The 144,179-nt window shown below is 38.2% G+C and overlaps 5 protein-coding genes across 7 annotated transcripts in view; 4 read left to right on the top strand and 1 right to left on the bottom strand.

Moving 5' to 3' along the window:
* Positions 1-3,233: 3,233 nt before the first annotated feature.
* Positions 3,234-13,086, top strand: LOC129443291 (uncharacterized). Of its 2 annotated transcripts, none has more exons than XM_055203791.2 (6): positions 3,234-3,336; positions 5,828-5,877; positions 5,982-8,022; positions 8,607-8,693; positions 12,114-12,155; positions 12,678-13,086. In XM_055203791.2, the coding sequence occupies exons 2-6, from the start codon at positions 5,860-5,862 to the stop codon at positions 12,941-12,943; spliced, it is 2,454 nt and encodes an 817-aa protein (XP_055059766.2). In that variant the 5' UTR covers positions 3,234-3,336; positions 5,828-5,859; the 3' UTR covers positions 12,944-13,086. The 2 variants fall into 2 exon arrangements, with proteins under 2 accessions (XP_055059766.2, XP_055059767.2); XM_055203792.2 differs by having other exon boundaries at positions 3,237-3,336; positions 5,985-8,022.
* Positions 13,087-40,124: 27,038 nt separating this feature from the next.
* Positions 40,125-95,022, top strand: lingo3b (leucine rich repeat and Ig domain containing 3b). The gene is made up of 3 exons (XM_055203790.2): positions 40,125-40,410; positions 92,816-93,314; positions 93,491-95,022. The coding sequence occupies exons 2-3, from the start codon at positions 92,844-92,846 to the stop codon at positions 94,832-94,834; spliced, it is 1,815 nt and encodes a 604-aa protein (XP_055059765.2). The 5' UTR covers positions 40,125-40,410; positions 92,816-92,843; the 3' UTR covers positions 94,835-95,022.
* Positions 95,023-103,783: 8,761 nt separating this feature from the next.
* Positions 103,784-121,440, bottom strand: onecut3b (one cut homeobox 3b). 2 transcript variants are annotated; one of them, XM_073857946.1, is made up of 3 exons: positions 119,800-121,440; positions 119,068-119,078; positions 103,784-105,225 (listed from the first exon to the last, which is right to left on the bottom strand). In XM_073857946.1, the coding sequence occupies exons 1-3, from the start codon at positions 120,831-120,833 to the stop codon at positions 104,933-104,935; spliced, it is 1,338 nt and encodes a 445-aa protein (XP_073714047.1). In that variant the 5' UTR covers positions 120,834-121,440; the 3' UTR covers positions 103,784-104,932. The 2 variants fall into 2 exon arrangements, 1 of the variants encoding a protein (XP_073714047.1); XR_012359510.1 differs by lacking the exons at positions 119,068-119,078; positions 119,800-121,440 and adding an exon at positions 109,853-110,200 and having other exon boundaries at positions 105,088-105,225.
* A 10,506-nt stretch (positions 121,441-131,946) lies between these two features.
* Positions 131,947-138,141, top strand: LOC129431885 (uncharacterized). Its single transcript, XM_073858452.1, has 4 exons — positions 131,947-132,033; positions 132,610-132,798; positions 134,279-134,395; positions 135,749-138,141. The coding sequence occupies exons 1-4, from the start codon at positions 131,947-131,949 to the stop codon at positions 137,687-137,689; spliced, it is 2,334 nt and encodes a 777-aa protein (XP_073714553.1). The 3' UTR covers positions 137,690-138,141.
* Positions 138,142-142,548: 4,407 nt separating this feature from the next.
* pias4b (protein inhibitor of activated STAT, 4b) overlaps positions 142,549-144,179 on the top strand; it is a 7,355-nt gene continuing 5,724 nt past the window's right edge. The window contains exons 1-2 of the mRNA XM_055203786.2: positions 142,549-142,733; positions 143,254-143,614. Coding sequence (XP_055059761.2) covers positions 142,707-142,733; positions 143,254-143,614 — 388 coding nt within the window. The 5' untranslated portion in view covers positions 142,549-142,706. The remainder of the gene's footprint in view (positions 142,734-143,253; positions 143,615-144,179) is intronic.

Below are 144,179 nucleotides of genomic sequence, written 5' to 3'. Positions count from 1 at the left end.
CTATTTATTGTATATGCAAAACAAAGTACTTCATATGAAAACTGTTTTTTACTCCTCTGACTTGAACGGTACTTCTCGCTCCCTCTTCAACATAAACAATGTTTTTTTCTGGCGCTTACCACCACCTACTGTTAACAACCAGAACTGTCTCCAGTCTGATAGACCACAAAAAGCTTGAGAAATCCACTGTCAAAGACAGGGTTTAGAACACAGCACAAAAAAGGACAATTTGGCGTTTCATCATATGAACAACATAAATAATATTATTTGTCACAAACAGATTAAATACAAAGAGGGTATTATTCCTCCCTTCAGTTGGAGTAAAATAACTTTTGCAGGCATCCGTATAGAGACAAATTTCCCTTTTCCTCTAAAAGCTCACATTTGCTGGAATCAAACAAAATGGTCTGCAGGTTGCTGGAGCACCCAGGGCCAGATTTATAGACTTTCAAATAAATAAAATAATAATAATCAAAAAGCGCCTTTTTTGTGTTTATTAGAGGACTGACAACACATACAACCATGTTTAGCACATTTAACAGTGTTTTATGTCATTTCAAAGGGTTTCCTGTGAAATGATACCAAATTTGTGTATGCATAACTCTGCATGCCAGTATGGGAAGCTTTTGAAAATAGTCTCAGTGCTTAACTGGTTAGCAGACACTTTTATCCAAAGCAACTTACAAGTGAGGAAAACAAAGGACGCAATCACATGAAGAAAAGGGCAGCAGTGCATAACTACTCTGAATCTTGTCTCGGTTAACCTAACACAGTACATGAAGCAGGAGTATATTGAAGAGTTGTTGTTTTTTAAAGGAAAGAGTAAAGAATAGACTAGGAGAAAAGGTGCTAGCAGGGTCAGACGTGTTTTATTCAGTGGGTTTTTGAAGGTTGCTAACAACTCTGCTGCTCTGGGGATCATTGCACCACTGGGAACGCTCCAGGACAACGTGCCATTTGATAGTTGTTTAAAAAAAATGCAACATAGAGGCCTTGAACCAAAACAATTTGCTATGACACAGCATTATAAAGCAACAAAGGTAATACTGCAAGAATGTGTATTATTTGTGACAATCTGATGATTTAGATGACATATTAAACCCAATTCTCTCAAGATCCCATAACCTTAATGTATCTGGATCTCTTACTGAAATCTTTACTTTTCTGGGATATCTAGTTATTTTAGTTAAAAAAAAGTTTAAAAAAAAACAATAATAAAAAACAATAATAACTTTTTATTAAAAACAATAATTTAAATGTGCCCGATAAATAACAGTAGGGCAGTAATTACTACATATCATACTGAGAATTATCACTTTATTTTTGCACAACTGTTATAAGAATTTGTAAGGAAATTGAAAAAATATTATTTGCATTACAGTCTGTAAATGGTGTCAGAATGAAGGAAACATGATGTCTTACTTGTTGAGGTGTTAAATACATGACTGTGATGTGTTCTTGATGGGTCATTAGATAGTCTGTAGTGTCAGTTTTTAGCCCAACTCTTCCACTTTTCTTTTGGGCTCTTTGATGTCCTCAGGCTCTGTAATCAATAGCTCATTTTCACAAAACAAAGTCTGTCTCCCAGTATTAATAAACTCACAGATTGAATCCTTCTCCTCCAGCTGTCAGTCAAATAGACCCTAACTCTCTCTCTCTCTCTCTCTCTCTCTCTCTCTCTCTCTCTCTCTCTCTCTCTCTCTCTCTCTCTCTCTCTCTCTCTCCATATATCTGTTTGTGTGTGTCTCTGTGTGTACCTGGTAATCCCTTTAGTGGGGGACCACATTAATATCAGTTATTTCTTTGACCCTGTGGGGACAAGTCTATAAATCATACAGAACAGAATAATGGGACCCAACGCATGTTTGTCCTCTGTTTCAGACCTTTCCACATTTTATGGCAACAGGGCAAGTAATACTTTTTATGGCAGATTTTATGTTTTCTTGATAATCATCAATTGTTTTTTTTTTCAACATGAGAGTGTAGATTTAAAATTTAGCAGTATTACAATAAAATGTACAATAATTCTGACCCATTCAAAACACAACTTTTATTTGATGTCCTTTGTAGATGACAGCAGGACTTTGCTCTTTTGTTCGTTTCATTTTCTATGAAAGATGCTGAGCAGTTTTTGAATAAAAGAATTTGTAACAGTTTACAATAAAGTTGCATTTGTTAACATTACTGAATGCATTAACAATTAGCAATATAGTTTATTAGCCTACCATTTATTAATCTATGTTAATACAATTGTTCATTTTATGAATTGTGCATTAACTAATGTTAACAAATACAACCTTGTTGTAAAGTGTTACCAAAATAATTAAAAGAAAGCCACACCCAGATGAAAGAATTAGGAAATATGGTTTAATCCATTTGCATCAAATGCTGAACATACAAAGCAGGAGATTTGTGATTAATGTTCCTGTGTGTCTCCAAGAAGTCTAATAGTTTCATCAAATATCATCTCGAATCAAATTTGATTTATATAGTGCTTTTTAACAATTCTGTCTTTGTTTCAGATCAGCTTTAAATGTAAGGTAACCACATAAAATTGAATAATTATTAGTATATATAGTATACAACACATGGTATTGCAAATTTTATTTTCCTCATGGTTTAATAATTGATTAAAACAGCATGTACTTTAATTTCACTAAAATACGTTTAGTCAATTATACGACGAATTACGGGTGCCATATTAAACTAGACATGCCTTTCCATCTTACAATGAAATAGAAGAAATAATGAAATAATAGCAGGAGTTTTACAACATCAACATTTTGCAGCAATGCGGCTCTCCTGATTTTGCGGTTGGTGTCATCACACTCTAAATGTCCTTTTTTGTATTGATGTTGAATTATTTGTACTGTGAGCTGTTTCTATTTCACACAACAAAAATAATTACATTTAGATTTCATCCCTACATTTAATAAATGCCCTTTTCCAGTAATGAACAGTTCATATTTGTGGATTCTGCCTATAAACATTTTCATGTAAATGCGTTTATTGGTATTTCAGTTGCATCTATTTCATTTGCGATAAAAATACATCAACGCGACCTCTGCGGTGTCCGACTTCAAAGCTCCTCGATCCTCCCTCACTCACTGCATTCAATTTCAGGCGAGGCGAGCTGAGCTGCATCTCAAACAAACAAGCGGAACTCCAGCAGCACACACAAACCCTGCAGTCACGCAATGTGCTCGATTCATTGGTTGAACCCTAATCCTTGCTCAGCGATTGGCTACTTTTGATGTCAGTCATCGGCTGCCCTCTGACGTAACAGACACAAGCTGAGCTTCAGTCAGTGCAGCTCGTAAACTGTGCGTGTTTAAGGTAAGTTTAATTTATCATTTCGGTGCTTAGTTTTTAAATGAGTCGAACGGTTCTTTCCGCTAGGCAACATTAAGATTTCATGTGCATGACGACGAGTAAAGATGAGTCCGCGTGTTCAATTCATTCACATCAATTTTCCGCCGCCTTTTCGAGTTTTTGTTGTTTGGTAACGTTACAAACTAGGGTTGTTGCATTCCACGATTATCCAGTTATCGCTACTAATTAAGATTCCGATTCTGCGTTATAACATGGCTATAACCTTATATGTCGGCGTGGTGCGAGTGTGTAAGTTAAGTCGTTTGGCCTTTGTTTTTAATTTCCCTCACGAAAATTAACCATGGCTTTACTACAGTATAAAACGCGGTTAATGAAGTAAAATCATGGTAACCACAAAATAATAATGGTTTTCTAAGACAGTAGTATGATTTTGCTAATAGTAATCAATTCACAAAAAACATGGTTCCTACACTTCTACCACAATAAAAACATGGTTAATTTTCATAAGGGTTGTGTTCATGTCGGTATATGTGCACAAATCTCGTTTTTTGATTGTGCGTTCCAATTAATAATCAAACTGCATTTGGTTTGTTTTGATTTAGGCCTTCATAATAAAAAAATGCAGCTAAGTATCACAATAAAAAACAATTAAAAATGATAACATAATAATATACATCACAAATTTTGACAATTTTTTTGTCATCTCGTTTTAGAACCAAAGTCTTCATTTGCTCAACAACAGCATAAACTTACATCCTGTGTCCTCAAAAACTCAAAAGTAAAAGAATGGTGTTTACTAATCCAAAATGTAAAAGTGAGAGTGAAGTTTTAGGGGTGGGGATAGAAGAAATAATTAGCATAGCGTAAAAAAACAACATCTCAGGAAAGTCCCACATGTTGTGTTTTCATGTTTTATGATAACATCCCATAGACGTAATGACTTTAATACTGTACAAACTGTATCCCCTAACCCAACTCTAAGCCTAACCCTCACAGAAAAGTTTATGTGACTGTATATGGGATTGTGTATGGGACTAATGGGACCATTCTTCAGAATCATGACCGTCTTTAAAAACTAAAAGACCATGATTAACATTTTTCCAAAATCGTGCAGCTCTAGTCCAGGGAACTACACTAACCTTTTCCACTGGTGGCACTTGCGCTACCAACTTTTTCAGTTACTGGCGCAAAATATGATTTGGTCGCACATATTTTTTTCAAGTTATATTAAAGGAATAGTCTACTCATCTTCAACACTAAAATATGTTATTACCCCAACCAAGAACCGTTGATGCATCCCTCTGTCATCTGTGTGTGTGCGCGTAAGCGCTGGAGCGCGCTGCGACACTTCGATGGCGTTTGGCTTGGCCCCATTCACTCAATGGCACCATCCAGAGACAAAGCCAGAAGCGACCAAACACATCAACGTTTCTCCCATCCAAGACGAGCAGCCACACGAGCAAGTTTGGTGGTACCAAACAAAACGTAGCGCTTTTCTAAGCGGATTCAAAAGAGGAACTATATTTTATGGCACTTTTGGGAGTACTTGGACTCGGCGCAGTAACACCCTCCCTCTCCCATTATGAGAGTGAGAAGGGGAGCGGACTTTTCAGGCGAGTTCAAGTACTCCCAAAAGTGCTATTACGCCATAACGCTAACCCTGTTGAATATGTAGGGGGGGAAATCGGTGCTTAACACTCTCCGCACTAGGGCTGTAACGAACAAGGCCGAGAGCGATATTGCTTTTATACAACAGTTCGACGGCACACGTTTGAAAAACGAAAACTAGAAAACAACAACGGAGTTATTTTAAAAGCCTCTTTGTTTGAGAACTACTTCTTCCGCCACGGATTTGAGGGCGGCCAGAATGACAGGTAAAACTTTCGGCTGCTTTGAATCTCATAACAACTCAATGGACGGATAGGCGTTTCTTTATATTAACATTTCTTGGTCACAAAGTGTAGTTTTAAGATTCGTTCAGTAGAGAATATATATTTATTATATTTAAATCTACAGTCGATTAGTAAAGATAGCGTCTGTTTGAACGTTTGCTTAGTGAGATTCGGTACGAATGAGAACCAAAGCATGAGCGGATGTCAGTGTTCACTCGCCCCGCTGACCACCGCCCTCTCTGGGCTACACCTCTGACAGGGATTTATTGCTCTGATATTCGCCTTGTTTGTTTTTGATGGTCAAACTGAGATCAAATCAGCAGTATTTGGTGTCATGATCAAACTATTACTTGTGTTCTTATTCATATTTAGTGTCTTTTGTGTTGTTATTGTTTTGGCGCGAGGTAAAAGTTAATAAAACTATACTTATATAATGTTACTATTGGTTTCCCGCGATACGAGCACTCGATTATTATTAAATTGGGGGAAGCAGTCATAGCAGTGTTTTATCATGAATAAAGCACACCTATTGACCAATCAGAATCAAGGATTGAAACTAACCATTTTATAATGCTCAATATTTATTTTTATTTTGTTTTCAGCATGTCCAAGATCTTGGCACAACAGCTGCTTCATGAATAATATGAGAATGGTACGTTCATCTTGTTTGCTGTTTTAACGTTTGCAGCATATCAAATCTGTGCTAGAGGGTTTTTGCTATAATATTGAGAAATTGGTTGTCATTTTTGTTTTTAGCAGGATATTGAAGACGCTAGCTTTGATGAGGAAGACTATGGACTTTACTCTAATGAAAGCTCTGAAGAATTCACCGATGACTTTATCTTAGGCTATGAACCAACAAATGATGATCGTGTTTCCATTGACACCCAACATCCACGGGATTGTAAGATCACGCCAGCTGTTTCAGAGTCTTCTATGAGGCCTGTGTCAAAGCCTACATACTGTTCAACCATTGACAAATCCAGATCCGCTCAAGACCTCAAACGTGACAATGTACCTATAACTGATGATGATGATAGCTTAGACAATACTGAGATGCTTCACAGTCTAAAAAAAACACGCGCAGAGTCTTCGGACATTGACATTGTACCAAACCCCAAAGACACTTTCTCCACCAAAAAAAATTACTGTTATGTGTGCAAGAAACCTCAGTCTAAAATTGCCCGTCACCTTAAAAAGCATCAAAGCAGCGAGCCAGAAATTGCTGCCGCATATCTGCTTCCCAAACACTCCAAAGACAGAAAGCGTTTACTCGAGAAGCTCAGAAACAAAGGCAACTATGAACATAATCAAAAGGTTATGGCGAATAAGAGCGGACCGCTGAAGGTTAGGAGAAGACCAGTAAGATCAGAGATAAAGCTGAGCGCCAAGACATACGTGCATTGTATATACTGTAAAGGCCTGTTTGTTCGCAAAGATCTGTGGCGTCACACGAGGAGATGCCCTTCAAAATCCTCCTCCGAGTCGAAAGCGACCGGTAGGGCCAAAGTCTTAGTTTTGGCCGATATCACAGAGTCGACGTTCTCTCAAGCGATTTCTCCTGAGGTGTGGAAGATCTTGGCCAAAATGAAGAACGATGACGTTTCATCTGTAGTCCGAAATGATTTCCTCATACTGCAATTGAGTCAGTGTCTTTACAACAAACACAGAAGCGATCCAGCAAAATCTGAATGCATCGGACAGCAGGCTCGAGAAATGGGTAGACTTTTGTTAAACATGAGAAGAAAATTCTCCATATTTAATTTTGAAGAAGCTGTGAGACCAAGCAATTTTTTGAAAGTCATCGAGGCCATAAAGGAGGTTGCCGGTGGCTACTATGAAGACAGCCACTCGGGTAAGACCTCACGTCTCGCAACGAAGCTAGGACATTCGCTTATCAATATCGCCGACATTATTCTATGCCGGGCCATCGCGACAGAGGACGACGCTTTGAGAAAAGCGGCCGAGCGGTTCAAAAGACTTTGCTCGAATGAATGGGAACAACATATCTGCCGTGCTCCTCATGCTGTTTCGAGCAAGTCAAAGTTCAACAAACCATCTACAACATCATTCATACGTGATGTACAGCTTCTCCACCAGTACCTAGAGAGGAGATCAGCCGATGCTTTCGAAAACCTGAAAAACCTCCAGTCCTCGCAGACGTATGCAGAACTCGCCAAAGTGACGCTTGCTCGAGTCGTAATCTTTAACAGTGATCGAGCGGGAGATGTCTCCAAAATGACACTTGAGTGTTTCAAAAAAAGACTTCATGAGGACATCGCTCTCTCAGGTCTCTCGACCTTTGAGCAAAAAATGTCCAAGCGTTTCAGCCGAGTGGAAATAACGGGCAAGAAAGGAAGAAAAGTTTCCGCTTTATTAAACCCTGAACTCGTCAATGCAATCGAGCTTATCGTGGATAAGAGACATGCATGTGAAGTGGACGAGGACAATCCCTTTGTGTTTGGAAGACCGATATCCTCGTCCTTCAGTGTCTTCAAGGGACAGGACTGCCTTGGGATTTTTGCAAGTCAGTGTGGTGCACAGAACCCTAAATATTTGGGGTCTCCGCAGCTCCGTAAGCAGGTGGCAACGATCTCAGTGATTCTTAATCTTAGGGATAATGAGCTGTATCAACTCGCCAATATTTTGGGCCTTGACATTCAGGTCCATAGAGAGTTTTTTTGGTTGCCAGATGCAACTGTTGAACTTGCAAAACTCTCAAAGCTGCTTCTAGCAATGAAGGAAGGAACGTTTGCAACTTTCCAAGGGAAATCTCTTGAAGAAATTCAAATTGAAGGCATGTACATCATTTTTATTAATATTGAAGTTACAATAACACTTCTTTTAAAATATTGGTAATACAAATATTGAAGCAAAAAAAAATCTGCATCAATACAACTTTCATGAAGTAAAGTCACTAAAAGTCTTTCTTCCGCTGGATAAAAAGTCCCTGATCGACTGTGAACGGTAACTGAATCTTTGACATGTGTTTACATCGCTGTGTGCAGTAATACACAGAATCACTGAGTACAGCAGCGGTCATAGATGTGTTAGATTATAAATAAACCACAACTTTTGACTTAATGCAGTTTACAGTTTTTATAAAATCTTGTAAAGAACAGATAGCCAATGAATAGATTCTTCTTTCATGAGGATGTGGTCCTGATGAAACTCACAGCAGACCTGTCATAGGTAGTACTAGAGAAACCATTGAAGAAAGCTTTTAAAATATCACTCGTAGAAAAGAATTTTCTTTTCTACGAGTGATATTTTAAAAGTTATCTTCAACCTCACCTAACCTGTCTTTACATAAAGCTACTACAAGAACTTTATGTATATGCTGACTTTGTGCATGTGTGTGTCAAATATGTTTTTCTACAGCTGAAATTGATGTGGAATTAGGTGAGGAAGAGACAAGTGATGATGATGATGATGAAGAAGAGTCAGAACCTGTCATTGGATTAAGGGGTATGTACATTATGTGTTTAATTCAACTTTCTGCAGTAGACTTAAAGATGCTTTTTTGACTGTCAGTGTAATTTTTATAACTGTGATTTGTTCAGTCACAATGTTTTGATGCTGTTCTGCTTCGTGTAAAGACAGATATAGATATAATTAGGGCTGCAGCTATCGATTCTTTTTGTAATCGATTAATCTAGCACTGAATCGATCGATTAATCGAGTAATCGGATAAAAACGTTGTGTGTGTTTTTAAACAACCAAAACAAATAGTGCATAACGAAAATGACGTGGCTGTAAAATGTTCAAGCATTTGGCTTTTATTTCTAAAAAAAAAAAAACAGAGGTATTTGGCCCCAAAAAATAAGCCTATTTATTTCAAATTTTACCCATTTAGTGTTTTTAAGTGCCAGTGCCAACAATTAAGCACTTTAATTTATTAATATGCACAACAGGTTTCATGCTGTAATCTAGCCCTGACATCAAAGTAAATATCTGGTTTATGTACATTTCTACACCTGCAGCATTTACCATTAGGCTGCTAACATATAATATATAATTTCTGGGGTGAGCATATTTGCTATGGTAACAACCTGTGTGTATGCGCGCACGTGCACTTGTGTTTGTGCGTGTGCACGCGTTCTGTGCGTGAGGAAGAGTGACACCCCACTCAGACGTTCAGTTGCTTCATTGCATTTTGGTACTGCAGAAATACATACATTCATTTTCAATAGAACGCTGCATTTGGTTTGCATCACTTGCATTGCGGTGCATTTTAGGTTAAGAATCCGTTCGAAAAATCACAACATCATGTCCCGCTGTATACAGTGAATGCATGCAGCTGAAATTATTGTTGCGTGGCTACATAAAAGTTTAAGCATATTTGATGCATCGCGCGATCGGTCTCTCGCGTGAGAGAGAATAATTTCCTTATGCTAAACTCCAATAAGACAGAGATTATTATTATTGAACAAAATATGTCAGATTACAAGTTGCCCATATATGATTGCACTGTGGTGCCGTTTTTTGGTACACACACCTGTAAAGTGCACGCGTGTGTGTGTGAAGGGGTTCTTTTTTAATCTGTCCTGCAATTCTGAACGTGAATACGTTTACTACTTAAAAACATCAAAGCTAAACATCATATCTAGTCAAACCGCATAACGACATCGCTACAAATACAGTATGGGATTAAAATCAGCGGAAGCTATGTTACCTTGTTTCATCGACGCTTGTTCAGATGCTGAATGTAATGATCCCAAACTTTAGACATTCTCTCTCTGCCGTTTATGGACATATTCGCTCCCCCATCGCGCCAACTAAATTCAAAATGTACCACACGCTATGATGTGCTTCCTGAACATTGAACAACGGTCCGTGTGAATCAGATCTCGGCACGTGTAGTGGGCGTCATAGGAATTTAACGAGGCTTCGAGGCAGAATTTTTGCCTCAAGGAATTTTTTGAATCGATGAATCGTTTCACCCCCAAAATATAATATACAATTATAGATATAAAAAGCCCATGACACACAGATTATTAAAATTTGTAAGATATTCAAAATAGTAAATATATCTAAAGATAGTAAAATATCCCAAAACCACTAATCCAGTGTTATATGTTTTGTCCAGCTCATTACTAATAATATCTCTAATGTTTTCCACTACTTGTAAATTATGAGAAAAACAGTGACACGGGGCAGTGCAGTCACCTGTCAATGACATTGATATACATGTTATCCTTTGTTACCGCCTTTATTAACGTAGAAACCACATAACAACAGTGTCGTGGACAAATTCGGAAGTAATAGCGTCTGTTGGGTCACTCGCTTGGGTTATTTTACACGTAAGACTCTAATATATCACATAATGTAGGAGCCTATTTTGCTTTAGATTCAGCCTTTTAATATTTTTGTTAGGTCACGTTCTTCCTGATCCTATTTTTTAAACCCTAGTTAGTGTGTACTATAATAGCATAAATAATACCTGTAATTGTAAAATGATAAAGCTAAAGGTTCAGTGCTAGGCCATATATTTTCTTTAACAGAATTCTCCTTTCAAAGCCTACAGCGAATGGTCGGTTTGGACTACAGTCCTCTACTTCTTGCTTTAATGAAGTCAATAGAACAGGTTTTTGACTAAACTCCGCCAACAGGAATACGTCTGTCACCAGCTAAGCTACTATTGAATTACAACAAACTACACAATCTGAACTCGATACGTATTTCTTAACGAGGGACTTCATATAAAAAGGAAGAAATCAGCCGTTTTTAGGGCAGTGAAAACAGCGCTATACAGATAAGTACATTGTGTTAAAAATACAGCGTTTTTTACATGTGAAACATGAACACATATTGCAGACAGTAAACACAATCAAAGCTTCAAAAACACAGAAAGAATGGGAGCTTTAACATGTAAACTTAATTTATGTATATCATTTAGAACATTTAGACAAATATTCTGTATGTTTACATTGAAAATATATAATGCGTTAAAATTGTGTACTGTCTCTTTAAGGGCGGTTTCACATTTGGTGCTATTGCCTGGTCCGAACCCGAGTTCGATTGCTCCCCCATGGACTGTGTTCACACATAATTTTTGCATATGAACCGCGGTACACTTGCATCATCAAACTGCAGCCGGCGCGTACTCATGTTGCTTGGCAACCGCAGTAAACGAGAAGACGACAAGCGTGATTGACGAACTGCAAGCAGGGAGATGATTTCTGAATGCCTCCGGGACAGCCCGTTGTCGTCAAAATGACTTTAGTATGTTTGCGGCAGACAGACGCAAGTGCGTTTCTCTGTTATTTCTTTGAAAACAAAACCAAAGGTTTAAAAAAATAAGAACAAAAGTCAAGCAAGCATTCTATGGATTTTGTTGTCTAGGTAAGTGCACACACGCACGCACACACACACACACACACACACACACACACAGCTGTTATCAGTGAGGACATTCCACATGATGCGTAATTAACAGCGGTTCACTTCCGCGATTTGGTACAATTGCGCTCACATCAGCAGCGAACCGTTCTGGAGTTCACATGAAACGGACCCCAGACCACCCTTTTTAAGCGGACTCGAGTTCGTTTTGCGGGTGCGCACCCGAGTTCGGAAGACAGCGTTCACATCATACAAATGTACCAAACTCTGACGCCAATCGAACCCGGGTGCGCACCAAAAGTGCTAATGTGAAAACGTTCTAAGAATTTGGAGACTGTAAAGATGGCGGCGGGTAGTGCCCTCTTTGGAATACAGCTGAGTCGCACAGTTCTATTTACCGCTTTCGTTATATTTAAGATCATATATTGTTTGTATATTTTTTGTTATATTAAAGGATATTTAATCAGAAAGTTGTGTTCGTCCACACATTCGTCAGAATGTTGGCAGAGAAGGTGGAGTAGATTTAATTTGATTTTTGTTTTATAGGGAAAAGAAAAATGCCCCCGGATGAGGCTGAAAGCTCCACAGGTTTGTGTTTTTTTACTGTATGTATGTGTGGAAATGTGAACCTCTTCATGCTGATCAGCACACAGAAGCAAACTCGTCTCTGGTGCCCTAACCTGTTGAGATTTCAGATGGTCAGATTGGTTGTGTTTTTTCTCTCAGAATAATAAAGAGAAATGAGAGGAAGTCCGTGTATAAAGACCTTTCTTTGGAGCTGTAAGCACAGAGAGTGTTGGAGTTTTGTTTTTAGGTTTTTTGTTTTCTGAAGAGCTGAGCTGTTTGTAAAAACCATTTAGTTTACTGATAAATGAATGATAATCTTATCCATGTTTTTGCAATAATCTTATGCAGTGATTTTTCTAAAAGAAAGACATTGTGGCAGCATTTAGTTAATATGACAGTGTAAAAAGTGTGACTTAGTTTTTTCAGCTTTCAAATGCATTTGCTGCTAGCCGACAAGAAGTTGAGGCATTTTCATCAGGAAACTCTAATGGTTATTGCGAGAAAATGTTTATAAAGTAAATTTGATCTTTTTTTTATTTATAGAGGCTAAATCAAGGAGAATCGTAAAAAGGCCATGGAGCGCAAATGAAGTGAATGCTGTCATGAAGCATTTTCATAGCCACATTTCCAAGGGAGCCCTCGCAACAAAGGCCGAGTGCGAACATTGTAAGCGTGCGGAGGACCCTTTTCTAAGAGAACGAACGGTACAAAACATAAGAGATTTTGTACGGAACCGAGGATTAATGTTGAAAAAGCAAAGTTCATGGCAAGATCAGTGTCTTCTTCCATTTGATCTGGGCCAAATTTGAGTTTTTGTTGTTGTTGTTGCCCCAGTGAATCCGCAAGCTGGTTAAGGAATGTTTTTTTTTCTTCATTATGCTTTCAATGACTTTGTTAAAGCATTGCTTTTATACCAATTTACAAAATACATTTTTTTTAACACATTTCAGAAGTTTGGTGTTATTTCCACTGTTACTGTGATGGGAAAAAATAAAATTTTTCAGTCAAAATCACATACCCTATAAACCAGGGGTGGGCATATCACGTCTGGGAGGGCCACTGTCATACAAAGTTAAGCTTTAACCCTAATCAAAGACAGCTGATCAAAGATAAACCAGTTCGGGAGATCCCAACCTTGGGTGATCTACCATTGTAAAAAACGTAACACCAACTGAGACCACGAGCGACCCCTCGGCCAATCAATAATTATCAGTGACATCAGTGGCGGGCGTTCAGAGTATTACATTAGTCTGTTACTGTTTACATTTTCATTTCAACACTTTAAAACAATACATAAAGAGTCAATAAATATGTCTGTGTGCAACACTATTGAAGTATAATGGAAAGGCACAGTTTATCGATAAATGAGTCAAGGATGTTTAAAGATTGAACAAATACACGACTGTTGGAACAAAAGTGGCTTTTCTCTTTTGTATTCTGCACATTGGGCAATGAAGACGTCGTCTTGAGGGGAGTCACGCAAAAACTGTTTATTATTTTACAATTTTTTGCCACCATTTAACATGACTCTTTAATCTGTTCATAAATCTGGAAGCTATAGAGAGAACCCATCTCTATGAAGTGATATGAAATCATTATCAACAGTTACCCTGAATCATATAACCGGTCATGAGTAGCACAGGTATATTTCTATCAATAGCCAACATTTCATTGTATGGGTCAAAATTCTAAATATTTTTGATGAAAAAAACTTCCTGTAAATATACCGAAATATCATTAGTTATGTCTTGCTAACTTTAAAGGCGATATTCTCAATATTTGGATTCCAGATTTTCCAAAAATAGTTGCATCTTGGTCAAATATTGCCCTATCCTAACCAGTCCTATCCAATACATCAATGGAAAGATGATTTATTCAGCTGATGTATAAATCTACATTTCAAAAATGTTCCCTTATGTATCAGGGTCTCATATGACTATCATATTCATTAAAATTCAAGTCCTTTTTCAATTGGAGAAACCCTAAAGCCAGTGAAAAAATAAAGTAATATAGACGGTAAATGCAGTCGTGACATTCCTTACGCTGCCTTCTCCTATGAATCTCATTTTAATCACAGTAAAATCTAAATACAGTTTCCAACAAAAGTATTGTTTAGTGTAAAATGTGGAAGATTAACATTGATTCATGAAGTAATGCGGCATTTCCTCACAAAAGTGTTTTTTCAAGCTTACTGAAGCCTCTCCTCTATTGACTTTCATTCAAAGAAAGCTTCTGGTCTGTTTCAGCAGTAACAACATAAACACGCTGCTTTTGTGGTCATTATCTGAATTGCTATTGAGTTCTTTTTAAAAGTTAAAGCTACAAACCGTTTGCCTTTCCACCTCTGTTTGAAAATTCCCAAGTTATTTGCGCTCGACCTGGTTTTGCCACGTAGGAGATGTACTAAAGACAACATTATTGTAAAAAAAAAAAAACGTAATGTCCGTGTTTTGCAGCAATGACAGCAGCACATCTCTCTGCCATAGTGTTAATATATTTCCTCAGATCATCATCAGTAATGATATTTGTCATTTATTAGTTGGTTTGGGTTGAAGTCTGGACTTTAAGGGGGCCAGTAAGGAAAATGACCTGAATTAAATGTAAATGCTATATGCAGAGTACAGCAGGGGTGTCCAAACCTAGTCCTGCAGAGTTTAGCAGAAACGTCCCTCAACACACCTGCCTGGAAGTTTTAAGTCTGCCTAGGAGGACCTTGATGGTCTGGATGAGATGTGTTTGATTAGGGTTGGGGCAAAACTCTGCAGAGAAACCCCAATCCCCAATCAGAAGTTATTATTCCGTCAAAGATCATCACTCTTGGATGTTACGTTAAAGATAATGGGATTAATGTCTTGTCACATCGTGTGGACGATAAACACTTGGAAAGAGGAATATAAACACTCGTTTTTTTCAGGACCTATTATCTCTTATCAGAACGCGAAAACACCGTGGAACTGCAGGTAAGCACCGCAGCTTTTAAATGTGGACATTGATCATTTATTTTATCTAGACATGACTATTAAAACATGTTATGAGATATCGCCACTGATATATTTATAAGCAGCATGCAAAAACATCTCTCTGACACTTATAAAAAACAGTTTTATATAGTACTGACAAGAACAAAGTCTAATAATAATAATCGAGTGCTCGTATCGTGTTAAGAGTAAATGGGAAACCAATAGTAACATTATATAAGTATAGTTTTATTAACTTTTACCTCGCGTCAAAACAATAACAACCCAAAAGACCCTAAATATGAATAAAAAAACAAGTAATAGTTTTATCATGACACCAAATACTGCTGATTTGATCTCATTTTGACCATCAAAAACAAACAAGGCGAATATCAGAGCCAGGGAATCCCTGTCAGAAATGTAGCCCAGAGAGGGCGGTGGTCAGCGGGGCGAGTGAACACTGATGTCCGCTCATGCTTTGGTTCTCATTCGTACCGAATCTCACTAAGCAAACGTTCAAACAGGCGCTATCTTTACTAATCGACTGCAGATTTAAATATAATCTTAAAACTACACTTTGTGACCAAGAAACGTTAATATAAAGAAACGCCTATCCGTCCATTGAGTTATAAGATTCAAAGCAGCCGAAAGTGTTTCCTGTCATTCTGGCCGCCCTCAAATCCGTGGCAGAAGTAGTAGTTCTCAAACAAAGAGGCTTTTAAAATAACTCCGTTGTTGTTTTCTAGTTTTCGTTTTTTAAACGTGTGCTTTCGAACTGTTGTATAAAAGCAATATTGCTCGAGTAGGAGTGTGATATAGCTCTATATCATCACGGCTGTGATTGCCTCCTACGGCCTCGTGCCTCTGGCCTAATCACAGCCGTGATGATATAGAGCTATATCACACTCCTACTCGAGCAATATTGCTTAAATATGATCTCACGATGACCACGGCTCAAATGAAACCCTTCAGATCAGTTATTCAAACATTTAAAGGCGGAGTCCACGATGTTTGAAAGCCAATGTTGATATTTGAAATCACCTAAACAAACACGCCCCTACCCCAATAGAATCTGGACCTTCTGTTGATAGACCCGCCCCTATACGCAACCCGGCAAGGATGTCGGTTAGTAGACACGCTCCTTACTGCTGATTGGCTATAAGTGTGTTAGTAGTCGGCCCGTCTCCTTTTGCAAAGCGTTTTTCAAATATCGTGGACTCCGCCTTTAATCATTTCTATTCAATACACAGAGATGTTGCCATCCCAGTTTGTGTGTTTTCAGGTTTACTGACTGTTGTAGCACACTTGATCATTACAAAATTATTTGGAAATCAATGTTGTTTACTCTCGCCATAAACGCATAGCCACAGAAGCTGACATGGCATTTAAAAGAAAAGTGTCCTCATATGCACATTTGGAATGGACGCTTTAAATATAAAGAATCACAATATTATAATGTGTCATGAAATGATATTTCTAGATTATAGTATGCATGATGGCACGAGGCAGTGTGAGGACGAATGCACGCTCTGATTAATGTACTGTATACCCTGTTAAGGACAGAATTATTGGCATCTGTGATTTCTGCTCTGTCTGGAGTCCTCACGCTTCAGTACGTTGGTTCGTATGAGCCATCTGCTCTCTTATAGACTTCTGCGGCTCCGAGTCTTTGAAAAAGCAACCGCATTTTCAGAACGCTGACCCAACAACGCAGCTGTTGTTTAACACTAACAAATGCAACGGCCTCATTCAGCGCTCACATGAAATTACAGCTTGTGTTCTGCAGACGACGAAGTGCTCGTGAATATAAAGGCCAGCTATCAACACAACTCTTACATGACAGGACACACAAACGCTTCTCTTCAATGTGAAAAACTGCTTTAAATGGCTATAATTATCTGCTATGAACAGACAGCCAGCAGCACATCTGAAGAAACGAGAGAGAGCTAAAGCACTGATGTTTAGGATGTATTTCATGTATGTGTTCTGTAATAAGAAACATTTCATTATGATACTTTGACCGCACGCTTATATCTGATAATAACATCTGTCTCGGGTGATCGGATCACAAACTTTGGGCGTTAAGGCTTTATTTTTAAAATGACCATCAGGAGCTTCATCAGAACTGATCGTGTGGATGAGAAAGAGATCTTTATATTTGTGTCTGTAATGGTTCATAAGCATCACTGCGTCAGTCTGAAGTGTTTGTTTGTCAGTGTACAGACTGAAGTGTGTTTGTGTCACAGACTGCAGATGAAAGGAAATGAGCTCCAACACACAAACACTCATCAGATCTTTTGAGTTTGACCTTGAGTTTTTTGGATGATAAATTCTCCATCTGCCATTTCATTATGAGAGCTGTTTGCTGAGAGACTCATCATTATATCTTCCTGTACCCCGACTACGACTTTCGTGTTTCACAAAAGATTCGAACCAAACAATCATCATTATTAGCTCCTCTTACACTGTTAACTATAATACTTTAATATGGTACTCAAATTATTGTACTATGATACTTTTTTTCTCTCTCTTTCTCTCTCTTTCTCTCTCTCTCTCTCTCTCTCTGTCTTAGTATTTTCTTTATCTCTCCATATGTTATGTTTTAGTGAAGACTTCACCAGCTCAGATTCTGTCACCTGTCCTGATTAAAAACTCATCATAAACCACACACATATAGTTTGACAAACAGCCATTGACACACACTGCTTTATCTCTCTCTCACAGGTACAGCGAGCAAAAGAGAGGGAGGATTTTTTTTTACTTAAGTCACCTTTTAATCTACCTTACCAGGTAGATTAAATCCAAACCAAACATAACCAATTCAAAATCAACTCTCCAGAGTCATCTACAACCAATACTTCTTTAACACCCCATCTTCAATTAAAGAAGAACAAATTATCAATATGCTTATAATATGTAAATTCAATAGCAATTTGTGATTCCAATAAAAAAGCCTAAATAAGGAAACTACACGGATATCTTTCCCTGCATTCTTATTTGTTTTCAGAATTGCTAATTTATCTTGACCAACTACGAAATTAGCAAGAACACATTTCTCTTGTTTAGAGTGTAAATAAGCTCTTGAAATAAAAAATTATGTTTCTCCTATGTTCAAGCGGCAAACTAGACGTGGTAGACGCGTATTTGCCGCCTCTTCTGCGGCTGGTGTGAACGCACAGTAATACTACAAAAATGGGTACCAGTCTGAAGCAGTCACAAAACATTTGAAAAACTGTATCTAAAGCATTGCAAAATGGACAATTGGGTGTAATATTCACATTCACCTTTGCAACAAACATATTTGAAGCAATAATGCAGTGAATTAACATCCACTGAAGATCTCCACATCTCTTAGAGATAGGAGGTTTATACAAAAGTCTCCAAGACAGGTAAATTTCTACAGATAGTTAAAGGAACAGTATGTTGGATTGTGGCTAAAACTGGTACTGCAATCACACAACTGGTGGCCAATACACAACATGACAACATAAACATCAGTTAAGGGCTGCAACTCCACTTTTTAAATGACAATATCCTGGCCAGACTACTGTTGTCATTGATATAAATATTTGAAATGAAAATGATTTCTTAATGTCTAGTGACATATCAGAGCCATTTTATGATTAATTGATATACATTTCTTACAAACTGTTCCTTTAGAAGTGAGATTTCCATTTGGTATAAATTTTTCCTATCAGTTGATTTAAGAAAAGTGTCTTAACGCTAAGGCTGTGACGGATCACAAAACTCACGGTTCATAATCACATTATGGTTTTTAGTCACGGATCTGATTATTTTTAGGATCAGCAAAAAAAGGGTAGGAAAATTTAATAACAAATAAAGAAATTACAAACATTTATAAAAAAAGAACAAAGTTGCACATTAAGTAAGGTCTGAAATAAGTATTAGTTACAGAAATCAAATCAACTGACTAATAACATCTTCATTGTATAAATGAAATATAATTATTATTTTTTCGAGCTACAGAAGTGATTTTCTCTGTGTCTTTCGTTGTTTGATTAACATTAATGACACAGACTTAAAGGTGACCAAGAATGGATTGAAACAATACGTTACATTGTTCTTTGATATCTAAATATAAGCTATGTGGCTTTTTTAAGTGTAAAAATGATCCAGAGACAGTTTTACATTTCCATTTACAACCCTGGGATTTGCCCTCAGAATAAAATGGTATATATATATATATTAGGGCTGTCAATAGATTAAAAAAATTAATCTAGATTAATCGCATGATTTCATGAGTTAACTGCGATTAATCGCAAATTAATCGCACATTTTTATCCATTCTAAATTTACCCTAATTTAACACTTTTCAGGTTTTTAATATTCTAATCATATATACATATATAGATGCTTTATGCAAATGTATGTTAACAACAGCCTGTTTACATTTTAACAGAATCACCAGCCATTGTTTTGTATATGAATTTTCCTTTCAGAAGATTTTTCTTTCTCCATTTTTGTTTGCTGCTGCATCATTTGTGACCTGTGCTGGCAAGTTGAGTCGGAATTAGCAAATTTTTTAAAAATAGTTGGTCATATTTTGACATTCTCTATTAAAACATAGAACAATGCATGATTTGTTGAAATATAACAAAATATGACAGAACTACACGGGTTTGAAGTTGAAAGAGTCAAATTACCACAAACATTTCCACATCCATACATTATATTACCACATCAATACCTTAAAATCACTGGTAAAACTAATAGATTTAGCACACACAAAGCAAAAACATCATCAATGTATGTTCAACTTTTTTTCCTTTTGTTTGATTGACATTGAGACAGACTGCTTAAAATCTAAGTGATCTAATATAATGTTACACATCAGATATTTTTAACCAACAGTTAACCAAACATTTACTTAAGACATAACAGATTATAGAGCCTACCTGCGTGAATTCTTATCAAAACAGATATTTGTAAAACTGTAATTTTGTGTAGATGTCTATATATATATATATATTTAAGCAATATCGCTCGAGTAGGAGTGTGATATAGGTCTATATCATCACGGCTGTGATTAGGCCAGAGGCACGAGCCCATAGAAGGCAATCACAGCCGTGATGATATACAGCTATAGCACACTCCTCCTCGAGAGAAAGAGCTATTATACAACATATCTACTGCACACGTTTCAAAAACGAAAACTAGAAAACAACAACGGAGTAATAATAAAATCCTCTTTGTTTGAGAACTACTTCTTCCGCCATTGATTTGAGGGCGGGCAGAATGACAGGTAAAACTTTCGGCTGCTTTGAAGCTCATAACAACTCAATGGACGGAAAATCCGTTACTTTATATTACCGTTTCTTGGTCACAAAGTGTAGTTTTAAGATTAGTTCAGTCGAGAATGTATATGTATTATATTTAAATCTACAGTCGATTAGTAAAGATAGCGCCTGTTTGAACGTTTGCTTAGTGAGATTCGGTACGAATGAGAACCAAAGCATGAGCGGACATCAGTGTTCACTCGCCCCGCTGACCACCGCCCTCTCTGGGCTACATCTCTGAAAGGGATTCCCTGGCTCTCATGTTGGCCTTGTTTGTTTATGATCGTCAAAATTAGATCAAATCAGCAGTATTTGGTGTCATGATCAAACTAGTACTTGTTTTTTAATTCATATTTAGTTATATATTATATATATATATATATATATATATATATATATATATATATATATATATATATATATATATATATATATATATTATATATTTAGTTATAGTTATATATTTACTTGTATAACGTTACTATTGCTTTCTCATTTTTTCTTAACGTGATACGAGCACTCGATTATTATTATTAAACTTTGTTCTTGTCAGTACTATATAAAAAACGGTTTTTTATAAGTGTCAGAGATATGTTTTTGCATGCTGCTTATAAATATATCAGTGGCGATATCTCATAACATGTTTAAATAGTCACGTCACGATAAAGTAAATGATCAATGTCCACATTTAAAAGCTGCGGGGCTTACCTGCAGTTCCACGGTGTTTTCGCGTTCTGATAAGAAATATAGCTCCAGAAAAAAACGAGTGTTTATATTCCTCTTTCCAAGTGTTAATCGTCCACACGATGTGACAAGACATTTCTCCCATTAACTGTAACGTAACATCCAAGAGCGCTGATCTTTGACGGAATAATAACTTCCGATTGGGGATTCACAGACTGATTTATGAGCTAGTGAACTAATGAGACGCACGGAGAGTGATTCAAACAGCGCGTCTGTGTTTTTCCATTCCGAGATGAGCCTGTTTAGGACCTCCATTCACTAGGTGGCGGAATGATACGAAAGGTGAAGCGGTTACAGTGCCGATATCAGCACAATATCACATAGCTCTTAGCCAATCAGATTCGAGAACCAGAAAGAACTGTTGTATATATATATATATATATATATATATATATATATATATATATATATATATATATATATATATATATATATATATATATATATATATATAAAGGTCATGAATAATTATAATGAGCTGCGCTCTGATTGGCACTCTTGTTTCCCAACAAGGGTCACGTCACCAGCTCAGGACTTGACTGGAGCTTCTTTACCTCTGTTTACATGCAGTTTTTATTTAAATGTTAAATGATAAACCAGTTCTTATGGATGTATTTAATTATGATGAAGACAGAAACATTATGACAGTGCCTGTAAGGATTTGATTATTGTTTGTTATTTCAGAGGTTTCTGGATGAAGGCAAACCACTGTCAGCGAGTCGTGTTGCTCAGGGAAAACTTCCTAATGTCAAGATTAAAATGAGTAAACAAACAAACGCGTGCTTCAGTTAGTATATAGTATTATATGAAAACACAGGCAGGAATGAATATAAACATCCGCGTAAATAGGTCGTCATAGAATCTATGCCATATGCTCATTCTACCAGAGTTGGTTACTGACTCTTGATGTAAACAGTATGTCAACACCAGCACTTAAATTTGTTCCATGACTAAAACTAGTATTGCTAATTTGTAAAGAAGCCACAAGTTGATGCTGGATTTGCAGAGAGACTAAAAGCACCACTAATATTGGATCTGACAAAACAGACACAGCAGTATACACGGTAAGTTAAACATTTAACTTTTTTAAGTTACTGCGTTTCACTATTGCTTTGTTAGAAGAGATCGCTTGATATGTCCTGTTGTAACATCCGTGTCTAAACACATATATTTGACTGTTTTAATTTACTAAAAACATTAAACGATTAATAAAGGTGCAACACTTAACAATACGACCAGTGGCGGAACTAGAATTTTTTTAATGGGGTGGCCAGGGGGTGGCCAAAGCTACTTTAGGGGGTCCATAGTCCATAAAAGAAAATGACGTATAACCATGTATCAAGAAATGAATCTTTTGATCGCATTAGATGTAAAAATAATAAGGGTGAATTTTTAATCTGTGAATTTCTTACATCTGATTTACTGTCTGTTAAAGGGATTCACCCAAAAATCATTTATCAAAATATCTTCTTTTGTGTTTATTAAAATAAAATACAGGTTTAGAACAACATAAGGGTGAGTAAATGATGACAGAATTTTCATTTTGTGAACTATCCCTTTAATGAAGCAAAAGATCAGGAAATCTAAACTCCATGATAAACCTTAAACTTACTTCAAATAGCAGAGCTCAACACAAAGGATGTTTCGATTAATCTTTATTTACGAAGATACAGAAGATGCAAACGTTTTCTTTTTTCTTTTGATATTTAATTAACTCTAATGACAGAGAGACTTCAACAGGTTAGGTTAAGACCGAATGCAATAAAATGTTTATTCTTTTAAGACGTACAGTATCCAAATGTTTAGTATGAAAATTACCAAGACAGCTATTTTGACATATGAGCATTAGTCCGTTTAAGCCAAAGAGACGCAAACAGTCGTTTAAGCTCTGGCTGTGCACGCGCACTATTGGAAATGCGCGTCGCGCTTTCAAGTTCAATGTGGCAATCCAGTCGAATTAACAATCCTACAGTAGCCTATAAAGATCACGTCAAGAATGAAAACATGGTGCTGGGATTTGTTGTAAAAAGAATTGGCAATCTTAGACTTTATTCAGTCCACAAGAAAATTACCACACTTCCAGCATATACGGTGAAATCATGTAGTATTAGCAATGTACGACTTCACTTACATCATTTTAAAGATTCCAAGCATTATGTAGATATGACATTTATCTTCTGATGGTATGAAAAGTATTCGTTAAGTTACAGTAATTTTTCTGACGCGTTTTTGAAAAGATGTCACTGGTGGAGAGATTACAAAACGCGCATTATGTATATTTTCTTAATTTTGTGAAAAGCACAACATTCAGTTTTTATAAACACACAAAAAATTACACTTTAACGTTTTAAATGATGTATAAATCATATCTGTATGTCAAAAATCAGCAGAGTAAACTAAGTCTCTTTGCGCAGTGATTGAAAAATAAAGAGTTTGCGCCCGCAGGGAGGGTTAATATTCATAATGTTTGTTTTTAACAATGTGCTGCGCTGCCGCACGTCGAAAATAAACATAGCGATTAAGTGAAAGTAGCGCATTAAATTTGGGGTGGCACACGGGGTGGCCAGTGACATGTCACCCTGGACACCCCTCTGGCTCCGCCACTGAATACGACTGTAATGTAACGATAGAAATATACAAAGTTAGTGATAAAGAAGGACTTACCAGCTGCAATTTAGATTTTAAAGGGGTGATTTAATGGTATTTCATGCATTCTGACGTATTAACACAGTTATAGAGTTGTTTCCTCGTGCTAAACGTAGGCAAAGTGTCAAAAAAGTTGGGCGTGTTACAGAGTATTTCTGTGCCGAATGCACTTCGCCAGGGTTCGTACAAGTTTCGGAAAGTTTTTTTCGATTTCAGGTCCAGCTGACGTTTCAGGGGTTTTCTATACGTATCACTTCTTTTTATGGGCACTTCCCCCTGAAAACCCCGCCCACCCGTCAATCAGCGGGAGACGCTAGAACTTGCAAACATCATATTCAATTCAATTTTATTTATATAGTGCTTTTCATAATTGTTAATTGTTGCAAAGCAGCTTTACATGAGTAGATGTAGAGGAGAACACAAAAAAACAATAGATAATATAAGAAATAGAATATAGTGGCTAAGGTTAAACCGTACAAGCTAGCGTATTAATAATGTAACGTATACAGTAAAGTGCTAAGTTAATCCAAAGTTGGCTGACTCTCCCTGTGCGAAAAAACCCCTAGGAGAAAACCCGGTGGAAAAAACTCCTAGAAGGACAAAAACCCTTGGGAGAAATTAATATATATTTATATAAACACGGTAGGGATAGGAAGCGGGTAAGCGGATTAAACTGGTTCAGCCGGTGGTCATTGGTCGCGTATCGGCTGGTCATCACGTTGAAGGACAGCCAGTAGATCAGTGGTGCGATGACCTTCACAGCAACATGAACTGGGTCTGTTTGTCTCATTGTCCTCGGGGTCGAGGACGAGACAGGGAGACAAAAACAGAGTTCTATTAGCGTAGGGGCCGTTCGCATGTAAGGCAAGTGTCATACATTATAGTGGTTTAAGTCAGCTCGGTTCCAGACAGGCTAACTATTGCGGCAATAGTATATTACCCATATGAGGTATGTGAGTGCTTTGTTCTATCTAGACAAAATAACTACTGCGGGAAAAAGTACATTTATTGGACATTCTATGTGAATGCTTTGTTAAAGAAGAATGTCTTAAGTTTAGATTTAAATTGCTCGACTGTGTCTGATGCTCGAACATTTTTTGGTAAGTCATTCCAGAGCTTAGGGGCCAAGTAGGAGAAGGATCTACCACCTTTAGACACTTTTGATATTCTAGGGATAATTAAGTAACCAGAATTTTGTGAGCGCAGTTTACGTGATGGATTGTATTCTGATAGTAGTTCTTTAATATACGAGGGCGCTAGACCATTTAAGGCTTTGTAGGTGATTAGTAATATTTTAAATTGTATGCGATATTTAACTGGTAGCCAGTGTAAAGATGCCAGAATTGGACTAATGTGGTCATACTTTTTAGAACGAGTAAGCACTCTTGCGGCGGCGTTTTGAACCAGCTGTAGCTTGTTTACCTGATTTGCATTGCATCCCCCGAGTAACGAGTTACAATAGTCTATTCTAGAGGTCATAAAAGCATGGATAAGTTTTTCTGCGTCTGATGCAGACAGCATATGGCGTATTTTTGAGATATTTCTAAGATGGAAGAATGCTGTGCGGCAGACATTGGAGATATGGCTATCAAACGATAGATTGCTGTCGAACATCACACCTAAATTCTTTACCGTGGAAGATGGCACCACCGTGCAGCCATCTACGGACAACTTGTAATCTGACATATTATGTTTGGAGCGATTCGGTTCAATAATAAGTATCTCTGTTTTATTGGATTTTAGCATAAGAAAGTTATTCAATTCAATTCAATTCAATTTTATTTATATAGCGCTTTTCACAATACTCAATTGTTTCAAAGCAGCTTTACATTAATAAAAGCAGTAAAAGCACAGAAAAACGACAGATAGCATAACATAATACACAATAGCATAAGCAGTCAAATTTGCTGCGGCTATGACGCGACATTATGAGCGAGCATATTACTAATGTAACGTCTAGAAGAAGAAGCTAAGTTAAGCCCAAGCAGGTTACCTCCCCGGGGTAAAAAACCCCCTAGGAGAAAAAAAACAAAAACCCCGGGTTGTTTAGTCGAGGAAATAAAAATAAAAGTCCTAGGAGGGAAAAACCCTTGGGAGATATACATGTATATACACACATATTAACGGATAAGGAGCTTAAGCAGAGATTAAGCAGAGATTAAGCGGATATTAAGCGGATATTAAGCGGGTCCTGCCGGTGGTCGTTGGTCAGGCATCAGCTGGGCATCACATTGAAGGACGACCAGTAGATCAGAGGTGTGCCGACTTTCACATCTACCGGAACTGGGTCTGTTTGTCCCATTGTCCTCAGGGTCAATGGGACCCAGGGACGAGACAGGGAGAGAAAAACAAAATCATATTAGCGTAGGGGCCGTTATGTGCCATCCAGTCCCTAATATCACTAATGCAGTCTGTTAGCTTAGCAAACTGGTGGGTTTCGCTGGGATGTGACAAGTGTAATGCAGGGTATCATCCGCATAGCAGTGAAAACTTGTGTTATGTGTCCTGATAATGTCTCCTAGAGGTTACATATATAACGAGAATAGGATAGGGCCTAAAACTGATCCCTGTGGTACGCCATACTGTATTTAACTGGGAAGCGATATGACTGTTCCTCATTTACATAAACAAAGTAATATCGATTGGTTAGATACGATCTAAACCAGGCTAACGTCTGACCACTGATGCAAACATAGTTTTCTAGTCTATTGAGTAAGATTGTGTGATCTATTGTGTCAAAGGCTGCACTAAGGTCTAGTAATATAAGGATTGAGATTTCACCACGATCGGATGTTAATAGGAGGTCATTTGTAACTCTAAGCAGCGCTGTCTCTGTGCTATGGTGGGGCCTGAATCCTGATTGGAACTTTTCATGCTTTAATGCTCGCTTACTGTGTTGTATACGGTAATTTAGGCAAGTTGCGTTTGAAAGGTCCAACACTCAACAAAGCTTTTTCATCATATAACTGTGGTATGTAACGTTATGTGTATGTAAGAGCAACCTTACAAGCACAATAGAAATATACAAAGTTATTGATTTTACATTATATATACATTTTACATTTAATCATTTAGCAGATGCTTTTGTCCAAATGAGGTAAACAATAGAAGCAATTATAGCAACACAAGAACAGCAATACATAAGTGCACTGGAAATAGTATCATCAAGTTCAACACAGTATACATAGACAAGGGTTGGGCAGTCATTTCTTTTTTTTTTAGAAATGTACAGATAAAGAAAACGGACAAATAGAGAAAGATAGTAAGTCCTATATTAGAAAGTGAGGTAATGGCGGAAGAGATGGGTTTTTAGCCTAGTCTTAAAGACAGCTACAGTGTCAGCAGATTGTGTCACGACCGGCAGATCATTCCACAGTTGTGGAACAGCTCCTGAGAAGGTACGCACTAATGTTTTTCCCCTTTTTGAGTGGGCACCACAAGTCGTCGCTCGGTTGCAGAGCGCAGGGATCGAGAGGGTACATAAGGCTGTATAAGCAAGCGAAGGTAAGGGGGTGCTGATCCAGTGGTGGTTTAAAGGCCAGGAGCCGAGCTTTAAATTTGATGTGAGCTGAAAAGAGCAGTGGTCCAAGCACAGAGCCTTGAGGCACCCCGGTATCGAGACTTTGGGGTTCGGAGATGTCTCCTCTCCAGGGTACCCGAAATTACCTACCTGAGAGGTATGACTTGAACCATAGAAGTGCTGTGTCAGAGACACCCATGAGGGTCAACAGGAGGATGTGGTGATTGACCGTGTCAAAAAGTGGCAGATAGATCCAGTAAGATCAGGGCAGATGATTTGGAGGCTGCCCTTGCCTGCTTTAGGGCTTTAATGACTGAGAGCAGCGTAGTCTCAGTGGAGTGACCGCTTTTGAAACCAAACTGATTGCTATCCAGGAGGTTATTTTGTGTGAAGGAGTCACAAGCCGCAGTTTAGATTCTGATGCATGCTTACTGTGTTGTATACGGTAATTTAGTCACGTCGAGTTTAAAGTTTTGTTTCTACTTTACGTATTGTCATTTATGTGTATCATCTTTAGCACCCAGAATCTTTTGTGGCTCAAGCATATATGTGTTCGGCTGCTATTTTTACACATCGGTTAGGGTTAGGGTTAGGGTTAACCCTAACCCACATGTAATGATGGGAAATGAAGATATTTAATCATAGCAGTTGGCGTTTACGTCTAGGTCTTCAATGCGGCCTGCCCCTTTAAACAAACCATTTCTCCAGAGAGCCACTAATTCATGTTACAAAATAGCCTATTACTTATTGCTTTTGATGTTATTGAATGTAAAAACCACGCAAACATCATAAGTAGACCTCAGACAACAGTATAAAACAATAAAATCTACAGATTCATTGCTCCTTTAATGTGGATTGACAGACTCATACTGGAGATTATGTGGTGATGTCAAACACTCTGTCATTCGTCTGAAGACCACAGATTTGTCATTGTAGCCCTCGATGTCTGCGTCTGTGCTATGCTATATTTGGCTTCCTGCATCCTCAGAATCCTTAGGGCTTTAATGTGACATCAGTTATTCACACATGATGTGAGTTGTGTCTGTCACAGGATTTAGTGCAGATATTGGTCTGATGTTACTGTAGTTGATGTTGTGTATTTGCGTACAGTGTGTTAAACAGATGGACAACCCTAACCGTAAAGCCCAGACCTGATCTCCATCTGAACACCTTTGATATGACATACAGGCTTTGAGCCGAACACCCAAACCCATCACTGGCGTGTACGCAGGACTACGATTGTTTCTGAACAGAAAAATGCAAAGCTCTTTTCTGAAGATTTTTTCTCTCCTCACGCTGTATTTGTATGAACTATTACTCTATATCATTGTCGTATTATCTTTGCATAAGAGGAATTGAGTGCATGGAGATGTTACCTATAGAGAAAAGAGCTGCATGATTAAATCTGAACCCTTTATATCCATCTATTTCATCCCTCTATCATTCAGGTGTTTCTCTAGGCGTTGGGATCAGATGATTATTATAGTCACAATCACAGCAGCTCTCATTGAACCACCGCCTGTCCTTGGCATGACTTTCACCTGATCTCGATGGATAGAGAGAATAAATGGAGGTCTGGTTGAGGCGACTGAAGATGATGGAGGGACAAAATGGATTAATCTCTTCCATTCCAACCCTGTGACAATTCTCAAGTCTTTTCTGAATCCCTCTCACGCTCCATTTGTTCAAGAACAGAAAGAAAGTGATGGAAAAGTGAATAGTGTAAGGATTATTCATCTCTTGAATGTGAACACTCTCTGTCGTCTTATACTGATCAGCTGATAGTGTGATGCTGATGGTCAATATCTGTCTATTTGACATCTGAACACAGTGGAAAATAGATTAACATGCACTGAAAGACTTTTCATGCTAGATTATTTCTGTGTGGAGTAAAAGCAGACACCAGTAACCACAGGCAATCAGCTAAAGGTTTTTACTCAACATAAAAGACAAAAATCCTCTTTTACTGCAGCCAGTGACCTTTCAGCTGAAGGTTTAATAAAGCAGCTAATAGACGTTGGGCTGACGCAGCATCACTGGGTTTGTATAATCCTCTGTCTAGTTTATTATGATGATGAATGTCCTTCGTTAAACATCTGAGAATATCTATTAAGTATATATCGAGTTATTCACTTCATTTGGGTGTTTGCTCTCCACCATATTTGCCTCCATGCAAGTTATTGCCTCTGTCATTGAGAGAGTTTGAGTCAAAGACAGGCGGAAGGAAGGACACTTTGTCTCTTCATTACTAACAAACACTATCAGTCCTTCAGCCCCTGTAACTAAAGACTTAATGACAATAAAGATTAAATGATTGGTGGATTATCCACCAATAGGAACAGAGAGAGATGCTGTATATACATTCTTCTTATAATCCAGCAGGTGAGGTCTCAGTGATGTTTACGTCTGTCTGTCTGTCTGTCTGTCTGTCTGTCTGTCTGTGCTTTGAAAAATTTGGGATTGTTTTAAACACAAATATTCTTTAAAAAAACTCATCATGTTTGAATGTCGACTTTTTGTTGTGGTGGTGAAATAGAGCATCATAAATATCATTAATACCACCGATCAAATCAACTGTGTTTAAAAAGTGTTTTTGAAGGCTTAGCAGGCAGAGGAATAGGAAATTGAAGCATGTAATTATAGTTCATTACTTAATGAATTTCACAGGCCTATAGACTTCATTAATATGCATGAGATGAGCTGCTCACATAATGCAAGAATTTCATACCAGCCTGCTGTGAAGCTCTGTTTGGTGTCTGCCAATACAATTATTAATAATCCATTAGAAATAATGACAATGATTCTTTATACACAGTGTAGATCAGTGCAGATATTGCATGTATACAAATGGGACTTTTGAGCAGATGTTGTGTTATTTAAGCTTGTAATGTAATGCAACTGCTGTTGTACATAAACGCCTCATTAGAGCAGAAACTCACTGAGACACAGACTTCACATAATCTCAGCTCTGACGTATTTCTGAACACAACACATGTGAAATAGACTAGTGTAGATTGTGTGTGTGTGTGTGTGTGTGTGTGTGTGTGTGTGTGTGTGTGTGTGTGTGTGTGTGTGTGTGTGTGTGTGTGTGTGTGTGTGTGTGTGTGTGTGTGTGTGTGTGTGTGTGTGTGTTTGTCTGTGCATGCGTATGAAAATTCATCTCTTACCTTTAAATTTAAAGGCGGAGTCCACGATGTTTGAAAAACGGTTTGGAAAAGGAGACGGGCCGACTACCAAAACACACTTATAGCCAATCAAATCAAATGCCGGGTTGCGTATGTGTGGGGCGGGTCTATCAACAGAAGGTCCAGATTCTATTGGGGTAGGGGCGTGTTTGTTTAGGTGATTTCAAATATCAACATTGGGTTTCAAACATCATGGACTCCGCCTTTAAGGTGTCAGTTCTGTTCATTTTCTCTTAGTTCACACAGGGCCAGTTCTAGACATTTTGGAGGCCCTAGGCAAAATTTATGTTGGAGACCCCTCGAACCCCTCTAAATTTCAGATTAATTAACTCAATTAACTCTTTCCCCACCAGTGTTTAAAAAAAGTTGCCAGCCAGTGCCAGGATTTTTATGATTTTCACAAAAAATTTTAAGCTCACGTTACACACGCTGCTTCTGCATTTCTGATGTTAATCTGGGAGTACGTATAGAGTAGTATTACATCCTTTATATCTCTGAAGAGTCTTTACTTTAATCAAATTTATAAAAGAAAGATTAGCTTTACCGAATCTTTCCGATAACGAAAAAATTAAAAAGGAGGAGTTACTACCGCGGGAGGAGCGAGTACGAGTCATGAAACACTATACAACACTGTTTAACTTATGATTCACTACATGTTCGTGTCATTTGTATAATATGCACGCGCCTATTTCCAACATAAGACAGAAGTCTTACTTACCGCATGCAACTCATGACCCGGTTGGGACTTTTCAATTAAATCCAGCGCATCAAACACACACGTAAAACTCCGCTGCTACCCCGGATAATAAACTATATCTATTGTTTTCATAAGGCTGACTTTCTTCTCCTTATATCCAAAAACACACTTCTTCTTTCGTGCCATTGTTGAGTTTTGAACAAAGCTGTCGCGTGATGTGATGTTTGTAAGTTCTAGCGTCTCCCGCTGATTGACAGGTTGGGGGGGGGGTTCCGGGGGAAGTGCCCATATAAAGAAGTGATACGTTTAGAAAACCCCTGAAATGTCAGCTGGACGTGTAATCGAAAAAAAAACTTTCAGAAACTTGAACCCTAGCCAAGTGCATTCGGCACAGAAATACTCTGAAACACGCCCAACTGCTTTTTTGACGCTTTGCCTACGTTTAGCATGAGGAAACAACTCTATAACTGTGTTAATAAGTCAGAATGCATGAAATACCATTGACCCCCCCACCCCCAATGTCTTCCAGAAAATGCTCTTCTTTAAATATATAAACATACAATATATAAAATCAAAAAGAACAGATCCTCTGCTTAAAAAAGTTTCATCCTACCTTCATTTGTTCTCTTTTTATTACCTCTCAAATATGGGTAGGTCTCTTTAAAAATACCAAATATTGAGCAAAACGCTGAGATAATTGCATTTTTGTAAAGAACTTTTGTTAGAGATCAGATTCAGAGCGATCCTCAAAACCTGGTGGACAATAGCGGAAATACGGATTGCTGGAAAAGCTTGTACATACATAAACACTAAAATGAACTACATTTTTAATAAATTTTACATTTTAAACAGATTAAATGCCAGTTTATTAAAATGTAATTAAAAATGATGTAATACCAGACTAATTAAACATTTTAAAGCAGACATGATTTACCATCATTATTATTTTGCAGCAGTTCATTTACAAGCACTCACATTTTTGGGATTAAAGGCTTGTAGTCTATAAATTAAAATAAAAACGACAACTTTACACAGCAAACAAAATACTACAGATGAACATAAAGGGCCAATTTCCTGGACAGGGTTGAGAATAAGCCAGGACTTGGCCGATATATTATGACATTTAAGTAGTTTTTACATCAAAACAGTACTGCTGTGCAGTGTGTGACAGAACAGTGGCACTGATATGATATGTTTATATATGTTAGTGCAAACTGTTTTCATTTCAGACAATTTAAACATGCATTTAAGTCTGGGAATAGACTTAACCTCTTTCCAGAAAACCGTTGCTAACTTAATCAAAGAAACGTCAATGCAATTTATTCTTTAGCTGGGTATGAAAAATTCACCCAAAAATGAATCTCCTGTCAGCATTTACTTGCACTCGTGTTTTTAAATGATGTTATAAGCACACTGTTGACGGTACACAATGACTTTTATAGTGTTTGTGTTTCCTACAATGTAAGTGGTATAACTGTGTGCTTTCAGTCATTTATCAAAATATCTTCTTTTGTGTTGAACAGAGAAACTCATAGAGGTTTGTAACAAGATGCGGGTGAATAAATGATGACAAGATTGAACTATTCCTTAAATGTACTCATCCTCATGCTTCAATCTTATATGATACAAGAGAAACTGAGAATGTTCAAGGTGCTCTTCTTAAACTGGGTCAGCTGGTAGAGTAATGCATTAGCAGTGTCAAGGTCATGGGTTTGAATCCACATAATGATCAAATGCACCATAAGTCACTTTTGATAACCGTCTCTGTCTGTTAAGCTTTAAAGACAAAACTCAGCACACAGTTTATAAAGTACAGACTGTAATGTAAGGGGTTATGATGTAAAACACAGCGCTTGCCCACCCCACCGTACAGTCGCTGAAGCTCAAGAGTCAAAGTCAGTTTGCCTTTTTGTAAGGAATAATTGACGACGGGCCATTGAATTATAAGAAAATAATGCACACCAAGGGGGTAATGCGGCACGACGCGAAGCGGAGTGCCGTTACACCGCAGGTGTGCATTATTTTCAAATAATTCAAAGGACCGGAGTCAACTATTCCGCTTATACCACGGTTACCACAAACATTGCTCTGGTGCCTATTTTTAAGACATTTGAAAAGATAGGTGTGCGGTTTACAGAAAAATAATCAACACCCATAGAACATTTCTCAGCCAATCAGAATGCAGCATTCAACAGACCCGTGGTATAATAGATAATAATGTTATTACTGTCTTTTCATTGGATGAAATATTCCTCTGATAAACAACCCTTCTGTAGAAAGAGCAGAGTAAATGCTAAATAGTTTTACCATAGTATTTTGTTTAAGCAATTTTGAAAATCTTCTTTTATTCCACAGTGTCTTATGAAGAGATTTTTTGATTGTCTCTGGTGTGTTTATGGTGTGAATGATGGTATCAAAGTAAATGATCTCTCAAACAAACCCTCTCCTAAGCAGATAAACAACTCAATCCAATTTCTCCAAACTGAATGACATCAATCTAGTCAATGACTGAACTCATTTATTTCATTTGTTTATCATGGTACACTACAGACACTGAATTACATGAAACCCAGAATCTCAAGGAGAAATAAGAAAGTTTGACCAAAGAAAACAAAGCATTACATTTCTGGGATGTATAATAATTCCCATTTCTCAATTTCTCACACATTTTCTTTCTTCAACAATTTTGCAGCTTGCATGTGTATTCTGATTGAATGAATGTGATGATATAGTGCTAGGTTTTTAGTCTGTTTGTGATTATGTTTAATAAAGAGAAGCTAATATGCACCTTTATGTTGTGTTGTAGAGATAAAGCCTGCGATTAAGCACATGTCTCTGGTCTGTCGGTCTCTCTCACTGTAAAGATGAGATTCTCCCGAGCGGTAAATATAGGTCATAGACGCATCGCAGCTTCTTTCTCATCTCATGCACACAATAACAAGCTCAGTATTGACTCGCTCATCCAGCACTTCTTTTATGGGTGTGCTGTGCTTAAATTTGAGGCGTAGCCACATCTTCAATACTTCCACCAGCGGCTGTGATCTTCAGTCTCTCCACCTGGTCTCGTATGGAGTGATGTGTATTAGCGGTCGATGGATTTCCTGAGCCTGGTTTAAGAGTAATCCAGACCTGGAGGCTGTGCTGAAATGCAGGGATAGACGGATACATCATTATAGAGCAGATGCTATATCTAATAGAGTCACCGTTACTAAAGCTCAGCTTAACTTACAGTCCAGGGGCCTCATTTATAAAGCTTGCGCCAGTTCCCATGCAAAGGTTGTTGTGATCTATAAAAAACAAACTTGATGGGAGAATGGGCTTGCAGGGTGATATCTGAGGATGATACATGTACACACAATTGCAGGTGATCTGTGATTTACAAAGGAAACATTGCTTTGTTTTATAAGTCTTAATATTTTTTGCCGTATGCCATTTTCAGCTTTTGTGCGTACGTAGACTTTTAGTAAGCATCCTACACACAGTTTTATAAATGAGACCCCAGATGATGTTTATTCAAAGCTTTGTTTATTTGCAAGCGTTCACTAAACTCCATCATTCCTCAAGGTCAGTTTATTGTTACTCAAGGTTATGTCTCTTTTTTGTTTCAGTTTAGGTCTTTATGAATGGTTGAATTTGATTGATGAATTAAATCTGAAGCAGCACATTTCCCCTCTTTACTAGAGTTTATCAACTTCTTGCATGCAGCTCTTTTCATGTATTTTTTTTCATGTGTCTGCATGCATGCGTGTGTGCGTCCGTGCGTGTGTGTGTGTGTGTGCGTGTGTGTGTGTGTGTGTGTGTGTGTGTGTGTGTGTGTGTGTGTTGTGAGTCCAGGTGCTGTTGCGTATGGTCAGGATGGCTCTGCTCTGGCTCTCCTTCACATCTGGAGCTCTACGGTGGCCTTCAGGGATATAAGGTTTGTGTAAAATTTGTATTTTTTAAACCATCACAGCAATCAAAGTATCTAGATTTTTACAAGAAACTGTTCATTTCATTTTGTTCACAGTAGAGGTGCGTCATTATAAATAGTTTGAAGATATTTATTTGAATACAAAAAATACTGCCATGATCCTGACACAAAACTAAGAACAGCACGAACAAGAGAGGCAGGATCATGACAGATATTTGAATACATTCATTCTCAGTGCATCTAAACACACAGAAAATATAAATCTGCAATCATTTAACAAAATGCTAAACATTCAATGATTTATAAGTGAGTTAACCATAAAGATTGATTTATTTTTGATAAACAGATGCTCTGATAAGTTTTTGCCCTTCAAAGTGAGCCAAATTGCCTTTGTGGACGTTTTGGATGGTTTCTTTTTTGGATTATTTGTACAAGCACTTGTAAATAGTGTACACAGGTTATTTACAGTATTTAGTTTGTGTAGTTAATATAACTGTGATAATATATAATCTCATAACATTAGCGAGCTGTGCCCGGTTGCATGAAACTCCTTAAGTTAGGGAGAAAAAATACCTCAGGTAAGAGATTTCTTTAACAACAAACATCTTATCTCTGACTCTTATCGAAGTGTTTATATTAAGTATTTTGTGGTAATCAAAACACGGCAATGGAGAAGCGGTTGCTATAGTTATAAAATCTCACAGCATAAACAAATCAACGCACGCAGCTCAACAGACAGCAGATTTGTGTACAATGAAACATCGCAAGTAACAAACTGTAAAGTAATGCATGTATAAAAACTCACTTTAGATTGACTGACGATCAAACCGCTATTCTCCTAATAAATGCGCATCATTTTTCTCTAAGGGATTATTTTGATCGTTAGAAATGCACGTTGGTACTTCCTTTTCTTAAATAACCATAAAATCAGACATTATATGTGACATTAAGGGACCTGTTATAGTCCCTTAAAGGCGGAGTCCACAATGTTTGAAAAACGCGTTGGAAAAGGAGACGGGCCGACTACCAAAACACACTTATAGCCAATCAAATCAAATCAAATGCCGGGTTGCGTATGTGTGGGGCGGGTCTATCAACAGAAGGTCCAGATTCTATTGGGGTAGGGGCGTGTTTGTTTAGGTGATTTCAAATATCAACATTGGCTTTCAAACATCGTGGACTCCGCCTTTAAGTTTTTAAGGGAAAATGCGCCTAAATGACTTTGTAGCAACGCATAGCAGAACTTAAGGTAATACTTTAACATTTAAGGGTAAATACTTATTGACAGCCTTATGATTCCCTAAAACCCTTTTCACACAGATATTCCGTAAGATACACGGGATAGGCATCCTGGAATTTTCCGGGACCGTTTGATATTTTATTCATTCACACTGACATGATTACCCGGTCCCGGAAAGACACGTGACCTGTTGAAAGTCCCGCCCTCTCTTCTACGCAGCGTCTGAAGAAGTTTGCATATTATTTATTATTTCTCTCTCAAGAAACAACTCGCGTGCATTTTTGTTTATGATAAGATTATAAAGGAGCGCGTGAACGCACAGTTCTATTCTGGTGAATAATCTCAGCTTCAGTGTGGATATTTGACGAGCTCCCTGATTTCTGCTTTGATACAGTTTTCAGACATTTCTCATCGTGATAGTTATATGCATTTGAAACCCGCATTTTGAGGAGCTGAACGATATATCTTGTTGGGATGACGCGCGGGTATTTTCGTTTATTATAGCTCAAATGAGCACGTGACGCGATATTATTTTATGCCGCTGAATGATCTCCGTTTCAACGCAGTAAGTAACGAGCTAACTTACCTGATATCTGCTTCAGTCCAGTTTGCTGACATCTCTCGTAGTGAATGTTGTAAATCCCTCATTTTAAAGAGTTGAACCAACTTTATGTTGCCATGACACGCGCGTCCTCACTACAGCACATGCGTCATTGTTTATGCGTCTCATTTATAATTTCCTGATAACTACTTCAATCTAGTTTGCAACATTTCTCATGGTGAATGTTTATATGCATGTTATCTCTCATTGTAAGGAGCTGAACCATAACTTTTGTTGTAAAAGTTTTTCAACTCTGGGCACTCAGCACTGAACGCGGATAAAAACGGTAGCAGCTGGTGTTTTTTAAAGAAAGCTGTGCTTCCATTGGAAACAATTGAAAACATTCACCGGCCACCGGTGTAAACGCCCCTTTAAAGGAATAGTCTACTCATTTTCAATATTAAAATATGTTATTACCTTAACTAAGAATTGTTGATACATCCCTCTATCATCTGTGTGCGTGCACGTAAGCGCTGGAGCGCGCTGCGACGCTTCGATAGCATTTAGCTTAGCCCCATTCATTCAATGGTACCATTTAGAGATAAAGTTAGAAGTGACCAAACACATCAACGTTTTTCCTATTTAAGACGAGTAGTTATACGAGCAAGTTTGGTGGTACAAAATAAAACGTAGCGCTTTTCTAAGCGGATTTAAAAGAGGAACTATATTTTATGGCGTAATAGCACTTTTGTGAGTACTTCGACTCGGCGCAGTAACACCCTCCCTCTACCATTATGAGAGGGAGAAGGGGAGCGGACTTTTCAGGCGAGTCGAAGTACTCCCAAAAGTGCTATTACGCCATAAAATATAGTTACTCTTTTAAATCCGCTTAGAAAAGCGCTACGTTTTATTTTGTACCACCAAACTTGCTCGTATAACTACTCGTCTTAAATAGGAAAAACGTTGATGTGTTTGGTCACTTCTAACTTTATCTCTAAATGGTACCATTGAATGAATGGGGCTAAGCTAAATGCTATCGAAGCGTCGCAGCGCGCTCCAGCGCTTACGTGCACGCACACAGATGATTGAGGGATGATTCAACAGTTCTTAGTTAAGGTAATAACATATTTTAATATTGAAAATGAGTAGACTATTCCTTTAAGTGGTTCAAACAGAATCTGATTGTATGTACCATGTGTGTCTTCTAGGGTCCCAAAAAGGTGTTTTGTTAAATTTTTGAAATGTTTAAAAAGCTCAGAGGTCTTCTGCTTCTATCTATTGTAGAGATGTGAATTGTGTGTAGTGTTTTGATGAAATTAGCCTTGATTTTGAAACCATGATTAAAGTCTTAATGTAACGGATGTGATTATTTCCCCCTGTGGTGATGTATATCTGAGTGAAATGGCTTCTGAAATGAAAAAAGGTAGGGCTGGAATTTGAATTCATCCATCGAGAATAAATGAGATCTTTATTAGGTCTTAGTTGGGTCATGTTGCTATTTACTAATCGCTGCAATCTTTTTCCAGACTGGCCCTGCCGACCTGCCGTACCATGTGACCGGAAGTAAAGATCAATTGGTTAGAGGAGAGGAGGACATTTGCAGATGAGGGCACATGAATTTTAGATAATAATGAAGCTCACAGATAAGTCATTGGTAAAAAAAAAAGTGCAAAATTTTATAATTTATTTTTGTGTTAAGAAATTTGATCGCTGCAGGTTTTAATGCAGCAACTTTCCATTTTCTGGCAGTTTCTTTTCTGCTTTTTCCCTTTATTGATTTCTGTGCATATGTAAATATCTGTAACACATGAAATATTTTTGTTTGTTGCTTTGTTACAGTTCTGAGCATCACAGTATGAGTCAGACATTCAGATGCTTTGACCCAAAGAGATGTTTCATCCACTGGGTTCTTAATGAGTTCAGCCTGAGGTCTGGAGCTCACACACAAACACATATACACCAACGCACGCACGGGCGCGCACACACACACACACACACACACACACACACACACACACACACACACACACACACATTCAACAGACAACATAGTTAATTTATATTGGATTTTTAAAAGTTTTCGATGTATTATGTACATTATAAATAGTACTTACTATAGTAGCATGAAGACTGATTTTGATCTTTGCCAGAATTGTATGAAGTGAGTTGTGGAGGAGTTTGTCTAAAGATCATCACCTCATCATAAAGTATTGTGCACCGGCGTCTGCCAGCCATCATACATCAATGTAACTAGGCAGGTTTGTGTTGGTAATACATTTTTGTTGTGTCTCTGTTGGAAAACAAACAAAAAATGTTTTGTATTTTCTCTCTGTCTTTCTTTTATCGGTCCTGATAGTGTTTCTCTTTCTCTCTCTGTTTCTGTCTTTCTCTATTCTGCTAATGTTTGCCGTAATGAAGCTGTCAGTACTGATGTATTGGTGGGTCTCTTAATGTTTGTGTGCTATAAATTAAAAGAAGAGAAAGTATTTGTTTAGAGCTTCGAATAAAAGAAGAGTGTAATTACTGCACGACACAGACATCCATTCAGACCCTGTGTGTAAACACAACAATATATATCTATATATACACAGAATATTCTCCTCTTTACTTTCTCTCTCATATTTTATTGACAATAACTGATATTTTTCTTATAAGGGGAACACTTTATTTTTAAACATACAAAATAAAAATATTGTAATTTAATGACTGGACTGATTAATCTACCTAGAGAGATTCACATGATCTGATACTGCACAGCATTAGCACATGAACATAAAGTCATTTCCTAAAGCCTGTAACGTTAATGACACAAGGAGACCAAATCTGCGTACACGTATGGTCACACTAGTCTTGTATGCTCGTTTTGAACCTCGTGCCACAAAGTGAACATGTTTATGGATTTATGAGGGCTTTCACCTCGAACAGTCTGGAGGAGAGAGATGTTGTGCCCCGCTTTAGTCTTGTGTAGACTGTAGTGGTTGAGAAAACATCTTAAGGTTCACACCTGCGAGGGTTTACAGATCATAGGGTGACCATATGGCCAAGATTTCGTGTGTGTCCTCCAGAAGTCGCATTTGTTGAACCGCATACATCATCCCTTCTTAACTTATAACACAAATTTAACATTTCAACAAATGACAGTAAATAAAGGAATATATTTTTTTTCCAAAATAGAAAAAAAATTCACAATGCTACATAAACATCTACGATCCCTTAGTCTCGTTACATTTCTGCTCGGGTTGCGCAGTTTTGAGACGCTCCCTGAGCGTAACAGCGGGGTGAGCTGAGAGACGAACAGCCGCAGAGAGATAGACAGAGACATAGAGAGACATCACTGAGACAGCAGAAAGACATCACTGAGACAACACCGAGACTGTGTGTGTGTATGTGTGTGTCTGTGTTGAGATGCGTCTCTGATGTGTGTGACTGAGAGGTAAGCGCGCGCGCGCGCGGTGTGTATGGATGTAATCGCGTGACCTGTGGACAGACAGAAGAATGTGACACACAATGAGGACAGAGGCGTCACACTCCAGAGCTGGGTGAGAAAACTTTATTTTTTACATCATGTAGTCATTTTTAATCTGTTTATTCGTGTTGACATTTGGACCCCACCGTGAATAACACACGCGCACGCACACACACGCGCACCTGTGGAGCTCGTGGGTTGATGTATCACATCAGTTACGCAACACGATTTTACCTGCAGGAGTTTTGTTTGTTTGTCAGATTCAGAGACAGTGAACAGTGTTACAAGAGATGCAGAAAGTTTTGTGTTTATCTGTGTGATGATGTTTACTAGGATTCAGTTGTGTGTGTGTTTGTGAAGCATCACTCGAAGGAGTGTACAGTTGTGTTGTTTCTTTCTGTCCCTAGTCACAACAGTTTTATTTCCCAGACATTGCTCTCAGTGTGGATCAGGAGATTTAAGAGGAAAGTAACATTTTATTCGAGAAATAAAATAAAAAGGAGAGGAATTGATCTGAGCATTTGGTATTGCAAGTATTTTATAAAAACAATTTGACAGAGTTGTTGTAAGCTTTACAGAGCTTTAAAACGAATACTACTGGTGGTGTGCATAATACTTGATCCTGTTAGATTTGAAGTCTCTTAATTGTTGATTGTAAACATTAGTACTGTAGGTCGTTACCTCAAGCAATCTTTTTGCATTACATTTCAGTGGTAACTAAAAATAAGTCAAATAAGGGAAATTTGCTTTTTTGTGTCTTCTAGGACTATGGTTCTTAATAATGTGTCTTGATATTAATGTTTATGAGGCAATAATACAATCTCAGAGATATCCAGATCTCAGTGTGGCTCCATGTGGTAATTCTACTCATTTTTACTGGCAAACAACAAAATTCAATCATTTTACATAAAGTTGGTACATACAGTACTGTGTTTAGTTGTCAAATTGTCATTTGAATCCCCCTCCATATATAAATAGATTAATTTTCATTCATGACATTTATTATTTTAGGAAATTAATTCTTTCTCTGGAAAGAAAATGATCTTTTGACACAGAATGACCCTGTATGTGAAGCTATTAACCCAAAACATTTAAATGAGCATTGCATCTATGTACATTAAAAGCACAACAGGCTCAAAAACATTGGAGATCAGATGTCTTGTGTGTTTGTGTGTCTGTGTGTTATCTGCTTCTCTTCTGTTTGCCAGTCCAGGCCATTATAATGGAAAGTGTTTCTGACAGGCGCGTTACCGTCTCTCCCGGGGCGATGGGGGTTTTAAACAGACTACAATCTCAAAAGCCAGCAAGAAGAGAGAGAGAGAGAGAGAGAGAGAGAGAGAGAGAGAGAGAGAGAGGGGGGCAGATAAAAGCTATAATATATATCACATCCATTTCATCAGGCTTCTGTGTCCATTTAATGTGGATGTTGAAGGTTAATCAGAGAAAGGTTCACTCAGACTGTAATCACCTCGGACACGAGCAACAAAACCCTCCCGCTTTCAGCCGAATAACACTTTTGCTCTTCCACTTGTGTTGACAGTGATTGAACGCAGTGAATGAGAATAAATGCAGTGTTTGTGGCGATTCGACGGCAGACGGGGTTTTAATGTGCGTCTCTGTGATAAAGTGCTCATTTGCATATGCTTGATGTATGTTGAATTGAAAATTAGCAGCATTATTATGAGTGTATGCTAAGACAAGCATCACTTATTCCTCATACAGTATGTATTGAAACACTAGACATCTCAACACTTGATGGACAATAAAACCAGTAAAATCATGTTAAGTTGAAGATGGGACTAAAAAGCAGAAGATCATAGGGGTAAGGTGGGTATGCGAGAGCCGGTGGTCAGATTATTAAGATGTTTGGTGTGATTGTGTCCAAACCCAATAAATGTCCTAGATTTTTTTTTATGGAAAGTCTTATTGCAGTCGCAGTAAATTGCTTGTTTTGTTTTAGTAGGAATTAACTAGGGATGCTCCGATCAATGCCGATCTCCACTATTCTGAATCGGACATCTGATCTTATTACAGCTATTTCATGTACTACGGCTTTTGATCATTAAGTCCTTATCGATCTAAAATCACTGTTAGTTTGAGTTGTTTATAACATGCATTTGAAAAAGCAACACTCGTCAAACATAATTATTAAACATATTCTTTATTATCATGAAAATACCTGAAAAGGTTTAAGAACAGCAATATAAATATATCCTTCAGCCATTTCATGGAGCTGCGTGTCAACACAGCTGCGTGTGTATTGTTCTTCATCTACAGCGCATTTTGAGTTTCTGCACGAGAGCGCCCCCTGGCTTTTGGATGTAGCGGCATTTCACCGTAATTCATTGAGAAACATAGCAAGCATTATCGGCCGATCGATCGGAGCATCCCTAGAATGAACGCTACACAAACATTTCATGTTCAGTGCTTCTTCTGTTTGATTCTGAAGAATTACCGTAGGTAGAAAACACAACACGGACACAATTAAGCCTGGTTTCACAGACAAGGCTTAGCTAAAGCCAGGACTAGGCTTTAGTTAAATTAAAGGTCCCATATTGTCAAATCTGAAATTTCAGTAAGTAAGTTTCAAAACAATCAAATTCACACAGCCTGCTTGAAGTAGTTGTGATTTTTTCACAAGCTGTCAGAAAACGTAATTATTGCACAGGCTTCTGAAAAACATTATTTTACGAGACCAATGGTTAATGTTCATTTAAAGTGCACCTATTTAATTTATAAAAAACAAGGTTATTTTGTGAATTTGTACAATGTGTTTGTGTGGATTGTAGTTAAAAAACACATTATTGTCCACATACCGCACATTTTTGCGGCTCCAGATTTCACTCTCTTCCTGAAACGCACCGATTTATGTACAAAATTCATCAATTTGAAAAGCTCTGTGTCCCTGATTGGTCAGCTAATCTGTACATTGTGATTGGCCTGAATACCTCTGACGTCAGGCGGAAATGTGACGCTCCTTACCACGTTTGAAAGATTTGGTTGCTAACAGGAGTTAACTTACAGGCTGTGAGTCAAAGCGGGAGGAATTATGATAATGTCGGTCTTTACTGCATCACCAATCCCAGGAAGTAAACTGTTGCCTACAACCGTGTGTTTGTTGTAGTCCAAGAAAAAAGATTTACGTTGGAGACAATAACTCGTGTCATTGTTTACTTTGTACCTTTTGCATATTATTAACATGAACTAATACACACCAAAGGAAATGTAAAATCATGAATCGGACCATAGCCGTCTATTCTAAACATTTCACAGCTGACTGCTTAATCAGTGTGGCACAGTTGGGTGTGCCTCATAAGCCTTGAAAAGTGAAGCCTCTGGCTCTTTGATCGCTCTCTGGTGGCTGGCTGCAGTACAAGTCATAACCCCGCCCTCTCCATTCAAATGAATGGGACTATGCTCTAAATAAAAAAAATATTTACACTTACAATAAAAGTTTTCGAAAGATGGTTTTGGTCCTTTCAAGTAGTTGTTATCACGCTGATATATGTTCAAGTGTTCATTTTTGTGATAAGTTTCATTTTAGCTTGTAATTTGATGCTATAGAAACGGGGCGTGTCGTTATGATTGGAATGGTAGAGTTGGCCGCGCGAGCGTTTGGGCGGAAGTTTGATACCGCGGCTCTGCCTCTGGCTTCACGGACGATTCCTTCTGCGCATGCCTTGGCTCCAAACTGACGTTTTTACGTAACATGGCGACGGTCGTGTTCGGACATTTTTGGCTTCAATTCATTACAATGGTGGGAGGCGACGTCGCATCATCCATCTTTTTTTTACAGTCTATGGGCACAGTTCAAGGCCGGTTTCTCTAAGAATCTACTCATCAAAGATGTTGCAGATCTCAAATCCACAACCCATGAGTAAATACATTTTAAGTAGGGTTACACAATAAATCACACACAATCGTCAAGTGCATCTCATCAATAAAGCTGGTTCCTTGATTAGTAGTAAATCATCATCACCTGCTTGCAGGCTGCCGGTTGCCGCTTTGAATGGCGATTTGGATGAGGATGGCGATTTTGAACCAATCAAGGAACGGGCTTTACTGTAGAGATGGACCTGACTAGGGGTGTCACGATTCTCCAAATCCTCGATTCGATTACATTTTCGATTCTGATGTCACGATTCAATTCGATTCTCGATTTTTAAATGATTTTTTTAAGACAAAAAATTATATGCCTTTATTATTATTATTATTATAGTTTCACATTAACATGCACATTGCGTGCTTTTCCTCGCATGGGGGTTTGTGGGCTTTACTTTACGCGAGAGAGCTTGTAGAGAGAGAATTCCTTCTTGCACGGCACGCAGATAGACCAATGCGCGCGTCTTGGACTCCTATTATCTGAACTAAAACCGGTGCGTCATAAGCAGCTGCGCTTCTCTCTGTCTCACGTGCATGCGCATCTCGCATCTGTCCAAAGTCTAAACATAAACTAAAGTAATAATCCTTACGTATTTGTTCAGTTTTATGCGTTTCGTGCGAGCTGAGGCAAACTATACCTTTTGTTTAAAAGTAAACCCGCTGCATCTTGGCGGCTCTCTCGTGCACGTGCAGAGAGCTGCGCTCTGTCCGAAGGCAGATCACTAGGTAGTAATCCTGTTTATGATATGCATTTCAAGGAGCAATAAATCCCTCGTGTTTAAAATATAAATCGCGTTCCGCTGGATGGATGTTTTTAAGGGCACTTCTGAGAGTTTATTTTCCCCCGCTTGGCAAGCCGACCGGACGTGACATGGGGGCGTGGCAGCATCGACGATCCAATTTTTTAATTCGAAGTTCGAGGTTGTGACTTAATTTCGATCGATTTCGATTTAAAATCGAAATCGTGACACCCTGAGACCTGACAATTGCATGCGATTTATCATGCAGCCCTAATTTTAAGAGTTAGAGAAAATTGAGATGATAAATTGTTAATGGTTATGCAACTATAACTTGATGCGTACACGGGTAGGTGTTGTTTTGTAATGTTTTGATAGAATATCTGTTGGAAATCAGACTTTGTTTGTTTTCTTAAGTTACAGTCACTGTGGTTGGTGTCTGTTTTTTATTGAGTTAAACATGGTGAGGTTAAAATCTCTTAGGGGCGGTTTCCCAGACAGGGATTAGACTAGTGCTAGACTAACATAAATGTAAGAGCTGTCCAAACTGAAAATAACTTACACTAACATATCTTAAAATACATCAGTGTGTATTGAACTCATAAAACAACAGGCCTATCAAAAGAGAGGCTCGTGAATATTAATTATTACAGGCCAAAACAACCTGTTCCTGAAAGAGGAGCTGTAAAAAATAAAGAGATTGTTTTGGTTCTTAAACTGCAAATATATATTCTTAAGCACATCACAACTAAAATAAATCTCTAGAAAGCTTTGAAATATGGGACTGCTTGAGCATCTTTTATAAACATGCCTTGGAAAAAGATCAATGTAACTGTCTTGTATTTTAAAATCTGTCAGTCAGTTGAGATGGCTCTAACATGTGTTTTAGTCTAGGACTAGCCTTAAGCCTTGTCTGTGAAGCCAGGAATCCCAGAGAAATGTTCTTTTGTTGACAAATGTCTTGACAGCATTAGGGCTGCAACAAACAATTATTTTTATAATTGATTCATCTACCGATTATTAGAATCAACTAATCATCAGGAAATAAAGCGTTTTGGTGTTTTGCATGTAGCAGCGCAGATAGAAATGTTAAACCAGCACCTCTTTCACCCCTCATCTCATTACAATTAATCTTGAACAGAATAATAGAAGAGAAATATGAGAGATCTAATATAAGACCAAGACTTCCAGACACCATACAGGACAGTACATAGATAGCTGACTATGAACTATAGATGAGTTTATATAAATCATCTATAATAAAGTCATTAGGAAATAAATTAATGACTGTTAAATCTCCTCTTGGGTTTTTTATTGAAGCCACAAGATGAACATGTTTCTATCGGAGGAACAGAATGACGATGAGATAAGAGCTGATTTAAGATTATCAGGGTAATTTATAGGGGTGGTTTCCCAGTCAGGGATTAGACTAGTCCTAGACTAAAACAAATGTAAGAGCTGTCCAAACTTGCACTGACATATCTTAAAATACATCACTGCCCTTTGTTTTGCCTCAAAATGCACATAAGTAATGTTTTTAGTAAGACATGTTTGTTAAAACTAGTTATATTTCCCAATTAAACTCAGGTCTAGTCCTGGCTTAAGCTAATCCCTGTCCGGGAAACCACCCCTAAATGTTTAATTTCAAAGATGTTTGGAGATTTGTTTCTGCTAACCTCAGGATGTCTCTTGTCAAAGACGGCTGGGGTTGAGATGATTTAAATGAGCTGTGTTCACATGTTAACTATCTAATTCTTCACATTATAATATTTGTGGTACTGATAATAAAGTCCCAGTTTAAGACTAAACCTCACCCTAACTCTCATCACATCCTGTTTGTGCTGGACATCTGTGCTAAACATCTTAAAGGGCTCATATTTCATGGCTAAAAAGCACATTACTTTTGTGAATTTGGTATAATACAATGTGTTCGTTTGGTTTATGGTTAAAAAAACGCATTATTTTTCACATACCGTACATTTTTGTAGCACATCTAAGTCCTGCCCATCTTAACAGGTTGATTTGTACAAAGCTCATCGTTCTTAGAAAGCGTGGTGCGAACCGATCGGCCAGCTATCCAGTGAGATGTGATGAGCCGCATACCTCAATTACGTAAACGGAAATGTGATGTTCCTTACCATGTTTTAAAGATGATGAGATACTATCGTCTTTACTAACTTATCAATACAAGATTGAATCTGACACAGAAAACACAGATGGCTAAGCTAATCGATCAACTTTACCAGCGTGATGTGAGCAGAAAGTAACAGATTGGTAAAGTAAGGTCACTAAAACATTAAAATGTCTGCATTTGTGATCGTTAAAATGACGAACAAGCGCTCTTCTACTCTGCGCTGCACAAAACTTGCTTTTGAGTCGTCAGTATGAAATTCATTAAATATGAATATGAACTTCGGCTACTTAGAGGATTTCAGTCAGAAGAACCAGAGTAAAGTTGCAAAGTTGGAATTGCTCCACTTTTTAGACGAAGCCTTTGTGTACATCAAGCCTTATACTTCCCCGTGTTTAGAAAGTACTAGTCATCCGTAAAATGTGCAGCACACAATCAAATGTTTGGGCTGTTTTATTCTGAAACAGTGTTGTAAATAAAACCTAAACACTGGTTTCTTAATGTTTACTCTATTAGAAAACCAAACAAAGTCGTCACACCCTCAATCTTTGCGTATACAATAGGGCGGTGTTATGCAAATGTTCTTACCTGTATGACGTCTAACTGCATGAGCGTGTTGAACGAGCTGTTTGAGGTATGCGTGGATGAGGCTTCACTTTTGAAACTTTAATTTTTGCAACTTTACAGATACCAGGGTTCCCACGGGTTCTTGAAATCCTTGAAAGTTTGTGAATCTGGGGGAAAAATCTAGTTTTTGAAAATATACATACATAGACACAGGTCATTGAAAGTACTTGAATCTATTTTATGCATGAAGTTTTCTGGGGGGACAAATCCATATTATTCCCTGTTTAGTGTAGGATAATATCATAAAAAAATTCTTTAAAATGCATATATATCTTCTGTATGTGAATGTTGATTCATACCAAAATGCTTTTTTGCATAGTTGTGTTTGACACATGAAAACGTCTCTGGTTACGTATGTAACTGTTGTTCCCTGAGAAGGGAATGAGACGCTGCGTCTCTCTTGTCATACTTCATGCGTCCCTGTAACGCCGTCTTTGGCAATATTTCAGATAGCGATATACTTCCTGACTCCCGCATCACTCTGTCTTTGTCATTAAGCCTCACCATTGAATTTAAATTTCATATACACATTCAGACGCACTTACCCCTGGAGGCGTCCCCAAAGTGTCACCGCAGTGATGCAGCGCGAGTTCCCTCAAAAGGGAACTGTAACAATATATCTTAAAAGTTAACACAATGTAACCTTGATCTCACTTGAAATGTGTCCCCACAATTAGTCCTTGAATGTTTGAGTATTGGACCTTCAAAGTCCTTGAAAGGTCCTTGAATTTGAAGTTAACTAAGATGTGGGAACCCTGAGATACTTTTAACACTCTAAAAACAAAGAAAAACATGTAATCAGGTCATATGACTCCTTTAAATCATATCTGATCCATGCACAGAACCTCATACTTCCCTCACACTTTATAATCCTTCTTGTGGATATAAGCATTCATTTGATGTTTTGTTTTTGACAGAAAAGTCACATATATAAAATATTCAATTCTTTTTAGAGATACAGACACACGAGGAGTAAAATGACCCAATCTCGACACATCTGAAACTTTCATATGGCTCTTATCAATATTGCATTTTAATAAATGATTTACAGATCAGCTGGCTTCTTCACAATGAATGAGGAGGAAATTATTACACACTACAATGTCTGCAAGATTTATTAAACTGATCAAATTTTGATTACTCCCCTAAAATAGCTTAACTTGTGTTTAATATATACTTGTACTTAAATATTTTGTTCTCTTACCAAGCATCTTTATAGCACAGAGTGCATTATATTGATTTGGATGCATCTAGTAATAATAGCAGCTTCAGGTAAGGGGTGGGGCCTCCTGGGTGTGATGGGAGGAGCCGGTGACGTCGGTGACCGTATGTGAGTGGTGTTGGCCGGGCGATAATAAAATACTCATGAAATACTTTACATTCCACTGTAAGTCACTTTGGATATAAATGCATAAATGTAAATGTAGATTGTTGCATAATTAGATCACGTTTGTATATAGGAAATGAAGCGTTTGACCCTGACTGTAATAATGTACATTGATTGTCATTCACAGTTCATTTTCTATTATTAAATATTTAAGAAGATTAATTTTGAACATTAAAAATGCTAAAACATTTAAAATAAAGTTAAACACTTGAGTTAGTTAGTGGTGAAATGTCTTCTTTAAATCATCTGTATTAAATCTACTGTCTACATTAACAAGAACTAAATGCTAAAGATTCAGATTTATGTGTGTTTTAATATGATGTAGAGAGGTGAAGTAATGTTTATGTGGGGGTTTGTTGTATATGATACGCTTGTGTGTCCTCGCTCATCTTCATTCATTTAAAAACCTCCTCACTTCTCATTTGTTGCAGTTAGAGAATTGCCGTCTCTTTCAAGGTGTCATTGGTTTCTGGGTCACAGGTTGGAGGACAGAGAAGTGAGGAAGCATTATTTTGATGGTTGAGAATCACCTCATGTGTCTCAATCAGGTTGTGAATTTTGTGTATGGGGTGTTTGCAGGTGCTTTACATGTAGGCATTTAGCAGACACTTTTATCTAAAGCAAGTAAGACACCTGAGGAAAACCATAAGGTGATGCATTATATTCCCGGTTGTAATGTGATGTATTATTTTCTGAATCAGTTAGACTCTTGATTTTGGAGGCAGGCGGCTCTATGAAGGCTGGTTTATCCCGTGTAGAGATTCAGGGTGTATTTCTTGTAAGCTTGTTGTCTCCGTCAGATTCCTGTAAGTTTCAGATTAAAGTCCAGGAGACCAATCAATTACATGAATGAAATGTTTAATTACTGAGAGACCTCTTAAGCCCTGCAGCTTCATTACGAACTCTTCATTGTGCTGCTGATGATAGTGTGTGTGTGTGTGCGTGTGTGTGTGTGTGTGTGTGCGTGTGTGTGTGTGTGTGTGTGTGTGTGTGTGTGTGTGTGTGTGTGTGTGTGTGTGTGTGTGTGTGTGTGTGTGTGTGTGCTTGCGTGCGTGCGTGTGTGTGTGCGTCTGTACTGTACATTAGAAAGTGTGCCGTGTGTACAGGTAAATTATAAATAGAAGAGTACCTGTAGATAGTTTGTGTGTAGTAGCTCTATGATTGCAACAATTATCATTTGAAGTAGCACACACTTAGTAAAAAATTGTACATTATGGGATTTGTCATTATTGAGGTTTTTCATTAGTACAGAGTAGGGATGGGACGGTATGAAAATTTCATATCATGATTATAGTGACCAAATTTATCATGGTTATCAATATTATTATGGTTCTGTTAAAATAAGATTAAAATGTTCTAAAAGAACTGATACACACTGAAAACATTTGAACAAGTTTTATTTTTGGAAATCACATTTTAATATTTCATGTCCCTGAAATTATTTCTGTTGTAAAAAAAATCTGTCTAATAAGTTTACTGTGAATGAATACAATACTTTACTTTATCTCTTAAATTCCTTCTTGTGCAGTAAACTATGTTGCATGTACGCGCCTGCATCAAACTGATTCTGACTGGACAGGATTTACTGCGAGTTTTCAAAATCACGGTAATCAAACACGGTTGAAAGGATAATACAATTTTAAACGATAAAACTAACCATCAGGACATTTTATCGTGGTCAACCGTGAAACCGGTAATCATCCCATCCCTAGTACAGAGTAGGGATGGGCAATATAAATGATACAAAGTTGGCATACGATAGAGATTTTAATTCTATTGCACTATCACGATAATGCATGTTAATTACGCAATCTACCCACAAAATTTAGAGCCACGAGCTGCAGCCGGCTGCAACGCATCATCATATTCGTCATTTTGAATAAACATGGTTGAAAGCGTCAGCGAAACAGAGGAGCTCGTGAAAAGACCGGTGCAACATCTACTATTTGGACTTGGTTTGGATTTAAGCTGTCCAACTAGCAGCAGGAAATACATAAGTTAACTGCTGCTCCATGCGCAAAATTGGCATTATGGTCTTTAATTGTGAAAGTCTTTTTGAATTGTTGCGCCTTTCTTCTCAAATGTGTTTTTATAAATCTTATGCCAGGCCGCTGCAGCTCAGTCGTCTAACTTCCAAAATTCACCAGGATGTGCATTCTTGCCTTCACGCAGGAGCTGATCCACAGTGTGTGTGTGTGTGTGTGTGTGTGTGTGTGTGTGTGTGTGTGTGTGTGTGTGTGTGTGTGTGTGTGTGTGTGTGTGTGTGTGCGTGCATGAGCAAACGAGAGAGAGAGAGAGAGGCAGCGTAGTGCTGATTTGTATGCTTCTGATACTGTTGTCATTTTCTAGTAGAAGAACCCGCGATGGATTGAAATTACCAGGGCCAAAACGGTTTACTTGTATAAAAAAATACATTTAGCAGTTTGGCTTTCCTAAGGGTCTATAAAACCTGTTCTGAAACGAGTCTATTGAAATCAACATATCGCAATACATATCGCTATCGCAAGAGGCAGAAACACATATCGCCATATGGATTTTAGGCCATATCGCCCATCCCTAGTACAGAGGTCAAAATTATAGTACAAATTAGAGATCGACCGATTTATATGTTTCACAATATTTCCCCCCGATATTTAAGCATTTTCACATGATTGGATATCGGTTTTGTAATATCGGATAGAAGTGTTGTAATATTGGATATCGGTTTTGTAGTATCTGATTGACCGATAAACGCCGCCATCTTGTGGCCGTTTTGAAATTTGTGCGCTGGACGCCACAGCATCTGAGGAGAGGAGCAACTTAATTAAACGTACTTTGATTATGCTTACTTTGCTTAATTAATCAACTTATTTAACATAACATCCATACACAGATGAGATGCATTAAAAATGCCTGATTATGCATTGTATGCAGCTTGGCTAAGAAATAATGACGTACTCAGAGTCACGTAAACTGATCCATCGAATCTTGTCCCAATAACGACGTAGCTTTACATGAATAAAACGTTCATATTGCTGTTCACTTACCGGGTTGAAGGCTGAAGCACATTTTAACATTTACCAGATCAACATAATTTTGCTAAAAACATCTAAATAAATGTCTGTGGATATGAATAAATTATTTATTACCTCCGCGAGCTGTTTTAGGATAAAAACATAAACAGTGCTTTGTCAACAGCCATTTCATAAACTATTACAACAAAATATGAATTATTCTGACATATAATACCAGTTAAAAAATTCGATGACATATGTTTTGTTTTTACTTTCCTGAATGTATTATTTCTGTAAATTAATATTATCCAGTGTATTTCAGACCCCTCTATTTATTACTTTGTATGTAAAGAGAGAGTGAATGTTGTTATTATTATAAGGGTTTGTTTAGTTTGTTAGTATAAGGGTGTTGTAGTAATTGTGTCAAAAACAGTAGTAGTATAACAGTAAATAAAAATCAGTTCAGCATATCGGTTATCGGGCACATAAGCATCCAAATATTTGGTATCTCTATCAGTTATAAAAAAAATCTGTATTGGTGATTATTGTACATCTGTCAAGGTAGTAAAGACGATGTCGACTGCTTCTGAAAGCTTGTTGCCTCGCTACCTAATAAAATATGACAATTTCCCAATTGTAAATCTTTATGTGCTGATGGCAATAATAATAATAATGTTGTAAATATCGTCTGATACATCAGCCACTGTAATATATCAGTCTATATCACTACGGTCAATCTTTTTTGGTCATATTTTAGTAAAGATAACAGAGTAAATGGTTTGAAAGGTAATGTTTAAAACCATCCTGATGATGATATATGAATGATAAATATCTATCTGATAAAGTGTTGATTCTGTGGATTGTGATTCTGGCAGTGTTTGTTAAAGCAGATGGCTGATATGTTAATGAATCATCAGTCTGTGTGTCACTCAAAGTGGGCGTAAAACATTTTCATCACTAATGTCTAAGAAACAACAGCATTGTTGAATCTTTAGCTGTAATGTGATGATGATGATGATGACCAACATGAGAGTGAAACAGGAAAGCTTTAGCTGATGAGTTATTGATTTTTGGTCATTTATTTTGTTTTGCCAATGGTTTTAAGACAGAGATTTATTGCAGGTTTTGGCCAGGAGGTATCTATAAAGTAAATTACTATGGCAACCAGTGTGATGGGTTATAATGAAGACAACTAGCACAAATATGCTCCAAGACATCATGTTGTTTAGATAAAAGACATTTCTACTGCTGTGATGTGATGTAGATATTTGGTAAAGTTTTAATCGGAGTAGACACTCATCATTCATTACTCGGTTGTTTTCCTCTCGTTTTATTAAAGTCACTTTGAGTAAAATGCCTGTGAATGTACTGTAGATGTAAATGTGATGCACATAGCATCTTATTCTGCCCACATGGACTAGAAGCTTCTGTTTGACTGACATTTAAAATCTGTTTGTATGAATCTGTGATGATCACGAGCGGATCATAGATTTAAAATCAAACCCTGAAAATAAACATCATAAAAATCTGTTTATTTACCACTAACTACAGCTGGAGACACATTCACACTTTTTATTTACAGTAGGGTGACCACCTGCTAAGAAGCCCAGGGGGGGACAAGGGGTGTGTTTCTGAGGCACAATGTGGGACACTCCCTGGCGCTGCGGTGCACCCAACCCACGGGCAGACTTATTTATAGTGGTTTACCCATTTCTAGCACATATCACCTTACACTGCAAAAATGATTTTCAAGAAAAAAAAATTGTAGTATTTTTGTCTTGATTTCAGTAAAAAATATCTAAAAATTCTTAAATTAAGATGCTTTTTCTTGATGAGCAAAAAAACGACCCAAGAATATAAGTCTAGTTTTTAGACCAAAAATATCAAATTTAAGTGATTAAAACAAGCAAAAAAGCTGCCAGTGGGGTAAGCAAAAAACTCTTGAACATTTTTCTTAACACCAAATTCAAGAAAAATTCATTGGCAGATTTTTTTGCAGTGTACATGGCCTAGTAATAATGCCCTATTCCCCTAAACATGATGTATGCTCAAGAATAGGCCAACCAATGTGTATTTTTTTTTTAAATAAAGATTCATAATATTTTGAACAAAAACCATTATCGTGTGGGTTCATTAAATTATTTTATTTTTTCTTTTATTTGTGGTTATGGGGGCATTTGGATATCTGATTAGCGTTACAAGCGCCTGTGGTAGTGGTTTAACACAGAGATGTGTTAAATTAAGGATGACACACTAGATGTTTTTATTGCTTGGATGAATGATGTGTATTGATGTCGATAATGTCTTCTCAGTAAGTCATGTTAGCACTAGATCAAAACATGTTGCACTACTGTTGGATTGGGCGTAGACTGTGTAAGTTGACCAATCAGAGCAGAGTAGGCTACTGAAAGGTGGGGTTTAGGTAGACGGAGTCGTTGTACGGCTTCACACGAATCGGTTGGGGATCTCTGAGAAATGGGGTAATATTAAATTTATATTTTGAGAAAATAAAAATTTAAACATCAAATGTCAGATACCAGAGAGCCAAACCAACATAACATCTTGACTGAGAACAGGTGAGAGGAGGACACGACACAGCTAATTGCTAAAATGATATATCTCAGGATGCTGGACCACTTTTGCCAGTCATAGAGCGCTATGATATTCAAGAACATTGGTTGCCAAAACAGCCAAAATAACACAGCTTATTTTGTTGATGCTTGTTTACGTTACATAAAAATACTTTATAATACTTCACACTTAATACCATAATGACATATAAATGTATCAAAAAAAGATGGGAGGACCAAACTTCTAGCCACCGCTGCTGTGTGTCATAGTGTTTACAGCATTGTGTATTTATGTATGCTTTATTAATAACAAATACAAAAGACAAATAGAAAATTAATATCAATGACAACAAAAATAAGTTCAGAGAAAACTAAAACACACACACAACAAACTAAATACACGGGGTACTAAAATAAACAAACAGCACAAACAGAGATAAACAAATAATGGATAAATAGATTTCTAAAACGAACTTTACCATAATCAATAGTCCTTTTTTGCTTTGTTCTTTACATCCTCTAAAGTTTCAAGATACTAACTCAAGAATAAAAAGTAAAAATGTTTTGACAATCGACGTGAATATACCAAAAAATAAAACTGTAAAAACTCTGAACGTCATATTTTAAGCTATCAGTCCTGCTGCAGTTGCTTTTTCCTCATATAGCAGTAACAGTGAACTCTCACTGAGATCTCATTTGCGTCTCTTATTTTACCTGACACTTTACAACATTACAAAGACTATTATTAATATATTACTTTTTTAAGTTATATTTTTTGGCCATTTTGCCTTTATTTAAACAGTGATGGAGGAGAGAGGGGTATGGAAACGGCAAATGACCACGAGCCGGGAATCGAACTTGGGTCGCCAAAAGTGCGAAAGCACCACATGTCTGAGTGCTGCTAGTGCTGCCTCACGATTAGTCGCGACTAATCGTTTGCAGAATTCAAGTTTTTGTTTACATAATATATGTTGGTGTACTGTGTATAATAATTATGTATAAATTCAAACACACACATGCATGTATAAATTTAAGAAATATTTGCATGTGTATATAAAGTTTTATATTTTTATATAATTTATATTATATATAAATATTAGGGCTGTCAATAGATTAAAAAAATTAATCTAGATTAATCGCATGATTTCATGAGTTAACTGCGATTAATCGCAAATTAATCGCACATTTTTATCCATTCTAAATGTACCCTAATTTAACACTTTTCAGGTTTTTAATATTCTAATCATATATACATATATAGATGCTTTACGCAAATGTATGTTAACAACAGCCTGTTTACATTTTAACAGAATCACCAGCCATTGTTTTGTATATGAATTTTCCTTTCAGAAGATTTTTCTTTCTCCATTTTTGTTTGCTGCTGCATCATTTGTGACCTGTGCTGGCAAGTTTAGTCGGAATTAGCAAATTTAAAAAAAAAAAATAGTTGTTCATATTTTGACATTCTCTATTAAAACATAGAACAATGCATGATTTGTTGAAATATAACAAAATATGACACGTGTTTGAAGTTGAAAGAGTCAAATTACCACAAAAATTTCCACATCCATACATTAAATTACCACATCAATACCTTAAAATCACTGGTAAAACTAATAGATTTAGCACACACAAAGCAAAAACATCATCAATGTATGTTCAACTTTTTTTCATTTTGTTTGATTGACATTGAGACAGACTGCTTAAAATCTAAGTGATCTAATATAATGTTACACATCAGATATTTTTAACCAACAGTTAACCAAACATTTACTTAAGACATAACAGATTATAGAACCTACCTGCGTGAATTCTTATCAAAGCAGATATTTGTAAAACTGTAATTTTGTGTAGATGTCTATATATCCGGGTCGCGCACTTGCGCGTCTGTGTGCACGCGCTTCAGATATCAGACAGTCAGCGTGAGGGGATCGCTTTGAGTCTTGTCGCTCTTAATAACTCTTTAACATTAATCAGGTACCGAACTTTATCTCTCTTAATGACTCTTTTAACATCAAGCAAGTCCTGCAGTCTATTTTATAAGTCATGCATAAAAGCGAAACCAAAATGAATTGAGACGCATTTTTGTATTAGATTAAGCATTAGGAGGACGGTAACGTTACACCTCTCAGACGTATAAATAAAGATCATATCAGATGTCCAACGAGCATTTAGAGCATTGGATTTGGTAGACGATTTGCTTAATGTTCTTATTTCTATAAAAACCTTTTACTCATTAAGAGAGAGTCACATTTGTCTGCGTCTCTGTTCATTCAACTATGGGCTGGACCAAGGGTCAAACAGAAATTGCGCGTTGCGTTAATCTCCGTTAATGAAATTAGTGGCGTTAAAATGAATTTGCGTTAACGCGTAATTAACGCGTTAATTTTGACAGCCCTAATAAATATATATAAATATAAATATTTATTATATAAATATATATTTTTCTTTAAATTATACATGCATGTGTATGTATTTATTTATATATAATTATTATACATAGTACACCAACATATATTATGTAAACAAAAACTTTTATTCTGCAAACGATTAGTCGCGACTAATCGTGAGGCAGCACTATGCCCAACACACCATTGGCTCCGACATTATTACTTGGAGGTTGTGCACACCCAAACTGTTAAACGCAGCTGAAAACACCTGGAGGATACCGAATGCCAGCTGTTTTTTCTGCCTAACGTTTTTTTTACCTGTGATACTTGAGCTGTGAGCCAGTTGGTTGTTGTGATACTTGTCCCGCCCCTCCTCCACTGCGATTGGACGGCCGTGTGAGAACTGACTTTGACGAGCGGTGCTTTTCACCCAAAGTTGAATCTCTTTCAATTCTTGACGCTCCGCGCCGAACGTGGAAAAATTGCCGAACGCCGGCTTATTTGAAAAACGCAGAGTTTCCATTGGAATCAGTTGAAAACATGTGTCGGCCACGGGTGTAAAAGCTTTTGTGCGCACGCCCCCTAAAGGCCAATTCACATTGGTCAGACAGACGCGTCTCTGGAGTCTGTTGGGTCAGTGTGAAACCTCTATTGGCAGTTGTTGGGTCAAAGTAAATGAGACTTTAGATTCTGTTGGTGTCTGTTGAAGTTGGTAGTTGTCTGACCAGTGTGAATTGGCCTTAACGTGATTAACCTGCTGGACCAATCATAAAAAACAGCACAATGTAAGCTCTGTTAGTACAGGATGAACATATATTAAGGATTACAAAGATAAGATGATACGTTAAACTTGGAACCTTTCTCGAGTTTGCACATCTGGACAATTCTTCACACATCACAGGTTGTAAATTTGGGTAAATCCAGCAAACAACGAGTACATTTTAGCAATTTAGCAGGTGCTCCGCTTTAAATCTTCTGTACTGGAAACTGAAGAGCAGCCTTGGGTCAAACCCAGAAGTTAAGCATGCATAGAGTCCTTTTGGATTGAGGCTTGTTTTATAGTAATAATGTGCATGAATGGTCAAATATTCAATCTGCAATAATAATTTGAATAGAAAAAAATGCTATTTGTTTGTTTGTTTTTAATGTGCCAACGCAGGGTTAAGACTACTGCTTATTTAATGCTTTTTCACTTCATCTGTACTGTCTTTTACAGACTTTAATGTAAAATGTACACGAAAATGAATTTGTATGTATTTCTGATTGTTTTGGCCATTCAGATCGCAGACTAAATTAAGTATTTAGAGATTTAACGCTGGGTTGTCTGATTCGTCCACCGGCTCATGTGTTATTTACATCACCGCATCATGAGAGATTTGCTAGCTTCCTGTTACATAGTCCACTTTATTTTGTTAATACAGAGCTAAACGAGACAGACACAGAGAACAAAACGAAACGGAGAACATTTATTATACTCTGTGGAAATTAACCGGATAACTGCAGATAGCAAACAGTAGCAAACGCGCTCCGTCTTTGTGAAGTGTTGTTAAATTAACTTTAACAAGGCATCAAGTTAGCTTACGTTATTTGTAAAATAATGTTAAATTCAGGACTCAAGTCCTCAAACTTTAAACTTCTCTTGGATTTGGGGTTAGGGTATAATTGGTATAATATCATTTAGGGCAGCTCGATTATGGGAAAAATCATAATACCAGTTATTTAACACGATTATTTAAAGGGGACATATGATGAAAATTTGACTTTTTCCATGTTTAAGTGCTATAATTGGGTCCCCAGTGCTTCTATCAACCTAGAAGATGTGATAAACATCAACCCAGTAACTTAGTTTTGGTAAACCATTCTCTGCAAGCACGTGAAAAAATAGCTCATTGACATTTGACTCATCTTGTGATGTCAGAAGGGGATCTTATTATAATAATACCGCCCCTTAATCTACACAATTCAACCACGGCACTGCCATTTAGTGCAGAGATCAGCTCATTTGCATTTTTGCTCACACGTACAAAGTAGCAATTTTAACATCTTATAATAAATTGTCTGTGAGGTATTTTGAGCTAAAACTTCACATACATACTCTGAGGACACCAAAGATTTATTTGACATATTAAAAAAGTCTTGTGAAATGTCTTCTTTAATGACTTTAATGACTGACACACACACACACACACACTCAATGCACTTGTTTAGTGTTGTTGCAGAATGCTTCAGATGTGCCTTTTAAACATTCATATTTGAAACAAAAGGGATAATTTGCCTCAGCTCGCAAACTCATAAAACTGAACAAATACATAAGGATTACTACTTTGTGTTCGGACTTCAGACAGATGCAACCGAGCGTACACGTGTGCCAGAGAGAGAGAAAGAGGAGCAGCTGTTTATGACGCGCTGGATTTATAACACAAAACAAATGAACAGAAACTGAATGCGGCACACAATTTTCATTGCCGCGAATATCTTGATTTGGCAATCAAAATGTGCAAAAATCAAAGTTAAAAAACGATGAACTGTCCAGGCTTAATATCATTTGTGTAACATCAAACAGTACTGAATTTGTACTAACGACCGACTTGAAACACCAAGGATTTGACTCCGCCTTTGTGCCGCTTGGGGTTTTAATGCCATTTTTCTGTAGGCTATTTTTTAAAGAAGAAAATGTTTTTTTTTTACAAAACTTTCAACTTAAATATATATACAGTAGAAAATGTATATGCAGAATAGACACTCACCGGCCACATTATTAGGTACACCTGTCCGCAGCGCAAATTAATAATCAGCCAATCACATTGCAGCACGCAGTTCAAACCGAGCGTCAGAATGGGTAAGAAAGGTAATTTAAGTGACTCTGAACTTGGCATGGTTGTTGGTACCAGACGGGCTGGTCTGAGTATTTCAGAAACTGCTGATCTACTGGGATTTTCACACACAACCATCTCAAGGGTTTACAGAGAATGGTCAGAAAAAGAGAAAATATCCAGTATGCGGCAGTTCTGTGGGCACAAATGCCTTGTTGATGCATGAGGTCAGAGGAGAATGGACAGACTGGTTCGAGCGAATATCAAATAACCACTCGTTTCAACTGAGATATACAGAAGAGCATCTCTGAACACACAACACGTCGAACCTTGAGGCAGATGGGCTACAGCAGCAGAAGACCACACCGGGTGCCACTCCTGACAGCTAAGAACAGGAAAATGAGGCTATAATTCACACAAGCTCACCAAAATTGGACAATAGATTGGAAAAACGTTGCCTGGTCTGATAAGTCTCGATTTCTGCTGCGACACTCAGATGGTAGGGTCAGAATTTGGCATCAACAACATGAAAGCATGGATACATCCTGCCTTGTATCACTGGTTCAGGCTGGTGGTGGCGGGGGGGGGGGGTATTTTCTTGGCACACTTTGGACCCATTAGTACCAATTGAGCATCGTGTCAATGCCACAGCCAGTTTCTGACCATGTCCATCCCTTTATGACCACAGTGTATCCATCTTCTGATGGCTACTTCCAGCAGGATAACTCATCTCAGACTGGTTTCTTGAACATGACAATGAGTTCACTGTAATCAAATGGCCTCCACAGCCGAACCGTGGGTCGTGATCTGTACGGATCAACTGCGATTCGTTACACCACTAATTAGTATAAAAAAAAACCATCTTGAGATACTCGGTAGCCTACAATATTTACCTCTTATGATTGAGTATTAGAGACTTTGGCTTGAGTAGGCTACTTGATGGTGGCAAGCTTCACATTTCTCTGATGAGTCAACGATGACCAAAGTGAACTACATTGAGTATTGCACAGAAATTTTGTCAAAGAACGAAAAAAATAATGGTATTAACTGGTTACCATTATTTTAAATAAACTATTCTGTTCCGGAACATATATTTTTTGAAAGTTTCTGGTTTCGTTTCTGTTCCTTGCAAAACATCAAAAGTTTCTGGTTTTGTTTTCGTTCTGTGAACCGGTTCAAAGCCTTAGTTGAAACATCTGTCCTCTGTTTCTCTTTTAAGTTATACTGTATAACACATGTTGTCTGTTTTTAGTGTAGTATACAGAACCAAAAGCCCCAAACAGATGCAAACACACAATGAAATGTAGCGACATCGCATGACAGCACCTTGAAATGTGGCATTTAACCTGCGACGCCTCTTATCATCTGTGGTATCGTCTCTGATCTCCTCCCGGGGGTGAACGGCAAGCTAAAACAAAGAGCGAGTGTTTGAGGTCAGATGTATCAGGTTTAAAATAACTCCAGTAGCGCTGTGACAGGTTCAGTGTTCATAATTTTGAGCGAAAAATGCTGAATTATTCATTGTGAAGCATCTGCATGTACGAGAGGAAACGACACAAAGAATCAGAGCTCTATTTCCACTCCCATCATTAATTCATGATGAACTAAAAAGAAAGTATTTGTTCTTCTCTTAATTTAAGGATAGAGGAACTGTAAACGTGTGTGTGTGTGTGTGTGTGTGTGTGTGTGTGTGTGTGTGTGTGTGTGTGTGTGCGTGCGTGCGTGCGTGTGTGTGTGGGTGCGTGTGTGTGTGTGTGCGTGTATGCGTGTTAGTGCTGTTGGGTGAATTGTTTAATAATATGTCTGTAGTAAAGATGAGATGTTTCTTCAGATTTGATGACAGCTGCTGTGTTGTGTATTGTTGTGAGTTGTGTTGTGTTGTCTTGTTGTGGAGCTGTGAAGTCTTCACATCTTGCTGTGTGTTTGTAAACTAAGACCTCATGTGGAGAGAGACAGATTCACATACAGTATGTCTCTCTCACACTCTTGCTCAATGTTCATTTCTCTCTCTCTCTCTCTCTCTCTCTCTCTCTCTCTCTCTCTCTCTCTCTCTCTCTCTCTCTCTCTCTCTCTCTCTCTCTCTCTCTCATGCTGAATTTGCGTTATAGATTGTTTTCAGGAGGTTTAGATCTGTTGTTCTTTTTTATTCTGTGGTTGTTTTTAAATGTTCATATATGTTCATCTGTTGTCTGTCACGGTTTGTCACTGATTCAGCAGTCACAGGAGAGAGACGCCTTCATTTTTCACAGAGAATATCAGAGCTGGGATGTGTGCTGTGTGTCACACTTCACACCACACACACACACACACACACACACACACACACACACACACACACACACACACACACACACACACACGTTACATACTCATAGATTCAGTTGATGTGATTGGCTGTTTGTATGACACAGATATGTTTAATGTGTTTTATGTCTTCATACAGTTTTTGCTGAACTGTCAATCATCTTCACAGGACCTTTTGCTGTTCCTCACAGGTTACACTCATGTCTGTTTCAAACTAACAACATACTGCAGGGGTGGGCAACTCCTGGTCCTGAGGGCCACAGCCCTGTAGTGATGGGTCGTTCGCAAACGAGCCGGCTCTAAGAGCTGATTCTTTGTAGCGAACGAGCAGAGCCGAATCTTCAGACGCAGGCAAGGGTGGGACCGTAAGAGCCGGCTCTTCTAAGGGAGCCGAGCCAGAAGAGCCGAATCTATGAAAAGAGCCGGACTGCCCATCACTACAGCCCTGCAGAGTTTAGCTCCAACCCTAATCAAACACAGCTGTAAAATCGAATTGAAGTCTTCAGGACTGTTTGGAAATGACATTCAGGTGTGTTCGATTAAGGTTGAAGCTAAACTCTGCAGGGCTGTGGCCCTCGATGCCCACCCCTGACATACTGTATTATTATTTCTGTCTCATGTCTTTAGCTTCATTTCCCTGAGCTTTCATGGTGATCTTCATGTAAAAAAAATAAAGTGCATGCCATATGGATAAATGTAAGCTCATATATTATCCTATTATCATCATAATCATCTTTGGTCATCAGCTACAATAAAGATGTGTTTATCAGGAAGAAAACTTTGAATCCTCGCTGTAACTAAATCCAGTGTCACTCCTCAATGTTTAATCTGGTTCTGTTTAATCTGGTTCTGTTCAATCTGGTTTTGTTTTATCTGGTTCTGTTCAATCTGGCTCTGTTTACGGTAATCTGGTTCTGTTCAATCTGGTTCTGTTTAATCTGGTTCTGTTTAATCTGGCTCTGTTTAATCTGGCTCTGTTCAATCTGGTTCTGTTCAATCTGGTTTTGTTTGATCTGGTTCTGTTCAATCTGGCTCTGTTTACGGTAATCTGGTTCTGTTCAATCTGGTTCTGTTTAATCTGGTTCAATCTTTCCTCATTCTGGCCATTTTGTCTGCTAGTAAACCTAATCAAACAGAGGTTTGTGTTTTTTAAAAGCCATCTGTTTCTCTACACTGAAGTTTATAAAGTTTACATTTCCAGACACATTTCCACCTGGGCGATATGACCAAATTCGTTTATAATGATATGATTTTTCATTTAATATCATGATAAAGATATGTATGACCATAGAGTTTTATTTTTCTTTTAGTAAGGTTTTTTATGTTATTAAATTCCTTAATTAATTTCTACATCATTCTCACCAAAAAATGTATACAAGCATTAACACGAGTAATAGACGAGAGCAAAATTGGGTAACTTCCTCTTCATTAAGTCTGGATCCAATATACTTTTATGGGGTGTACACACCAAATGTGAATTTAATGGTTTGCGCGAATAGATTACATACAAAGTCAACGCGAATAGCCGAGAACTCGCATTGGGCTATGCAAATGACAATCCAAAAATTTGCATAACATGAAGTCATGCGAGTAATTTAGAATGAGGAATGCGATGCTTGGCATTTGGTGTGTATGCAACATTACACATGTTTTCTTTTTATTTTTTTACAGCTGTTTACTCTTTCGTAAGACCCAGGGTTTCGCGCAGCACTTTGCAGTTCGTGCGGCCCGCCTAAGCTGGGAAACCCTACCGCCTTAACTAGGTCGTCAAAAAAATAAATTCGCTGCACAAAAGGCAGTCAAGTGCATCTCGGAGAATAGCACGGACGCGCTTCACACCGTGAGCGGGCACGCACGCCACACGGCCGAAATTAGAAAGACGTGGTCGTCATGTCTGGAGGATAGCCAGTTGATAAAACACGTGTCCGTGAGAACTGTAAGTGGACTTATGTTTTGGGTTTATTTAAGCCTGTTATTGTATAAGTCTACAGTTCTTGTAAGTTAGCTGGTGATTTTGTTGTTTGAGCAACCTGCTGGCTAAGTTTCACGTGCCTGTTGATTAGATATAATTGTTGAGCGCTCTTGCTCACTTTATTTATGTGCATTATTTACATGCTACAGTAGTTACACTCCTTTAAGATAATGTATCATCGTTCGCCAGACGTTCTACAACATCTGCTTCAGTTTGTGTTTATTAACCCTTTAGTTTCACTTCATCATGTAGCTAAGATATGTTAAAAACATTTAATTCATTAATAATCTAATATGTGTTCATTTTCTGTCATAGCTTTTTTTAAATTAAGAAAAACCTTTTTGAGTGTTTTTAACAAAAATATTTTCATTTTCATCATGACGCGTATGCCCCCCCCCCTTTGATTGCCATGCCCCCAGCCCTGACTACCCGCCCAATCCTAATACCTTAACTATCAAATTTTCTGTGGGAAACCCTGAGACCAAATAGATGTATTTAAGGCCAATAAAGCGGCAGAAATGCTTACGAGCTCAATGAGCAGTGGATGTGTGGCTTGTGCGCTCCTCTCACACAGAAACAGCGCACATTTAACCCTGTTGTGTTTCAGTAGCTTAGAATCACTTGTTTTTAAACTGCGGTGCTTAAATAAGGGTACAAATGTTAAGTTTTCAATACACGCACAGCGACGTGACATGGTTGCATAATCTCGATAGAAACAATAGTCCAAAATCTACTGGGTTTATCGCCCACCTCTATACTGTATAAATATAATTGTAAATTTGGGAGCAATTACTCTGCTGTACAAACACTTTAGTGCTGTGTTTATCACTACAAAAACCTTGCAGCTTGTATGTGGCCAAAGATAAACATGTCACTGTTAGAGAGATGTTGACTCTGAATGTATATGAAAGTCCTGTATTCTGAATAAAGGTTATCATGATTTAAGAGTCACATGATTAAATGAAGTCACACATATGGAGTCATATTAGTGCTACTGGTTCTCCTCCTGCATCATCTGTCGTCCCGTCCGCCTCACTCGTTTCATCAGTAATTTAAATAAGCGCTCATTTACAGCATTTAATTACTGTATAGTCCAGCACAAACAGCGTGCTGCCAGAATGAGTGTTAAATACTGAGAGCAAAGCTCATGGGCATTTGTGTTTTAAGAGCGCTTTTATCAATCATTCATCCTCTGAAACAAGTGCTGAAGATCTCTAACCTGTTCACACTGATAGATTCAGACTTTAAGTAACGGCTGGAGATGCTGATTGCTGACAGATCATACGGGATGTCTGCAGTCGGGCAGACAGTCAGGACGTTTTGGGGTCACATTGATATTAACATCTCATTCTCAGCCGTCTACATACTGTGACATATCGTTTTTAAGAGAATCTGACCGAATCTCAGCAGAGAACTGAAACAAACCCCTCTGTCATATCATATGTTCATGTTAAGTCAAAGATGAATTGTGAAATGAATCATTAAAAAGAGCTTTACTTTAAGAGTTACTGTATTCATTTTCTATTTGATTGTTGTTGTTTTTTTGTGTAATAATTGATAAGTTAGGAGACTCGTGTCTGAAGTACAGTAAATAGAAAATGGAGTTGACGTGATGTAAGTCTGTCATTTAATCCTTTGCTTATGGATGTCTGTAACTGTATGTGATGAGGTTTATTTTCCTGAGATATTTCCCATTCAAGATGAAAAAGCGCTCTGTTTCTGTCTGCATGCTGTTTATAAGAGAGTGATGTGGTTAATAAATCCCATGAGCGATGCTTTAAAGCTGTCAGACAGAGAGCAAAACCTCTTAGAAACTCGCTGTTAGCATCCCACTAATCTGATGCTGTGATGCCTTTTCACTTCTCATGGACCATTAACAGTTTGTTAGAGAACAAGTTTTAGACCGAGTAAGACTCAAACAATGACTGATCCAGTGCACACACAAACAGAAGATTAAAACAAACACATTACATTACAGATTAACAATCACACGCAGACACACACATAGACTCACCTTGAGTAAGGTAAGAGACAGAGCGTTGTGCTGCAGATATCTTCTCTGTAGTGTAACAGTTACTTCTAACATCACAAGTATATAGAATTTAGCTTACCAAAGAAAATAAAAAATCTGTTTATCTAAAGTACATATCTGCAGATGGCATTATTAGAGAAAATGTTACCAGATCCGCCAGATCTCCTCGACTTTTGTCAGTTGTTGCTATTTGATTGTTGAATGTTGAATGTTTTCTGTTTAAATCATGTTCTACATATACAGTGACATAAAAAATGTGAAGCCCTAGGAACAAAGTGGTTTTCAGCAGTGATTTGCCATAAAATGTGATCTGATTCTCATCTAGGTCACAACAATAGACAAACACAATGTGCATAAGCTGACAAAACACAAATAATTCTAAAAAAAACACCCATAAGTGCTGGAGGAAAATGTAAGGGAACCCATAGACTAATTACTTTAATGAAAGCTCAATTGTGTCAGAAGCTGGCAAACTGGAGTCCAACTAATAAAATGAGTTTAAATGTGTGGTTTAGTGCTACCTTGATTGATTAAAAGACACTTAAACATTTTAAGATTGCTGTCCTTAAGAAACATTAGCTCTTATGAACTATGCCTCTCTAAAGGTATCCGAACAAGAGTTGTTGCACTCCATAAGGATGAAAAGGGATACAAAACAATCCCCAAAAAATTAGACATCATCAGTCGACAGTTAGACAAATTGTGTATAAATGGAGACCGTTTAATACTGTTGTTACCCTTCCTAGAAGTGGGTGCACAGCCAAGATGACTCCTAAGGCTCAACACAGAATACCAAATGAAGTAAAGAAGAACCCACGAGTATCACGAGCATCACACATCCCTGTTCATGAGTCTACCATACGTTAGTCTTGAACAGGCACGCTGTCTATGGCAAAATATATATATTATAATTATAATTATATTATAAAATACCACGGAGGAAGCGCTGATCTCCAGAAAAACATTGCTGTGATCAAAAGAGCACCTCAGCAAACTCCAGTGCTACTGGTAAAATATTTTATGGACTGATGAAACAAAAGTTGAATTGTTTGAGAAATATAGTATGGCGCAAAAAGGGCACAGCTTACCAACATCAAAAGATCATCCCAACAGTGAAGTATGGTGGAGGGAACATCATGATTTGGGGTGGCTTTGCTGCCTCAGGGTATGGACCACTTGTCACATCGAGGGACAAATGAATTCCCAAGTTTAAAGCTCCACAGATGTATGTTAAACATGGAAAAGTCTGATTGTCATGATATGTCCGCTTAAAATCTCATACAAAAAGCAACCATATAGGTAGCTTAGACACTCCTTTCCATCGACGCGAGGAAAAATATTGAACTTTTGTTACACTTGGTATTAAGATGTTTTTTCGTCAATCGGATCACAAGTGGACGAGAGAGACACATCACGTTTACACTCTTTTTGTCCATTTTCGACCGCTTCTCTCCAGATTACTGAGGAGATGGTCTGTGGACAAGTACCTCTCCTGTCATTTAATCATGAGCAGGAATAATGACTGGTTTAAATGGACGCGAACTAATATTATGTCAGAGTCCAATGCTTATGTTTTAAGTAAACATGTTACATGTCAGTGTATATGTAAGAGCTTTCTCTGATATTGGTGAAATAAGATCGCTCAACTTTCACACACTTGTAAAATAAAAACGAAAGACGCGCAGATCAGACGCTTTTATCAATGAAAGGCTAAAAATAGGGCTGTCACCGTGTGCTTGTGCTAGAGGTCAGAAAAGATGAAAAACATTTATCTCAGTACCTCAGATTACATAAATGGGCGGAGAGACGGCGTGTGGTTGTTCGAACACATTAAACCACATGCGTGTTTACACTAACAAGTGTTATGCATAACTATGCTATAGTTAGCCAAGCAACTATAAAACTTCAAGTTTACAACATAGACTGTATATAGATGTAAACGAATATGCTGAATTACCTGTGGAGAAGATAGAAAGTATGCAACTTCGGTGTCCCTTGAGCCTCATCTTGGAAAACTAACATTACTCCAATATTGACATTCGTCTTGTTGTTTTTCCTGTCGCGTTGTCGTTTTAAATCCCTGTTTCGCTTCCTTGGCGACGTGTTTTAATGTCCTCGAAAATAGGTCTTTAACAGGCTTTCAAATCTGCCTCAAATCAAAGCTTTAGATTGCGGGATCATCACGGTGTGCAGCTGTTGTTGAATCAAAAGGATTCAGTCTACACAGGTCGCATATCCGGGCTGCATACGTCATCAAGCCTGGTTTATTTAAATTAACTGAGCATTACATTCGCAAGTCATAAGCATATTACATCAATTTACAATTAACTAAGAATAATTGTCAGCTTTATAATTGTTAATATTCTGAAATAAGACTGTCTTGATGACGTATACCGCCTACACATGCAACCTCCGGAGGCTTCAGCTAGCGGCCAGCGTGAGTGTAGTCTGAAAGCGCGAAAGGCGGAGCTTGAATTTTTAGGAATGTCCCTCGTCAGATGGAGGCACAACATGGATTCAGCCAGTCGAGCGACTCGACCGTATGTATTTTAAATAGCAGATTCTACACTTACAGGAATACTTTGATTAGTGGGTGGAAGTAATTACACATAAATGAGCACATACTTTTGAAAGAAAACATGGGTTTTTGCTAAGAATTAACTCAAAAAAGTACACAGTGTAGCTTTAACAAAATCTCCTAGGATAATGTCGGGGTGGTTGTCCGCCAGTTAATGCTCAATAGAAGTTGGTTGATGCACAATGACCTTAAATCCACCACAGACTGGCTTAAGAAAACTAAAATGTGTCATTTGGAGTGACCTAGTCAAAGCCAGTGTTGGGCAAGTTACTGAAAATTAGTAATTAGTTACAGTTACTAGTTACTTCTTTTAAAAGTAACTGAATTACTCTGCCAGTTACTGTATATCAAAAGCAATTAGTTACTTAGAAAAGTAACTTTTAAGTTACTTTTATGTCTGCTTTTTAAATGTAAATATGAACAGTACTGAACAGTCAAACAGTAAAATGCTTAGTAGCCCTTGAATTGGAACACAGCTTGTGAAGCTTGCGACAGGGACTGTGCTCTTTGGTCATATATTGTTTGTTTTCTGTTGGATTTAAATGATACACAGGATTAAAGGAAGATATTTAATCAGAAAACGGAGTAGGCTACGTGGATTGTTTTGTCGGACGGACACAGAGCGAGTGGATTGTTTTGTCAAACAGACACAGAGCGAGTGGATTGTTTTGTCAGACGGACACAGAGCGAGTGGATTGTTTGTTCGGATACGGAGAGACTGAAACTAAAACTAAAAGCGAGCTCACACATACTATGGAGTTTTAACACGGGTGTACAGTGCAGTGTGAATATTTTAGTGGAAACAACAATCGCGGATCGTTCTCTTCCATGAAGCCGATGTAAACATCTAAGAATATATGAACATTTCTTAGATTTATTACCTTTGTGGACTACAAATGCAAGTTGATGTCTGTTTTGTCAAAACAGAATATACAGAGAATGAGCAGAGCTGATGTTTTTCCACTCCAGGCCTGAAGAGGGCAGATAACCCAAATGTAAAAGTGGAACTAATGATTTAGCCAGTGTTGCTGGAGGGACTGCTTTTACATGTGCACCTGCCAGATAAGCATGGGTATAAAATGTTTGTGGTTAGCTTAGCCACCATTTTTATTGCTTGTATTCCTCAATCTGAAAGCAAGAGAAACACAGCTCATTGTTCAACCTTAAAGACGCAACAGGTATGTAATGATTGAATGATTTTACTATGCTGCATTCATTGTTTGCAAATTAAATGTTTAATTCTAGTAGGAGTGATGACTCCTTCTATTTTGACTGTGTCTTTAGTGGAGATAATGTGGCAATGGAAGTAATTGCATGGAGATTAAATTGAAATGTTTAAACAATCCCTTTACTTAAAACAATGCTTTGTTTTTCATGCATTCTTTATTTTGTGAAGTAATGCATGTTTATTTTCTGTTTATCTTTGAGATTTTTAAACAATTCCTTTACTTAAAGCCATGTTTTGTTTTGTCATGCATTGTTTATTATGTGACATAATTTAATATATGTTATTTTTTGATTATCTTTAAGGTTATCAACCTATTGCCTATTCTCTTTACTTCTCTCAATTCATTCATCTGTATTCAACAATTCAGCTGTTTCTGAAAACCATCTGGAAGAGAAATAAATTGACCAAAAAAAGGAATTGAGTTGTCCCTTTGCATCCTTAATGTGTTGAACAAGCCATTTTCAAGTTTGGGCAGAGCTGAACTTATTGTGATAACTTGACAGTTGATAACCAGCGTGGCAGTGAGAACAAGGATCAAAGGCCTGAAGTCAAACTGTCAACGCAAAGGAAGAATTGACTGAAAACTCTTCATCATGGCAGAGGAAACTCTTGGGAAAACAGTCAAGCAACTGAAGCAAGAAAGAACCTTAGCTAAAAGCGCATTTACCAAGCAAGCAAACTTCCTTAGCAGAGGTGCAAAGCATATGACAAAGAGTGAACTACAAGAGGAGTTCAAGAAGCTCACGCTGGAGGCGAGGAAGGTCAGTGAGACAAATGACGAGTATAGGGCTGGTCTTCTGGCAGACATTGAAGCTGAAACCGACGAGGGTGAAGAAGCTGACCTGAACAAGCAGCAGCAGACTGAACTTGAGAAGACATTCCAAGAATGCGAAGCACGATTGGATGAGGTCAGGGAGGTAATCCAGTCCAACCTATGGCCTAGATATGGGGATTATGAGGTGAAGTCTGCAATTAAAGAAGCCGAGACAACCTGTAATGGAGTTGCTCAAATAGCTGTTACTGCTGTAAATAGAGATGGCTACGAACTTCGGTGGGGTGTTGTGAAGGCACAAGTTCAAGATGCAATCACAAGTCTAGCAGAGTGGGAGATGTGGATTCCAGTAGCAGAGAAAGAAACACTGGAAGGCAGAGTGAAGGATCTGAAGGCATTCAGCAACAACCTCGAAGCAAGGAGGGCTGAATTTCTCGTAGCACAAAGAATCGCAGAAGAGGATAGAAGCAGAGGGAGAGTGCCACAGATGCCCATGCCAGTTCCACAGCCAACACTCAGAATAAAACCAACTTGTCTACCCAGGTTCAGTGGGTATAAAAGGAATTTCCATCGATGGAGAAGAGACTGGGAGAGTCTGCAAAAGCAGGGGGAACCAACAGGCTCAGTCGAGGTAAAGAAGATCCAACTCATTGACAGTGTAGATGAGAGGATATGTAGAGACCTCCGGTTGTCTACTTACAATACTGCTGAGGACATGTTCAGGGTACTTGAAAACAGGTATGGAAACAAGTCTACAATTGCCTTGGAGATAATTGAGGATCTGGAGAAAATTCCTGCTTTAAGAGCAAATCAGCCTAGGAAAGTTATCGACATGATCCAAACCATAGAGAAGGCCCTGGATGACCTCACAGAGCTTGGAAACACAGGAGCCATCCACAACCCTCTAGTAATCAAATCCATAGAAAGCAAGTTACCTGACAACATCAAGAGAGATTGGCTTGTCTTCATGGTTAACCCGAGGAATAATGTCACATCAGATAATCACTTTGAAAACCTTCTTAAATTCCTGAAAACACAAGAGGAAATTCTTGAAAAATTGGAACAGCTGGGAGTAACTGAAAAGCCAGAGAAGAGATATGCTTGTATGGAAAGGAAATATGCATCCACACGGTCCACAATGAAAGGCGAATGTGTTGTCTGTGGAGATGAAAAGCACAGAGAGAAGATCTTCTTTTGCAAGCGTTTCAAAGAACTGAAGCCAATAGAAAAGCTGGATGTTGTAGAAAAGCTGGGGGCCTGCAAGAGATGCTTAGTCTGTCATGGAGAAGATGGTGAATGTAAGGACACTTACCTGTGCAGGAACCGAGATTGTAAAAAAGACCACCATTTCTTTCTTTGCCTGAAGGGGGACTTCAAAAGGAGTGACTCAGACAGAAGGAAATCCAATGTGAGAAGGCCTAAGCTTACCGAGGAGCAAGAGGAATTTGTATCTAAGCTCTCCCCAGAGATGGCAGAAAAATTCAAGAAAGCTTTCACCAATATTGCTGCAAAGACGAACTGTGTTGCGAAGAATCAGCTTGGAGTGAGTGAGTCAGTAGAAGAATTGCCAGTTATTCTAATGCTGCTTGAGGTAACTGCTAATGCAGGACAAAAAGTTGGAACACTGATTGACTTGGCGTCTGATACAAACTACATCACACACAAAGCTGCCAGGAGATTAAATCTTCAAAGTGAAAATATCACTTTAGTTGTCCATGGAGTCGGAGGAATGGCCATGAAGGTTAAAACCAGAAGGTATCTGCTCAGAGTCAGAGTTAAAACGCCTAGAGGTACGGAAAGAGCTCATGAGCTTGTCTGCTATGGTTTAAATGAAATTGCCAATATCCACAGAGTCATTAAACCTGAGCAACTCAAGAAGTTCTTCTCAGAAGTCAATCTAGGAGATCTGAAGAGACCAGAGAGCATTGAGCTTTTGATAAGCCACCGCGAAGGAAGACTTGCTCCACAACGATTAAAGGTGATTGGAGACCTTGTCTTGTGGGAAGGCCCGTTAGGGAAGACGGTTGGTGGAGCACATCCAGATCTGTTTGAAGAGGTGGATATGGTCGCACACAGGTCTGAAACTCACTTTGCTAGATCCATGAGAGCAACCGCTGTCAAGTATCAAGAGCTAACTAGGACACAAGAGTACATAGCTGAAACCAAAGGCACAGTTGCTCACAGAGAGTTCTTAGACTGGTGGAAATGGGACAGCATAGGAGCAACTGCCGGTGTGGCAACTGTCAACCAGGAGGAAAGGAAATGACCCTAAGTGAGGAAAGAGAGTTGGAAATTATAAGAAAAGGCCTCACCTACATCAAAGCAGATGATCATAGTGATGAACCACACTGGGACACAAAATACCCCTGGATTCTAGATCCAAGTTCCCTTCCCAACAACAGGAGTGGGGTTGAAGCCACCTTCTTGAGAACGGAAAGACAACTCAAAAAAGAGCCAGAGTGGAGAACAGCATACACAGCTCAAGTCCATGAGATGGTGGAGAGAAAAGCAGCAAAGAAACTCACTGAAGAGATCATTGCCAGCTGGAAGGGACCAGTATGGTATGTCAGCCACTTGGTGGCGCCAAACCCGCACTCTCTCACAACACCTGTGCGACTGGTATGGAATAGCAGCCAGAAGTTTAAAGGAGTCAGCATGAATGACCTTCTGCTGAAAGGGCCCGATGTACTCAATCCCATCCGAGCAGTACTACTCAGGTTCAGGAAAGGCGTCCATGCTGCCCTTGGTGACATCAGGAAGATGTACAATTCTGTGTGGCTAGAAGACCTGGAGATGCACCTCCACAGATTTCTCTGGAGAGACACTGAGGAAGGGGAGATTGAAGAGTATGCCATCACAAGAGTCAACATTGGCGATCGACCAGCAGGGTGCATTGCGCAACTGGCTATGAGAGAGACCGCAAAACTGCCAATGTTCACTGACCTGGAGGAGGAACGCAGGATCCTTGAGGAGGATACCTATGTTGATGACATCCTGACCTCCAATAATGACTTGCAAAAGCTGGACCAAAACATCAAATTAGTCGAGGAGATGCTGAAGGTGGGTGGTTTCTTTCTCAAGCCCTGGGTCCGGTCAGGCCAAGGTGGGAGGCAGGAGATAGTACCAGGAGAACAAGAAGCGGAGTCAAGCACAGTACTCATTCTCCCAAACCAAATGAGAGGAGGAGACAACAAAGCCCTTGGAGTTGGATACTTTGTTGAAGAGGATAAACTGTACCTCATGACTTCAATCAATTTCTCAAAGAAAAAAAAGAAAATGAGACTCGGTCAAAATCTCCTTAATGAAGAGGTGAGAGGGAAAACCCCAAACCCACTGACGAGAAGAGAACTGCTAAGCCAAGTAGCTAGCCTGTATGACCCAATAGGCCTTGTCACACCTGCCAAACAAAAGGGCGCCATTCTGGTCAGAAAGGCGTTTCAGGAAGCTGGAGGTAAAGCTCTGACCCGAGACACTTGGGATAAGCCTTTGTCTGAAAAGTTGAGAGAAGAAGCCATCCAACTATTTGAAGAATACACACGTCTTGGCCAAATTACTTTCCACAGAAGCCTTACACCGGTCAATTGGATTGGAAAACCTTGGGGAATAACGTTCTCTGATGGGAGTGACAAGAGCTATGGAGCTGTAGTATACTTCAGATGGGAGACAAAGCAAGGCATCCAAATCAGATTGGTTGAGTCCAAAGCAAAGCTTACACCATTGGACCAAAAGGGAGAACCAGTGAAGGCTGAAATCTGTGGTGCTGTCTATGCAGCACGACTTAGAAAGTATGTCGAAAAGCACAGTCGAATGGAAATTAAACAATGGCTTCATCTGCTGGACAGTCAAACTGTGTTGGGAGCGATCCAGAGAGACAGTTACGGTTATCAAACCTTCTTTGCAAACAGAGTCGGAGAGATCCAGAAATCCACATCTGTTGAAGACTGGTGGTGGATCCCCGGAAGCCTGAATGTTGCAGATATCATAACAAGAGGGGCAGCCCCTGAAGACCTCCAGGAAGATTCCACGTGGCAGAATGGGCCAGCGTTCCTGCAGCGACCTATTGAAGAGTGGCCACATAAGTCAGCCAAAGAAGTCGCCGCATATGCCAAGGAAGGCCTAGACAAACTTCAAAGGAAATCCTTCTCTGCAGTACTGACGAGAGGGCAAGCCAAGAGAAACAAAGGTGATGTACTTCCTGAAGTGAGAGTTCAGAAGAAGGAAAGTCAGAGTGATGTACAGCAAAATAGGCAAGATAACTCGGATGAACCGAAGACTCGGATCCGAAGACCACCAGCTGGTTCTGCGGTAACAAAACTGATTGACATCAGAAAATTCAGCAGTTTGACCAGGCTGATCCGAGTCATTGCCTGGGTTTGGAGAGCTGCAATGAGATTGAAAGAGATGTTGATCAAGAATACAGCCTCAAATAAACCAAAGTGGGAGGAAATTCTTTCAACAAAAAGTGCCAAACAAGCTGTACTTACAGTTGGGGAGTGTGAAGATGCACTAAGAGACCTGTTCTTAGCAGCCCAAGAAGGTAGAACTTTTCAAAACACCACTCTCAATAGACTATCTGTTTACAGAGATGAAGAGACTGGGCTCTTAGTTTGCGGAGGAAGGTTCCAGATCTTTGATGAGGACAAGACTGCTGTACCAATTCTACCATATGAGGCATGGATATCCACTCTCCTAGCTCAAGACGCCCACAATGCAAACCATGAAGAAATAGCAGGTACACTCCTCCGGATGAGGAAGAGAGCATGGGTGATTAAAGGTCGAAAACTGGCAAAGAAGATAGTTGACAACTGTGTGGAGTGCAGAAAGGCAAGGGCCAAAAAGTGTCAGCAGATCATGAGTGACCTTCCACCTGAAAGAATAACACCAGCCAGACCATTTGAGTACACAACGGTGGACTTATTTGGACCGTATGAAGTTAAAGACGAGGTGAGAAAGAAAGTCAAGCTCAAGGTGTGGGGAATTGTCTTTTGCTGCATGGCCTCAAGAGCTATATACACAGATATTGCCAGTGACCAGTCAACTGAAGGCTTCCTACTCTCCTACCAAAGATTCACAGCATTAAGAGGGCATCCAAAGAAACTGTGGTCAGATCCTGGAAAAAACTTTGTGGGTGCTAAACCTGCCCTTAAAGAGCTTTACCTTTTCCTGGATCAACAGAGTAAATCTGAGCTTGAAAATGAAGCTTCCAAGCATGGAACAGAATGGAGCTGGAAAATTCACCCAGCAGACTCCCCTCACAGGAATGGAGCTGCAGAAGCAGCTGTTCGCACTGTAAAGCGGGCCCTGCACAACGTTGGAGGAAAGGGACTCTTCACATGGAGTGAGTTTCAAACATTCCTCTACATGGCTGCTAACCTCGCCAATGAGAGGCCCATAGATGCCAGGACTCAAAGCCGGGAGGACTGCATAGAATACATCAGCCCAAATTCTCTTCTGCTTGGACGGACTGGACCCAGAGGTGATCTTGGATGCTTTGAATTTGAAAACTACCCATACAAAAGATTAAGAGCTATCCAAACAGAAGTTAACCGTTTCTGGAGGAAGTGGAGTCAGTTGGCTGGTCCCAATCTATTTGTAAGGAGTAAATGGCACACAACACAGAGGAATGTGGCTGTTGGAGATGTTGTCTGGCTGGCAGACCAAAATGCCTGGAGGGGTCAGTATAGACTTGGCAGGGTCATCAGTGTTAACATTGACAAGAAGGGCATCGTCAGAGATGTGTATGTCAGATCTTTTCCCAGCTACCCAGTTCCAACTGTAAAGCCTGCTCAAGAGAAATCAAAGAAACTCTCAACCAAAATACCTGCTACAATTCTTCATAGGGATGTCAGACGCATCGTTGTTTTACTTCCTGTTGAAGAAAGGAAAGGACCTGACAACTAAAGTTGAATCTGCCTAACCCAGAAGTTTGTGTGACCTCCTTGGGTTCAAGGAACCAGGAGGTCAAGTGGGAGGTGTTTTGTCAAAACAGAATATACAGAGAATGAGCAGAGCTGATGTTTTTCCACTCCAGGCCTGAAGAGGGCAGATAACCCAAATGTAAAAGTGGAACTAATGATTTAGCCAGTGTTGCTGGAGGGACTGCTTTTACATGTGCACCTGCCAGATAAGCATGGGTATAAAATGTTTGTGGTTAGCTTAGCCACCATTTTTTATTGCTTGTATTCCTCAATCTGAAATCAAGAGAAACACAGCTCATTGTTCAACCTTAAAGACGCAACTGGTATGTAATGATTGAATGATTTTACTATGCTGCATTCATTGTTTGCAAATTAAATGTTTAATTCTAGTAGGAGTGATGACTCCTTCTATTTTGACTGTGTCTTTAGTGCAGATAATGTGGCAATGGAAGTAATTGCATGGAGATTAAATTGAAATGTTTAAACAATCCCTTTACTTAAAACAATGCTTTGTTTTTCATGCATTCTTTATTTTGTGAAGTAATGCATGTTTATTTTCTGTTTATCTTTGAGATTTTTAAACAATTCCTTTACTTAAAGCCATGTTTTGTTTTGTCATGCATTGTTTATTATGTGACATAATTTAATATATGTTATTTTTTGATTATCTTTAAGGTTATCAACCTATTGCCTATTCTCTTTACTTCTCTCAATTCATTCATCTGTATTCAACAATTCAGCTGTTTCTGAAAAACATCTGAAAGAGAAATAAATTGACCAAAAAGGAATTGAGTTGTCCCTTTGCATCCTTAATGTGTTGAACAAGCCATTTTCAAGTTTGGGCAGAGCTGAACTTATTGTGATAACTTGACAATGTCATAATGCGATTGCTTGGTGAAGATAATTTACAAACATGAGACCGGATGGATTATGACTTGCGCACAATTTTTAAATTAAGGTATGTTGTCCCGTTTAGATTTTTCATGTTCATTCTAAATGCACTGTCAGCTATGATGAAGTGTAATGATTAATTGCGCCGCCAACTACGGTCCTGCGACGTCAGATACGTCTTGTCTATTTTTTACAAAATAGAATAACGCGAGTAACAAACTCATTTAAATTTCAGTAATTGTAATTGCGTTACTTGATTTAAAAAAATACTTCGTTACATGCTCGTTACTGCTAAAAGTAGTTACTTTGTAACGCGTTACTCCCATCACTGGTCAAAGCCCAAACCCTTACCTCATAGAAATTACCTGAAGAGAGCGGTTCACATCAGACATACTACAAATATTTTAAAAGGGAATGGGTAAAAGGACCTTCTGAACGATGTGCATGTCTGATTGAGAACTACTGAAAGCACTTGCTTGAAGTTGCTGCCAAAGGAGGTTCAACAAGCAGTGTTTCCCATACATTGATTTACTCTTGGCACACCGCCATGGAATCCACACTTGCCGCCACAAATAGATTTTTCATGATTTCCATTTATATTTTACCGTTTAAAACAACTTAATTTATTGTTTCAGCGAAGTGACTGACTGCTCTGTGCTCTCTCTAGCTCCCTGGTGGGTGGAGACCTGCGAGTGGGGTGGTGGGCGGAAAAATTCAAACTGAATGTGACGAAACGGTTAGTTACGTAACAACGGAGCTGAGTTTGAACTCGCGCAATCTGAGACTCAAGACAGAGGACATTCAGAAACCTGTATCTCACTCAAAACAGAATGGATGGATTTTTTTCCAAGTTTGTATGCTTGTGGGAGCATCAGAGACACTAAATAACACCCCAAAACCCAGAAAAAGTGAGTTTTTCATAATATGGGCACTTTAAAATGCAATATAATGTGACAGATCAAAGAGTAGAACCCAAACACGTGATGACGCCACAAATATGCTAATTAGTGTGTGTATGCGGTAAATACTGCTTTGTTGGTAGAATCAGCTAAATTTCAACCGTGCGTCACATTCACACTTGTGAATAATTGGACCTGAATACAACCTGAATGTGGCATTAGCATGAATCACCGCGCACGCCACTTAGGGCGTTTTCACATCTGTAATTCGGTTCATTTGGTCCGGACCAAAAGCAAAAAATGATACATTGTAATTTTTTTAGCAGATTTGGTTCCATTTCCCACCACACTGATTGCTCTGATCCGCACCAATCGAAACGAACCAAAATTCTGTCATGTGATAAGATCAACATCACTCATTGGCCACATGTATTTGAATGTATTTCCTAAACGGCTTCACGATTGGTCAGAATCAACGTGCGGCAAATTCCAACGGAACCCCCGGAAGTAAACAAAAGAAGGAAAATACAGCAGACACCATGGACAGACGGCTGCGCGCTGTAATTATGTCTCCGTGGTTGTTATACATAGTTTGTATACAGCACTCTAGACAAACTGTTCATTTTCAGAATGAATCGCGGATGCGGCTTGAAAACAACGGTTTAATGCACTATAAACGGCGAAGACAAAAAAATTCAGAGGCTCCGCCCGCACCTCCTCGCAACTCCAGGTATGTCCGCGATTTGTCATTGTGCTAATATTGCTAATAGAAACGGTCAACAAACACTTCCTCATCCGATAATGCACTGCGCAGTTGACTACGGCAGCTGGTTTAGTCCAAAATGCGCAGTACTTTTGCAGTTAGGTCGGTTAGATCTCGGATCGTGTTCTCACCACAAACGAATCGCTCTAGAGTTCGTTTGAAAGTGTACCGAGACCACCTCTGCAAGCTGGTCTCGGTCCGCTTTTGGTGCGCACCAGAGTTCGATTGCTGCATTCTCACCTGCCCAAACGAACTGCACCAACTGAGCAATCGAACTCTGGTACGATTCAATCGAACTCAACAAGGCAGGTGTGAAAACCCCCTTAATGTGTGGTTTCATTTCATCATGTTTACATTCTGACTTTCATCATTTAAATGTTTACTGTCTTGTACAAAGAAGTGGATTTATTTTTAGAAGTGGAGGTTTTTGCCCAAAAGCTTGCATGCACTTAGAGGGTTTTGTAGTGAAAGACAGTCAAATTTGTTAAATACCAATGAAATGACTAAAGTGACATTTGTGAAAATAAAGCATTTCACTTTCATTGGCATTAAAGTGAAACGACTGAATCTAAACTTAAAAGCCTGATAAAAAAGCTAATTTAGAAGATTCTTTAGTGGGATCTCGCTGGACTGATCTTCATACACACGCTTCGTTACGGTTAAAGTCTGAGGAGCCGGACAAGCTGCTCGGCTGCAATTCCTCATAGAGTCGAGTGATGTTAGTGCACGATGTGCTGTCAGTGTTAGGTGTATTTACAGCCCCTAAAGCCCCATTTAATCACAGACACATCGCTGTGATCCGAGCCGCAGAGCGCCGCAGGTTAAACGGGCCGTGGCGGTTCAGGGGTTTATCAGCTCGCAGCCAGATGTTGATGTTAGCAAGCTGTTTGTAAATAGTTTATGAGGTGTAATCTTCAGCCTTCGCCGTATGTCTGAATGCATACAGAGTGCCAGAAAGGTGAAATCGTCTTTGAAAACTTGGTTTTAACCTTCAGGGCTGGTTTCTGATTCCTGATGAGAGAATTTCATCATTCCTGTTATAATTCAGATGAAGTCACAGATTGTGTGACAGTCACAGTGGAAACACTCGCAGGAGAGGTTTCTGTAAAATATAGGATGAGAATTTTAATCAGAAACTGTGAATTATATTCTCTTAATATGAGTGACATAAAGATCACATGCTTGTGTTATCATACTACTCAAATACTCTTTTGGAAAGAAAATGCTGTATAGTTAGTGTCATACATACTTTCAGTCGGTGTGTCACATGCGGCGTAGTTGCAAAAGTTAAATTTTTAACGTACTCAAAACTCAAACCGGATCCGAAAATTAGGCACTCGCCGATAGTCCGCACGCCATGCAGCCACTTTTCGACTCTCCATAGATAATGATTGACATCTGCTTTATCGGCCATTGTTTGTCGTATAAAGTGAAAAGGTGGTTTCAGAGTAAAACAGAAAACATTGTCAACTATTATTTGACACATCATGTTGGGTTATGTTTTTTAAATGCAGTAAAATACTTTAATAAAACAGTATTCAGTATATTATGCATTGATAAACAGTAATTGGCCATGTACTGCGCTGTCACATGATCTTATAATAGATTTTAAATCGGCTGTTGTTAACATTTGCGTTTTTAATCCAATTTGGTGACAAGTTGTCTTGTTGTAGTCCAATTGTCACGACAGGGTTGGAGAGACAGGACGCAAACGCAAGGTTCAAAATAAATAACATTTAATAATAAAAACACGAGGGCAGACATGGTGAAGGCAGGAACACAGGAACATGAACACAGGAACAGACAGGGTATCAATGACAATGATCCAGCAGTGAGCAAACAGAAGACAGAGGTATATATACACAGACTAAATGACAAACAGGTGTGATGAGGCAGGTAATTAATTAATGAATGTCCAGGTGATAACAATCGGAACAGAGACAAGACATGACACGGATTAACCGTGACATTACCCTCCCCTCTACAAGTGGCTACCAGACACTCACATAAAACACAACAAAAACAAAGTCTGGTAGCGAGAGTCTAAGGGAGGGGTGTAGGGCTTGGGGACCCTGGCGAAGCCGGCAGCCGCCGGGATGAGACCAACAGAACGGTTGGCCGGACTGCGCCAGGAGAACCGGAGCGATCGCTCCGAGAACCGAGGCAGACGAATTACCCCCCTCCTGGGAATCGTCGACGATCAGATGCCCCCGGAAATCATCTCCCATCCCCTCGCGGAACCGGAGACCCTCGGTAGCCACCCCGGGGAAATGATCGGGCGTGGTCCGTTCCGGATCCCCCTGCGAGCAGGATGGTGGTCCTCCGAGGGACCGTCGACGACGACTCAACCGTTGGGGGACCGCCTGGGCCGATCCTCCTCCCGCAGGAGCGAGCGATCGCTCACGGTGGTCCCCAAGAGACATCGGGGCTGATGGGGAACGAACCCCGATGTCACTACTCCCCCTCGACGAAACTCCTGGGGGAGCCGCCCTCCGTGAACCTGCTGCGTCCAATGTGGCTGGATCATTCTGTCACGACAGGGTTGGAGAGACAGGACGCAAACGCAAGGTTCAAAATAAATAACATTTAATAATAAAAACACGAGGGCAGACATGGTGAAGGCAGGAACACAGGAACATGAACACAGGAACAGACAGGGTATCAATGACAATGATCCAGCAGTGAGCAAACAGAAGACAGAGGTATATATACACAGACTATATGACAAACAGGTGTGATGAGGCAGGTAATTAATTAATGAATGTCCAGGTGATAACAATCGGAACAGAGACAAGACATGACACGGATTAACCGTGACACCAATAAGCTGAAGAAGCAAGGGGAAAGATTTTAAAATGAGCTTGTTTACGTGACATTTTCATATTCTCTTGAGTTTATCTCATTTTGGCAAACGCCATCCAGTTATTTGAAGTATAAAGTAAATGTTCATACTGTGAAGAGTGCCATACTGCAGATGAAGCCTGTGTCGTCTATATATGCATACACAACACAGTATATATATATATACAGTCTGATCAAATCAGTCAGAATGGCACTGCGTCCTCCTGAGAATAAAAAATAATCAGTCTTGTGTTGTCTTGAAGAAAACTCAGGCTGATGGCCGTCACAGACAGCTGCTAGACGCTGCTTCTTATCTTCTTCTGTGGCTGAAACTTTCTGTTGGGTCTCCAGAGAGATTCAGTTCATGTTTAATATTACTGACAAACCAAACTATCACACATCCTCATCTATGGGGCGGTTTCCCGGACATGGATTAGACTAGTCCTAGACTAAAATAAATGTAAGAGCTGTCCAAACTAAAAACTACTTTCACTGACAAATATTGAAATACATCAGTGCCCTTTGTTTTACCTCAAAATGCACACAGGCAATGTTTTTAGTAAGGCATGTTTGTTAAAACTAGTTATATTTCCTAATTAAACTAAGGCGTAGTCCTGGATTAAGCTAATTCTGGTCCGGGAAACCGCCGGTATGTGTTTTAATACTGCTGTATACACACACGCACAGATCTAAAATCTTAAGAAGCAGGCAAATATAATGTGAATATTGAGTTTCTAAGCAGGAATGTCTTTTATAACAACTGATTTCTTCAATGTAAAAGTGAAGTTAGTGTTAAATAAATGAGTAAATAATAGAAACATTCAGCAGGAGGAGACAAACAGAATCGATAATAACAGAGAGACAGAACAGAAGAGAAAGAAACAAACTAAAACATCTCACCTGAGCGTGTACTGTTTGTGTGTGTGGGGGGGAAAATAATAATGATGATGATCAAATCTGTGCATTATAATATGACTTCTTTGGGACTACTTTGATGATATTTTATTACCTGTTTCTGGACATGGACACCATACATAGATTTTCAATGGTGGGACAGAAAGCTCTCGGATTAGTCTAATGTTAAAACATCTTAAACTGTCTTCCGAAGATAAACGGAGGTCTTCTGAGTTTAGAACGACATAAGGGTGAGTCATTAATGACATTATTTTTTATCATTTTTGGGTGAACTATCCCTATTAAGAAGCCACGCTGTTCCCTTTTTAGGCGAGGGCAAAAACAAAACAAACAAAGCCGGCTTATCCAGTATGTAAATATCAGGGTGGCAGGGTTTCATATTTTACTGAAGCTTTCCTGGGCTCTGACATTGATTAGCAGACCTCCATCTGCTGTTAGCATCCCATTGACTCCCATTCATTTTGGCGTCACTTTGACAGCAAATAACTTTACATCTGAGGCGTTTAAAGACTCCATTTATCTATTAATTATTTCTAACGAAACACGAAAATGTATAAAAGGCTCTATTACCATGTATCTTACGTTATGGCCCAATAGAAGCAGTTTTTGTAAAAAATAGGCTAGTGATTGCGTCATAACATGTGACTCTCTGTCGCACAGTAAAGAAATTACCATATGGACAGGAGGAGAAGCTTGTTGGCAATCTTTTACTGACTATGAGGCAATCAGGTGGACGTGGAGGCATAAAGTCAAGGGAGATTATTGATCAGAATACTTACCAAAATGTGTTCCAGTTCACGCTCGCCGTCTCTGCAAGATTTGGTGGGTGATTCAGATTTCTCTTGGCACAGCTATTAGAAGACTTTCAATTGTCAGACAGGTTGCTTACGTGACATCTACGTCATCAAGCTCAGTTTGAGTCCCCAGGAAGTGCGTGCTTCTAATTGACTTCACTCGTCTCCGTTGAATCCAGTGGGGTCGCTGTGTCCATTTCTTTTACTGTCTATGGTAAATACACACAGACAATGACGCATGCTAGAATCTCTGGAAAAACAAGCCGATTTCAAATGTACGCTTTTAAATATACAAAAACTGCTATCTCAAACATGGAGAGGCTTCGTGATCTCAACTAACAGATTCTGCAAAATAACAAAAATCACCAATTGTGGAAAAAAAACTAACTTTCTCATTATTTCAAAAGTTGTGCTGTCGACTTGTGTCACTGGTTTCCGTGACGGGTCACATTAAACCAGCGGTGATTCAGAGCTGCATGTGTTCATATTAATCTAGACTCACACTATCCAAACTAAACCGCCAAAGCCTGGTTTGTTTGACTAGTGTGATGGCTCTGTACCGTGCTCTGGCTGGCTTTAACAGAAGTGACTTAAACTGCAATTCATCGAAAAGGAGCCAATTCTCATAAACTTCCATGTTCTGAGGGAGTAGAGAGGGGGGACAATAACTCTGGGGTCGGTTTGGTTGGGTTAGGTGTGAGTGTGCCCTTATATACCTGATCACACACGACAACTTAAGGCAGTTTTGAAAGACTCTTAAAATGTGAGTTATTTTTAATATTCTGCCTATAATGTACAGTACTATGTCTAAACACACGCTATATAGACCCCTTCACGTCACTGTAGAATTTGTGTTTCGCACTGTGTATGTCGGGGTCAGAAACATCATTCCATCAAGTTGAGTTGCGTATTGTTCAGTTGAATCTAAATAATAAATACTACTAACATGCCTACTAATAAAGATAAAAGTACTATATATGTGTTGCCTCATATGCCTGCTCTAAACTAAGTGTTGTGTTTCTTCATGACATGTTTTTATTCTGTTTGACCTCATCACGCGATTTCCACGCATCTCCGCGATAACACAGATGCTAGTTTAGTTTAGTTTAGCCGGTAAAAAAATTGTTGAATGTTTGACTCAATAAAAAAAGTATAGTTTAGTTTAGTTTAGCCGTAGGGTACAAGTGATTAGTAGTCGTGACACAGCAAGGACTCTTTTCTCACACAAAAGAATAATGGATTAACGACGATAACTAATGAATGATGGATTAACTGGCTCTGTCTGAAATAAAAAGCAGACTATGTGTGGAGGCTACACGTGTTATTGACGCAGAGCAGAGAAGAGGTAATCTAGGGCTAGATGCTATGTTGAACTGAGAGCAAGTGCAATGAAGTTTAATAGTAGGTGTATATGGATTGCATTAGTGCTACAGTGTTTTCTAGAGCAGGGGTTTTTAAACCTGTCCTGGAGGACCACTAGTGCTGCACATTTTGTATGTTTCCCTTTTGTAACACACCTTATTCAGTTACCTTACACACCCAGTTCAGGTCTTGCGGTCTCTACTAATGAGCTGAAGATTTAAACCAGCTGTAAATCTACAGTCTACAGTGCACCCATCTCCAATGATAAATACTTACCCTGCCATGCAGGTGCAATTTGCAGTATGGATGTAGCCTTCCCACTTGTTTATCACAACCCAGGCTTGCTACATAGAGGTGTTTTTCCCTTGCACTGGCTCGGTAAAACCTCCACTTTTTACGCACAAAAGTCATCATCTATATTGCTATATAACACCATCTGGACATGCCCACAAACTACGTAATTATAAGCATCTAGCGATTTTTAGGCTCTTTGTTAACACCTGGCTTGTCCACTATATAGCTTTATATAGCGGGCCAGTGAATTTTCACGCACCCAACCTAGGCGTTCGATGTTCACAAACATTGAAGGGGTCTATATGATACAGCTAATATTACAATTGATTAAAAAGTGCTTTACAATTTGTAATGAAGTTTGTGGAGCTTAGCTTATACGTTCAGGAAAAGTGTGTGTGTGTGTGTGTGTGTGTGTGTGTGTGTGTGTGTGTGTGTGTGTGTGTGTGTGTGTGTGTGTGTGTGTGTTGATATATCTATTCTGATTCTCTCTGTGTTTTTTTCTTGTTTCTCCTTTATTTTCCTGCTCTTTCTGGTAGATGACAGCAGTAGTTAGTGGGGTCGTGTGTGATGTTGTAGATGGCAGCTCTGGTCAAGTATGACCTTTCACTAAAAGCCCTTCATGTGTCTCAGCAAACATTTACTTCTGTTTCGCTTTAGTCCAATTTGAAATTCAGAAAGTGTTTGAATAATGAATGAATTGGATGGATATTTAATTCAATTCAATTCAATTTTATTTATATAGCGCTTTTCACAATAGTTAATTGTTTCAAAGCAGCTTTACATTAATAGATGTATGAAAAGCATAGAAAAACTAGCATAGTAATAATGTACCGTATACAGTAATAAGTTAAGCCAAAGGTGGCGGACTCTCCAGGGGATGAAAAAAACCCTAGGAGAAAAACCCTCCTGGCTAGTCCAGGGGGAAAACTCTTAGGAGGGAAAAAGAATCAGGGAGACAGGGAGAGAGAAACAGAATCCTATTAGCGTAGGGGCTGTTCACATGTAATGCTAGTGTCATACAGTATAGTGGTTTAAGTCAGCTTGGTTCCAGACAGGCTAACTATTGCGGCAATAGTATATTACCCATATGAGGTATGTGAGTGCTTTGTTCTAGACAAAATAACTACTGCGGGAAAAGTACATTTACTGGACATTTAATGTGAATGCTTTGTAAAGAAGTATGTCTTAAGTTTAGTTTTAAATTGATCGACTGTGTCTGATACTCGAACATTGTTTGGTAAGTCATTCCAGAGCTTAGGGGCCAAGTAGGAAAAGGATCTACGACCTTTAGACACTTTTGATATTCTAGGGATAATTAAGTTACCAGAATTTTGTGATTGCAGTTTACGTGATGGATTGTATTCTGATAGTAGTTCTTGAATATATGAGGGCGCTAGGCCATTTAAGGCTTTGTAGGTGATTAGTAATATTTTAATTGTATGTGATATTTAACTGGTAGCCAATGTAAAGATGCCAGAATTGGACTAATGTGGTCATACTTTTTAGATTGAGTAAGCACTTTTGCGGGGTGAACGTGATTTCACCAAGTAAGATGTTATCCTGGATCAACATTTTCATTAACCAATCAGATTGCAGGATTAAGATTAGTGTGCATGTTAGATTTAGGTTTAGGATTGGGTTAGAGGCTTTAAAAAAAATACTCCTTAAACTATCATTTCACACTAATTTGAGGGATTAAAATGGTTAGGGTTTGAGTTTAGGGTAGGTTGGGGTATCTTTGATTAAAACGTTGATCCAGGATTAACAAAAAAATGTTGATCCAGGATCACATCTTACTTGATGAAATCACGGCGACCCTTTTGCGGGGGCGTTTTGAACCAGCTGTAATTTGTTTACCTGATTTGCGTGACATCCCCCGAGCAACAAGTTACAATAGTCTATTCTAGAGGTCATAAAAGCGTGTGTTATGTTATGTTTCCTGATAATGTCTCCTAGAGGTAACATATATAACGAGAATAGGATAGGGCCTAAAACTGATCCCTGTGGTACGCCATACTGTATTTAACTGGGAAGCGATATGACTGTTCCTCATTTACATAAAGTAATATCGATTGGTTAGATACGATCTAAACCAGGCTAATGCCTGACCACTGATGCCAACATAGTTTTCTAGTCTATTGAGTAAGATTCTGTGATCTATTTTGTCAAAGGCTGCACTAAGGTCTAGTAATATAAGGATTGAGATCTCACCACGATAATTAATAGGAGGTCATTTGTAACTCTAAGCAGCGTTGTCTCTGTGCTATGGTGGGGCCTGAATCCTGATTGGAACTTTTCATATGTATTATTATTTTCTACGAATGTGCGTAGCTGGCTTGCCACTACTTTTTCTAATATTTTAGAAAGAAAAGGTAGATTTGAGATTGGTCTAAAGTTATTAAGATCTCCCTGGTCAAGGTGTGTTTTTTTAATGGGCGGTCTAATAACTGCTAGTTTGAAATGTGTTGAACGTATCCTAATTCTAGAGATGAGTTAAAGATATTTAGTACTGGGTCTGACACTACATGAAATACCTCTTTAAGTAATTTTGTGGGAACGGGGTCTAATATACAGTACAGGATGATGATCAGGGCTGCACGATTTGGGGTATTTTTACCATTGCTGTTATTGATGCTAATATTGCGATGTGCGGTTGCGATTATAATGATGGTATCATGAGTCAACTTGATGGGTTTTAAGGAAAATGCGAACACAGTTTAGTGATAATGCTAAAATGTGTATTTGTAAAACTAGAAATGCTTTCGAATTGCTATGTGATGTAGCAACTGCTCAGTGTCAGTAATCCTAAATCCAAAATACCGCCATACAACAGACGTAGAGTTTTTTTAAGCTACCAGATCACTGTCAATCTCCTCTGCATCCATCTTCGCTCTGGTATTTCCGCGCTGCGCACACACAAGTGACGACGCACGCCACACACTTGCATGCCACACTTGCACTGCCTTTTTTGTTCGTTTTTCTTTCTTTTTTAAACAGTTATGAGAAAGTTTGTGTTAACAAGTCCACACATTTATTTATTTATTTAATATAATTGCAATATTTTGCTGTCATATAATCGCACAGGCTGACATCGCGATTGCAATTGCGATGCGATTAATTGTGCAGCACTAATGGTGATTTAGATGACGTTACTAATTTAGATAGCTCTTCTATTGTAGTATGTTTAAATGACTCAAGATGTTCGTTTGGTAATCTAGTGGAAACTGTACTATTGGGTAGAGTGGTGGCTGCTTGCGTAGATTCTATGTTTTCCCTAATAACTGTAATTTTGTTAGTAAAGAAGTTCATGAAGTCATCACTATTGTGTTGGAGTTTACTATTGGTTTCTGTTAGTTCTTTGTTTCTAGTCAGTTTCGCAACTGTGCTAAATAGGAAACGAGGGTTGTTATGATTTTCTTTAATAAGCGTACTGAGATAGGTAGATCTGGCGGTTTTTATAGCCTGTCTGTAGTGTCGAACACTCTCTGAACGCCATACCTCTAACTTTGTGCTTCGGTAGTTTCGTTCCATTTTTCTTGCCATTTTTTTGAGGGCTGAAGTATGATGATCATAACATGGAGCTGGCGTTTTTTCTTTGATTCTCTTTTTTCGAATGGGAGCAATGACATCCAGGGTGCTAGAAGAAATGTTGTTCAATGAACAAAAACCCTGTCCCTGGAGACTGTGTTAGTCCATTATTTGTGGGTGTGTTGTCTGTTTGGGCTGGTAGATGATTGCTTTATGAAGTGTGAATGCGAAGATGTTCTTTTAAATTCCCTGCGAGCTCGTTCCCGAAACTTCTAGACTCCCACAAACCGCCGAATCACCAGCGGCACCCGTGCGTCCTTGTGTAAAGACTGTGAGACATTTATTTTTAGAGCGTGAAGACTCTCGTTCCCACACTGTAAAACTGAAATAATATCAGGGCATTTCATAAAGCTACAGCATGGTATAATATACATGATGATGACAAATCAAACCCAGGTAGAAATGATGAATAAATGATAATTATGAAACATGATGTTTTAGGCAGGCTGGTGTTTGAGGTGATATACTATTGTGTTTGATTTCTCTTGTCCATCCTTCAGTCTGAGTCTATGGGATGTTTGTCATCAGTTTTATCTTCTGCTGATGAAAATCTCAAGTTTGATTATTTATGAAAGTATAAGCGCGCACGCATTTGCTGAATTTTATTTTTGCTTCAAGTTCGCTACTGTTTGCTTTAATCCTTCCTTTTTAAATCATAAAGACCTTTCTGTTTGGTTAATAACGTCAACATTAACCTTCATATTCAACTTGTAGCTTGCAGTTTATACTTTGCTATATTGTTAACTGCTCTATGTTTAAACCTTTTGTTAATATATACTAAGATCATTAACAGTATTTATTGAGACCTTAATCCAGAATCAGGAGCAGGGTCTGCACGAAAAAGTTAGAAGAAAAAAGTTAGAAGATGTGTTTTTTTAAAAGAGGATGCTTAAAAGAAAAAACAAACCAGAGCCTCAAAAATACCACCAGTTTCGTGATGAATACTAATAAGCAATAATCCAGCTCGGGGGCATCAGATATCCTATAATGTCTCACTCTCATTTCACTGTATGTTTAAGCTAAATGTTGCTGTCTGGTTAAGGGGTACTCGGCTTGAAAAAATCATAAAAAGGGGTACTTCAGCCAAAAAAGTTTGAGAAGCACTGTATTAGAGTAATAAGTTATTTTATACGCATACCCAGTGTGTGTGAATGGTCATGATTCATGTGTTTATGGTAGGGCTGGGTATTGTTAGCAATTTCACAATTCGATTCGATTTCGATTCTTGAGGCTTCGATTCAATTCGATTCGATTCAATTCAATATTGATTTACTTCCTTCGATATCGATTCAGTAATAAGTAAATACACAAGCAATTAAGTACCCGAGTATATTTTTAAATAATGTGTGTAGTATTACTAATGTTCAGAGGTGGAAAAAGTACTAAAATATTTTACTTAAGTAAAAGTAAAGTTACTGGTCTAAAAATCTACTCAAGTAAAAGTAAAAAGTAAATCATTAAAAAGTTACTTTTTTTTACAGCGGGGAGAGGTGGAGGATTTTAGTATAGTTCAAAAACGACAAGGGAATATACATCTCAAACTAGTTATTTTTAATTGTAGGAACATCTTTACAATTAAAGTGCAATAACAAAAAGTTTGAATTAAAATAAAAAGCTTTTTTAAACTAAGAAACATTTAAGGAATTATTTAATGATTTTACATGTGAGTTATGCACTTTTGAAGGTGGTCAGCAGCTTGTAAATACAATCATTATAGTAAGGTTGTAACTGATGTATTGCTGGTAACATACATTATTTTATTAAACTATATATCTAGTTTAAATGAGCATATAATGAGATGAGTGCCATGTCATACTTTTGACACGTTTATTGTCTTCTAGCGTCCCTGACCTGGGTACCTGATGTCAGACCTTTATTCTCTCTCTCTCTCTCTCTCTCTCTCTCTCTCTCTCTGCAATGTCTAATGAGCTGCACATTTTCGAGGACGTTCTGAAGTTGTGTTTGACTTGACGCGAAGCTGCTAGACTGCGATGGATAATGCGCATTGTATTAAAAACGCGTCGTGCAAATGAGCGGTAAAACCCGGTCTGCAATTTCGTACTCGAGAGCATGAATCTTACCTTTCATAGGAATGAAACACTCGCTTCGCGTCAGTGGAAAGTGGTCGCTTAAATATGACCAGGGGTTTCTTTCATAAGATTTGAACTGAGGCGGGTCTGCATTAGCGCGCGCCTGTCTCGTCCGTCTTCATGGTTCTTTTTGCGCGTTCCCCCGCCCATCAATCATCCGTTGCGCGTCTTTATCACCTTGCTTTAAAAAAATATACTCTGTAATGGATATGATTTAAAATGTAGCGAAGTACAATACTTCAAACAAAACATACTTAAGTAAAAGTACAGATTTTAAAAACTACTCAAAAAAGTAAAAGTACACAAAAAACTACTCATTTACAGTAACGTGAGTAAATGTAATTTGTTTCTTTCCACCTCTGCTAATGTTTGATCACGTTGATGGTGCAGGCTTGAAAGAAGTGCTGCTGTTTGCCATCTTTGATCTTTCTGTTTTGATATAGCGCGTCTTGTACAAGGCTGAACGCTCTCACTAGAGTGTTGCCCACAGCGCCGCCACTGGCCGGGGGGGCTGAATCGATTCATAGAATTTGATGAATCGATATTGAATTGAGAAACAAATAATTGCAATGCATTGATGAATCGATATTTTTACCCAGCCCTAGTTTATGGTCGTCTATAGTGTGGATGAAGTTTTTTTTAATGCCAGACGAGGATCACATGTAAACAGTGTCTTAAAGAAGACATTTGAGCTCAGTGACTCTTCAGCTTCTGTTCAGATGCTTACAGACATGTTTGTGTTTACTACTGATGTTAACACGATACAACCAGATTCATTTCTAGCCCATAAATCACATATGAACAATCATAAGAGTATGTTTGCTGAATGATAATCTATACAAAAAACACTTGCATTGAAGGATCTCATCCTATTAAACAACCCTGACATCATAGAGGTGAATTTAGCCCAGACAAGTGTCAGTGTGACATCACAGGATGGGTTAATCTCACGCTGTAACTACTGGACCAGATTAAAGTTTAATGTGAATCCAGGCCTGCTGTGGTGCTGTCAGACTCACAAAGTCTTGGACTTGGCCAACGTGAAGATTAAACCAAGTTGGCTGGCATCTCTGTCTCAGTATCCAAACGCTGTGGCCCGATGCCCAGTGACTCAAATCTTTATATGTGTGCCAACCACAGAAAACGCCAAAACAAGCAGTAGACAGATTTATAATTCACTCACACACCATACCAAATAATGTGAATAATGTGTGTGAGTTATGTACCTACTTTATTATCAAATGATGCTTACCTTTCCTCTCATTTAGTTCACTGTAACTTATTTGAACTGAATTTGACTATTTACATGCAAGTTATGTTTGTGTGTCGAGTTTCTGTGTTTTGTTGGCAATCGGCGCTTAAGTTTATATAATGTAAACAACACGAACATTTAGTGAATCATAAGTTATCCAGTGATAGGACGTTAATGTTTTGTGCGTGTTGCTTGCTCGTGACTCGCTCCTCCTGTGGCACACCCTAAAGGTGGCATGTTTTTCCAGAAACATTTGCTAGAGCTGATCTGTCTTTTATAAATCTGATCAAAAAAAGACTCTTCAGAAATATGAAGGATGTAATATTTACTCTACATGTACTCAAAATTAACATGAGATGAGCAGAAACAGCGTGGGTTATGGCCGCTCTAAGTGTCCAAATACTTGATGAGTGTTGACAGCTGTTTTAATCTCTCTTTCTCTCTGGTGTCTATAGGTGTGTAGAGTGAAGTGGAGGGAGGCTCATGGCTCTCTGGTGGGGTTTGGGTCGGCTGGGCCTCATATTGGCCCTAATGGCCCTCTTGCACCCGACACAGAGCTGCCCACCGCGTTGCGACTGCGCGGCTCAGCTACGCTCCGTCTCCTGTCAGCGCAAGCGTCTCTCCGGAGTCCCGGAGGGTATCCCAACAGAAACGAAGCTGCTGGATCTCAGTCGAAACCGCTTGCGCTGGGTCGCGCCCGGAGACCTGGCACCGTACCCGAGGCTGGAGGAGGTGGATCTGAGCGAGAACCTCATCACGACTCTGGAACCAAACGCCTTCGCCAGTTTGCAGGCCCTGCGTACGCTGCGGCTCAGGGGAAACCAGCTGAAGCTCGTGCCTATGGGAGCATTCGCACGACTGTCGAACCTTACCACGCTGGACCTGAGCGAGAACAAGATCGTCATCCTGCTAGACTACACCTTCCAAGATCTGAGGAGTCTCAAAAATTTGGAGGTGAGAATAAACGATTGGATAGTTAGGGTTAGGGTTAGGTGTACTGTTCTTTTTATTGATAATTCCAGCGTGTTACAGACAGTACATGATTTTACAGATTGACTAACCAATATTGAGGTGTATCTTTGCAACTTTATAGTCAATACAGTCAGAATAATTTCTGTTGTGTTTTTCAGGTGGCTGACAATGACCTGGTCTACATATCGCACAAGGCTTTCTCAGGGTTGCTGGGTCTTGAGGATCTCGCAATTGAGAGGTGCAACCTGACGTCCATCTCTGGCCAAACTCTCTCATATCTGCGTAACCTCGTCACCCTGCGACTCCGTCATCTCAGCATCTTTGTACTCGAGGACCAAAATTTTCGCAAGCTCACCGCTCTAAGAGGCCTTGAGATTGACAACTGGCCCTATTTGGAGTACATCTCACCGCTGAGCTTCCAGGATCTCAACCTGTCCTGGCTTTTCATCACCAACACGAACATCACGTCGGTACCGTCGGCGTCCTTCCGAAACCTGGCTTATCTTACGACGCTTAACCTCTCCTACAACCCCATCTCTGTGCTGGAGCCCTGGGCCTTCAGAGATCTTATCAGACTGAAGGAACTACACATGGTCAGCACCAATCTGCTCACCATAGAGCCTCACGCTCTCGGAGGCCTGAGACAAATACGAGTTCTCAATCTGTCCAACAACGGGCTCGTCGCTCTGGAGGAGAGCTCCTTTCATTCCGTCAACAGCCTGGAAACTTTGCGAGTGGACGGAAACCCGTTGTCCTGCGACTGCCGACTTCTTTGGATCCTGCAACGACGGCGTACCTTGAATTTCGACGGACGGATGCCCGTGTGCGCCGGGCCGGCGGAGGTGCGGGGATACGCGCTGAACACCTTCACCGATTCGGCGCTGTTCGATTACTTTACTTGTCAGAAGCCAAAGATCAGAAACAGGAAGCTCCAGCAGGTGACTGCACACGAAGGCCAAGCGGTTTCGTTCCTTTGCCGTGCCGAGGGCGAGCCGACGCCGGCCATTGTCTGGATCTCCCCGCAGAGAAGGAGGCTCGCGTCGAAAAGCGACGGCAGGATCGCGGTGCTTCCGGGTGGTACCCTGGAGATCCGTTACGCCCAAGTGACGGACAGCGGCACGTACATCTGCATCGCCAGCAACGCGGGCGGCAACGACACCTACTTCGCCACGCTAACGGTCAAGGGCCGGGCGGCAGACACGGTGCCGTTCGCCAACCGTTCGCTGTATTCGGCGGACTTTAACGACACCGGCCTGAACGGCACGCGCGTTTTCCTCAAGTTCACGCTGGACCTGACCACCATCCTGGTGTCCACGGCGATGGGCTGCATCATGTTCCTGGGGGTCGTGCTCTTCTGTTTCCTGCTGCTGTTCGTGTGGAGCCGCGGACGGGGACAGCGCAAAAACAACTTCACGGTGGAGTATTCCTTCAGGAAAACAGAAGGACCGAGCACCGCCGCAGCTTCCGGAGGAACGCGCAAGTTCAACATGAAGATGATATGAAACAACGCAGCCAGGGGTCCGCTGGGGGAAGCATAAACTCCACATGTAGACACAAACACACACAGTGCTGATTTGCAGAAATACAAGCCAAATGGAAAACGACGGGTCACGATCTGATCTTATATAAAAATATCCTTGTCCTCCAAACGCTTTTATTTCTGATGGTTATATAATGTTACTGTCAGTGAATGTCTTCTCTCTTCTTAGCTTTCATACAAGTAATCGCATGTAAATGTGCTCTTTAGAGGGAGCTGCTAATTAGCATTTAGTCATTTAGAGACAAATAAATCCAAAGCTATTTCCATAATGTCTCCTAATACAACGCCTACTTTACTCCAGTTCACAGAGCCAAAGCTGAGAAGAGAAAAAAAAACAGGACCAAGAAAATAAATGACATGTAAATCCATTGATTTAACACATTATACTGATATATTAGATTTGGGTCTTAATGACAAACAAAATGTCGTCCTAAGAGATGCCATAAAAACAAATCATTCGTCGCCATCGGCTTGATGTTCTGCAATATGCGACTGTGTGAGTTGGGATGAGCACACCGACCGCTTCGCTGTAAAGACAATACCGTTGTAGCGGTGCTGTATTACAGTTTACTGTCAGTCAGAATCACTGTGTATGTGTGTGTGTGTGTGTGTGTGTGTGTGTGTGTGTGTGTGTGTGTGTGTGTGTGTGTGTGTGTGTGTGTGCGTGCGTGCGTGCGTGCGTGCGTGCGTGCGTGTGCGTGTGCGTGTGCGTGTGCGTGTGTGTGTCTTTGGTTCTGACTGTGCACAGGTTCAGATGGCTGTCTCCAACTGATGATGAGGTTTCTTACCCACAATTCCCCTCCATCATTCTGGGTTCACGCACATACTGACAACCTGCTAGCCTTCATGGGGACAGGCCGAGCGAGGGTCACATCAGACACACAGAGAGAGAGAGAGAGAAAAGCGCACATATGCACACAAGCCATACAATCAGATTTATTATCAGGTTTACAGCAATAGCTTTCATTGAGACCAAACCAAATCTCTGGCAGAAAAATACAAATAATGTCGTGATTCATAAACAGAAGCTTGTTATATTTGCAATAACTGTAAAATAATATTGATTACAAAAGAAATGCTTATTTTGTGATTGTTTCAATTACTTTTACTCTTTAAATATTCATGAGTGATTGATCAGTTAGGTTTGATTTCATATATTTGGTGTTTCTTCATAGACGCACCCCGCCGAGCTCAGCTTCACTGTGAATTCATTTCTTTATCTTTATTTCACAAACAGTGAGACATGACATCATTATTCACATAGATTATATTTACATTTATTAATGGTGCCAAATATCTGATGAATAATTAGCTTGGCCTGTACAACATCCAAAACCATATACACACCTCTCTGTCTCTCTCTCTCTCTCTCTCTCTCTCTCTCTCTCTCTCTCTCTGTCGCTCGCTCTGACAGTCTTGGTTTGGCGGTCGGTGTGCATATTTCTGCTTCCTCTGCCCAGTCTCATTCCCTTCACCCTTCATACCTGACTGGGTCTCAATGAGGGAGGGTCCCTGGCTGGTGACCTCAGATGTTCATGATATCATGTCACTCATCTAGTCCATATGTCTTTGACTGTAGAGGTATTAATATGTTTATATTTATATATGATTGGTTTAGGATGTGCTTTTGTATTTCTATAAATTGCTTTTTTAATTGTGTTTTAAAAATCTCATCTGAAATATCTATAATGCGTCTGTTCTCCACACCGCAGCTGCAGGTGAATCGTTAATCTGGCCTTAGTTCTCTTGTGAACTAGTAAGATGAACCAGCAGCTGCTGTTGAAAACAGATATGTTAACCAATAAACTACAAGAGCCATAAATGATGAATGTTGTGACTTTATCCAGGAATCTGTGTGCAATATGAGAAATACAATCACATCAGCTTCATGTCTCTTTATTCATACAGTAACCAACTCTTCTGTTCTTATATAACACACACACATAGATTCTGAAGATCAAAACACACACATGGACCGCACAGATGCCATCTGATGTTTTGTCTTTCACAATCCTCAGTCAAAGCCTTGATGAAAACCATTTTAAGTCAAATAGATCTGGAAATGGATCTGTGACATTGAGCTGATGCGGTTGTATTTTACACCGGGAAGTATTTACAGTCCCTGTTTAGATGTCTGGATTGGGTGAAGTAAACATATCAGGTTTATTGTGACCCTGCCTGTTTTGTGTTGACGTGTAGCTCATTGTTTGGTCATGTGAGTAGAGTCGATGTTGTCCTTGTGATTGGATGTTGATTTAGTTGAGCTCTTTCTGTAAGTGTGATGATAGACAGAAAGCTCAGCGATTCAGACGGGATTTAAACCCACAACCTCCCGCTCGCCCGGCGTCCTCTTATCCTTCATTCGTGTCATCTGTTATTACAACTACTGCCTCTTGGATGAACTGGATGCTGTACTTCCCTTCTTTCCTGAAAACAGGATCTCAGACGAGTTTGTTGTTGATTATTCCGGATCGTTCTGAACACATTTGTTGATTTGTGCTTTGGTCTGATGATGTGAAGGGTTGAGCACTGAATTGGATTCTTTTCAAAAATGACATTGCTTTTTTTATTCATCTATTGATGACATTATTTTGTAAAATATGAATATTCTGCATTAGGGTTCATAATTCAAGTAAAAACAATAACTGTTATTGAAACTCAGTACTGTAAACCGTCATGAGAGACTTACAACTGATGTTTGTTTGTGTTTGTGTATGAACAAGAAGTGAGGATTTAATTCAGCTCCAGTGTTTCTCTAGCGCCCCCTACTGACAATACAACAACAGTACATACACTGACCTCTAGTCTCTCTCTCTCTCTCTCTCTCTCTCTCTCTCTCTCTCTCTCTCTCCTTAGCAACCGCATAGCAACACGCTGGTGAATATTAATGTGGAGCCACATTTGATTCAGAAAGGGGAAGATTGTTTTCTTTAGTTTACTGTGATGTCTGAAAGATATTAATGTGAAGGAATTCACACTCACAACATTATTATTGGATTTTTTTATGACATAAAAATGAAGTAAGTAGGGATATATATTGTAATAGAATTTTTCAAGTAGATTTACTGCCATCTAGTGGAGAAGAGCCAAAGTGCTTCATCTTCTGCAGATGAAATGTTATGACTGTTAGTCCTGTAATAATAACACACAATGAAACTTGTTTATAGGGTTTCTTCTGACATCAAAGCAGTGAGATGAAGTTTGAGGATTTCATTAAGGATGAGATGTAGTTTTAGATTTGATGTGACGGTAGATTAATGCTGTGTAAAAATACATTTAAATGCACCACCATCTTAAGATCAAATTGTTCATATTTCTACTCGTAATAATGAAATTAGATTTAAAGGTTTTGTTCCTCAGACACTTACATGTATGATATTTTGATCCTAACATTGCCAAACGCACACACACGTGTAAACTTCATCTGATGTGATGATGTTGAAGCTCACTGTGAGATCGGATGAAACGTCTATATAGTTTATTCAACTAATGAGCCATATTATAGTGAGATGTTGGATTCGTGAATATTTCAGGTAATAAATGTTTAACGTGATGTTTGTCTTCCTGCCATCTGCTTGTTTCTAGTTCATCGTGTCATTTAAATCATAACTCATGCCAACTCTTTGTAAGCAATATCTTCTAGTTTTCTCTCTCTTTTTATCTGCAGTGATGAATTCTAGATGTTAATTCATTGAAGGACTGTGAAAGGATTGTTGCCATAGATATTCTTCAATATTTCAGGTTAAACGTTGATGTGCCGTTTCCATGCATCGCTTCTCTTTGCTCCATAATGTCGTGTAGACGCTTCAGGTTTATGAATCAAAGCAGGTTTCATCCAACCTCACAGCAGCTTCTGTCTCGTCCTGAATAATGTGAATGGATGTTGTTTTATCTGTTCTTTTCTATGCATATGTTTGTTTGTTTGTTTTATACGGTTTGTCTTGTAAAAAAAGAGAAACTTTTTATTCATAAAAGCATGTTGTATCCAGTTTACTGTTGTTTAGTTTGTGTTACACACATTTGTGCTCAACACAACACATACAGTAAGATGACAGAGATACTGTACATGTGATGTCATCTTCTGTAGTTTGCTGTTGTCATTTTGGTGAAAACCTCTTTAACAATCTTGCTTGTTGTAATTGAAAAGGTTGTTTTTACACCTGGTGAGGATCTAAGAGAGAGAAGTTGAATGCTGATATTCAGTGAAGTTATAATGCACATCTGCTGCTATAAGCAACATTGAACATTTACAGCAAATTGAAAAGAGTCGATAAGAATTTTTATAGGTAATGTTATCAATTACATTTCACTTATTTATTTATTTGCAATGATTTGTTTCTTAAGTTGGCACAGCTGGATAAAGCAGGAAAACTTTAAGTAAACATGAGGATCAAATCTGCTTTTAAGAGCAATATTGAAAAATATCTTATGAGATTATAAAATAAGTAGGAGTTTAATCCAATGATATATTGTTACTCTCTTCTACGTAGTGTGTTTGACTGCATAATAAAGTTTAGGTTTAGTTATTATTGTGTAGTATTGCAGCAATGCCACTTTAGTGTGTCTGTGTTGTTATCATTCAATGATTTCTTTCTCTGCTCTTATAATAAATCGAGGTCCCTCTTTTAATTCAATCGTGCATTTGAAATCATTTTGACTGACGCTTCATTTTATTCAATCCAGACACCGTTCAAAATATTTGCATTGTTTTATCAAACTTACATTCAGATCTGGTCACTCGTGTCACGTTTTATCATCCATGCAGTGAATTGATCTTTTTCCTCATTTAATGTCCTGTTTATATCAGGATGGTTGGAAGAAGCAACTTTGCTCTTGCGTTCATGTCTGAGTTTGTGTCCTAATGTGAAATACAAAACTACTGTAACCTTCACTCTCACGGTCAAGCAGATGACCTTTGACCTTCACAGAAGAAAGATAAAACATCTTGACTTATTTTGACCTTTAGACTGAATTACAGGAAGATATCCTTTTAATGACTTATTTAAATCATCACGTAAGGATAAATATTGATTAGTAGCTGTTGAGTTAGTTGTTTATGTTAAAGTAATTTTATGTGTGTTCAGTGCTGTTTTTTCATGAGATGTGCTGTGAACTGGATGTTCATGTGTGGAGATTATCTTAGTTTATCTATATCAGGATCATAAAGTTTGAAGTATGATGAAGTTTACTGATCTGTTATTGTTGTATTGTGTGTTAGCAGAGCGACCTCTTTGTGTTCAGTGTTGACTTCTGCTGAATGAAACGCAGACTGCTGTTCTTGATTTCTCATGAGTGATCTATGGCTCGTAACAGTAAATCTCCTATAGATTATTTTGATATCATTGTAAGGTAACCATCATAATAAATCCAGTCTTCATTTCATACATTTAAGGGTCCTTGGCCTAAACAGGTTTGCTCTGCTTGAGTTTTAGTGAATAATAACTGGAGTAAATATCAGTCTGGATGATTGTGATGAGTCGAGTCTCAGGTTGATTTAAGTGTATTATCATATCATTGTAAATCACTTTAATAGTCATTTCTTTTGTCTGCAAAGCTTTTTGGAAAGACGGCTAAAATCCCCCGTCTGTGCATTCAGAAAGCGGTCATTTAAAATCTTTATGATGTTGTATAGCAGTTAAACAATAACACACACGCACACAACACACACACAAGTACACAGATTGCTCAGAGTTTTTACTTCCCAGTCATGAATCTCAACGGTGACATTTCTCTCTAAAGCTTCTTCTTTTCTTCTTCTTCTTATTGGAAATTGATTGTCTTCTACCATCACAAAGACACTGCGTTTCTGATTGATTTCTCTGGTAGCGTGAGGAGGGGGAAGAAGAGTCGCTCGTGAGGTGTTAGGTGGTCACACGCATGCAAAACTAAAACATACAAATAGATTTTAAAACAGCGAGTGAATCTCACAAAATACTGTAAAAATGTTTCCAGTAACTTACTGTAAATGTAAATGGATGTTATTTACTGGCAAAAGTTTGTTCAAAGTTAAATGAACATTAAACATTAACAAGTCTTTGTCTTTACAGAATAAAACTATAAAATAACAGCTTCATGCAAAGCATTCATTTAACTTTGAACAAACTGTTGGCAGTAATTACAGTAAGTTTTTGTGTAATTCTCATTACTGTAATACAGTGTTTTTTACTGTATTTTTTATGACATTACCGTATATCTAAAGCTTGATTTGAGTTTATGAATGCACCTCAGATATGATTGATGGAGATGACTAAACTTGTTTTGTTTATCAGATTGTTATTTTCACCTTCACCTCATTGGGTGAATCTTTGTCCCCCCCGCCTCTCGCTGACCGAGACGTACGAGTCGTCCTGCAGTCTCTGAACAGTTCGATTAATATCCATGCATAAAAGAATGGCCAGCGGTTTCCTAACAACAGAAAAGCTGGCTTTGTCTTTTTTTCCTTTTTTTTGTTTTTAAATATCAGAATCACTTGAACACACACAACAAACACTACTTCAACTCAAATGCATTTTCCTACAGACAGAAACATGAGTCAAGAAGTGAAGTAGAAAAAAAACTCCAACATTAAAATAAATTCAAACAAACCAAGTGTATAGAAATTTTTGCTTCATGATATTCTTTGGTCTCTGAAGCTGATTTTGGTGTTTGTCAAAACTCAAGGCAACTAAACTAACTACTACACAAGCTTTGAATTTCAGGCATTTTCTATTCCCACCGCCAAAGATTTTACAGCAGACGTTTCTCTAGATGCTCTGATGTCGTCATTGACCTCAAACACAAAAGGGGAGCATGCCGAAATCAACAGGAGAAATGACTCAATAACACGACAGTACAGAAGAGTAGAAAGATTTCCAAAACTATTTTCAGCAGTTTTCTGCTATCATTATTCTACCTTTACATGACATTATAGGGTTTGAGGTATTTCAGAATTATCATTGTCAACACGTGCCTGCCAGTGTCTAATGATGTGATTGGTCGAACTGTTGATTGACAACACGATTTGATTGTTCAAATGACCGATGGAAGCATATGATTGGACGATCACTGAAAGTGCAGATAAGCTTTGGTTTTTCATATTTCTCAAACACAGACGCACACAAACACTTCTGGAATACTGTAAACAACACAAAAATACTTCTGTTAGAAGTGTGTGTGTGTGCGTGTGAATCCAAAGACATTTCAACACGTTTGGAGCCGAGATAATATCACATATTAAACATTACTAACTGCTCCATCTATAAATAAATAGTTTAGGTCAATAAATTAACAAATACATAAATAAAATCTGCAGCCAATAGAAAAACAACATTATCATAAAAAACAAAGTGCTTTTTTCTCAGAATGGAAACAATTCACAAGACTCTTATGCAAAATATGATGTTATTATGTTGTGTGTGTGTTGGTAAATGTGGTTTATAGGGGTGTAATGTAGTATAATGACACGTTTATTATGTTGTGAACACAGAAAGTGTCCCTGTAAACTACAACATACATGGTAGTTTTTTCCAACATGTTTTTGTGATGGTTGGGGTTTGGTACTGGGTTAGGTTAGGGGAATACAATATACAGTATAAAATAGATTGCGTCTATGGGATTGTCCCCGTAAACCACAAATGCCAACATGTGTGTGTGTGCGTGTGTGTGTGTGTGTAGTTGTGTGTATGCATGTGTGTGTGTGTGTGTGTGTGTGTGTTCAGAGTAAATCCACCCGTGGTTAAAGGATAAAGGCACTCAACTTGTCCTGCATAGTTGCCACTTCCTTCACCATATGGCAAAATGCAGTCTGACTACTCTGTGTGTGTGTGTGTGTGTGTGTGTGTGTGTGTGTGTGTGTGTGTGTGTGTGTGTGTGTGTGTGTGTGTGTGTGTGTGTTGTTGATGAGTGATAGACGGTGATGATGAAGATGATGAAGGTGAGTTTAGTTGTTGATGAACTGGCAGACTGAAGAATCTTTGGTATCAGTGGCTGTGTCACACACCACTGTGTTTTTCTGTGAGGTAGCCACATTGATTCTCAAATGAGGTGTGTGTTTACTTTCTTCCTATTTTTGCTTCACATCAGAGTTTGTAATTAAGAAAAACATGTGTTTTCCTCATGCTACAGACATCTGCTGTCTCGCCTGTATGGACACCGATACAGGAAGTGACATATTAATTTTAGCAAATGACCGTCAGGATTCAATCGTCTCTCTGCTGGAGCTTCTGGCCAACAGAAACCTTTAAGATCGATAAGAAACATCAGGAGGAGACGTGGAGTATGTGACGGAGTTCAGAGGTCTCTCTTCTTCAGGTCTTTGTTTCTCATTGATTTGTTCACAAGGTGCTTCTTTACACAGTTTATGCACAACAGAGCACAGACGTCCAGGCATTAAATACAAACATTGTGTCTACGTAACTAAGTTTACCCGCTTTGTTATTATAGAGGAACCGAGAGAAAGAGGAAAGAAAAACTAGTAGGAAAGATAGAAGAGGAATATTTACAGGACATTGACGATGTTTGATGAGCTCCTGTGGAGATGTTTGAAGTGATTCTCATGAGACAGGAAGCGAGTCATCAAGCGGGCGACGGCTCCGAGCCGTAAACATCCTCTATGATTATCATTAAGGCATCTGTCATTGGCACAATATTATCATACGGTGACATTTTACCTTTAGGTTTGGCCACTAGAAGCTGCCACAAACAGAAACAGCTTTTTCTTCACTTCATTATTATGATTGTTTCATCTTTGCTAACTGGAAATATCTTTAGATGGGAAAACAAACACGGACACAAATGCTGACGGGTGACCAACCGGTGAATGCAAAAAACTCTTCTGACTCTGTGAAGATGCTGGTCAGACTGTTAGTGACGAGATAAACCAGTGAGTTTTGCCTTCAAGACCTAAATATATCTGAAAATACATTTTGAAAATTATCAAATCTAGTTTGTTGCCTTGTAAAATAAATGAACAATCTCCATAGGGATGCACGGAGATATCAGCCTATAATCGGCAGATAAAAGCATTTTTCCCACTACAGACATCGGCCGATTGGTTAAAAACAGGGCAGATTATATCCTGGCAAGGGGCAGAAACTCAAACTGTGTGATTATTCTGAATTGGGTCTTGTTTGAATCATTTGAAACAAGGAGAAAAAAGCAAAATTGTCGATATCTATCGGTATCAGATGTCATTTTAAGTAATCAAATATCGATATCGACACAAAATTGTTGTATAGCGCATCCCTAATCTCCACATATAGTACACAGAATAAACTAAACTGCATAACCCCAAATTCTGCCCATTTGGTTTCTCCATAATTCATGAATTGGTTGTAAATTTGTGTCTTCTATAGCACAGCATGCTTCCCACATGAAGTCTGCAGTGAATGCAGTAAACTGGAGGTGTTCATGTATGAGTTTGTCCAGCAGGTGGCGCCGTTGCTCTATGCAGATTTATCTCCTCTGTAAGACCCCTACGGTAAAATGATTCTTTAGGGGTCAATACAGAGGATTGATTGATTCTTTGCATCCCTTTATCATTGTGCTGAAGCAAGAACAACGAACCACACTGGCAGTGAATAGATCTGATATCTGTCTGATGCTCTGCTCTATATTATATCTACTGGATATCAACAGACGGGCCTACATTTTGATCCTATTCTCATGAAAACGCGCGCGCGCGTGTGTCTGTGTGTGTTTCAAAGGTCAAACACGGGGTCACCACTGCGAGGGTACCACAAATCAAAGATTTCTGGGATTGGGGGGAGGTCACGTGTGCTAAAATACTTATTGCCTTCTTTCTTTCTGCTGCTCTATGAGAGAGAAATGTTTCGTATCGTAGCTTCAGTAACCCAGAGACTGAGGTTTAGCTCAAATATCAAGCACGGGGTGGGAAATCACAACGCACACATAAAACACACTGAAATAAAAGTCCTGTTTTCAAATTAAAACGCTTGTTTGTATCAGCCGTGCCCGAATGAGGACGTGTATGAGGTTTGATGTGCACCGCAGCTCATCGTCATCTGTTGCTGGATGTGAGGAGGTTCACGCGAAGCGCTCGCACCTGCGACCGCCGGCGCGTTCACGCTTTGGAGAAGGTGGTGGCCGAGGTTCCGGGCTGAACCGGACTCGGCGCGTGCTCGTCCTGCCAGCGGTCCACGCAGCGCCGTCGGGCGTTCATGAAGAAGTTGCTGACGGTGGAGAGCTCGAGGCCCAGTTGTTGAGAGATTGTGATCTGCATCTCTTTGCTGGGTCGCTTGTTCTCCTTGAAGATCGCGATGAGTGTTCGTCGCTGCAGGTCGGTGAAGACCAGACGCTGTTTCTTGGGTACCATGTTTCTGTCTTTGTGCTGTTCTTGTTCCTTTCTCTTGCATGCTGTCACGAGAGAGAGAGAGAGAGAGAAATGTCATTTAACTTCATTACTTTCACTTCCGGTTTCACAGACAAGGCTTAATGCTGGTCCACATGTTTGAGTTATCTCAACTAAATATAACTTACAGTGACAGATCTTAAATCTGTCTCAAGATAAACACCACTCTTATCTTTGTCTAAAGGCATGTTTATAAAAAGATGTCTTGATAGTGGCCAAAACGTCACAGATTTTTAACTAAAAAAAGTTTATTTTTTACTAATAAGAGTGAGTGTTGCACAATTTCATTTAGTATAAAATATGCTTAAACATCTTAGTTTATCTAAGGCCTAGTCCTTTCTTTATCTAAGCCTTGTCTGTAAAACCAGGCGTCAATGTGCAGATTTATAAACATGCAGCTGAGCGAAAACGGCGACAACAGAATCAGTCGAGTCATTTCATGAAACAGGCTTTAGGTAAAGTGTACGAAACACAAATCTGCTAGCAAACTTAAATATATTTATAAAACAGTCCTTGATTCTGATTGGTCAATGGCTATGGTTTATTTATGATAAAGCACATCTATGACTGCTGTGTATCACTGCACAATGTAAACATATGTGATACTGGAAGACTTTTAGTCATTTTACTATGATTACATTATTGTTTATGTTTATTTATTTTGCTTTAATATTTGTGTGTGTGGTAATCGTTTTTTAAAAGCAATAAGGCTGTGCTGTATCGTCAATAAGTCACGACTGAAGGCTTTGCATTGAATTATTCCACAATACAGCACAATCCTTTTCATTACTCAGTTATTGTTTATATGCTCATTTTTAATTATTTATATTTTATTAACAAAATTGTGCCATGACAAAATATGCATTGGTTTCACAATCATTCACAAACAAATATTAATTTATGGAAAACAGGGTAGAATAAAAAACATAATCTAGGTCTGCTGTACTGTTTATAGAAAAGTCATAGGCATATATGTGCCGAATAATATACACTTAAAAATCAAGGTCCCTTAAATGACCTTTGTTGGGCTGTACGGTTCCATAAAGCAGTGGTCTGGGGACCCATAGGGGAAAAAAGAAAAAACATTTTTTTGTTATTTCTTCTTTCCTGCTACATACAGTACATCCCAAAAGTCTTTACATTTCCTTTGAATTACACTCCGTTATCTCATTTACTAGAGCAGTATTGTTCGTAAAGCTGTTGTGAAACGAGTTTTTTGTTAAAGTTGCTGCAGTAGCCTACAAATAAATTTGAATTAAAAAAATTTAAACATCCAGCATTACTCTGAGTGTTGCCAACTGTTTATTCGTTATAATAAAAAATAAATAAATTGATACATTTAAGTAGGGGTCCCTTTCAAAAGGTTCATCATATTCAGGGTCCTTGTTCAAATCCCTGCCGTAACATCCACAGAACCTTTATGATGCACTATAGAGGTTAAAGATTAAACATTTACAAACTATCAAATGGTAAGAAATAAAAAATTTTGAAGGATCATTTGACTTAAAAGTGATTCTTTGGCATTGCTGTGAAACATTGATCGAACTATGTACCATTTCTGCATTATAAAGTATGCATATTGTACACTGAGTATACACATGTTTGTTTACTAATCTGCTTGATTCAGCAAAATGTGCAGTAACAACAGGGCACACTGTATACCATAATGCAATTCACTCATTGCGTAGTATTTCAGATTGTTGATTTTTACTCATAATGCTAGTACACCATAACCCTGATACCACCGAGAGCTGCAGCTAGTTTAGTTTGAGCGTTAAGTAAATAAAGATAGCTTTTCATTAATTTTGCTTGAACAAGCACAGTTATAATGATGATGCTGTTTAAAAATCATACAGAAATTGTTCAAAAGAGAATTGGGCCCCATTTCATGAAATGACTCGGGGAAGGGTGAGCGATGGACATTATACACAGAATGAGTTTGTGTGTCCTGTCTGTCTGTGAGAATAATGTCTGAGAACCCTCAGGTAAAATCCACTGTTTGTAGTCACACAACCATTTATACATTTATGTGTTTGTGGTCACAGCCGACTCTATAAACCACTTCAAACAGGCGACAAATCCCGAGTTACAGGCCCAGATGTTTTAACGCTTTTAACCTTTGATACAATCAATGTAGAGCTGCGACCACAGAGAAAGAGAGACTCAATCATGTCTCAGTTTACAATCCTCACTGTTATTATTCATTCAATCTTACTGTTTGATATTGTAGATAAGATTTCTCTCTGTTTCTCTCTCTCTGTGTATTACTATAACACACACACACACAGAGAGAGTTGCGGTGAGGGTTCCCCCAGTGAGATTGTGCTGAGAAGGCTGATGCCAGTCTGAGCTCTGTATGTCTAATTACAGAGAGCCATGAGCCAATCGATCCAGCCTACACAGTCAAATCTGTTTACTGCTGCCGTCTAAAGCAGAAGCGTGCTCATCCATCATATTCATATACCACTACACACACACACACACACACACACATATAGGCCTACATACAGAGTAAAATTAAACACTTTTTATATACGCACAATCACAAATAATACAACGTATCAGATGCTACATTAACATTGCTCATGTGTTATTTATCTGCCTGCCTGTCTGTGTTTTACATTCATCTAAATTTCACTTTGGACATGTAACATGTTAAGATTATGTATAACTACAACGCATGTTGATTTTTTTGTATTATAAAAGCATTCAGTACACGAGAGAAACGAAATGATGTAGAAATCAAGTTTTAAATTTCCCTTTAAAAATCATACAAGAGCTCTTCCTCCTCTCTGACCCATATTTAGAGATCTTTTGTCCGATTGTCTCGTGTTTCTGTATCGAGCATCGTTTCTGCTCGTTCCCGCACCCTCCGCCTCCTGATGTCACGCGCTCTTGAGTCTCCCCGCGAGTGGGCGCGCGCTGGGCTCGAGGATCAATACGGATCGATAACGCGGGAAGGGGCCCTGATTACTGGACCACGTGCGCAAGAGAAAACAGAGGAAAATCGATGATTGTAGCTTTTAGGGCAACAGCACACAGAAGAAAGACGCAGATTTTGCCTGGTGCATTAGACGCACTTTTAGTTAAGAATAAAAACAACAACAACATTCAGTCTGTTCAAAGATTTGAAATATTGGGCCTTTAAATACCTTAAATCTATCAAAAAAGGAAAACAAAGCAAGGTTATCATCATCATTGGCTGAAGTCAAATGTTGGTGTAAAATAAATCAACTAAACATTTTATCTTTGATATGATTTTGAGTAAACAGACCGAGTCCAATATATAGGGCAAGAAATAAAATCCTCGTCGTGTTGCTGCGTGCATTTATTTCGCAAATGTTTTTGAGCATTAAAGTATGAGATCAACGCAAACACGTGTATGCAGACGCATCACAGCGCAAGGCGCGTGCTTTCTCTCACTTGCTTGCGTAGGCCTAGTTCGCACTTACAGTTGATTGGTCAAGAACCAATATCTAATCCAGTGACTATCCTATCTAAAGGTGCCTTGTTTAAATGTTCAAAAGCGTGATTTAAACAACACTTGCATGAGAGACTAACCTGAGTCACGTTAACTATTTTTAACTTTGGCGCTTTCTTTCCCTTTTTAGAGCTCAATAGAAAGAAACATCGCCGTCTACATCTGTGATATGAACTACATTCAAGGCGAGTAAATGATGACAGAGTTCAAATTTTTTTCTGACTAATAATGCCCTAAACAGATGTAAACACAATGTATTGTCCAGTCTGTATTTAAACTGATTAGGCTATGCGCAGATCTCGGTAAACGCGACACATCAGTAAACCAGGAAGAATTAACCTGTTTAGACAAAACAGCATGCACACAGTACCTGTTAGTTATCTGTTAAGGATAATCTTTACTGAGACACTGTTTTAATCTTTCTTCAACTCGGCCCTGGACAAACGTTTATTTTGCGTTTATTTTGCGTTTATTTTTGGATGCGGTATAAATCGTCATAAATGAAATGATTATTTGTTTTGCACTGCATGAGGAACACAAATGTCATGGGTTCGATCCCAGGAGCTTTCTTAGTTGCTTAAAATAAAAGTCTCTGCCTCATCTAAATGCAATCGATTGCATTTTTTATTTTTTTTATTGTCACTTTTCTGATCATTTTGCGATAATTCAGTTTATCTTTGTAAATCGTTGTTGCTGAAGTGTGTGTGTGTGTGTGTGTGTGTGTGTGTGTGTGTGTGTGTGTGTGTGTGTTTTTTTTGCTGTATTATAGGATTTTATATGCATGAGAGCACCCACATATTTGAACACATTTAAACAAGAATATATTCGTATCCTAAATATAATTTGTCCATTTCAAATTCTGTGGAAACATTTAGATTTTTGCGTGTTTGGGGTACAACAACAGCAGAACCATAGCTTTTTGATGCTAAATATTTAAAAACCCTTTTTTTTCGTGCAGTCCGAATGATGTCTAGATAATATTAATGTCATACACAATAGGCTACCTACTAGTATAAAACAGTAAACTAGTAACTAACAGGTCTGTGAACATTACAGTTATTGTACATGTGTGTATATATGATCATGCTTTAGGTGTTTGTGTGTGTGTGAATATGGGCGTGGCTGGGGAGGGGGCGGGATCAATAACTAACCGCACCAGGCCGCTAACAGCTCGGCTCGGGATCGATGGCTTGAGCGAGGCGGATCTGTTTTTGGGTGCGGTGAAACGAACCCTCTCCCGAGCGGGCCGGGCTACTGCTGGCGAGAAACAGTCATGTCAATTAAATCCTCTTCAACACAACTTCATTCAACAATACACACCCGTGACATAATGCTGTTGTGACATTAAAAACACTATGAGATTAAATTATACAACTGATACCTAAAATCTTACAATAATAGTTATCTTTTTGTGTAAAGCAATGATAAATTCTAATTTATGAAATTATTACAGTACTTTATCACATTTGGAACCTTAGTGGAATGAAACACGAATCCTGTAATTTAATTCTTAATCCACTCAATTTAAAACATAATAATAATAAAATGAATTGAAGTAATTTCAGATTTATTCATCAGGATCCTAGTTTATTATAGGCTACATTGCGTGATAAAGTTCTGAAATTTGGAGAAATAACTGCAGGCATAAAAATAAATAAATGAATGGCAGGTAAATGAGCAGTCGACCTGCTAAAGATGTAAAAAAAATCCACGCGTGATCTGAGTTGGTTTAAACTCTCGGAGACTTTGACTAAACCAAACCAAACATTTCACTGCATTCTCAGCGTTTTATTACTTTGATTTTCTAAAGTCAGACAAACGCATAGCGCAATTTTTGTTAATTGTAGAAAAATAAGTTTTTATTATGTTGTAATTATTTTCTCTAAGACGTTATGATTTATTGTGCGTTTATTATGAACGCATTTATTATTTAGTCATGCTCCATAATATCAACAAAATGTCTCTGTTCCAGAAGGAAAACAAATGAAAAAAGCACAAAAAACATAGACAGGACTCGATACATAATCCAGACCCGTTATTTAGTAATAATTCAGTAAAACTATATTACAATCGTTTTTAAAATAAAATACAATTATAGGACGAGCGATATAGATGTTTAAATTGTTAGTTTGATATTTCTGAATGTTTTATTTAATGTTGAATTGTACTACATTACATTTATATCGTATTTATAAAGCCGCAGAGGACTAAATAATTCGCTTGTTTTAAATATTTAAACCACACAACTACACACACACACACACACACACACACACACACACCCACTGTATTATATACAGTATAATATATATAAATGCGTTTATGTGCGGTTCACGTGTATCATTTATTTATATGAAATATTGACAGTACTAACCTATTATTTTACAGATATACGAGTTTTTTTTATCTCTCTCTGTCTCTCTCTCTCTCTCTCTCTCTTTACTGTAATATCATAAGATAAAAATAACATAAATTAAATAATCTTGATTAACTAACTCACTTTGATCTGTCTTAATCACACTGACATACAGTCCTGCAAAAATTGTAAAAGATTAAAATTGATAATTTTGGCAGATCAGAATAAAATCGATCTCTCAATCTTATAGGACATAAGACTTTAAGTGTTTTAGAAAAGGAGACATACTGTATGTTACTTTTTATTTGATGTAATGCTGAGAGGACATAAATTGTACATTGTAGGTGCCAGATACACCATAAAACCCCACAACTGTACAAGGCCTGGTACCATTATTTTGCACGTGTTTAGAAGAGCATTCAGTTACGATATGAGCAGATTTACTGAAAATATCAGTAGGTATATTGTAATATTGCCCAGATGAGGAAGAGCTCTTTGAGTTTCCTAACTGGTCTGCAAAATCAATGTGTCGGTAGACAAACATCTGACAGACCAGATCTATCTCCTCCAGCTCAATTAAACATCATTCATAGACAGTCTGATTGATCTGAAAGGACTCGTCTACAGAGAGTAAATCTAAAAGCTTGGTTTCATATCTGTGTATGTTGTGTTTATAAGCAGCTCTGAAACAGTGTTGTGTTGTGAAAGGTTTTGCAAAAATGGATAAAATCTTTTTCATTCAGATAAACATCTGACCCCTCATCGAGGTCAATGTGACTTTAAAATGAATGCTGCTTTAGACCAATATTGTTTCCTCATGATGTAGATAATCGAGTCGCTTGTAGTCTTTTAGTTAATATGGGATTAAAAGAACTGCATACTGTATGTGATTAAATAACTAGAGCAGTAGTTTAATGTTTTAAATGTTTAAACATCTGTGGCATGAGTTTGCTTGTACCTTTAACACGTGCATTATTTGATGTAGAAACGAACACTTTTGTGTGACGTGTGCTCATGATGTGTGATGTTAAGGACTAGATTCATTCCAGCTGTATATATTGAGCAGATACCACTAGGCATGGGCTGGTATAAGATTCTGGCGGTATGATAACCTTTAGCAAAAATATCACAGTGTTGCAGTATTGCCATTGCAACACTAAAATGTGTTATTTTCAAATTTCAGGTAAAAATAAAGCCTTTAAATTATAATATGCTTTCAAAAATATATAATATTCAGAATGTATATTCAATGAAAACATCAAATCAATCACATGACTTATTGATTTAATGAATTTTGTACAGCTCATACCTTGGAGACGGTATCACAGAACATTTTAGTGGTTTTGAAACCTTGTTTAAAACCTTGATATACCTTGAAACCGGCCCATGCCTAGATCCCACCGCCCACTACTGTATACTGTTTTTATATGTACTCTAGTATCTACTGCAGCAATAACTAAGAGTGTTGTTAATACTGTTGTGTGTGTGTGTGTGTGTGTGTGTGTGTGTGTGTGTGTGTGTGTGTGTGTGTGTGTGTGTGTGTGTGTGTGTGTGTGTGTGTGTGTGTGTGTGTGTGTCACGAATACCAGTATTTTTGTGACCTTGTGGGGACATTTTGATGTCCCCATGAGGAAACAAGCTTACGTTATGCATAACGTCTATGGAATGTCCCCACAAAACATGGAAACCAGAATGTGTGTGCGTGTGTGTGTGTGTGTGTGTGTGTGCGTGTCTGTGTGTGTGTCTGTGTATGTTTGCATGGCTGGTTGCGGTTGCTGCTGGCGAGAGCCCCAGAGATGCAGGAGAAAGGAAATCAATACAGATTCAGCGCAAGTCAGATAAGCCTTAACAATGTGTAGCACAGACACACTCTATAACCCAATATCTCACACACACACACACACACACACACGCACACACACACACTGCATATGCACAGGTACAGCTATTTAAACCTATGATTGTCATTTGCAGACGTGACCCAGTGCATACGTGAACACATATACAGACATCTGAGTAATCCTCTATTGGTCAGTTGATCAACATTAAATAAGGTCCATGAATCTGAGAAAAATGTCTCATTTGGTTTCCTCCCTGTTGCTTCACTGACAGGCGTCTCATCAGACTGAACTTAATAATCTCAGAGAGTTTCAATGAGCATCTTGTGTTGCCAGATGTGGCACATTTGGTCTCACATAAAATCAAATTTCTTCATTTTTAAAATGTTGAATCCCATATGATCAGTGCCGTCTCACCTTTGGACTCCTCTGTGGTGTCAGATGAATGCATTCATACCTGTGTTACACAACTTCAACCTTCATATATCTGCTGTATTTGCTGACACGCACACAAATGATAATCAGTCCAGTATGTAAATGAGCGGCTGCTGGTCTGGAGCACTTCTGTCTCAGTGATAATCACAAATCTCCCTTCGCTTGAACTTTTTCTCTTTAAAGCTTTCTGTTCTTCATCAAGCCGATGTTAATGTTGTCTGTGAGTATTGGTTGCACGGTTTTCTTTGCTTACCAAGAACTGACTCTGTAACATGGGCTTCAGGTCTCCTCCACACTCCCTTATCAATTATTAAAGCACCGATCGATCATTTCAGCAACTTGCCTCCATCCTCTGTTTCTCACAAAGTCAAATCTCTCTCACCCTCGATCAATGGCCGCCTCACCTCTACATCTGCTTTCATGTCAGATATCATCTCTTACATATTTGAAGATTTTACCTGTTCAGATTTGTGCACCCTTAAAATACACTAAGTGTTATTTCCAGACATTTGAACAACGTGGAGAAAAATATTGTGTTGTTTTGGTTTCTTTTGAAGTATAAAGTGTGTGTGTGTGCGTGCGTGTGTGTAAAAGCTCTTGTCTCAGCTTGACTTGTAAGGGTTTGTAAGTTCCCAGTAGTTAATTTTATTACAAAAGATGACTGCTTTAGTGTTTGCTGGCTTTATTTATGGTGTTGATGTTGACCATGTTAGCAGTCTGTTGTATTTGGAGTTGTTTTATAGTAAATGATGTTTGTTGTTGATGGTCAACATGATGGGGGGGGGGTGCTTTGCCTGATTTATCTCATTTTAAACGTATAAGATAAACTCACAAACACACATCAGTGACTCAGCTGTAAAAGATGCTATGGTAAGATTTGCAAAAGAAATAAACCGTATGAGATTTGTGTTACTTCACATCATCTACTTCTCTTGAATTCAGCAGTCTGTTCGCTCATCTGAGACGCTGCATGTGAATTTTTGTTCTTGTGATTCAGTAGCACTGTGGGCAGTCGTAATGGATGGTGGGTAATATTTTTGTGAGGTGTTGCAGAGAGAATGGGCGAGTAAACGGGGGGATGGAGGGTGTGTTGGATTATTGATCTCTCATACGTGCAGCGCCAGGCAAACATGTGAATGTGAGAGACAGAAGCTGTAACACACGACGGACTGTGATTCTGTCACGGCCAGCAATTCTCAACATCTACTGACTTTCATTTGACCGTTTGAGCTGCGTTCAACCCAGAGATCATCAGATTGTAGTGAAGATGAGATGTGTAACCGCCGAAAACATCTGAGCATTTCTCACAACGGCTTAAGTGATTGTTTGGATGGTGTTTTACTGTCTTTTACAAGTTCAGGAGGAGCATGGTCATGTGATCCAACCAACCAGCACAAAGAGGTGTCTATAAATAGCCGTCCCTCACCTCTGTCCCGTGACAGTTTTTGCAGCATCCCTCCTCCTCCTGCCCATCACCTCTCTCTCATCTATCCCAGTTTAAGAGGGGGGAGGACTCTGGGTTTGGGCTAATATTCCAGGTTTGGAGCCTTCCCATCGGACAGCACGCCAAATATGCTTGATATCGATTACGTTTATGCCAACTCGTGAAACTACCTTCATATGAATGCATGAGAGGCTTGTGTCATTGTTAAAAGACTTCTGTTGTTGTTATTGTGTCGCTAATGGTCTGTTAGTGTCACAATGTTACACTTATATCACAGCGCAGTAGATATCTGATAAAAAACATTTGTTACGGTCACAAGATGAGCAAATGCTTATTAATATGCAGGTGACCATGCAAAAAATATTTGAATAAACCTGTAGCATGCAGAAGGCCACCAGACACATCTAGATTTAATGTTTAAAGGGCACCTACTAAAATCCACTTTTACAAGGTGTTTGGACATAATGTGTGTTTGGCAGTGTGTAAACACAACCACCATACAATGAAAAAAATCCACCTGCCCATTAAACCAAAGCGGTCTCATTAGAGATGCCGTTTTGATTATCTCATCAATGTGAGGTCACATTGATAAAGCCCCGCCCACTTACAGTCCAGCATTAGTTTCCGCCCTCAGCAAGTTGTAATCTGTCCACTATACTATTGTCTCAGACTTTATTAATCAGATCTATTTGAACTAAAAGCGCTCACTGTCTGTTTGTAAGGGAGGGCGGAGCTGTAGCTCATTTGCATTTAAAGGTACAGACATTAAAACAGCGCCTTTTTGCTCCCACCCAAATAGGGTCATTTTGGACATGATATAATAAATGATCTCTGGGGTATTTTCAGTTGAAACTTCACAGACACATTCTGAGACTTATATTACATCTTGAAAAAAGGCTATAATAGGTGCACTTTAATGCTTAACATCATCCAGGTTGAGTTTAGGGATAGATGTATCTTGTTATATCCCACAATCATGTGTTTTTGAGAATGAAAGAATGATTGAGATGATGAAGGATGAGAATGATTGAGTGGTTGAATGTACGATAGCAATTTGTAAATGTGTTTATCTGTATGATTACTTTGATGAAATGTTGTGTCACTTCATCGAAAGTTTCTAAAATGCCTGCCGAGTCATTAACTGTCTGATTGTCAAATGTATTTGAGTAACTTTAGTTTAATGTCTGAATCTGCACTGTCCACATGTGCTTTAGTAAAAGCTCAGCAGAATGAAGAGAGAAAGACTGCTGACATCAGTTTAGTCTGGTAAAACAACAACACTGCTCTTCAACATGAGTCAGAAAAACATCTCATCTCTCTCACACATAAACACACGAAGATCTGTGTCTAAATATTGAGCAGAATTGATTCAGTCGGTCCTTTGGGAAACTCAGAACGGAAATAAACATTTTGAAAGTTAAACCCGGTTTGTTTTCTACAATGCAGGTATGTTCAAGTTACTATTGAGCTGTATTATACGATTACTGGAAGATTAGACTACAGAACCATAACATTAGGTTAAATATGCATTTAAAAAAATGAAATTAACATCATTATAGCAGCATGTTCTTTACTATATTAACCCCCAGTTTCACATGTTTGAGTTATACACATACAGATCTTAAAAATATGTCAGTGCCATTGATTTGTCTTAAGATACACATCAGACGTGTCTTTTTTTAAGGCATGTTTAAAAAAGACATCCTGGTTTTAGCTAAGCTTGTCTGTGATGCAGGCCTATATGTAATATGACTAATGCAATAATTACAATATTTGATTAAAATGTGACTACCTGAACAGTGCTTTATACAGTACATGCAAGCATCAGCGTGAGACATTGTTTCTATATCTGTCTGTTATAAATGACTCTCTTTGTTTTATTTGCATGAAATGTTTTTGAATCATTACAACATATGAGTTAAATGATGTTATTTTGATTTGGGCATGCAGTTGTAGTTTGTCTCGCTGTGCTGTGGATTACACACGAGTGTCTTTAAGATGTCTTGACTCGTGATACACTCACCTTAATCTCTGAGCTTAGCACAAGTCTCCTACTCTTCACATGTGTTATTAAACAGACTCTTATTTGAAGGGAAATTCCCTCACGGTGTCTGTAAAAAGGCCTATTAGAGGCTCGTTCTTAATGAATGGGTTTGCAGCACAAGATGGATTTACTTAAGCCCTCAGTGCATCCATATCCTTGCACTTGTAAAGTCTGGTTTATGATTCAAACCTTCAGCTTGTAAAATGTTTAAGCCCCGATCTCAGCCATTTATGATTTGGACACAAAAAAATGTGTCATGAATGAAATGCCTTTATAGAAAAGGGCATTCCATTCCACATTCCCAACTTATATAATCAGTTTTAATGAGAACCTTCAAATCAAATCATGAAATATTCTGCTTTACTTTTGCACTTTCATTACTGCAGAATGAATTTCATGTAATCGTCGGCTGAAGTATTCTCAGAACTTTGCTGTGAGAGACTCTGTCAATCGCTTACTGAAGCTTTACATTACTCTGCTTCATTTACAACGCCGGAGACGGATTTGATTTGCTCGCAAAATGCAGATACAGAAAATTTACATTAATGTGTTTTGCAAATTCAAAGCAACTTGGAAACAAGCATAATACTTTATGAAAAGCACAAGAATAATAGATGAGAATTTCAGCAAAATAATAAAACACAAAACAAGAATGATCAGAATTTTGTACTGATCTTTGATCTCTTGTACTTTCAGACAGCAGACCCGAAAAGACAAACAGATCAAAAATACAGCAGAGAATCACCACACGCGCCAACACAACACCTGTTCTGAATATTCACACATCATGACAAGAGCCAATCACAGGTAAAAAAAAATTGACTTAAGATTTGAGATCGCCAAACAAAAATAACCAGTAATTCCTCAACACTATTTTAATTGTTCAGACATTGCTCTTCAGAGAGAGAGAGAGAGACTGTGAAGATGTCTTAGTTGTGCTGAGGAGCAATTAATCACAGTGATCCATTAGACATTCAGATGTAGAGAGATTGGACGGAGGTCCCTGTGCAGGTCACTAATGCTGCCCTCCCTAACCACACACAGACACTTTTACTGATCCTCACAACCCCACTGAAGCTAAAAGGAGAAATCCTATTGATTCATATTCTCATCAATTTAAAATATCAATGTGATGGATAGAGATGGGAGAGTATTTACAGCTAGAACCACAAATGGCTTCATTAACTTAAGTTTTATTTGTTTGTTGTTTCCTAAAACCTGTTTAACGTGAATATTTTTATTGCTGAAATATATATCTTAAATTAAAGATCTAACACTAAATTTCATCACCTTTAGTTTGTTTCTCTTGAGATTTACATGTAGACACTTTTATCCACACTTTGTGTGTGTATTATCATTTGCAAACAAAAAATGGTTTAACTAGGCCTATAGTAACCATGTTTTTAACTGTATAATTGTTATTTTTTGTAAGGTGAAAGTGACTTTTTGTTTAAAAGCATTTAACATTTTTTGTCTTAAGAGCCAACAACAGTACACAAATCTGCATTTATAATTGTGTGTCGTAGCTGATGAAGGAGTGAACAGCATTAAAGAAAGATGATTTTTGGAGATGTGAAAACATGGCCCAATTCACCTCAGTTCATGCTATTATTTAATATGGCTGCATCAGTCACAACCTCAATTTCATTTTAGATGAAAGCTAACACGTGTCTTCACTATTATAAACGCAAGGTGACGTGAAAGCTCTCAGTTATGAAATATTTTTACAGTTTAGTTAAAATGTATTAATCAGTGACTGCATTTGACCTTCATCGAAATGCGAAAAACATCCAGTTCCAACATCAGCCACGTGCAAATACAGCCCGAATCACACGTGCATGGAAACAAGAGCATAATCAGGGAAATTAAAACAAATGAAAGTCAGTGCGTTTAGATGCCTCTCACTTCCCAGTCCAACATTGATCTGCGCGCTCCAGTTAAAGCGGAGCTGGAAACTGCGCTATCGATCGGCTGGAGGTCACGCTCCCTAGCGCGCGCGCACGCCGCTTATTTGCGCCGCGGCTTTCTGAACCCCTTAGAGGGTCGCGGGGTATCAAATGGACCCCGAGGACGAAAAGATACCAATGAAGACACAAATGTAAGCATTTTACAAGGGAACCAGCGAGCACCGATCTCCCATCTGTCGTCGGTCTATCCCCTGATCAGCCCGTGACAGCAAATCGTTCTTTAAATGTTTGATGGTCATCCAGTCCGGAGACATCCACACACACACATTACTGTATAAAGACCTACTGTACTCCTGTACGAAACGCTTCTAAGGCGCACCAGATTCACACATAAACAGCAGAACCATTTTTTTGTTTTCATAAAAAACCCTGTGAAAATGTAAACAGGCCTAGCCCTATAGGTTTCATTGGTTAGATGTGGTTTTAAGTTATTATTATAAATGAAGCTTCAATTTAAGTAGTTTTTTTGTAAAAACGCATGGCACACATTTATAACAAACATTTTTATATGCTATTTTATCAATCGATTATTTAATGTGTTTCAGAAATCTGTCTTATTATAATGTGTAAATGTTCTTTATGTATTTTTTTCTAAACTGTATCCTGGTGTTGGCCTTCACAGTTTATTCGCATATCAGTGCCTTAAAGCCTAAACAAATAAAAGAGCTTCTCGTGGCGATGTTAAAGAACCACCTTATTTTTGTTCTGCAAAAACCCTTTTAGTATAAAAGAAAGATCAATTTCTTTCCACGTTTTATAGTCAGTAGAATGATCTTTATCGAGCAGGTTAAGAACCTGCGCGTGCATCAGAAATGTTGTGTGGTTGTTTATGGAACCAAACAGCCCGCCAAAAAACCTTTTCAAGAACTTTATTTTTATGAGTGTATGTAAACTTTTTTCTTTAGCTAAGTAACTGCTGAGTGAAAACACGACGGCTGGTTGTGGTGTGACATTGTACAATGTAAGATTAGTCTTGTTTTAACTTAAATCTGTATGGGGAGGGTTAATGGTGACTGACCTGCAAGTCTTAAAGCAGACATCCTTTGAAACTCGGGTTCCTGTAACCATTTCCACATCCTTCTGAAGGTCTCCCGGCCGGACTTGAGTTTACTCCATGGCTTCGGGTTGCGCAGGAGGTCCGACAGTGTTCCCTGGGACCGACACAAGATCCTTTGGGCAAAAATGGCTTGAGGTATGCTGTATCGCTTCAGCTCCGCCGTGATCCTCTGCGCCACCTCCTTTGTGTTGATCTCCTCCGCCTGCCCCGAGCCACCGCTCTGTCCGGGCCCGGCGCCGTGCCTCTCTCTGTCGGCCAGCATGGGTCCGTTTGCCTGCGAGTGCAAGTGGCTGTGCGGGTGCATGCCGTTAAGATTGGAGATCATACCGTGCCCGTGGCCCCCTAAACTCCGAGCGAGATGCTCCTCGCTCCGTGAAAGCATCGCCGCGTGGGTATCGAAGCCTCCCGGCGACAGCATCTTGTCGTTGGAGAGGTGCGCGCCGGGCCCGTACGCGGAGAGCGCCTGCTGGGAATTGTGCAGAGAACCGAGGCCGTTGGAGAGCGGGGATAACGACTGGCCCATGCCGGACATGTCTTTAGGATAGTGGCCATATAGGTTGCCCATAGAGGCCAGACCGCGATCGTCCCGCATGAGCGTGAAGCTTCCGCTGACGTTGCCGGTGGTGAGTCGCTGGTGAGCGGCGTGGTGATGCGGGTGAGGGTGGGCATGGTGGAACTTGTCGGAGACCGAGGAGATGGGCGGCAGGTGTTGAAGGGGGGTGAGGGTGGTGTACGTGTTTGACAAACTCATTCCCGACTCGCACATGGTCATGGCCGGGTGGAGGTGACCAGAAAGCGCGGGGTCGCTCCGGTACTCGCCGGCGCCCTCCAGGATCGAAGCCATGCTGGACACCATCGCGGAGCGTCCGTGGGAGACCAGGTTCCGGTGGGAAGCTGACGACGGTCTGCCATGCGAGGAATTCATCAGGTCTCCCGCTTGTGAGTGCGAAACGCTGTGCATGTTTCCAATGTTTTCCATTGTGAGTTCCATTTTGAAAGGCTATATCGCCTCCCGCCCGCTCCTGCTCTCAGACCTCCAGAAAAGACCTTATTTTCTCGAAAACGATTTTCAAAAGCAATCCATCGATTTCAGAGAGTATCGGGTCAGTCCAACATGACGTGCTGAAGCTTTTGTCCTGTGTTAAATCACGCTTGTTCACTCTTTCACACGGAGCGCTCAGTGCGTGCCTTCGCCTTACAACAGCGCTTCTATTAGGAGTCTGTACGCGCGTCTGGCTTTGAACGAGTGCGCGCGCGCCAGCGTGCGTCTGTGCGTGCGTCTATTGAAAGCCTGTTGTACGCGACGTTCGCTGGCCACGGTGCTGAAGACTCACCTGTTTAAATGCTCGACTGTATATGCAATATGCCAATACTGCATCTCTTAGAGTAGAAACAACACAACCCAATATTTTCATAGTGTAAGCTTTTGACGAACATATAGAATATTGATTTACATGATAATCATATATGGCTAAATCTAAATATAATAGTCATTTTTTGAATATTGTTTTTGGGTCGTGTTCTAAAATAAAAAAAAAATTTTAACACTGAAATTTCAAGTTCCCAGAATGCAAAATTGTTTGTTTTAAGAAATTTGTATATAAAATGTCCGTTTCCTCAAATGTTTCGTAAATAATTATAAAAGGTCTAATATAATATAATATGATATGATACAATACAATACAATACAATACAACATAATAGTAATATAATATTGTGCAGATATGGAGTTTATTGGTTATTTATATTTATATAATAAATATAATTTATTTAACGAGTAATTTACCTTCCTGCGTTCTAGATTTCTGTTATTCTGCTTTAAACAAAATGTGTTATGAGAAGCACAATATAGATTAATTCTATTATTTCTAACCAAAGAACTGAAATAAGCTGGAAAAGAGGAGAATAGGCCGCCGCGTTTTAAGCTTTGCTGGCGCGTTGGCACGAAATGCTTGTAGTTCCTTTTGGGTGGTCATTGATAAATCTGATCAATATATTGACTGACACTGATTAATTATGTTTTTTGACCCAGGGTGGGGGGGCGGAGTACAGGTCAGAAAGTTTTGGTGCAGAGAAGGAGCGCGAGCCCAGAAGCACCAGGTTCGGCGAGACGCAGTCACAATCGAGGTAAAACCAGGTATCTGATATAATCTTGCATTTTTTCTCCGAAAATAATTTTATGTGAAATAGAATTGCAATTAATAAAATGTTTATAGGTTGTAAAATGTAACTTGTGTGGTGGTACAGATGGAAAGGTGTCTAAATTTTTTATAGATACTAAAATCTTTGCTTCTGAGATACCACTGGAATTGAATTTATTGTCTTTATCTTTAGCCTTAATTAAGTTGAATTTATGTCAACTCTAATGTTTTGTAACTTGCGCAATGCAGATTGTATTATTGCATAGGCCAATACTCACTGCTTCACTGCAGTGATAAAAATATATATTTAACCCAAAAATGTTACTTAAACGATATAGTTAAGTATTTTCTGGTGCAACATATTATACATTTATAAATATGTAAATACTTACTTAAACTTTTTGCAGTTGGTTTGTATATACTGTAGTTGAGAGAGAGGTGTGCAGAAGTAATGGGCACACTTTAGAGCTGTCTTAGTCAACGTTACACAAATGAGCTCTGTGTCTTCTCGCTTTAATGTCCCTCTATTGACGAGTACTTCTATCGGAAATAAATTACGCTTCTCGGGCCAACAGTGAATCGGTTAAGTGTGCACGCGGCGTGAGCGCGGCTGTGATGAATGTCCAGGCGCGCTCGCCTTAAATTCACCCTCCGTTAGACTCCACACTAGAGTTTAAAGAGTTCACGAGTTTGTAAGTGTTTATATGAGGATTCAATGGTTTTTAATTACTGATCAAATATATTCCTTCAATGCACTTAATTCAGTCGCTTCAAAGTTTATGTCTGCCAAATGAATAAATGTAATATTATTTTCTCTACAACAAGGCAAAATATTAAAAAGGTAATTTAATATGTAGTCTACATGATTTTGTTAATCACATTTCAAAACATTTATCATGATCATGTTTCTTTATAAGTGTTAAAGAGATATTCAAGTATTTTATTTTTTAAAGCAAATATTCTTAGTTGTATGTTTAGATCATTGCATGTGAATCCAATGTTTTTATTTTGCAACCTATTAGAGATAAGTGAATAAAATTTGTCACCATGTTGAAAGCTAAAAATACAACCTGTGTATTATAATGTCTCTGCGATCAGTTAGTTTATCAATTATACGTCCATTCCTTGTCTAATTTGTGGGTCTTTTTAATTAATGAATCATTATTTCTGCAATTGTAATTTACAGATTTATTCTGAAGGTCACAACTATAAAAAATGTGAGTTTCGGCAAAATGATTATTAATATAAACTTTGTTTTCCAAAATTATGATTTGTAACATCCTGTTGGTCCAACACTAAACTGTTAATCATTTCATTATAATTTTACAATTTCTTAAATGCCATTTTGTTAAATTAAGGTAATTAAAAACAACAAAAAGTTGTTTTTTAATGCCGCTCTCGTGCAGGTTGTTTTATTTGGGGTTTGGTTTTTTATTTATGTCATACACAGCGCTAAATATTCGACGAGATCTTTATGAATGATTAAGAAAGCTTTGATTGATGTGAAGTTTGCCCATAATAATAAAATAACAAATTATCTCACTGATGATATTGATTCAGCTTAATACATGAAGACGCACTGCGCTGAATAAACAATCAAACTTTAACGTCGTTTGATGGCTAATATAAAAATTAATGACCCTTTATCATATATCTTATCTTAGAAATTCCATATTGTTATTGTTATTATTATTATTATTATTATTAAGGAAGTATTTTTATTGATAGTTTAACTAAAATGCTTTTAATTCAATGAAACGCATTAAAGCGCTATAAACAAATTATAATGTTATTGTTAGTGATGTTAGTGATCCCAAAAATTATTTCTTTTAACATGCCTGTTTTAACATAATGTAAATTCTGATCAAATGAAATAAAGTTTTTGCAGCTAATCGATCGAAATATTTACATTTAAAAATCTGAAGTTTGATTTGCTAATAAAGACAGCAGATGAGTTATTGTTCATCTCTGGGGCAAATCTTCACACAACTTTTGATGAATGACTCGCTCGCTTCACTTTCTGATTGCTTAATTAATTCACATTTCAGCTCGTTAAATTGATGTTTTACATTCAGAGATAAGTATGACTGCTTGATTTAAATATAGTTTTTTATTTTTCAGGCCATCTTATAAAACTTTATTCACGTGTCGGGTGTGATGTTCTTGTGATATTGAGGAGAGACAAGAGATGAAGAACTGCGTCCTGTTTTGTATGTATTGATATGATCGGAAATCAATAGCCTTTAGGTCAATAGAAATACGCAGATTTTGCGGCTTTACGAAGCAAATTAACCTATTGGAAGACGAAATAAGATGAAGGCCTATCGACAGGACTGTATGCGTATAACGTTATAGTCAAACGCGCGTGTTTACGGCCTTTTTCTCTATGAGATAAAGCTTCGTGTTTATGCGACATTTATTACTCTCTTTAATTCATTACAATTAATGTATGCACGTGCAGTCTCTAAAGCTGCTTTTTTAAATTACAGGTTTTGTAATATATAAGAACAATAGTTTTTATTAGAAAATACACAACCGAGAATGATTAAAAATATATATTTTCACAGAATAATAAAGTTAACTTTTTATCGGATATACACATTGTTGGAAGAGTTGGGTTACATTTACATTTTTTAGAGTGAAATTGCACAGTCATTTTTTATTTAAATAAACTACTTGATCTGCTTTTCTGGTTTCCGGGTGCTTTCTAAGCGTTTGAGACTTTACTCATTTAAACTTTACTGTTGCCTTGTGACAAATGTGGCTACTTATTTTTTATAAAACAGCCTGTAATTTTACAGTACCATTAAAGTTACTCGCAGTTGGAATTAGCAAATATAATTACGAATCAATAAATAGGCTACTAACACTACTTATACTACAACTATTAACTATCAGCCTATAATAATTATTAGTAGTAGAAGTAGTAGTAGAAGTAAAATTATTTAAGGTTCCAATATCATCAAATATATGTGTTTGTATTAAAAGTGCTAATTTTATACATGTGTTCCTGGCAATTTAAAATATGTTTAGTATTGTTTTATTTTTATTAAATGTATGGTGTAATAAAATATGTGTTCTTTTTAAATGTAACATGATGTTCAGACCTAAAGATGTTTCATCTGAATACACATATAACTCAACCAATTAACAATCACAGATTTATTTACGCTGTTATTTATTTACTTACTCCATGCTTGTGCTTTTTATCTTCTGTAAATCAAAAGAAAAGGGAAAACTTAAGGGCTGAATCAGAACCTCCTTGAAGATATCTGAACATTCATCTGTAATCAAACACAAGAAAAATCAAGAAGAATCAAAACCTATGTTTCAATCGCACAAACTTCAACAGAAATTCATACTGAACTGTCTTTATTATCAGTCTTTATGACATTGTCAAATGTTCCTTATGTAAGGTTGCCATGAAAAGCTTCCATACAACGTCTTATTTAGCTGGATTGATCTTCAATAGTGTGACATTTAACAAATAAAGATTGATTTATCAGAAAGATCCTATATGCAGATGAGGAAATATGGAGTGAAAATCTAGCAGTACTGCATATAAAGCTGCTCTTTAAAAGTCCAAACATGATTCTCTTATAATTCATATATCAATTCCAACACCGAGCACACATACAGACACCAGCGTCCTTTGTGAAAATAAAATAATAAAACATCTCAGCCCTTACATTCATTGGTGTGCTGGTTGCTAAGAAACAGAAAGAGAGATGGATTGAACAGAAATAGACGATCAATTCTTCTGAAAGAGAGAGAGAGAGAATGGTCCATTTTCTTGCAAAAATATCTTAAAAACAAAATTAATTTGCATACAGCTAAGAATGAATCTACTTTTATAGATTAACACTTATATGTGTCCACTTTACAGTTCACACACACACACACACACACACACACACACACACACACACATTTTTTATAACACACAAGATAAGTATAAAATTGTAAATATTCTTCTACAGTCGCATGTATATGTGCAGAGATAAACCTATAAAGCCTGCACCATACACACGTCTGCAGAGCATATTGAGAAGGAATATTGATCTTTTTTGCAGTCAGTGCTGTCTTTTATAGCACACAGTAGCTATGTGTTGTGTTGTGTTGTGTTGTGTTGCGCTACAGTAACGCTGAATGACAAAATCTCCCTCATCGGTGAAGCTCTCAGTGAATTTATTAGGACAAAGATATCAGCAGAGCAGTCTCTGTGGAAACATTCAAGTCTGAAGCTCATGGCCCAGTCGGACCTGCGAGGGTTCATTCAGAAAAGTCTATTTATTATCTAAAAGAGCTGTCATTTAGGGTTGAAAAATTCCAGGAATTTTCATGGAAACTTTCCATGGGAATTAATAGGAATAAACTGGGAATTTGAAAAAAATGCAGATTGCTTATAACAGGGAACTTAAATGTAGCCTAGTTAAAAAAATATTTCAGCATAATTTAGTTTTAAACAATAAGATTTAATGCAATTTCAGTTGAATTTTTACCCTGCACATTCTTTAGTCACATGAACACAACACACTGCTTACTGAAGGAGAAGTGAGGCCACACCCCCTACATCTAATTACATTCATCCATAACATGCACAGATCATTTCTTCAATCCTGCACACAAAATAATGTCAAAATATACATCTGTGCATGTATTCACATAAATTACATAAATGTGTTTAAAACATCATTGTGCTGTGCGTAAGCTAGTGTGCAACAACATTATATAATTGTAAAGACAAATACACAGACTGAAAAAACATTTAGGTGACATCATTAAAAAAAGTAATATCACACACAAGCACACACACCCTGAAATTAACAAAAATCCTCCATATATCACTGAAGGGGGGATTTGCCTTGACTACCACAGAAGCCACACTTGCTGCATTTTAACAGTTTAACTAGCAAATACCTAAATGTATTTATATAGTAGCTAACTAGTAAATCAGATATCTAAATGCAAGCTAGCACTATTAAAATAACTATATAATAAATCAGTCAAGATTTCATTTAAAAATACGTATAACCTTGCATGCATGGGTGCTTATGACCAAACAAAATATGTATTTATGTTTGTATATGATATAGATTATATACATTTACAAAAAAATTCCCATTAAGTTTCCAATTTGGAATATTTCCAAATTTCCTCAGTCCTAAAATTTAACAGAAACTTTCTGCCCTTTGCGACCCTAATCTTCAGACCTTCAGTCATGATTCCTTTACTTTCACTGATTTGTGTTATTATCTATTTAGAACATTTTCTGAAATCTGTTTTTAAATCAACCTAAAGTCTTTAGATGGCCCTTTAAGGTGTAATTTGTGTTGAACTATAAACTGAATTAAGACCAAATTTGCTAAAGGGTTTCAAAGTCTTTGTATCACTTTCAAAACATTGCTCTGTCAGCTAAAGTAACATTATCTCCATTAATGGTGTGGCTGACTGATGGAAATCAGAAGTGTTTAGAAAACCTATTTAAAAAGTATGATATGGTGATAGTGTCAATAAAAAACTTTATTGTTCTAAACCACAGTAATGATCTATAAAGAAAATCATCTGTCATTATTTTTCCAAGCTTCACAGTGACCTCTGAGGTTTTGGCTATAACCAGGTATAAAGGCCGCCCGATGGGGTCACACGGTGTCCACTGAGGGCCGGAGGCTGATTTGATCGGGCCGGGCAGTGTGAGAAATGATGTGCTGGGTCTTATCTCTTCTTGACAGAAACAAGCCGTATGTAATCAGAGGGAGCACACAATCACTACGGCCCTTTCACCGCGGGGATTCATTGATCCTTTAAAATCAACTGATAAAATGTGAGTGACGTCCAAGAGCCAATCAGAGGCTTTCATAAAACATCGGTGGCGAGCAGCTGACCAATGGGAGCAGACAACAGAAGAGGATGTGAGACGGTGGGTCACTACTGGATGTGGTGAGTCTATTAGAATTGCATCGGTTAAGTATTGAGTAAAGGTTAGTCAAATGTTCTCTAACTTGTAAATGAACTGATTTCTGTTGTGTTATTCTGCTTGCAGATCAGACGTATATTTTTAAAGTCACTGTAAAACTATAGCAAGACTGTAAGTGTCATAATCAGGATGATTTCTTGTGAAATGATGGTTTGTATTTTTATTTCGCTGGGTCTCACATAGATTATATTGCATTTAAATTTAAATTTAAATTTGAGTGTTTGCAGAACATATTTTTATAAAACAAAGCTGAGTTTTCATTTCAATATTTCTGTAAATTACAACAAAAGGATATTCATTGTCTTTTGACGTGTGCTGCATATAATGCTTCATAATGAAATCAAGAGCATTTAGTGCAGCGTTCGGTTTAAAAGATGTCCCAGTTTTATCTCACTTCCACCTGAATCTTTTCAAATCTCCACTCATAACCGGAGGAGGAATATGGCACGCTCATTCTTTTTCCACAGGCATATTGATTTTGTGAGGGAACAAAGGAGAATGCTGGAAATACAGTGTGAGGAAAGCATGTGGTTTATTTTAAGGGATGGAAATGATGCAGAAACTGTTTTAAACGCAGTCCAGACGCTTCATGATAACACGCAGACATGTAAAGGAGAGAGTGAATATAACACAGATGATGAAATGTGTGTTGTGTTGTTTTACAGTATGAAAGTGTTGAGCTTGTGTTTGGGTGATTAGTCTGGTTGGCCAGCGATAGAGAGAGTTGATCAATACTTTATTGATCAGAGGCGAGGAGCATCAGGGGGATTGAGAGAGAGAGAGAGCGGGGGGGGGGGGGGGGGGGGGTGCAGGTTGACTTTTAAAAATCCTTTACTCAGGAGATGACAAATAATCCTCCAAATTGGAAAGAACGTAAATAAAAAACTGATATCCAGTAGTACCGAGACTGGAATTTGTATGAGTTTTAAAGAGAATGATATTAAAGAGGATCACCAGTGTGTTGCTATGTGGTTGCTAAGCTGTTGACTATCTTAGTCTTATTCAATACGTAATGCATTGATGTATATTCTGTGAAATGATCAGGATGAGTTATGCAAAGTACATTTTTTTAATAAATCTACAAACAACTATTTTAGTAGTAACGCTACACCTTATGAAAAATATTTCATGTATATTGTATTTTTATCATTTTAGTTTTCCTAATGCCTCTATGATAATAGCTTCTATGCCAAACTGTAAAAAGTGCTTTCGTACACATCTAACAGGCCTTCAACCTCCAAACACACGACACCTTCATGAGATACAAATCCCGTTTGGCCCATAAAAGAGTCACAGAGTTGTGCGTTTGCTGCTTGTAAACAGTTCTTCATTGAATTTTGTCTCGGCCTGCGGCAGTAATGCAGCGTTGAGCAATCAGACTTTGGAAAGACGCGGCACGCTGTAGTTAAGAAAGTGATTGGAGAGCCCTTACAGATCTGAGATCTGCACAGCTCCTGAATGCCATAAAGGCCTTGTTATGAGTATTGATCTATATCCTTGACTGAGGTGGGAAAGATGTGCTCTATTATTAGGCCTGTGGGTTTTGTTTTCACTGTCCTCTTCACGTTGACACGTATGAAAGCCTTTAAATCTTGGCACAAATACACGATGAAGACCTTTAAAGGTCAGGTTACCCTAAAGTGAACCTCACGTCTTACTGCATATTTGGTGTCATCTTTCTCATGTTTGGGAGCAGATAAAAAATTAGCAAAGAAATAATAAATTAGGGCAGTTAATTCACTAAAACCTGATCATGCATTCATTTACACCATCGTATTTACTAACTGCCAGTGTTGGGTGTAACTAGTTACTAAGTAATTAGTTATAGTAATTTAATTACTTTGAAAAAGTAAAGTAATGGATTACTCAGTAATTTAATTTAATTTCTGATGTAATTGATACTGTGTATGGACTGGAGATGAATGATATTTAATACAATAGTGGATTTAATTAGTTGGTTATTAGCATGAATATCACTGAGATATTGTTTGTTTATTAATACATTAATGTGCTCATATAAGATGCATGTTTGGTCCCTTAAAGAACCCTTCATGTCAAAAAAGAGTTGTTTCTTTTTTTTACCATTTTTGATTTTTTAATTGTACCGTTTTTAATCTGAAGAAGCGTTTGTTCACCCTGCAGAAACAGAAATGTTATTATATGGCATCATTTATAGTCTAATGCCAAACTGGGATCCTAGTCAATTTATAATCAAACATTAAACAAAATTTAATCAACAACATTTCAGTCCCGTGACCTTCACTAAAGAATTTAATAAAGAAATGTTATCAGAAGTATTGCTCTGTGTCTGCAAGTATGTCAGGCAAGTATTACTGACCACATTTTAATGCATTTTCTGCCATATGTCAGGGGTCAGAGGTCAGATGTGGTGACCTATCATGTGCCATTGCTCTAAACACCATAATCAGATCTAAAAGGGCACTAAAGTAAGCAGAAATATGTGTTCATGTGAAAATGACAACTCTACAACATGATTCATCCATCTGCACGTCTATCTATCTATCTATCTATCTATCTATCTATCTATCTATCTATCTATCTATCTATCTATCTATCTATCTATCTATCTATCTATCTATCTATCCATCAGTTGAGATGGTCCTCCCTGCGTGTGTTGTCCTCTGTACTCCTCTTCTACAAACAGACATTAAAGCATTAAAAGAAGAGCAGAAGGTTGACTCAATAAAATCCTAAAGAGACACTTCAGAAAATCAATCACTTCTCAGGCCTGGAGGGTTAGTTAGTTAGTTGGTTAGTTGTTCTATGAGTTTCACCCTCTCACTCAGAAAGGTTCAGGGGTTAGAAGTGAGTGAATGAGGTCAAAGGGTTCGCTTTAAATTATCCGAGAGAAACGTTACGCAAGGACGTGACGTTTATGATCTGTAACACATGAGAAATGTTTTATAGGGTTTATGGAGAGATGCTTAGTAAGAGGTCAAGAGAGTTCAGGTGCTCTTTATCTCCTGCTTAAAAGAGAGAGAGAACACTTCTTTATAAATCTCACTATATAGAAATAAATGTTCACTTACAAAACTTCACTGTTGTTCTTGTTTACGATCACTTTATAGATGTCAATATAGGTTGAATTATAGACAACAGGTGTATTTTTCTTGTTTTATGAATTGAGTCCCTCTTTACATTTTCATTTTGACTTCAGCACATGTTCATTTCTCTTTTACTGTAAAAACATCCTCCTATTTTTGCCCTTGTACCCCCCGTCCATCCATCCCCAGGACTCTAACGCATGGATGTCTTGATCCTGCACTGCTTAAATTAATATATTGATATTGACAAGCCATCTGCTGCAGGGCATAAATTATTGGGAGGAAGAAGCCTTTGATCACGTGCCTCTTACTAGCCATAATAACATATGAACCCCCTCCGGGATGAACTCGCTGTCAGTCAGTGAGCTCCAGAACAAAACATCCAGGTCACAATTTACTCCAAATTCAAAGGAAAAGCTTTCATTAACAAAATCATGATGATTTAAAATGATGTTTGATGGTAGGATTTCTTACACTGCTTTTTAATTTAAATGCAAATGCAAAAATCTGGTTTTCGAGAAAATGGTTTTCAAAATTGACTTTGAAAGTTTCATCCAGTCCCATTTTTTCACCTTCCCAAAACTTTAAGGGGCGGTTTCCCAGACAGGTCTTATCCTAGTCCCAGACTAAATCTTAATTTAAAAACATCTCATATATGTTTTGTCACAAGATGCACACAAGTAATATTTTTTTATCAGGCATGTCTTTAAAAACGACTTAAATGTTCTTATATAACTAAGACCTAGTCCTGGATGAATCTAAACCCAAACTGCTTTATAAACTAACATCAGTAAGAACTATTGCACACCCAAACACCAGCGCTTTCAGATGACAAGCATTTGTAAATGATATGAACAGAACAGAACGTGTGCCTGGATCTACATGAACAGCAAACCAGTCAATACTCTTCTAATCATTTAGATGAAGGTTGAGCCAGCTGAACGGACAGCCAATCAGTGTGAGTACTGCCCCGGCCCTCTGGCCAATCATGACCTCTTAACCCCCTGGGTAACCCTCGTGTCAAAGGTCACCTCCTAAGGTCAACAATCTCTGACCACTGCACTGGGCAGAGTCGTTCCCATGGATACACCAGCCATCTCAAGAGACTATGGGAGTCATGGAAACGACCCCTGAAACTGTCCTGGTGATGATGATGCTTTCCAAAAAAGATCTTCAGCGCCATCTGCTGGATTTAAACAAACAAACAGCCAACAGCACTGATAACAGAAAATAACTCACATACTCCTGCAGAGAAATAAAATCCACTCTGTGAAGTAAAAGCTATATACGGAAGCGTATTGCATTCACTTGAGTAAAAAAAATCTACTCTGTTTTTCTGAATTAATGTGTTAATTATCTCAGAATTACGAGATAATTTTTCATGGAATAAAAGTTTTTGCTCTGTTTTTCTGAATTAACGTGTTAATTATCTCAGAATTACGAGATAATTTTTCATGGAAAAAAAAGTTTTTGCTCTGTTTTTCTGAATTAACGTGTTAATTATCTCAGAATTACGAGATAATTTTTCATGGAAAAAAAAGTTTTTTGCTCTGTTTTTCTGAATTAACGTGTTAATTATCTCAGAATTACGAGATATTTTTTCATGAAAAAAAGTTTTTGCTCTGTTTTTCTGAATTAACGAGATACCTCAAAATCCTGCCAGAAGCTCTCACCTGTAACGTCAGGCCACAGCTGCTGATGCTGCCTGACTACGACGACCACCACCACAACCAACAACAACAACAGTGCCAGGCATACATGGTTGCAGTGCAGGTAAGATAGCTAAGTTATTAGTTACATGTTTATGCCAAATTATGTCTGCTAACTGTTCGCTTGCCTACATGTAAAACGAGGTTAGAATAGCTGTTTATAAACATGTAGCGCTAATGTTTCGGGCATATTTTTACTATGTTATTTTAAGTTACACCAACCGCAGTTGGTAAACAAACTTATGTAATGTTATGCTAATATTTGTACCGTTAGTCAGCAAAAGGATCCTCAACTTTTAAGGTCGAAGGGATAATTACGTGTGATTTTTTTGGAGGAATACTGTATTACGTTAACCACCTTCCTTTTAGTTTGTCGGCTAGGATAAGTAAACCACGCTATTTGCAGTAACTGTAGTGCTTAATTTGTAAATAAAGAGGTCCTCGAACACAGAGAGGCTTCTGTCAGTGGTAGGAAAAAAGTCACGTAGAAATCACCAGTGCATGCATGCAGCACGTTGGACATCGCGATATTACATAACAGTAAACGAAACATTCTGAACTTTGACAGTTTAAGAGCCCAGCAGGGATACTATTTCGATTACGTTTTGCACGGATGTTTAGGTTGAATATATTCTGACATTGCTTCGGTTTCTTTAGTTCTGCCCACTCTTTTGTTTTGTGACTATGCATATGTGTCCTGTAATTGTTTTATTTGTTGATATTTTTCTAAACTGTGTACTTGATGCATTTAATAATTTGAAAACAAAGCTAGCTATTTGAAGCTTTCCAAAGCAAGTTATATATTTTTCAGAAACTAGATTCCGGTTGTGCAGTGAATCACAGATACATGAGTACATATACACTGTCAGAAAAAAGGTACAAAACTGTACATTTTTTGTCACTGGGGTGGTACCCCAAGGTACCGTTTTGTACCTTTACAGGTACATAAACATAATACAATGTTGTACCTATTGGGGTACATTACTGTGCCTTAAGGATCCATTGTGTACCTTTAAATGTACAGTTAACTGTTTTGTACCCCTAAAATTTAACTGGTACAAAATTGTTCCTTAAGGTACAGAATAGGTCCTTGGAGTATATTATTGTATCCCATAAAGGTACAAAAAGTTACCTTTTAGGGTACCACCCCAGCGACAGAAAAAGGAACATCATTGTACCTTTTTTCTGACAGTGTAGCCTGTGTCTCAACACTATGAACAATACTGTTCTTGAGTCTAGCCTTCTCTACGATTTGAGTAATGTTACTGTGAAAGGTGAGCACTTTCAAATGCTTAAGACAGTTTGACTTCCAAGTGACAAGAAAGGTCTATAGTTGCCTACCTATACAGTTGATACATGAAACATCCATTTTTAGCAACGTTATCACACTCTGGCCTTTATCAATGTTCTCGTAAAAAATGCTGAAATACATTTTTGAGATATTTAAAGCAATTACACTTTTGAGGGTACAGTCCTAAATCTGTTTATATTTGTGGTGCAACACATATTTACATAAATGCTGCCTTTTTTCAACATTTGTTCAGGGCCAGCTATGGCTACGTCTTCAAATACCCCCCCTCCCACAAGATGATGGTCTGTGGATGTTTCTTCAGAGCCGAGGGATTTCTGAGGAAAATATTCAGAAATTGCAGCAAGACCATGTAGGTGACAGCACATTCATTCCTGCAATATATTATTTTTAAAGGGATAGTTCACTTTAAAATGAAAATTCTGTCATCATTTACTCATCCTCATGTTGTTAAAGCTGTATGAATTTCTTTTTTCTGATGAACACAAAAGAAGATATTTTAAGGAATGGTGGTAAACACACAGCAGATTGACTTCCATTGACTTTCATAGTAGGAAAAATATTTTGGAAGTATTGTGATAAATGATAAAGAAAACGTTTTGATAAATCATGGTAAGGACACATATGATGGTACCCATTAAATTTCATCATATTTTTTATTCCTACAATGGAAGTCAATGGTCACTATCTGCTGTTTGTTTACCATCATTTCTTAAAATATCTTCTTTTGTGTTCATCAGAAAAAAGAAATTCATACAGGTTAAGAACAACATAAGGATGAGTAAATGATGACTATTTATTTTAAAGTGAACTATCCCTTTAATTGTTTTACATTTTACTGAATCTCAGCAGATTATACAAGTAATCATCATAAATTGTAACCCTATCACAGTTAGTGCCAATGCTTCTGATTTCTTTTTTATGCCAAGCGCACCTGCCTCTCCCAACAATGCATTCATGTCTTCCCTATTCTAGCCCTGTAAAATAAGGTTTATAGGTATCTTTAGGAGTCAGTTCACCTCTATATTTTGGTCTCTACCCTGCATAAACAAGTAACAGTAGTTGTGCAGTAGCATCACCATTATACATTCTGGCAATGTGCTGACTTTTGTGTTTATATAAATTAAATAAATAAATAAATAAAATAAAATAAAATAAAATATTATGCCCTTACAATTACTGCTTTCCATTTTGTTGTGATTTGATATTGTTTTAAAAGTATGGAGTAATGTTTAGATGCCAGCACAGGCCTTGATTGGGAGCTGAAGTAGGGAATCAATATGGAATAGCAATATTATGGAGTACCTAATAGCAGTAATATATGGGAGAAGTGTTTTTCTTGTAATTGATGTAAATGGTTATATGAGTAAAGAGGAATACATGAAAGTAATCAGTCCCCTGTCTAAGTTTGATGTCAAGGATTTTCACTGTTAATACACTGTATTTTCAGCATCATGTCACTCAAACTTTATTGTTATGGTTACAACCATTTTTAGACAGCAGTTTTTGTTTTAAATTACTTCACATTTTAGCTCCTTTTTATTCCCATGCGGAAAAAAAACAAGCAAGTGAAGAAAAATAGAAATAAATTGCTGATTTGTAGCTACTGCTAAGAAATTAATTTCCACTCATATGGAAATATAGCTATCTCCTAGATTTAAGATAACCAATATATCTTACTGTATTGCTTTGTTTTTTATTACAGATTGACAGCTCGGTAGTTGGAGAAATGGATGATGCCACTTTGAGTGCTTACATTCCAGCATATGGTGATAGGATTGCTACAAGGCGTTTCTGTATGGAAAAACAGAGAAAAGGTGGTAATGATCTAAAAAGACAGTCCTTATTTGAAAAACTTAGAAGAAAGATGGGCACATTGACAAGCAATAAAGACACAGATCAAGATTCTGAGGAGGAGCATTCTATGCAGCCAAAAAAGATACATCTGAGAAATAACAAAAGGGCCGTGAAGATGACAAGGAAAATAGAACTAGGATGGATACACGACAAGAAACAAGTGAGAAAACGCAATGGTGGAGGAACCAGAGTTCTTGATATTTCCAAGACAGCCACAAAAACAGAAATTCTATCACAAGCTAAAAAGCTATTTTTCCCCAATGAGAAATCGAGAAAGGGAAAGTGGGAAGAGTTCAGTCACAACATTGTTGACTTTCAGGAAGCATACCTTGATGAGGGTGTTAGTGTGGGAGAGCTCTATGAGACACATAAATTAGGGATTTTAAGATTTTACTTATTCACAAAGCACCTGACAAATGGAGATGAAGTGTTCACAGAGATGAAAGCAGGAACTGATGATGAACAGACAGATGCAGCGAGGCTAAATGAGCGACAGAAAAACACAACAGAAGATAATGAGCAGCCGACACAAAAAACACATGACAGTGAACAGCAGACACACACTGTGGAAGTTCTTGTCTCTACTGATGTAGAGATTGTTGATCTTTCATCTTTGTGTGATACATCAGAGGTCATTTTTGGCCCTTTGCAAGGTGGACCATTTTTAGAGGATTTTGATGACACAATCTTACATGAGCCTATAGAAGAGGCACAGATAAACATCAACGCCTACAGCTCAACTCCTGTCCATTCTGACACAGTGCCTGCTGGCCCATTAAGTCCTACTAATGAACTTTTGCATGTGACAGTGAAACTCCACAGAGTCAATCTCTTGGAGGAACTGATTGGCCAATTCAAGGATGAGGCGATGATGTCCTTCTCTGTGAAATACAGCTTCATTCATGAAATGGGTGCAGATGCTGATGGCGTGTCCAGGGATATATATGCTGCCTTCTGGACAGAGTTTTTAGACTGTGCAGCAGAGGGTGCAGATGTGAGGGTGCCATCATTATCACCAAAATGGCAAGAGGAAGAATGGAAATCTGTTGGTAGGATAATGGTCAAGGGATTAAAGGACCATGGATATTTTCCTTCTCGTCTGGCTCAAGCCTTTACAGCAGCAATCACATTTGGTGAACACACTGTCTCACCTGATTTATTGTTTGACTCACTAATGTTGTATCTTAGTCAGTCTGAGCGTGATCTCTTGTCCACTGCTTTGCAAGACGCTCTTGTTGGTGATGATGAAGATGAGCTTCTTGATCGTATGGATCGCATGGGAGTAAGAACAGTACCAACACAAGAGAACTTGAAAAGTGTGCTTCTCCAAGTGGCCCACAAGCAAATTATCCAGCAACCAAAATATGCACTGGATAACATTGCAGCAGTCGCAGGACCAACTCTCAGGGAGTTCTTCCCCAGTGTGCTGGATATACAGAAGATGTATGAGGATCTTAAACCATCAACCCGAAAGGTATTAAAGTTGATCACAGCCTCTCCAGCTACTTCAGCAGAGAACCAAAGTTTGCAATATTTACATCAGTACATTAGGGGATTGGATGAGATAGGCCTCCGGAAGATGTTGAGATTCGTGACCGGGTCTGATGTCATCTGCGTTAAAAACATTCAAGTCATATTTACCCCTTTGGAAGGGTTATCAAGGCGGCCTATTGCACATACTTGTGGCCCAACTTTAGAGCTGCCATCAACTTACAACAGCTATCCTGACCTCCGAGCTGAAATGGAGGCTATACTGTCCAGCAACTTCTATACAATGGACATTGCATAGAAGTGTCTCACTCACTCACATGTACACACTCTTCTCTCTTCCCCAGTTATAGCCTTATCAGTGCCATCTGTTTACTTTTAGATAGTGTGTGAATGTGAGACAGAGCACATAGGAGAAGTAATTAACTCAGGTGCATTTATTTTTTATTTTATGTTTTTCAGTTTCAGTTTTATCCAGAATGTCATTACCAAACTTACTGTAGAAACATGTTTACTGGCTAATGAACATTTGTTAATGGACTCCAAATGAAACATTTACACACTGTAACAAAGTTACAATAATCAAATTGATTTATTGATAATGATACAGGACCATTCAATTGCCAATTACGTTGCCCTGTTTGCATGTTAAATCTTAATATTGGCACTTGGCAGTGTTTGCAAATCTGTTCTAACATACAGCACTGTTCTGCTTTTTACAAATAAAAGCACAGGTTTCTCCCTTGTTTTCTACAGATGTTTTCAAACAAATCGGGTCTTCACTGCAGATAACACACATGGATCTTGTCTCACACAGTACAATTTTTGACAACTCCACTGCAGTTCCTGCATTCACCAGCATTCTTTAGATAACATATTTAAACAGTCATCTCTACATTACCAATAGGCCTATTTCCTACATACACAGTAAATTACACTGGGGAGAAAAAATGGTGCACTGCACTGGTTTAGCATGTATTTATATGATGCCAAATAATTGTGTAAAAAAGTGCTTTATGTGCAGCCCAGAGAGACATGATAACAACATACAATAATATGTTTGATTTAAAGGTGCAGTGTGCAAATTTTAGCGGCATCTAGTGGTGAGGTTGAGAATTGCAACCAACGGCTCAGTCCACTGCTCACTTCTTGCTTTTGAAACACATAGAGAAGCTATGGTAGCCCCCACCGGACAAATATGTCATCGTTGGAGACAACTTAGTAAAAAATTTTTTCTGTTAAGGGCTTCTGTAGAAACATGGCTGCACAAAATGGCGGCTTCCATGTAAGGAGACCCTCTGTGTATGTATATAAAAACATCTCATTCTAAGGCAATAAACATATAACGGTTCATTATGAAAGGTCTTTATACACCCCATGATCATTTAGTTTTGTATATTATTTTGCATTTCTGTCAAGAGATCCTTCTAAAAATTACACACTGCACCTTTAAAGGCCATTCAAACATCATGTAGGTTGCCCTGTTACAATGAGCCCAATGTGTGTCAGACCACATCTGGTGATAAAAAATAGTTCCACCATAAGGACAAATGTGCAACTTTTGATCATGGCAACATGTGATACCTTTCATTTGCAGGTACATGATTGTTACAGTTCTGTGGTTGAGAAGTACTTTTAACATAATGATTAAAAAAAAGAGATGATAGGGAGCTCAGTTGGGAGAAGTCAATTATGAAAGAATTGTCTATTATTGATTGCTTAAACACAGATCTTCTGTCAAACATTTACAGTGAATATCATGGTATATAACCTTTTCTGTTCAAACTGCAATTCTGTTGTTTTTTGGCTATGAGTGGGTTGCTCACATTCAGTCATTTGATCCAGTAGCACAACTTGTGATTATTAAATTTGGGTGCGTATGTAAGCACGTAAGAACATGTAAAGATCAATGGCTTCCTCTGGAGAGGTTGGTGGATGAAGACTGTTTTCTGCCATGGCAAGGCAACAAATGTCAAACACTGTATTATCACAGGGATATGGTCCTCTCTCACGACATTCCTCCCTACAAGCCTGTATCTTCTGTTGGGATACCTCTTTAAGGTACTCCCTAGCACCAAAAAGTTGGGGTAGGGTGTACATCATCACTGGACGTCCACTTGGAGACACAGCATTTCTGGATGGGCGAATTCTGTGAGTGTTCCAGAGGTGAACAACATCTTGCAGTTCTCTCTAAATATAAAGAAAAAGAGTGGGAAAGAAAGAAAATATGGTCCAGTATGATACAGTAGAATCGTTTCTCAAACAGTTTCATGCATGTTAAATTCTATATTTGAAAACAATAAATCTCTGTATGTTCAGATTTGTCTTAACTGACCCTGGTGTATGACCAGGGTCAGATAAGTCCTCCCTCTCTCACATACTGTGTCCCACTAATGCAGAGAAACAAATTTCTTTCATCAAAATGTACAAGTACCAGAATGAAATGAATAATAGGCTACTCATAGTGCTGTAAATTTTCCTTGTCAGTGTTTTACTATTATGATGTTTTTGGTTTAATATTAGATAGCAGTTTGTGCAACATCCATAACAGGATTAAAGGGATAGTTCACTTTAAAATGAAAATTATGTCATCATTTACTCATCTTCATGTTGTTCTAAACCTGTATGAATTTCTTTTTTCTGATGAACACAAAAGAAGATATTTTAAGGAATGATGGTAAACACACAGCAGTAAGTGACTTCCATAGTAGGAAAAAATATTTTGGAAGTATTGTGATAAATGATGAAGAAAATGTTTTGATAAATGATGGTAAGCACAGGGTCGACAGTACTCATTAAATTCCATCATATTTTTTTATTCCCACTATGGAAGTCAATGGTCACCTACTGCTGTGTGCTTACCATCACCTCCCAAAACATCCTCTTATGTGTTCACCAGAAAAAAAGAAACCCATACAGGTGTACAACAAAACGAAGATGAGCAAACGATGACAGAATCTTCATTCCAAAGTGCACCATCCCCCTAAAATTACAGCTGCATAATGTTTGTGTTGAATTTGATTGTAGATGTAGGCTGCTGCAAATTCTAACAACTTATACTGAGATCCACATATCTATTAAAAAGTCAACTATATGTAGGAAAAATTGTGATCTACAAATTAATTTAATAATCTAATAAAATAACTAATGGTTATCGCCCATTTGCTTCTGTTATGGAACAGTTGTTAGACCTACGAAATGACATACAGTAATTATGCTGCATGTCACAACATGGCATATTGACAAAATCTATAGCTGAATAATGTTAACAAGAACATTTCTTACCTCTATTATTTCAAGACATGTGAACTGTATTAGACTTTTGTCTAGGAAGTCACCGGAGAAGTCAGAATCTTTTAGATCTTGAAATAGGTTGATCCAGAACTGTGCATGCTGCTTCCTCAAAAATCCCCACCAATGCTCTATCCGTTGGTTATGATTGCTTGAGCCATACAAATAGCAATTTCTCGAAAAGTCGTCCGTATGATCATGTCTCATGAACATCTGCATCTGTTCCATGTAACAGTTCTCTGTACCTAAGTCTGAGCGAATTCGGGTGGCTGTCCCATTCCTGGATAACACCGCATCAATAAAGTATCCAGCGATGACCTTGGGATCACTACTTGTAGAGTATGCATGTAGCCATATCATCATTCGTGAAAACCCGTCGATTGCGCCATTGATGCAGATCCCATATGGTTTGAGTTTATCATAAGAATCAACATGCCATAAAAAGTTCGGGCCTGGATTATGATACAAACGTCGCCGAAGACGATTCCGGCGCCTCAGATGCACTCCATGGGGATCCAGTATTTTCAACAATTGCCTGATTGTCTCTTGTGTCACCACGTAGCCAGCCTGAATGCATTTCAGATGCATCATTTTATATCCGTGAAGCATACCATATTGGTTTAACTGATCCTGGAGAAACATAGCAATGTCAAGCAGATCAGAATGTTCTTTTCGTCTGAACAGGCGCAAAGTCTTGAGGTGTCTGCGCAAAGTTGACACACTAATAACAATACCATTTATATTACTTAAAGACAGCAGTATCTCCCAATGTCTCAAACCCAAAGTAAAATAAAACCGGATTAAACTTGAAAGGCGGGACATGTTTACTTCCATGCAATCCACCTAAAATAGAGCTACTGGCAGGTTTTTGAGGGATCTCGTTAATTCAGAAAAACAGAACAATTAATTTTTTAAATGAAAAATTTTCTCATAATTCTGGGATAATTAAGTCATTAATTCAGAAAAACAGAGCAAAAACTTTTTTTTCCCATGAAAAATTATCTCGTAATTCTGAGATAATTAACACGTTAATTCAGAAAAACAGAGCAAAAACTTTTTTTCCATGAAAAATTATCTCGTAATTCTGAGATAATTAACACGTTAATTCAGAAAAACAGAGTAGATTTTTTTTACTCAAGTGAATGCAATACGCTTCCGTAGCTATATCTGTATATAGCCTACAATAAACTGGATGATAAATTATGATGCTCAAAATGTTCAATTAAACTGGTGAAACACGCGCATATTCCCAGTACATTTCCAGTCAACTCAATAAAGTGTAAACTCGTGCATTTCAGTTATTTATTTATTTATTGCTCAAATCAAAATCAACAATTAAAAAAACTGTCATTTCTGTAATTTTAGAGTAGAAAAATTACCAATAAAAATAGAAAGGAAAAATTGCTTTATTTAATCTGCAAACTGGCTTTGTTTTAAGAGCTTTGGTTATACAGTATGTGTATTTTATATTAAGCCAAAGCCCTTACATTTAAGATGAATTAAACGCTCTCTGGTGATCTGACAGTACGACACACCTTTATAGTGTAGTGTACTTATCTCAGTCTAAATAATACTAGCATACTACTTATACAAGACCTTATATACTACTGTCATAGTGTTCAGGACTTGGAAACATGTTTATTTCATTTTTATGTTTAGTGATAACAACAGGGCTGCCGAGGAGACTAACAGGTAACAGCTTTAAAGAATAATTTAAAATAAAATACAATTTCAAGAGGCAGTGACACATGAATGTCCAGACTCACTTAAGTTCACTTAAATTCATGTTACTATAACATTATTATACATCATTTTAGGTATGTAAAATAATAATGTTTTACTTTATTTTGTTGATGCCGATTGGTCAGTGAGGGCGCCGCCGAACACACCTGATCACGTGACGTAGACACGCTTTGATTGATGACGTCACCCGCTTCTCTGGTCTCACGTTCATCATTTTATTTAAGCTGAATTTCGCAAACTTCGAGATCAATATTTAGTTTATATATCGGTGATTCTCCGTGATTATGTCCACAGATGTTTTGGAAGCCATGGCAAGTATATTTATTTTGACATTTATTCATAATGAGTTGAAAACGCTTTCAACGCAAGCAGTTTGAATTCGTTTTCTCCAGATTTAAAACATTATAAAACTCACAACGTATGTTTAATTAGTTACCAATTAATGTACACTTCACATGGTCTTTATAGTATTTTGATAAATAAAAAAATGAATTCGTACGGCAAGCTGCAATTCAAGGATTGCAGCATTTTAACTTAATGGTTCATATTTTATTCACATTATAATTGGTATGTTGGCCAAACAAGACTTTAATTTTTTTTAAGTTTGTGACATTAAGATGTTTTGTGTAACTTGTAATAGTTTTAAAGTTGAATGTGATTAAATTGTGTTAAACTTATGCCCATTTCCTTTTGGGTCTGTGTGTGTGTGTTAAATGGACTTTTATTTGTAGTCTTGAGTGTATTTTGTTCAAAGCAAGTGTCTTTTAAGTACAGTATATATGTATTGTAAATGCACCTGTCTGTTTGTTTATCTCACTCACCTGTTCACAGGGAATGTTGGAGGCTTTCCGGGTGACTGAGCTTCGCTCTCTGCTCTCCAGGATGGGCAGGAATAAAAGTGGCTTAAAGAAAGATCTGATGAAAAGAGTGGTTGATCTTCTTCAGAACGAGTGCAGTCACGAGCTGCTGTCTGCTGTCCGTGAGTTACACAAACTCCGTCAGTTCTCTAAAGACGCTCGCAGGAGCTCAAAGTCCAATCAGATCACGCCCACTTCAGTGGAAACCATCTCAATTCCAGAGAGAGTCTCGGCCGGCAATCCTAAACCACCGGGAGTCGTCTCGACCGAACAGCAGATGATTCATCTACCCTTCTATCAAACACTAGACACCATACTGCACCCTACACCTCTCGGTATGATACACAGATACAGAATGTATAGGGTTAATATTTAGGGTTAATGATTTGAACAAACGACTGCCTTGTGCTGTTTGTTGTGGTTATACTCATCATGAATTATTACACTTCTGAATCAGCCATGAAAATCCCATAGACTTACATTAAAGGAGGGATTCAGAGTAGGGTTGCAAAGGGGTGAAAGATTTCCATAAACTTTCCTCCATGGGAACTTAATCTGGGAAAATATTCCAAATTGGAAACGTAACAGGAATTTATAGGAATTATTTGGAAATGTATATAAACTATATCTTATACAATTCATAAATAAATATTTGATTTGGTCAAGGTTATACATATTTTGAAAATGACTGATCTAATGGTAAGTAGAACTGTAATTGATTATTTCATTGAGTAACATAAAAGCATAAACATTATTATAGTTATTATAATAGTGCTAGCTTACATATTTTTACACACTACTTTTTAATGATTTCTCAGTCTGTGTATTTGTCTTTACAATGGTATAAAGTTGTTGCAAACTAGCTTACACACAGCACAAGGACGTTTGAAGCCCATTTAT

This window comes from Misgurnus anguillicaudatus, chromosome 2, assembly GCF_027580225.2.
Source record: "Misgurnus anguillicaudatus chromosome 2, ASM2758022v2, whole genome shotgun sequence".
Lineage (NCBI taxonomy): Eukaryota > Metazoa > Chordata > Actinopteri > Cypriniformes > Cobitidae > Misgurnus > Misgurnus anguillicaudatus.
Note: the sequence above shows the minus strand (reverse complement) of the source record. Positions and strands in the feature narration are given on the sequence as shown.

Excerpts from the sequence above, each read along its gene's own strand:
- onecut3b (XM_073857946.1), bottom strand. The coding sequence starts at position 120,833 with ATGGAACTCACAATGGAAAACATTGGAAACATGCACAGCGTTTCGCAC.
- LOC129443291 (XM_055203791.2), top strand. Across the intron at positions 8,023-8,606 it reads TGAAGAAATTCAAATTGAAG|CTGAAATTGATGTGGAATTA; the intron begins GCATGTACATCA and ends GTTTTTCTACAG. Across the intron at positions 12,156-12,677 it reads TGAGGCTGAAAGCTCCACAG|AGGCTAAATCAAGGAGAATC; the intron begins GTTTGTGTTTTT and ends TTTTATTTATAG.
- LOC129431885 (XM_073858452.1), top strand. The coding sequence starts at position 131,947 with ATGAAGGTTGAGCCAGCTGAACGGACAGCCAATCAGTGTGAGTACTGC. Across the intron at positions 132,034-132,609 it reads ATGACCTCTTAACCCCCTGG|AATTACGAGATATTTTTTCA; the intron begins GTAACCCTCGTG and ends TAATTATCTCAG. Across the intron at positions 132,799-134,278 it reads CATACATGGTTGCAGTGCAG|GGCCAGCTATGGCTACGTCT; the intron begins GTAAGATAGCTA and ends ACATTTGTTCAG.
- lingo3b (XM_055203790.2), top strand. The coding sequence starts at position 92,844 with ATGGCTCTCTGGTGGGGTTTGGGTCGGCTGGGCCTCATATTGGCCCTA. Across the intron at positions 93,315-93,490 it reads GGAGTCTCAAAAATTTGGAG|GTGGCTGACAATGACCTGGT; the intron begins GTGAGAATAAAC and ends TGTGTTTTTCAG.